The sequence below is a fragment of the Ylistrum balloti genome, unplaced genomic scaffold, assembly GCF_031769215.1.
Source record: "Ylistrum balloti isolate Yb309-2 unplaced genomic scaffold, AGI_CSIRO_Ybal_v1 Utg370866, whole genome shotgun sequence".
In the NCBI taxonomy this organism is placed as follows: Eukaryota; Metazoa; Mollusca; class Bivalvia; order Pectinida; family Pectinidae; genus Ylistrum; species Ylistrum balloti.
The window spans coordinates 72,005-209,914 of record NW_026782495.1 but is presented as its reverse complement, the minus strand read 5'-3'; the positions used below and the strand labels follow the sequence as shown (position 1 = coordinate 209,914).

General features: G+C 39.2%; 2 protein-coding genes across 2 annotated transcripts; both read left to right on the top strand.

Annotated features, from left to right (window-relative positions):
* The first annotated feature begins 38,978 nt into the window (after positions 1-38,978).
* On the top strand, positions 38,979-97,463 carry LOC132559145 (somatomedin-B and thrombospondin type-1 domain-containing protein-like). The gene is made up of 4 exons (XM_060223754.1): positions 38,979-39,644; positions 68,132-68,341; positions 86,408-86,531; positions 93,191-97,463. The coding sequence occupies exons 1-4, from the start codon at positions 39,404-39,406 to the stop codon at positions 93,480-93,482; spliced, it is 867 nt and encodes a 288-aa protein (XP_060079737.1). The 5' UTR covers positions 38,979-39,403; the 3' UTR covers positions 93,483-97,463.
* Positions 97,464-106,675: 9,212 nt separating this feature from the next.
* On the top strand, positions 106,676-107,506 carry LOC132559142 (uncharacterized). The gene has a single exon (XM_060223751.1). The coding sequence runs from the start codon at positions 106,676-106,678 to the stop codon at positions 107,504-107,506; it is 831 nt and encodes a 276-aa protein (XP_060079734.1).
* The last annotated feature ends 30,404 nt before the right edge of the window (positions 107,507-137,910 follow it).

Here is a 137,910-nt window from a genome sequence, read left to right as displayed (position 1 = left end):
ACATCTTGGGTGGTATGAAAGATTGTGATTCAAATAATGAAAAAAATATATTTTGTGCCCAATAGCCGCTGGACGTGTATGTTCTCGTAAAGGGGGAAAACAATCCTGTCGCACTCCGGAAAAGTAGGTCACTGGTACCAGCTTTAAATACGTAATTATTGATTAAAAATAAGACTTTTTTATCGTAAATATTTAATGAATGTATGCTTAGTTACAATAAAAAGTGTTCTGGCTAAAAATTACCAATTAAGTACCCACAAAAATACACTAAAACTATTTGAATATGGTCGAAAAGGTCAAATGGGCCTTAAATCCTCGGCACCAATTTTGAACAAGAACGAAAGCAGAGACTTAGGGACTAAATGACAAGTGTATTTAATGTGTTTGGATGGGGCAATCCTAATCCATGACGAGTTGTTTTAATGGTAGCGAGAGATGTACCGACTAACAGGTATGTCTGATCGGATCTGGCTGAAGTAGCAAGATCATCCCTCTTTCATGCAGAGTAGGGGTATATACATACATACATACATGTAATGTATATTTGAATATGGAAATACAAGTGACAAGATAATTTATATATGGTCTTAATTCCACAACAGGATTAAAATGACATTTTAATATTTTCGATTTTTATATGTAAAATGTTGCTGACATGATTCTGAAGTTTGAGTACCACTGTCTCGGAAGTTTATCAGATAGACGTGTAAAGTACTTTTTACTTTTGAAAATTGTATGATAATAGATTTATTCAAAAGTTTATGAAATCTTCAGTACGAAATAACGCTGACTAGTGTAGAGTTATTTTACGGTGAATCCTGATGGTAGGCTTCTTTCGTAAGCATGAACGAGAAAATTATTAAAAATGTGAAAAAAAATTGTATTCCTTAAAGAAATAAAATGTGGTCGGCACACTACATAGATATGAACAAGGCAAGCAGTCTTTATATTACGTCATCGAATTTGTGGTATAAAAGGTTAGTGGTTATTTCAATATTTTGAACAGTTCTGATTACGTGTTCTTATCTTAAAGTGAAGAGATTGATTTAACGTGTATTATATGTAAATACAGTATACACTAAACATTCTATTGAGAATGTTATATGTGTACACAGGATTTAAACATATTTTATTTGTACAAAGTATACAAGCAGGATTGGGCACAAGTTTTCTAACTTATATAAAGCCCTTTCCTATAAAATTTTACAAAATACATATTAACAAGACAAGACGACATGTTTAAATACAATTATAATAAAAAAAAAAAAAAAAAAAGAGAGAGAGTTTAAATAACTTCATGTAGAGCGGTCTCTCCTGATACAAACAACACAAGTAAAAATACAAAACGCTTTTCATAACTTTCAAACTTTTCTACAGTTCATCACATCCCGTGCGAATAGCGCTTTCTCCTGGCATCCGGGTCCTTCAGAAAAAAAAACGTCACTTGTGTCGGAGCAAGGAGAGACCAAATATTTTTACATTTATCACGGAAGGAGGTAGATAGAGAGATAAAGATCAAAACCTGTTTGAATTAAGTATATATTGCTGAGTGATTTGACATATTTTTTACATTATCTTCATATGAGTAGATAATACTACCATGTAGGAGTAACTGCAGGTCTAGAGGGATAAAATTATTTAGTTCTCGGTACAGAATGGCTCTCTGGTCCGAATAAATATTACAAACAAAAAAAAATAGTGGTAAGTATCTTCAACAGGGTGTCCACATTGACAGAAACGATAATCTATTAGATTGGATCTGAAAAGATCATTATTTAAGGTACTGGATTTATTTCTTAACCTAGCGTGTAGTATATTAGCCTTACGACTACCAAGCAAATAATAATATGGAACTAGTGTAGTGGGTCGAAGAGAATGTTTAAAGATAGAGTAAGAAACACTTTGTCTAAGTTCAAGTTCAAGTTGGTTCCAAAGTCGGATAGTGGACGGAAAGAAAGATAAGTTTGTTAGTTGTAGTCGGAAATTTAGTAAAGAATAATTTTGTGCATTACGGAGGTTATATTGTGAATTTTCAGATACTAAAGGGGGCAATAGAGTAGACAGCTAATTAGAAGTGAGATTATTAATTGTTTTGTAGAAAAGCTGTAGTTTTCTTCTAGTGCGTCTTTCTGATAATGGTTCTAGACCTCTCTCAGAATACAGTGATTCTCTACTGGTATAAGAGGGTAAACCAGTGATAATTCTGATAGATTTTTCTAGTTTGTCTGCATCACTGAGAGAACACCCATCCCAAACTTCACAACAGTATTCTAATAATGGAAGTATATAAGCCTTATAGATTTTGATTAAAGTTTGTCTATTTAACATGTATTTTAATTTACGTAGGATACTTACCTGTTTAGATGCATCTTTACAAATGTTTTCTATATGTTTACCCCATTTACAATTCTCATCTATAGTTACACCTAGATGTTTATGATGTTCAACAAAATCGACACTCACATTATTAAATTTAATATCTATGACATGATCATGCTCTATGTTTGAAATAAGTAAGGCTTCCGTTTTTAGGGGATTAAATTTAACAAGCCACTTTTCTGCCCAATGTTGAATTTTAGCTAGGTCGTTATTAATTTTAGTTTCAATGTCCAAAAGGGAAGTACCGGAACATAATAATGAAGTATCATCGGCAAACAGTTTAGAAAGACTTTCAAGGTTATCAGCTATATCATTTATATACAAAATAAAGAGTAAGGGGCCTAATACTGAACCTTGTGGAACACCTGAACTTGTAGATTTAACGGAAGACTTACTATTTCCTACACAAACTTGCTGTTTTCTGTTACTGACATAGTTGTTCAGCCAAACTAAAAGTACACAGGATTTATCTACTCTCTATGAAACCCATCGTGCAGGCGTTGTTGACTATCTGAAAATTAAACACGTGATTAGCTTATATTTCGGGTCTCGTGATGACCTATTATGATCGCCAGCGTAAACTTTTTAACATTTTTGACTTCTCGGAAACCACGCACGGATTTCAATGAAATTTTGCAGTCCTGGCCAAAGATAAACCAAAATTTTACTATCCCAGCCCCCAGGGGCCTGAGGGGCGGGGCCAAAAGGGGACAAATTGACTCAAATTTCAAGAATCTTCTTTACAACATCCAAACAGGGGAGAATCAAATGCTCTTACTGGATGGAAGCGTCATCAAGTGTGTTACTAAGATTTTGAATTTCATGACCCAGGGTCTTAATTTTCCCCAGGGGAGGGGATACAATTTACTATCCCTTAGGGAGGGGATAAAATGTACAGTAGTTTTATAGCAAAATTGTATTTTTAAGCATTGCTTTGTTTATTTTCCATTGGCAATAACTCGGTAAGAACTATTAGTGTCTAACGACAGTTTTGATGATATGCAGTATAACTGACACTGACTGACCCCAAGGGCTTATAGATATATCACTTAAGTCTTACCATCATCTTCATCTTTTTCGTGACACTTAACGGCTTTTTACACTATAAATATCTTATACAATATTGCTTATCCCACGTGACCATCAAGGCTGCCAGGCCTCTTATTTGTCTTAAAAAATGAAAATATGTTAATATTAATATTAATATATTTAATATTAATATATAAAGATATAATTGAAAGGATTGATGAAAAAACTTTTACGTAATTTTCACCTCCATCAATACTGATGATTCTGGTGAGAATAGAATGACCAACTGGCCACTAGCCAGATACTCTACCGTTAGCCAGGGCTAGAAAGGTGACCTTGACAACTCCTAACTTCTACAACTTGTAGTATCAGTAGTAGGACTTATCTGTTAAACACTTTGTATTTGAGAACTGATGATGTGTGGTGCACAAACAAGCTTTGAGCTGATGAAATGTTGTAGGTTACTATTGTGTCAGGGACCTGAAAAGAATTTGAAAAAAGAAAACATTTAATTGGATGACGAAGCAGGTAATTGATTTGTTGCCCTAACCAGCTACAATAACTGGTCATAAGCGTTGTAATCTCAACCCATCCCAAAAGGAAATATCCAGCTGATCGAGTTCAGTAACCCTTCTGGGTTCCAAGGATATTTATCTATGTGGACTCAAACCGTGCAGATTTCAGAGTCACGTGATCAGTTATTACCTCTCCAATCACACTCATCCACCATTATGATCACATGACTGTATATCGGAAGCTGCATATATCAGCATGATCAGTCATGGAAAATCACGTTTCCTCTACCAGATCCCTTCACATTGAACACCATGTCAGTTATGTACATGAAAACCCCAAATGCACGAGGCGTCTTCAGTTATTTTCTGCCATTTCATACTGTAATATACCACTTCCTGTATTACAATTCACATCACAGGTTTCCTCAACACTTTGATTGAGCTCTTCATCATGGGGTGATGAGCTGTTCAAAATTTCGTGGTCCATCTGTACTTTAACAAGTCCAATTTTCCTGACGATTAATTTCACAGATAAGCGATCGTTAGACATGATACCTAACAATTTACGTTGTTACGTTGGCGGAGAGGAAATCAGAAAATTAGATAAATAGAAAAGAATAAAATTTCAAACAAAAAATATGAATTAGACGTGTACAGACTTACTCAGCTGTGTTACAATTCGTATATATACGTACATTGCGATCCAGGTGTTATACCACATAATAGATCATTTGCCACTATGATCACGTCGAGATACTCCTACCGTTCATCAACACAGCGATGATGAAGATGGTTTTCGTCTCCATGACTCTGCCCCTTGCCGGGCCTGATCTCGTAGTCTGATTCAAATCAACTTTGATTCATATCGAGAAGAACTCCGCAGAGCTTTGACCAATCTTTGACACCCTCTTCTAAAAACATTTCATCTATAAAAATAAGATATGATTTGTCCACTCTGTACACCATCATACTCCATTCTAAACTGAAGGAATGCCTTCGTTCTCTTGTTATACCTTTCTTCTCCAATAAAGGTGAACGGCGGTATAAATATATGGCTGTGAACTATACTGAAGCGTATTTCGTAAAATTTACGTCCAAATCAAAGAAGAAATATACATGTACAGAGGACGAAATCATTAAACATGATCGAGTTTCTGGTTGACGTCTTTGTCAGGTTTGGAGGTTAGATCTTCCAAGACTATTGGAATACATATAGACACCAGCTGCGCCCTTCTGTTGGCTGACTTGTTTTGGTTTTCATACGAGGCTAAATGTATTGAAGAGTTTATCAAAACAGGTCACAAAGACCTTGCAAAGTCTTTTAATTTCACCTTCAGATATATTTATGACGTCTAGTCTTTAAATTACAAGAAATTTATTGACTGCGTCCATCGTATATATTCATCAGAATTGAAAATCAAAGATACGACACATACTTTATTTTCATTCTGATAATTATGGCTCATAATTTCACAAAAATATTTCTACCCTTAAAAATATTTCATGCTTGACCTTGACCCTGACTTTTGATCAAATAACTCCTCATTGATCAGATTTGCTTAGTACCTTATGGAGAAATACACTGTATTTACCATTTGTTACCTTTACTTTGAACCCGTTGACCTTGAACTTTGATCAAGCACTTTCTTATTTCATTCTGGTCAATTTTGCTTCATTAAGCCACCCAGTAAAATGTTTTAATTTGCCTTTAATCTCGTGACTTCTCGTCTGATTCTGGTTAGTGTCGCTTTAAAATGCGATGCAAAATCTTTATCAATAAAATAATCAAAATTTGAATTCCACCTTGACCTTTGACCTTTGAAACTTTTCATTAGATTCTTGTCATCGTTTCATCACATCGTCGTAATGTCAGTAAAATGTTTCTAAGAGGACGATGATCTTTGACTTGTAGTCACGTGACTTTCCACTTAATTTCAGTCAGTTTTGCTTCATCATCATCATCATCATCATCATCATCATCATCATCATCATCATCATCATCATCATCGACTTACCTCTAATCTATTAAATACCGACTCACACAGGGGACTGTAGTATAGCCCTTACCTATAATCTATTAAATACCGACTCACACAGGGGACTGTAGTATAGCCCTTACCTCTAATCTATTAAATACCGACTCACACAGGGGACTGTAGTATAGCCCTTACCTCTAATCTATTAGATAACGACTCACACAGGGGACTGTAGTATAGCCCTTACCTCTAATCTATTAAATACCGACTCACACAGGGGACTGTAGTATAGCCCTTACCTCTAATCTATTAAATACCGACTCACACAGGGGACTGTAGTATAGCCTTTACATCTAATCTATTAAATACCGACTCAAGAACCAAAACAAATGTGGTGAGTAGGTTTGTGCAGGAAGATTAGACATAAATGTAAAGAGAACTACCCGTTTGAAAACAACAGCGCCTATAAAAATGATTCGATGCTTGTTTAAAAACATACTTAGGCGTGCTGTATATCTAAAATATATTTGGTTCGGTATGTGGATACAACAATGTTTATACATAATAACAGGTAGAGAAGGTTCGTATTTGTAGTAACAACCAATATTTGTAGTTACATTTAATATCTGAGTTAACAGTCGGTAACTCCAGTTATTGTTAATAAGTCAATACACGTGTTTATTATTATCATTAAATATTCGAATTGAACAATCAATTAATCCAGCTAGTTTATATCAAAGATTTAACCTGAGATTTACGATCTCATTTTGTCAGTGATTACGATCCTTGTAAAGAGATACCGACCATCATCTGATCGAGTTTTACGAATTATGATCAGGATTTTATAAGAGTTATTTCCCTTGCACCATTATTTGGTTGGTCAAAGGTTCTTCTGGCGACATGAGGGGGCGACTTGTATCACCATTATCGGAGTGGAGCCGTGTATCAATATGTCCGCATATTGAGTCATTTCGGAAGGCGGCTTCGTAGGTCTAATGATGCGTTAAACCCTATAAAAAAAATCGTAAAATCGGACAGAGATCCGAAAACTACGAGACAGGCACAGATGATGATACAAATGATATGAGAGATGGGCAGATGATGATACAGATGATATGAGAGATGGGTAGATGATGATATGAGAGATTGGTAGATGATAATACAGATGATATGAGAGATGGGCAGATGATGATACAGATAGACAGATGATGATACAGATGATATGAGAGATGGGTAGATGATGATACAGATGATATGAGAGATGGACAGATGATGATATGAGAGATTGGTAGATGATAATACAGGTGATATGAGAGATGGGCAGATGATGATACAGAAGATATAAGAGATGGGTAGATGATGATACAGATGGGTAGATGATGATGATAATACAGATGATATGAGAGATGGGCAGATGATGATACAGAAGATATAAGAGATGGGTAGATGATGATATGAGAGATGGGTAGATGATGATACAGATGGGTAGATGATGATGATAATACAGATGATATGAGAGATGAACAGATGATGATATGAGAGATTGGTAGATGATAATACGGGTGATATGAGAGATGGGTAGATGATGATACAGATGGGTAGATGATGATGATAATACAGATGATATGAGAGATGGACAGATGATGATATGAGAGATTGGTAGATGATAATACGGGTGATATGAGAGATGGGTAGATGATGATACAGATGGGTAGATGATGATGATAATACAGATGATATGAGAGATGGACAGATGATGATATGAGAGATTGGTAGATGATAATACGGGTGATATGAGAGATGGGTAGATGATTATACAGATGATATGAGAGATAGGTAGATGATGATACAGATGATATGAGAGATAGGTAGATGATGATACAGATGATATGAGAGATGGGTAGATGATGATACAGATGATATGAGAGATGGGTAGATGATGATATGAGAGATGGGTAGATGATTATACAGATGATATGAGAGATGGGTAGATGATGATACAGATGATATGAGAGATAGGTAGATGATGATACAGATGATATGAGAGATGGGTAGATGATGATACAGATGGGTATGATGATACAGATGATATGAGAGATAGGTAGATGATGATACAGATGATATGAGAGATAGGTAGATGATGATACAGATGATATGAGAGATGGGTAGATGATGATACAGATGGGTAGATGATGATACAGATGATATGAGAGATAGGTAGATGATTATACAGATGATATGAGAGATAGGTAGATGATGATACAGATGATATGAGAGATAGGTAGATGATGATACAGATGATATGAGAGATAGACAGATGATGATACAGATGATATGAGAGATGGGTAGATGATAATACAGATGATATGAGAGATGGGTAGATGATGATACAGATGATATGAGAGATGGGTAGATGATTATACAGATGATATGAGAGATAGGTAGATGATGATACAGATGATATGAGAGATAGGTAGATGATGATACAGATGATATGAGAGATGGGTAGATGATGATACAGATGATATGAGAGATAGGTAGATGATGATACAGATGATATGAGAGATAGGTAGATGATGATACAGATGATATGAGAGATGGGTAGATGATGATACAGATGATATGAGAGATAGGTAGATGATGATACAGATGATATGAGAGATGGGTAGATGATTATACAGATGATATGAGAGATAGGTAGATGATGATACAGATGATATGAGAGATGGGTAGATGATGATACAGATGATATGAGAGATAGGTAGATGATGATACAGATGGGTAGATGATGATACAGATGATATGAGAGATAGGTAGATGATTATACAGATGATATGAGAGATAGGTAGATGATTATACAGATGATATGAGAGATAGGTAGATGATGATACAGATGATATGAGAGATGGGTAGATGATGATACAGATGATATGAGAGATAGGTAGATGATGATACAGATGATATGAGAGATGGGTAGATGATGATACAGATGGGTAGATGATGATACAGATGATATGAGAGATAGGTAGATGATTATACAGATGATATGAGAGATAGGTAGATGATGATACAGATGATATGAGAGATAGGTAGATGATGATACAGATGATATGAGAGATAGGTAGATGATTATACAGATGATATGAGAGATAGGTAGATGATGATACAGATGATATGAGAGATGGGTAGATGATGATACAGATGATATGAGAGATGGGTAGATGATTATACAGATGATATGAGAGATTGGTAGATGATTATACAGATGATATGAGAGATGGGCAGATGATGATATGAGAGATAGACAGATGATGATACAGATGATATGAGAGATGAACAGATGATAATACCGATGATATGAGAGATGGGCAGATGAAGATACAGATGATATGAGAGATAGGCAGATGATGATACAGATGGGTAGATGATGATACAGATGATATGAGAGATGAGTAGATGATGATACAGATGATATGAGAGATGAGTAGATGATGATACAGATGATATGAGAGATGAGTAGATGACGATACAGATGATATGAGAGATGAGTAGATGACGATACAGATGATATGAGAGATGAGTAGATGACGATACAGATGATATGAGAGATGAGTAGATGACGATACAGATGATATGAGAGATGAGTAGATGACGATACAGATGATATGAGAGATGAGTAGATGATGATACAGATGATATGAGAGATGAGTAGATGATGATACAGATGATATGAGAGATGAGTAGATGACGATACAGATGATATGAGAGATGAGTAGATGATGATACAGATGATATGAGAGATGAGTAGATGACGATACAGATGATATGAGAGATGAGTAGATGACGATACAGATGATATGAGAGATGAACAAATGAGAGATGAACAAATGATGATACAGATGGACGGTGTTACAGTCCCGAACGTTTATAATTATATATAAACAAATATACAGTAGATAATGTCTTGGTAACTCTGTATATCTATTTTGTTTTATTATTCCTATGTTTTCTAACCTTTGTATTTCTTCGCATTCTTTTGATGATTTATTGTAAATACCATAAATACAGATACACCGGATCCGGGTTCATCATGTGAATTTTACTAGGGCGGAAGGAACGAGATACACGTGAGAAAGCGGAGCGACGGAATGGTTGTTTGAGCGTGGTTTTGTTGAATTGGGGACACCAACGCAAAATACAGTTTGCGGCTAGTCTTATAACATTCCAAAAGTCCACACGTTGAGTTATATACCCGAAATGTGTAAACAATTATGTCAAATTTGATTTGTTAGATGAAGACGATTAGTATTTATTTCTACTAGGGAGCAGAGGGATAATAGAGATGGAAGACGATGAATTTGAGGTTTTTGTAGTAAAACCAATGTTTATGATATAATACTCACCACCATATAGACAATAGCGTATTCCCACCGGCAGCCCATAATTTACATAACAAAAAGAAAATAAATATCCCGTGAGAGTACCCTTAATGCTTGGTACGAACGCACCGCGCATGACCCAAAACCTCACTTCCGCACCCAAACAAATTGTATGAGAAGACAAGGGGAGGAGGGAGGGACCTCCAATATATGGTGGTGAGTATTATATCATAAACATTGGTTTTACTACAAAAACCTCAAGTTTATTTCAATAATACCTCACAATCATATAGACAATAGCGAATTTGTCTTACCGTAGAGGAGTCTTCGCAGACAATCACTAATCGTAGCCAAAAACAGCATAAAAAACCCATAAGGGTAAGGGATATTTACAATTAAAACTCTACAAATCCTTCTGAGCCGCAAGGTAGCCTTCCTAAGAATTGACTGGGGGACATGTGACTGTCTGAGCAGTGACAAGAGGACCCAGAGAGTAGAACCCATCTGCATGGGAGGAAAGCGACCGAAGGTAAAAATCAGCAAAGGTGTTACGGCCTCGCCAGAAGGCTGATGCCATGATATCCTTGAATGAGGCACCATTGAAAAGGGCCCAAGATGCTGAAAGAGCTCTAACCTCATGTGCCCTCACTCTAACCCTGTCAGAAGTGTCAGCACTAGACCCCTCATAAGCAGTCCTGATGGTGTCACAAATCCACCTGGAAATAGTCTGAGCAGAGATATCAGTCTGCCTTGATTTAATGGGCAAGAACAGACGGGATCTAGACCCTTAAAAAGATAAAGGAAAAACTCAGCTATCGATTGAATAGAGGCACAGAGCGGATCAATCTTCCTGCTGTGACACCAATCACAGGAGGCTGACCATCTGGATTGGTAGACGGCAGATGAGGAAGATCGTATTGATCTGGTGATGCCATCTGTAACCTCTTGAGAAAAGCCTGCCTGGAGGAGGGAGACCGAGATAGCTTCCACGCGTGAAGGTGGAGGCGCTCTGGGTTCTGATAGAACTTTCTGGATTTGGGTTGACTGAGAAGATTCCATTTGGGAGGGATAGCCAATGGAAGATCTATCAATAAGTCCAGAAGAGCAGGAAACCAGGGCTGTCTGGGCCACAGAGGTGCTATCAGAAGAACTGAGCAGTCGTGCTCCCTGACCTTCTGCAGCACCCTGCCCAACAGATTGAAGGGAGGAAAAGCATAGGCCAGGAGACCGTCCCAGCTTAGGGACAGAGCATCTACTGCCCATGCCATAGGATCTGGGACAGGAGACACAAACGTCTGAATTTGAAAATTCAGAGCTGTGGCAAACAGATCCACTAGGGGAGTCTCCCACACCATACAAATGGCTCTGAAAATTGACCTGTTCAAAGTCCATTCTGTGATAATTGGACTCCGAGACCTGGAGAGGGTGTCTGCTAACACATTGAGATGACCTGGAAGATGTCTCACTGTTAGGGAAAGCCCCATGGAATGACACAGGAGCAGGACCTGACAAGCGAGAGCACAAAGTTTGTGAGACCTTGTCCCTCCCTGATTCTCCAGATAAGCTACTACTGTGGCATTGTCTGTAGCCAGACAGATGAACTGATCCTGAACTGCCCTCATCTCCAGCACATTGATATGCTCCTGGAGTTGATCTCCCTGCCAGACACCCGAACGACAATGACCGTCGAGGTAGGCCTACCAACCCATCATAGATGCGTCCGTATACAGGGTAGCTGTAGGGGGTGATCTCCGAAGAGAGACGCCCCTCAGGACATTGCTCTCCAAGGCCCACCACATTGCCGACGCCTTCACTGAATTGTCCAAGGAAATGTGAACATCCCACTGATGAGAGGCCGGTAGTCAAGACTGACCTGGTGCTGCGACTCAGAGACTCTGGATCTAGATGCAGCATCAGGGAGTCGTCGAAATAAATATGGATATCTACTCCGCGACTGTGTAAATAGCCCACAACCACCTGAAGCAGCTTGGTAAAAACCAAGGGGGCCGTGGTAAGACCAAAGGGCATGGCCCTGAACTGGAACACTCTGCCCTGAGATGTAAATCTCAGGAATTTCCTGGCCGATTTCTTTATCGGAATGTGGAAATAAGCGTCCTTGAGGTCTATAGAGGTTGCCCACATGCCTGGTGCAACTGACGCCAGAAAAAAGCCTCGAGGAGTCTCCATTTTGAAATGTGGAGAGTCCACATACTTGTTGAAGGCACTGAGGTCTATAATTGGACGCCAGGCCCCGGATTTCTTCTTGACAAGAAACATTCGGGAGTAAAAGCCTGGTGTCCAGAGAGACCTCGGGAGCTCCTCTATGGCACCCTTTGCCAACATGCAGTGGACCTCGTCTAGGAGGGCCTGAGCCTTTCCTACATCGACGGGAGGGGGAAAAAAACAGGATCTGCCGATAGAGGGGGATCCTTTAGATGAGGGATACCCAGACCCTCGGACACCACCGAAATTGCCCACTTGTCCTCGGTAAGCTGCTGCCAATCCGGCAGAAAATGAGACCCCCAACAGGAATATCTGGCCTTGGGAGCTCGAGACCTTCCCATGGATCGTCTATACGACAGGACAAGGGGCAGGGAGGAACCGAGGGACTGAAAGAGTCAGGAACTCTGCCCCTTCTTACCTGCATTCTGCTTGCCTCCCCTTCCTCCCCTTCCTCCCTTGTGGCCCCGACCACCCCGTCCCCGAGAAGAGTGCCCCCTCGAGAAGTCGAGGTAACAGACGACTGAGCCTGAAGCTGAGCCGTCTTAGGGCCCTTCTTAGGTTTGCCTGGGCGCTGCACCCGTCCAGGCTTAGGCTTAGCCCTAAGTTTCTCCAACCGAGCTGAAGCCGACTTGTCATTGTTGACTCTGTCCATGACAGAGGAGAGAACCCTTCCGAACATTTCAGAGCCTGACAGGGGAGCAGTCATGAGATCCGAATAAAAGGCTCTCCAATAGCTAGTCTTGGCTTCAAGACTGAAGCACGACGAGCCAGGATGAAATCAGTCAAAACGGCCAGAATGAGCGCAGTCCCATCCATGTGGGACCGGTTCATAGCCTTGCTGAGTTCAGCCAAGAGCTTAGTCTTGTCAGGTAGACTTTCCTCCGAACGAGAAGAAGCTACAAACAAAGCAGAGGAAAAAGAATCTGCAAAAGCCAGCACTGAATGGCAAGGCGAAGCAGTCTTTCCATCCGACTATGCTCTTTGGGAAACAAATGAATCATGTCATTTGATCTTCCAGGCCAGCAGTGGTCCAAAAGGAGGTCCACCATGGCTTGATTAGATTCTATTGAGGGGTCGTGAACTGCACATCGAGAAGGACTGAACCCCTCAATATCATTCACCCCTGAAAGCAAACCGGAAAGTTCCTGCTTCCTATTAGCAGAACCTTTGGCTTGAAGAACCTCCTGAATCTGGGCCAATGCTGAGGAAACCATATAACCTCCGCCAATGACCTACCTGATGCCCTAACCTCAGGCTCTGAGGGAAGAAAGGCACTTAAAGTAGAAGTCCTCTCTGGAAGACCCGAAGCCGAGGGAGGAGGGCAAAACTCCACGCCGAGGAGTGAAGCAACCTCCAAACGCAGACTGCGGAAGGAATCCAGATTCCTCTCAGCCTGGGAAGCTGCAAGGACTGACTCGGTGTCAGGAGAGTCCACCTCGGAGTCTGAAGACTCCTGACAGGAACCCTCAACTTGGACTGCTGGGAGCCAAGAGCGAGTCTCCGCTGCAACATCTGACCCAGCATCAAGTGACAGAGTGTCCCCATCATCAGGTAAGGCTTGCTGACCCTCAACCTCAGCTTCTGACTCCTCACAATCCATGTCCTCAGACTCATCATGATCAGACTGAGGGCACTGGCCTAAACTGGAGACAGACCTAGACACAGACTGGTCCGGAGTCTCCAATCTTCTAACCTTTGAGGCAGAAGAAAGGCCAGCACTAATATTAGAAAAGTTGACCTTACGCTTAGACCTATGGGAAAGCGAGGGCTTATGGATGTCAGCCTAAATCTTTGAGGGACGGTTAACCCTCTTAGATTTGTGTTGGCGAGAGCGAGAAGGGGGGACCCGACTCAACACCAGGCTGGTGACAGAAGGCTGAGGTACACCAAGGTTGGCCTGAGTAACCAAAAGGGGTCTGACCATACCCAGAGTATGGAAATCCCAAAGGCTGGGAAGGGACCCAGTATTGGCCATAGCCAGAATACTGGGGGGTGGGGGGAGGCAACATACCGGAACCCACAGGACTGGGAAATGAATTGCTCCCTACTGGAGACATGCCTGGCAAGTATGGCCGATAATGGCCAACACTGTCAGGAGACTGCATATGACCACCAAACCTGGGTGCAGACTGAGGAAAGGGGTAAGGTGGGGGGTGCACAGGAGCTCCCAAAAACCCCACTGAGCCAGGAGCTCGAACTGGTGGAGGACCAGATAGAGGTAAGGTAGACTGAGGAACCGAAGGGTGCAATACCCTGGAACCAAACCCAGATAGTGGGTAGTCAACCCCAACACCAGGAAGTGAAACCAAGTCACTCTCTGCTCCCAGTGCAGCCTCTCCAGTAAAACCGTTGTAACTGGCAGTGCCAGCCGGCCGACTGTCAGTGGGTACGCCGGCACCCTCGATGGGGCCCGGGTCACATGACTGGCCAGTTCGGTAGCCATTCCGCTAACGGAGATGGTACCCGGACACTCGCCCCCTTCGACTTCCAGGGAAATTCCCGGGTGAGCGCCCTTCTGGAGCACGATAGGAGAACCTAAGGACCCTACCGTCCCAGAAATATGAGCGTGAGTAGGCTCCTCTGTAGCCAATGAGGACCTACCACTAGAAGGCAAAATTACTTCCCCCTCCGGGGGTAAAATGGCCTCACTGCCAGGTGGAAGGCTGACTACAGCTCCACTCTGTGCTTTAGGATGACGCTTACTGTCTGCCCCAGTCTTAATACCCTTTTTACGGGTGACAGACTTATGGGATAGTACCTTGTCCCACAAGGTGTCTGGCCAAGCCAAACACACGGAACAAGGTCTATCCCGGGAGCAGTCTCGACAGGAAAGACAGAAGTTATGGTCATCCCCATCGAGGATGACATGACCGTAATCTCCCTGACGAGTTTTAGAAGCACTAAACCTCTTACTTGCCATACTGCTCGGCGGGCAGCGACCAGCAAGGCACGAAGAAAGGAAAAAATTATCGAGTGAAAAACACCGATAAATAAAGGCAATGCAAGAAAGTACAAACGTAACAGATTACACAAAAATAGTTGACAGCAGTAAATGGTAACAAAAAAAAAGCAGTAGGAGACAACGAGAGGGCCTTCTACACAGCAGTACCGTAGCGTAAACAGTCCACGTGTGCGGTAACCAACCAACACAAAGGCCCAAAACGGCAAATAAAAGAGGGACTGACAACACAAACAACGAAGAAAGACCTGTCAACAATAAATATAAGAACCAAATACAGATACTGTACAACACAAATAACACGTGAAACACTAAAAAATTCCTGAAAACCGTAGAAGAAATGTCGCTCCTCAGTCGGTGATGGCTGCCATAAGTGGAAGTGAGGTTTTGGGTCATGCGCGGTGCGTTCGTACCAAGCATTAAGGGTCCTCTCACGGGATATTTATTTTCTTTTTGTTCTCTTAGATGACGTATGTGATGACGTCATTATGTAAATAACGTGTAAAACTGTCAATAATTGCAGTAATGATTGTTTAATATATTGCCACTTAATTCCATTTATACCTTTATTAAATTGAAACGTGTTAATCAATTGTAAAATCGGGCAAGATGTGTGATCTCTGCATGGAGGAAATAAAGAAATTGTCTGTCTGTCTGTCTGTCTGTATTTAGAAGTACTTATTATTAAGCAAACGGCTAATATATACCAGCACTGTCGATCAGTTGTTAAAATAATAGTGATTTGTTATGATATGCAAAATGCTGAGAAAATGAATAGTAAATGTGTAATTTAGCTCTATGTATATAGATATGTAATAAAAGAGGACACAATAAGTAGATATAGTCATATTTGTGTCGTTCAAACTCTACCTCGTGATGGCTTGAGGGCAGTGGTATAATAGATATACCATGTAGTCCTATGTGGACGAGAAAACTGTATGTATAAGTATAGTTCCTTTTTTGGGCAAGACGGCCATTTATACAGTCCTGTGTGGGCGAAGTAGTAAGTGAACGCAGTCCAGTGTGGGCAGTTCTACTGCTGTATGTGGTCCTGTGTGGACAGCTGTATTAGGCTAGTCCAGTTTCATGTTTTATCCAGGCAAAATTGCAAAAAGAAATAATTCAGGTTGTAATTCAAAGATTGAATGTTTATTAATTATGTGCCAAAATGTTCCAAAGAATCGAAATGTGGGAAAGTTGTTAAAGATTGCCAATTTTCGGCGTACGGTCCTCCATACAAGCGAAATAGAGCATTTCCGGTTACGACGATGCTTGCACCTGACGTATAAAAATGACAGAATTTCGACTTTTTCTCCCGGCAAACACGTGGTAAGTGAAAATATGCTCTTTTATTGTGTTTGTTTGGTAGCTGTTTTTCTCAAAAGATGAATATTGCTTTCAAGTTGAACAAATCGTCTGCTACGGCCGAGTATTGTCGCTTGAGCGCTATGTCAAAACAATACCACCAACAGTACGTAAAGTCGTTTTTCTAATGAATATATATGCATAAACACAAAATTGAATAACATTTTAATTAAACTGTACCAACGTTTATTCAATATAAGCTGTTTTGAAACAAATAAGCAAGGATAGAGAATTGCCGGTTTGACAGAAAAATAAAAGTATGGAAGCCTTTGATTGCCATAATGTACTTTTTTGCGTACACTGTTTGCAAAATGAGGGAATCAATGAGGGAATGTCGTACTGCCAGTTTGTGAATGTCATATATAGAGATGTTATCAATTCTAAAGTCATTCTTGAGAGCGAAACGCACTGGAAATTGGCGCTTACACCTTCGGTCGGTATGTGATATGCTCCCATATTTTGCTACTACAGAACATAATTTGTACCTGAAATCTGCCTACGTGTACACTCATGAAAATAACACAGCTTGAAGACACACATCCTCAATTCTACGATATGTTCTTAAAAGGACACCATGTCTTGCGAAGAACTGATCTCTTCAGTTCAGGTCTTTCCTCTGATCTCATCATTGAGCAGGTTTTAATGAGAAGGCTTAAAACATAGGTGGTCTTACAAGAGGAAGAGGTATGACGAATGTCCAGCGAGCTAAGTGGGTGCCAGTATGTGCAGAAATTAATAACTTATGCACAAGTGAACAGCATAAAGAACAAACAACGGCAAGGCAGAAACGGGACTCAAAAGATGTAAAACTGCTTTTGCAATTTCTCAGGGACAGAAGCCCCTTTACTCCAGATGACGCAACTCTTCGAAATATCGAAACTGGTATAGTAGCTTCAAAGGGAGTTACTCCATATGAAATAAGAGCAGTAGGTGACAAGATCATACCATCAATGAAAGAACAGAAAATACATAACTTCACCTTCAAGAAGGTTCATCAAATTACAAGCATGGATACCAGAGTGGGGGTAAAGATCGACAACGACATCATGCAAGTGGATCCCCAGCTTCTGTTTCAGCGGCTTATAGCGGCAGCAAAGATGATTAACGGATTAGAGGCTTCCACGATCTTCTCATACGAACTCAGCAGTATACCATCCTCATTGTTAGATGATGATGGATTCCTAAGAGAAGCAAATAAACCACAACTTGCAGACGCTATATGGAAAATGGGCATCTGTGGTGTAGAGGAATTGCCGTCTGCTCCGTTAATCGTCCTCGATGGTGGGTCGTTACTTCAACGTATTCCGTGGTCAAGAGGAGATACATTATCTGCAATTTGTCAGAAACTCCTGAAATATGTTCGTAGAAGATACAATGAATCCATGATCGTGTTTGATGGAAATGGAAACAGACCGTCTACGAAAACAGTCACACATCTGAGGCGCTCAAAAGGTGTAATAGGCCAGAGGGTACATTTCTTGTAGAATAAAGAAAGAATGTTTTCTTTCAAACGAAGAAAACAAGCAAGATTTTCTGGAACTTCTTGGAGAGAAGTTTGCTGGAATTGGAGTTGAAAGCATTCACCCAGAAGGCGATGTAGACAAAAAAACGTAGTCGTCATCGTCGAAGATACAGATCTTCTTGTCCTTCTGTTATACCACGCTGACACCACCAATGGACACAATATTTATTTTAAATCTGATACGTCAAAAAGTAAAGCCATAAATCAAACAATGCTAGTTTTTGGCCAGCAACTGTCGAAAGTCTTACCCGTTATTCATTCTCCAACTGAATGTGATACTTGATCACTGATGTATGGTGTCGGAAAAGCTGCCGCACTGAAGAAGATATCATCATGACCACCCCTTCTGTCTTTATGCTATATATTTCTAAGAAACAGTGTTTGCGAGGAAGAATTGACAAGGTCTGGAGAGGAACTGATCAGAGCTCTTCATGTTGATAGCGGTAATTTTAGTGAAGATCTGGATTGCATGCGATATCGTCGCTTTATTGTCCATGAACGCAGCTCACTCAAGCCAGAGGAATGGGGATGGCGAATGAAAGATGATAGATTGACAACAATCATCACTTCCACCTGCCCCACAGTATTTGCTCAAGGTCATTCGACTCAACAGTTTATCCCCAAAAGGTAAACGAGGTTGTGAGACAAAAAGATGCGCATGTCGAAAACACGGCCTTGATTGTTCCGTCAGCTGTACAGAATGCCGAGGAGTTAGTTGTTCCAATTCAATGTAACTGGATGACAAATGAACGGATACAGATGCTTTATAGACAATGTTATATCTACATTACGTAGATTAGAACAAGCATTGGCGTATAATAAATACGTGCATCTTTCAATTTCATCTCAAAGTTTGTGAGCAAACAATTGCAGTGCTAGATCAAACATGATCTGTTTACTGCAAAGAGTACAGTGTATTTATTTCTGTGGAGCATGAAAGAGGTAAAATGGACTTTGTATAATTCTTAGCAATTTTTACTCATAATTTGCTTAAATACAACAGTCCATTACAGTTAATTTTCACAATGGACCAACCACATTATTTGTGATGGAGGCCTAAATGGGGAGAAACTGTTGTGCCAACTTTCTAACAATTGTTATGTCATCTGCACAGATATAAAAGAGCAAGCGCTGTTGTTTCATTACGACTTTCATTACGATTCATTATCAGACTACATCATACATACAGTATGTCATCAATAGGTGAGCTTACCAGTACTGCGTGTAGTGTAATTGCAGGTCAGCGAGTTATTAAGATGTATGCAGAGGTCTATATGTGAAGTTTAAAAAAGGACATTTCTTTGGTTAATGTGCTGATGTTGTAACTACAAACAAAATATAAATCAAAACAGTTGGAATTGTCATCAATGAGGGTGTATGATAATGGTAAGATAATATGATAATGGTAATGATCCCGTCATTAAATGTATTATCAGGCAATTTAACATTGCACTATAACTGTTGACTTGCGCAGATTACATAGATTGTTTTATGATGAAAGTTTTTGTCCATCAAATAAATAGCTCAGATCATTTAAACTAAGTAACAGCTAGTCATGTTAATCAGTGGATTATTAAAAATACTAGCACAGTTTTCTAAAAATGTGTGATTTCGGTTTTCAAAAAGGGTTCTTTGTGATTTATGAGATTATACAAATAGGTGATAAACATGCTGAGGCTTATAAAATGGATGTCGGTATTTTTAGTTAAAACAGACAAAATATTAACAATTATCCATGAATTGCAAATAGAAAATAAACGTGTTTTAATCATGAAAAATAGAGAACATGTTAATCTTAAGTCATCGTTTTTGCTATTTTGTTATCCGAAAATCTGTATTGCTCAGTGGACGGTGTCGTCTTTGGAGACGATTTTTCACCCTTTCCTCTTCTCTAACTCGTTGGGACTTTTTTGTGCATTTAAGCAGTGTATCGTAGATAAAAAATACGCACCAAGTAATTCTTTTTCAATTTTGTCAGATTACTCCTTATTTCATTGGTAAATATACTAGCCAATATGATTTATTATCGGGACAACTATGTAACTCCAGATGTCCTATGTGGGCCAGCGTGTTCATAGATGACCCTATTGGTAGCTTAGACTGTCTGTATATAAGCAGATCGCCATATTTCTGTAGCATGGAGCATTGTGACTGGAGCAGTCAATGGGAAGAATGAGAAGACACCATCCGTGGCCATTTCTGTGTATTGGACATTGTGTAAATGACTACTGGGTGACTTAGTCAAATCGCTATTTGTAGTGATAGTCGCTTTACATAGGGGAATGTAAGGTATAATATGGTAAGGGTGTGCTTGGTTATGGTAGTGGTATGGTGAGTGATGTGTACCTGGGTGTTAACATATATATATATAAATATACGGGTATACATAGTGTAATAAGTCTTGTAGATATTGTATATTTGGTGTTTGTGCCATTCTTGTATCATATGGACGGGTGATATTACATATGGATGGGTGATATTACATATGGACGGGTGATATTACAGATAGACGGATGATATTAAATATGCACGGGTGATATTACAGATAGACGGGTGATATTACATATGGACGGGTGATATTACATATGGACGGGTGATATTACATATGGACGGGTGATATTACATATGGACGGGTGATATTACAGATAGACGGTTGATATAACATATGGACGGGTGATATTATATATGTACGGGTGATATTATATATGGACGGGTGATATTACATATAGACGGGTGACATTAGATATGAATGGTTGATATAACATACAGGTATCGACGGATGATATTTGGAGACATAAGAATTGTTAGTCAATATTTTTTAATGCTGCGTTCAGTTATTAATCATTATAAAGACAATAAATTACATATAGCAAGATTCAGAAATAGATATACAATCACTACCGTTGTGGGACATCTACGTCTGTCATGAAAGCCGTTAACAAAATTTCGCTCCAAACTGACATTGTGAATAGATGTGAACTGATTCAATATCTTGACAAAGTGCGGACGAGAGAGTTTTACAGAATGTAATTCGATGTGTGATTAGATCTGACAGGACGACAGAGCTCCGTATCAATGTACCTATAAATAACCCATTAGTCACACCTATCTCCAGGTGAGACGTATTCTATACCAACTAAATCTCGCGTGATCTAGCGTGATCTTAAGATACGTCTACTTGCTGAAAGATAGGGTGTCCGCATTATTTATTTCACATTTAACCAAATATTCTGATTAAATCAGCCTTAGGGTGCCAGGTTTTAGGTTTCTAGTCGTTGTTGGATGATTGATATGGTCAGTGGCCTGACTCGGACATAAGATGTCCCGCCCATCCACTTGTCCATCCGTCACGTGGTAGACTTACTTGACCTTGCTGCACGCCTTTGTATACACGTGGAGACTGACGTGTCTATTATGACAGGGGGTAGTTGAACTTTACTTTGTAATATCATATTTCTAGACGATGTTTTTTACACAGTGTTAGGGGTTATATCACTTGATAGGTGTAGCTAAAAACAGGATTATAAATACAAACATGAAAGACTGACCCGAACTAAGGGTACGTCTCGATGGGATTCATGTTCGGTTACCTTGTATTGAACATGTTCTGGGGACTTTAACCCTCTGACTGGCTCTCAAAACAAACTGGCTATATTCATAAGGATGGTAGTGAAATCTGTCTATAAAGACCACTCCAAACAAAAGTGGTCTTTATATAGAGGTTCAAAGATTATAAACTGAAAGATATGTTACAAAAAGGATGAAGTTTAGTGAGAAAAGAGACAAATTAACGTGTGGATAACATACTAAAAAACACAGTATCCTTTCCCCTGTCAGCCAAAGCGTGGTTTATGGACCCGAGATAAAAGGATATCGACTGTTTTCTTGTAGTTTTTTTTATTTATGTGTCATTTTCACCAAAACTGAACACCATGCCTCGTTGCCTTCCGGTTTAAATGAATGGTTATTTTACTTTGTTATATGACTTTATGGGTATGATTTTCTGTTTCCGAGTGGTTGTGATCGTTTCCCCAGTCACCACTGCACCCAGTGACTGCCCCGATAAGTACCTCCCGAGTACTGGCTGTATTAAACATTGAAGCTATATACTCCCGACATAAAGACTAACATTATCCTTGTGGTCAGATTTACCGGATGAAAAAGACTCTTGGCTTCACGTGTCAGGCTCCTACATGATCCCAAAATCTCATAAACCAGAACATTTCTCACACATTCTGTAAGAATACTTAAATTCCAAACAATCACTTTTATCTGTTATAGATGTTATTTGAGCACCGGAGCTCCTGGGACTTGATCCAGTGTAAAAGCTGGCTTTGGTTTTGATATGACCCTTTCTTTTCCTGAATATACTGGCCCGGCCTATTTAGATACACGGACCTAGGAGTGGTCCGGCCTATTTAGATACACGGACCTAGGAGTGGTCCGGCCTATTTAGATACACGGACCTAGGAGTGATCCGGCCTATTTAGATACACGGACCTAGGAGTGGTCCGGCCTATTTAGATACACGGACGTAGGAGTTATCCTGCCTATTTAGATACACGGACCTATGAGTGGTCCGGCCTATTTAGATACACGGTCCTAGGAGTGATCTGGCCTTTTTTAGATATAAGGACCTAGGAGTGATCCGGCCTATATAGATACACGGACCTAGGAGTGGTCCGGCCTATTTAGATACACGGACCTAGGAGTGATCCTGCCTATTTAGATACACGGACCTATGAGTGGTCCGGCCTATTTAGATACACGGACCTAGGAGTGGTCCGGCCTATTTAGATACACGGACTTAGGAGTGGTCCGGCCTATTTAGATACACGGACCTAGGAGTGGTCCGGCCTATTTAGATACACGGACCTAGGAGTGGTCCGGCCTATTTAGATACACGGACCTAGGAGTGATCCTGCCTATTTAGATACATGGACCTAGGAGTGGTCCGGCCTATTTAGATACACGGACCTAGGAGTGGTCCGGCCTATTTAGATACACGGACCTAGGAGTGGTCCGGCCTATTTAGATACACGGTCCTAGGAGTGATCTGGCCTTTTTTAGATACAAGGACCTAGGAGTGATCCGGCCTATTTAGATACACGGACCTAGGAGTGATCAGGCCTATTTAGATACACGGATCTAGGAGTGGTCCGGCCTATTTAGATACAAGGACCTAGGAGTGATCCGGACTATTTACATACACGGACCTAGGAGTGATCCGGCCTATATAGATACACGGACCTAGGAGTGGTCCGGCCTATTTACATACACGGACCTAGGAGTGATTCGGCCTTTTTAGATACACGGACCTAGGAGTGATCCGACCTTTTTAGAGACACTGACCTATAACCTGTCACAGATATCCCTCCGTCCTATAACATGTCACATATATCCCTCCGCCTTATAACCTGTCACAGATATCCCTCCGTCGTATATTATGTCACAGATATCCCTCCGTCCTATAACCAGTCACAGATATCCCTCCTTCCTATAACCTGAAACATATATCCCTCCTCCTTATAACCTGTCGCAGACATCCCTCCGTCCTATAACCTGTCACATATGTCCCTCCGCCTTAACATCTGTCACTGATATCCCCGCCTTAACATCTGTCACAGATATCCCCGCCTTAACATCTGTCACAGATATCACCGCCTTAACATCTGTCACTGATATCCCTTCGTCCTATAACCTTTCACAGATATTCTTGAATTAACATCTGTCATAGATATCCCTGGTTTAACATCTGTCACAGATATCCCCTCCTTAAAATCTGTCACTGATATCCCTCCGCCTTATGACCTGTCACAGATATCCCTCCGCCTTATAACCTGTCACAGATATCCCTCCTCCTCCTGTCACAGATATCCCTCCGCCTTATAACCTGTCACAGATATCCCTCCACCTCCTGTCACAGATATCCCTCCGCCTTATAACCTGTCACAGATATCCCTCCGGCTTATATCCTGTCACAGATATCCCTCCGCCTTTTAACCTGTCACAGATATCCCTCCTCCTTATAACCTGTCACAGATATCCCCGCCTTAATATCTGTCACTGATATCCCTCCGCCTTATAACCTATCACAGATATCCCTCCGCCTTATAACCTGTCACAGTTATCCCTCCTCCTTATAACCTGTCACTGATATCCCTCCGCCTTATAACCTATCACAGATATCCCTCCGCCTTATAACCTGTCACAGTTATCCCTCCTCCTTATAACCTGTCACTGATATCTCCGCCTTATAACCTATCACAGATATCCCTCCGCCTTATAACCTGTCACAGATATCCCTCCTCCTTATAACCTGTCACTGATATCCCTCCGCCTTATAACCTATCACTGATATCCCTCCGCCTTATAACCTCCGCCTTATAACCTATCACTGATATCCCTCCGCCTTATAACCTGTCACAGATATCCCTCCGCTTTGGTATTGGTAGTATTCTATGTACTCCTTTTATGACACAGAAGTACGTTTATCCACCTTTGATCCTATAATTAGATGTACATGTATAAGTCCTGGCCTAGTTCTACAAGTAATTAACTATACGATATATCCCTCTCCTCTGACCTGCACGTGCGTGCCCCCTACTGGTTACGTTGACGTATGTAACTGTTAAAAACTTACGCCCGAATAGATGCGTACAAAATAATTGCTGGAAACATCCACTGGGTAATTGATGCTAATTAAATAACAGTTTTTTTTTCTAAAGGATCTGGCATTTCATTTTCTCGGTCAGCGAGAGGCTCGGTCACCAGGTGCGGATCATAGGAACTTAGCATAAAATTCAAACCCTAAAGTTTTATAAAAGAAGTAATATATTGCTGGGAATAAGTTAATCGTATCAGGTCCCTGTGGTACGTGGGGGCTTATAGGTAATCTTTGCGGGGAAGTTTCCAACATAATGTTTAAGCTTCAAACGGTCCAGCGAGTAGTGAACATATTTCTAAATGTTTGTAGTTCGGGTGGCAAAGATTTCTGATATTCCGCTGTTGTCCTGGAGATGATTGTACTGAAATGTTAGATTTTACAACGTTAAATTTAACATGTTGCTGTACCAGGGTACCTCTTTTTTCTATACCAGTATCATTACTTTTAGAAAGTGTGAAGTGATAGAGATCGTCAAACATGTTTGAGATAAAATACACCTGTTTCATCCTTATAATTCTTTATTTATGGGAGATCATTTTTAAACAAATTTCATAGTTCATAGAACTACACCTTGTATAAAAATGATATCGAAAAGTCACGTTATGACACTAAAACTTTCCTTTTGGAACTGAAAACTGCATTAATTTCTAAATTCTAAGAAGACTTTATTCTTCGAAAGAGAAATAGTAAGGGATACATTTTGTACTTAAATGTTGTCTAGTTTTGCCCAAAAAACTCAATTTGTTTACTTATTGTCGAGTCAAAACACTCAAGGAAATTCCTAGATCCAGATATAGCTCTAATATGTGATTTATGGTGGTGATCTTTATCAATTACGACATCAATTACGACATCAATAAAGACATCAAAAACGACTTCAATCACGACACCAATCACGACAACAATAACGACATCAATAACGACACCGATTGCGACATCAAAAACGACATCAATCACGACATCAATCACACATCAAAAACGACACCAATTACGACATCAATCAGAAAAACAATAACGACATCAAAAACGTCATCAATCACGAAAAGTATAACGACACCGATCACTACACCAATCACGAAATCAAAAAGGACATCAATAACGACATCGATCACGAAAACAATAACGACACCAATCACGACATCAATCACGACAACAATCACGACATCAAAAACGACACCAATCACGACACCGATCACGACATCAATTACGACATCAATAACGACACTAATCACGACATCAATCACGACACCAATCACGACAACAATAACGACATCAAAAACCGGGATCAATCACGACATCAATGAGGAAAACAATAACATCAATCACGACACCAATCACGAAAAAAATAACGACACCGATCACGACATCAATCACGACGACAACAATAACGACATTAATCAGGACAACAATTACGACATCAATCACGACAACAATAACGACACCAATCACGACATCAATCACGACATAAATCAGGACACCAATCACGACATCAATAACGACATCAATAACGACAAAACGACATCAATCGCGACATCAATCACGACATCAAAAACGACTTCAATCACGACACCAATCACGACACCAATTACGACATCAATCAGAAAAACAATAACAACATCAAAAACGACATCAATCACGACATCAATCACGACATCAAAAACGACTTCAATCACGACACAAATCACGACATCAATAACGACAAAACGACATAAATCACGACACCAATCACGACAACAATAACGACATCAATAACGACACCGATTGCGACATCAATCACGACATCAAAAACGACATCAATCACGACACCAATCACGACAACAGTAACGACATCAATAACGACAAAACGACATAAATCACGACACCAATCACGACAACAATAACGACATCAAAAACGACATCAATCACGACATCAAATACGACATCAAAAACGACACCAATTACGACATCAATCAGAAAAACAATAACGACATCAAAAACGTCATCAATCACGAAAAGTATAACGACACCGATCACGACACCAATCACGAAATCAAAAAGGACATCAATAACGACATCGATCACGAAAACAATAACGACACCAATCACGACATCAATCACGACAACAATCACGACATCAAAAACGACACCGATCACGGCATCAATCACGACACCAATAACGACATCATTAACGAAAACAATCACGACATCAATCACGACATCAATAACGACATCAATCACGACGACAACAATAACGACATCAATCACGACAACAATAACGACATCAATAACGACGACAACAATAACGACATCAATCACGACATCAATCACGACATCGATCACGACATCAATTACGACATTAATAACGACATCAATAACGACATCAATCACTACATCAATCACGACGACATCAATAATGACACCAATCACGACATCAATCACGACATCAATCACGACAACAATAACGACATCAATCACGACATCAATCACGACATCAATCACGACATCAAAAACGAAAACAATTACGAAAACAATCACGACATCAATCACGACATCAATAACGACATCAATCACGACAACATTAACGACATTAATCACGACAACTATAACGACATCAATCACGACAACAACAATAACGACAACAATCACGAAATCAATCACGACACTGTCTTGATAAAGGGGCTGATTTCCTCGAAAAATAGACAATTCGCTTGTCCGTACTGTTGCTATTACTTCATTGATCATACATCTATCTCAGTAATAAGCATACAACGAACATTTGTTTGTTAGGATCCAGTACCAATATTGGACCATACTGTCGATATTACTTACCAAACTATATATAGATATACCATTATTTCTATACCAGTGTGTCTGTGTTTAGACCATTTAATCAATACCGACTTGGGAATTGGAATCCCAATATACCAGGACAACACAGGGATGAGTTTATAATTTCCCTTATTTCAATACTGTTATTAGTCTTCTCCAAAATTTGCGAAGTTCGGGAAACCGACTAAGATTATTACAAGGTCTGTTGACCTGCACTATTACCTGGCTACTTCCAATATTTAAAAATTATTATCTCGAAATATGTTAACATATTATCTATATGTTGTATTGCATACGGAAATAAAAAAAATGGAACACAGAGCATTTCTGTTGTGAAAATTTTAGGTACATTTTTTAAAGACATCTTCATGAATGTGTTGTAGGCCCCATCATCGGAAACCAACATGGCTCTTCTCTATCTGCGTCAATGATAAAGATACTCTTGGCTTGGTTGGTCCAGAACAGCTACTGTGACGAAGGTTACTCTTGCCTAAAATACTAAATGATGTGTCGAATATTGTGCACTGACGGGTTATCCATTTGGTGGAACACGTAATGTCGATGTAAGACCAAAGTCTGGAGAAAATAGATGATATCATACACAATCATATCGTAACCAACAGTAAATAGATCAAGCTTCCGGTCTGACTCACTTCCCCGAGGATATGTAAATTCAAAAACTTCCGGGCGTTCCTTTGTTAGCATTTGTTATATGTATCAATAATAAAAAAGTCTTTATGTCACGCCGGGTCCCGGGGTTACCAGTTTGTGTCAATACATTACATACACCGTCTCTATGTCAGTCCGGGTCCCGGGGTTACCAGTTTGTGTCAATACATTACATACACCGTCTCTATGTCAGTCCGGGTCCCGGGGTTACCAGTTTGTGTCAATACATTACATACACCGTCTCTATGTCAGTCCGGGTCCCGGGGTTACCAGTTTGTGTCAATACATTACATCGTTTCTATGTCATTACGGGTCCCGCGGTTAAATTACCCTGTCTCTGTGTCAGCCCGGTCCCCATGGTTACTGTTTGTGTCAATAGATTACATCCTCTATATTTCAGACTGTTCTCAATGGTGTATCACCATGTAGGTTACTGTATATGTTATTGTTATATATCAGACCGTTGGTGTTATAGACCAGACTGTAGGTGTTATAGACAAGACTGTTAGTGTTATAGACCAGACTGTTAGTGTTATAGACCAGACTGTTAGTGTTATAGACCAGACTGTTAGTGTTATAGACCAGACTGTTAGTGTTACAGACCAGACTGTTAGTGTTATAGACCAGACTGTGAGTGTTACAGACCAGACTGTTAGTGTTACAGACCAGACTGTTAGTGTTATAGACCAGACTGTAGATGTTATAGACCAGACTGTAGGTGTTATAGACCAGACTGTTAGTGTTATAGACCAGACTATAAGTGTTATAGACCAGACTGTTAGTGTTATAGACCAGACTGTTAGTGTTACAGACCAGACTGTTAGTGTTATAGACCAGACTGTTAGTGTTATAGACCAGACTGTAGGTGTTACAGACCATACTGTTAGTGTTATAGACCAGACTGTTAGTGTTATAGACCAGACTGTTAGTGTTATATACCAGACTTAGTGTTATATACCAGACTGTTAGTGTTATATACCAGACTGTTAGTGTTATAAGCCAGACTGTTAGTGTTATAGACCAGACTGTAGGTGTTATAGACCAGACTGTTAGTGTTATAGACCAGACTGTTAGTGTTATAGACCAGACTGTTAGTGTTATAGACCAGACTATTAGTGTTACAGACCATACTGTTAGTGTTATAGACCAGACTGTGAGTGTTACAGACCAGACTGTTAGTGTTACAGACCAGACTGTTAGTGTTATAGACCAGACTGTAGATGTTATAGACCAGACTGTAGGTGTTATAGACCAGACTGTAGGTATTATAGACCAGACTGTTAGTGTTATAGACCAGACTATAAGTGTTATAGACCAGACTGTTAGTGTTATAGACCAGACTGTTAGTGTTACAGACCAGACTGTTAGTGTTACAGACCAGAATGTTAGTGTTACAGACCAGACTGTTAGTGTTATAGACCAGACTGTTAGTGTTACAGACCAGACTGTTAGTGTTATAGACCAGACTGTTAGTGTTATATACCAGACTGTTGGTGTTATAAGCCAGACTGTTAGTGTTATAGACCAGACTGTAGGTGTTATAGACCAGACTGTTAGTGTTATAGACCAGACTGTTAGTGTTATAGACCAGACTGTTAGTGTTATAGACCAGACTGTTAGTGTTACAGACCAGACTGTTAGTGTTATAGACCAGACTGTTAGTGTTACAGACCAGACTGTTAGTGTTATAGACCAGACTGTAGATGTTATAGACCAGACTGTAGGTGTTATAGACCAGACTGTAGGTATTATAGACCAGACTGTTAGTGTTATAGACCAGACTATAAGTGTTATAGACCAGACTGTTAGTGTTATAGACCAGACTGTAGGTGTTATAGACCAGACTGTAGGTGTTATAGACCAGACTGTTAGTGTTACAGACCAGACTGTTAGTGTTATAGACCAGACTGTTAGTGTTATAGACCAGACTGTTAGTGTTACAGACCAGACTGTTAGTGTTATAGACCAGACTGTGAGTGTTACAGACCAGACTGTTAGTGTTATAGACCAGACTATAAGTGTTATAGACCAGACTGTTAGTGTTATAGACCAGACTGTTAGTGTTACAGACCAGACTGTTAGTGTTACAGACCAGAATGTTAGTGTTACAGACCAGACTGTTAGTGTTATAGACCAGACTGTTAGTGTTATATACCAGACTGTTGGTGTTATAAGCCAGACTGTTAGTGTTATAGACCAGACTGTAGGTGTTATAGACCAGACTGTTAGTGTTATAGACCAGACTGTTAGTGTTATAGACCAGACTGTTAGTGTTATAGACCAGACTGTTAGTGTTACAGACCAGACTGTTAGTGTTATAGACCAGACTGTTAGTGTTACAGACCAGACTGTTAGTGTTATAGACCAGATTGTAGGTGTTATAGACCAGACTGTAGGTGTTATAGACCAGACTGTAGGTGTTATAGACCAGACTGTTAGTGTTATAGACCAGACTGTTAGTGTTACAGACCAGACTGTTAGTGTTATAGACAGACCAGACTGTTAGTGTTATAGACCAGACTGTAAATGTTATAGACCAGATTGTAGGTGTTATAGACCAGACTGTTAGTGTTATAGACCAGACTGTTAGTGTTATAGACCAGACTGTTAGTGTTATAGACCAGACTGTAGGTGTTATAGACCAGACTGTAGGTGTTATAGACCAGACTGTTAGTGTTATAGACCAGACTGTTAGTGTTATAGACCAGACTGTTAGTGTTATAGACCAGACTGTTAGTGTTATAGACCAGACTGTTAGTGTTATAGACCAGACTGTTAGTGTTACAGACCAGACTGTTAGTGTTACAGACCAGACTGTTAGTGTTATAGACCAGACTGTTAGTGTTATAGACCAGACTGTTAGTGTTATAGACCAGACTGTTAGTGTTATAGACCAGACTGTAGGTGTTATAGACCAGACTGTTAGTGTTATAGACCAGACTGTTAGTGTTATAGACCAGACTGTTAGTGTTATAGACCAGACTGTTAGTGTTATAGACCAGACTGTTAGGTTAGACCAGACTGTTAGTGTTATAGACCAGACTGTTAGTGTTATAGACCAGACTGTTAGTGTTATAGACCAGACTGTTAGTGTTATAGACCAGACTGTTAGTGTTACAGACCAGACTGTTAGTGTTATAGACCAGACTGTTAGTGTTACAGACCAGACTGTTAGTGTTATAGACCAGACTGTAGATGTTATAGACCAGACTGTAGGTGTTATAGACCAGACTGTAGGTATTATAGACCAGACTGTTAGTGTTATAGACCAGACTATAAGTGTTATAGACCAGACTGTTAGTGTTATAGACCAGACTGTTAGTGTTATAGACCAGACTGTAGGTGTTATAGACCAGACTGTTAGTGTTACAGACCAGACTGTTAGTGTTATAGACCAGACTGTTAGTGTTATAGACCAGACTGTTAGTGTTATAGACCAGACTGTAGGTGTTATAGACCAGACTGTAGGTGTTACAGACCAGACTGTTAGTGTTATAGACCAGACTGTTAGTGTTACAGACCAGACTGTTAGTGTTACAGACCAGACTGTTCGTGTTATAGACCAGACTGTTAGTGTTATAGACCAGACTGTAGGTGTTATAGAGCAGACTGTTAATGTTATAGACCAGACTGTTAGTGTTATAGACCAGACTGTTAGTGTTACAGACCAGACTGTTCGTGTTATAGACCAGACTGTTAGTGTTATAGACCAGACTGTAGATTTATTTTAAAGGGTCTAGGTATTATAGAGTATACTTTTGTTAGGTACTTTTGGTTCTTTTTCTATTTTTCTGTTTTGTCCGCATTTTAACTTTTCTGTCACCCTGTATTTCACGCCAGAAATGTTGAAGTATTAGATAACAATGGTGTTGTCACTTTTGGCCGACTGGTTGACGTGCTCCAGGTGGGACCAGCATACCCAGAACAGTGTCCCTAAAAACACGTGTCACACCACACGTCAATCATGAATGGATATGTATGACACTGTCACGCACTCCTTTCTATCGTATGTCTAGAAGTCGGGATTTATATGGTCGGAAGCCCTGGTGTAAGTTAGAGTAGCCTTCAATCTGTACACTGTGAACAGGCAAGATAATGGCGTGGAAAAACGATAGTGAGAAAACGGTAGGGGGCGGTGGGGGTGGGTGGGTGGGTGGAGGGGGGTGGGTGGAGGGGGGGGGTGGGGGGGTGAGAGGGTGGGGGTGGGGTTAATTTCTATTAAATTCTAATGTCCACGAAATATTACATATGTTACTGTGACCGTATCTAGGTGAAGAATTTCCTCAACTCTGCCTGTTTTCATTGTAACCGTATCTAGGTGAAGAATTTCCTCAACTCGACCTGTTTTCATTGTAACCGTATCTAGGTGAGGAATTTCCTCAACTCGACCTGTTTTCACTGTAACCGTATCTAGGTGAAGAATTTCCTCAACACGACCTGTTTTCATTGTAACCGTATCTAGGTGAAGAATTTCCTCAACTCTGCCTGTTTTCAATGTAACCGTATCTAGGTGAAGAATTTCCTCAACTCGACCTGTTTTCAATGTAACCGTATCTAGGTGAAGAATTTCCTCAACTCGACCTGTTTTCAATGTAACCGTATCTAGGTGAGGAATTTCCTCAACACGACCTGTTTTCAATGTAACCGTATCTAGGTGAAGAATTTCCTCAACTCGACCTGTTTTCAATGTAACCGTATCTAGGTGAGGAATTTCCTCAACTCGACCTGTTTTCATTGTAACCGTATCTAGGTGAAGAATTTCCTCAACTCGACCTGTTTTCACTGTAACCGTATCTAGGTGAGGAATTTCCTCAACACGACCTGTTTTCATTGTAACCGTATCTAGGTGAGGAATTTCCTCAACTCGACCTGTTTCACTGTAACCGTATCTAGGTGAGGAATTTCCTCAACACGACCTGTTTTCATTGTAACCGTATCTAGGTGAGGAATTTCCTCAACTCGACCTGTTTTCAATGTAACCGTATCTAGGTGAAGAATTTCCTCAACTCGACCTGTTTCACTGTAACCGTATCTAGGTGAGGAATTTCCTCAACTCGACCTGTTTTCATTGTAACCGTATCTAGGTGAGGAATTTCCTCAACTCGACCTGTTTCACTGTAACCGTATCTAGGTGAGGAATTTCCTCAACTCGACCTGTTTTCAATGTAACCGTATCTAGGTGAGGAATTTTCTCAACTCGACCTGTTTTCAATGTAACCGTAATTAGGTCAAGAATTTCTGCTATTCGACCTGCTTTCACAATAACCGTAATTTCGCATGAAATTTTAATTTTCAATTGTTATTTTAAGGGCGATATCAAATTGAAGGTGTGATTGTGAAAGAGCTCCCACGTGATGATATTTCTTCACCTTCTTAGATTAGATAACTATGAGACTGAGAAGTTTGGAGATAACAAGAGGTTATCATGAAGCTTGAATACATTATATTAAAGGAACAATGCTACTACACTGGTCCTCTTTTTATCGAGAAGTAAGTATATACTCTGACATCACTGTAGGGTTAGCTCGGAAAGTTTTAATATCAATATATCTTTTAACAAGAGACGCAAGAAAAAATGTCCAGTCCATTGCTCTACTCAATTTGTCGCTACACCACTCAGTCCCCTGTTTCACTACGCCCCTGAGTTCGTCTCTTCACCACTCAGTCCGCTGCTCCACCGCGCCCCTCGATTTGTCGCTACACCACTCAGTCCGCTGCTCAACCGCGCCCCTCAGTTCGTCGCTACATCACTCAGTCCGCCGTTTCACCGCGCCCCTCAGTTCGTCACTTCACCACTCAGTCCGATGCTCCAACGCGCCCCACAATTTGTCGCTACACCACTCAGTCCGTTGTTTCACCGCGTCCCTCAATTTGTCGCTGCACCACTCAGTCCGCTGTTTCACTACGCCCCTCAGTTCGTCTCTTCACCACTCAGTCCGCTGCTCCACCGCGCCCCACAATTTGTCGCTACACCACTCAGTCCGCTGTTTCACCGCGCCCCTCAGTTCGTCGCTACATCACTCAGTCCGCCGTTTCACCGCGCCCCACAATTTGTCGCTACAACACTCAGTCCGCTGCTCTACCGCGCCCCTCAATTTTTCGCTACACCACTCAGTCCGCTGCTCTACCGCGCACCTCAATTTGTCGCTACACCACTCAGTCGGCTGCTCTACCGCGCCCCTCAATTTGTCGCTATACCATTCAGTCCGCTGCTCTACCGCGCACCTCAATTTGTTGCTATACCACTCAGTCCGCTGCTCTACCGCGCCCCTCAATTTGTCGCTATACCACTCAGTCCGCTGCTCAACCGAGCCCCTCTGCTCGTCGCTACATCACTCAGTCCGTCGTTTCACCGCGCCCCACAATTTGTCGTTACACTACTCAGTCCGCTGCTCTACCGCGCCCCTCAATTTTTCGCTACACCACTCAGTCCGCTGCTCTACCGCGCCCCTCAATTTGTCGCTATACCACTCAGTCCGCTGCTCTACCGCACCCCTCAATTTGTCGCTACACCACTCAGTCCGCTGCTCTACCGCGCCCCTCAATTTGTCGCTATACAACTCAGTCCGCTGCTCTACCGCGCCCCTCAATTTGTCGCTATACCACTCAGTCCGCTGCTCAACCGAGCCCCTCTGCTCGTCGCTACATCACTCAGTCCGTCGTTTCACCGCGCCCCACAATTTGTCGTTACACTACTCAGTCCGCTGCTCTACCGCGCCCCTCAATTTTTCGCTACACCACTCAGTCCGCTGCTCTACCGCGCCCCTCAATTTGTCGCTATACCACTCAGTCCGCTGCTCTACCGCACCCCTCAATTTGTCGCTACACCACTCAGTCCGCTGCTCTACCGCGCCCCTCAATTTGTCGCTATACAACTCAGTCCGCTGCTCTACCGCGCCCCTCAATTTGTCGCTATACCACTCATTCCGCTGCTCTACCGCGCCCCTCAATTTGTCGCTACACCACTCAGTCCGCTGCTCTACCGCGCCCCTCAATTTTTCGCTATACCACTCAGTCCGCTGCTCTACCGCGCCCCTCAATTTGTCGCTATACAACTCAGTCCGCTGCTCTACCGCGCCCCTCAATTTGTCGCTATACCACTCAGTCCGCTGCTCTACCGCGCCCCTCAATTTGTCGCTACACCACTCAGTCCGCTGCTGTACCGCACCCCTCAATTTGTCGCTACACCACTCAGTCCGCTGCTCAACCGAGCCCCTCTGCTCGTCGCTACATCACTCAGTCCGTCGTTTCACCGCGCCCCACAATTTGTCGTTACACTACTCAGTCCGCTGCTCTACCGCGCCCCTCAATTTTTCGCTACACCACTCAGTCCGCTGCTCTACCGCGCACCTCAATTTGTCGCTATACCACTCAGTCCGCTGCTCTACCGCACCCCTCAATTTGTCGCTACACCACTCAGTCCGCTGCTCTACCGCGCCCCTCAATTTGTCGCTACACCACTCAGTCCGCTGCTCTACCGCGCCCCTCAATTTGTCGCTATACCACTCAGTCCGCTGCTCTACCGCGCCCCTCAATTTGTCGTTATACAACTCAGTCCGCTGCTCTACCGCGCCCCTCAATTTGTCGCTATACCACTTAGTCCGCTGCTCTACCGCACCCCTCAATTTGTCGCTATACCACTCAGTCCGCTGCTCTACCGCGCCCCTCAATTTGTCGCTACACCACTCAGTCCGCTGCTCTACCGCGCCCCTCAATTTGTCGCTACACCACTCAGTCCGCTGCTCTACCGCGCACCTCAATTTGTCGCTATACAACTCAGTCCGCTGCTCTACCGCGCCCCTCAATTTGTCGCTATACCACTCAGTCCGCTGCTCTACCGCGCCCCTCAATTTGTCGCTATACCACTCAGTCCGCTGCTCTACCGCGCCCCTCAATTTGTCGCTATACCACTCAGTCCGCTGTCGCTATACCACTCACCGCGCCCTACCGCGCCCCTCAATTTGTCGCTATACCACTCAGTCCGCTGCTCTACCGCGCCCCTCAATTTGTCGCTACACCACTCAGTCCGCTGCTCTACCGCGCCCCTCAATTTTTCGCTATACCACTCAGTCCGCTGCTCTACCGCGCCCCTCAGTTTGTCGCTATACAACTCAGTCCGCTGCTCTACCGCGCCCCTCAATTTGTCGCTATACCACTCAGTCCGCTGCTCTACCGCGCCCCTCAATTTGTCGCTACACCACTCAGTCCGCTGCTCTACCGCGCCCCTCAATTTGTCGCTACACCACTCAGTCCGCTGCTCCACCGCGCCCTCGGCACGCCTGAAGACCGCATGTGTACACGCTGATTTAAAAATTCCGATGGCCTTAAGTGAGTTCCTGGTGTCGTGTTGGTATAGTGTATAGTTGTGTAACATCTTGTAACTCCCGTAATCCCAGACGGCGCGTGAGCACGCAACATTACGTCACAGGCGTACATGTTTACTTGGTCAGCCTTTTATTGCTAAACAAGCTCGCCGTGACGTCAGGTATTTATAGATAAGTAAATAAACTTTAATACACAGTGGTTAACGTCAGATAAATACCTCGTTCTGAAATATGTCTCATGCTAAACTTGTCAGGAGGCTTGGTACATTAAACCTAACCTGCAGCCTATCGCATTTCAATCATTTTCCTTTTTTGACAATATATTCAATGGTGAAAGGATTAAAATTGATTACGCATAAACAATGGTTAATTGGTAAGATTTTGGTAGTTTCTGATCTCTCGTCTTCCAATCACCTAACGGTCAGAATGAAAGGGTCAGCCACCGTTCACACTCCGAACTTTCACACCTCCTTAACAGGAGCGTCGCCCCTTGCGATAAGTGGTAGCTTTCGTGTTAATTTCCGATAAATGGTGTCAGTGTTTCTTTCAGACATAGCAACGGAGAATACCAACACAATGATCGAAAATGTTTGGAAAGAAAATAAATACGAAACCAAGAATCAGAGAAAGATAAATTGGCTTTCTACAATGGACGTAATCGTTATTGGTCATGAAATTGATCAATATTGAACACAATCACCCAACTTCTCAATGACAAAGATATGTTTTAATATTTTAATACATAATTACAGGGAAATAATGCTTTTGCATTAGCAGTAATGAAAAGTCGCTCGCTTGGAAATGATATTAATAAAGAAAAGACGTGCTTCCGGAAATATGTATTTTTTAAAAGTGCTTCCGGAAATGGTATCAGTAAAGAATAAACGCTCGTCCGACGATGATATCAATCAGAGTAAAAAAAGGACGATGTAACGGAAATGATATAAGTAAAGAAAAGACGTGGTTCCGGAAATGATGTTAGTAAAGAAAAGACATGCTTCCGGAAATTATATTAGTAAAGAAAAGACGTGGTTCCGGAAATGATATTAGTAAAGAAAAAACGTGGTTCCGGAAATGATATTAGTAAAGGAAAGTCGTGCTTTTGGAAGTGACATTAGAAAAAAAGACGTGCTTCCGCAAAGGATATTACTAAAAAGAAAAAAAACGTGTATTCTGAAATGATTTCATAAAAAGAGAGACATGCTTCCGGAAATGATATTAGTGTAAATAAAACAACAAAACAAAAGATGAAAGAAAGACGTGAGTCCGGAAATGATATAAATCGCAGTTAAGAAGTTATTACTATCAACCTAATTGTAAATATGTTTTTCAAATGTAAGGAGTCGAATTTCTTGATTTACAACGAAAATGTAACATCCTTTACCGACTACACATTTTAAACACAACAAATGAGAAGGAAACAGGTTATAATTAGCCAGAGTTAACAGAATGTGTCTGGCATAAGTTATCCTATATCTAAAGTGAGGGTTACTGGTGTGGTATCAAGTCACGCGGCAGTATTGTGAAACATTATCATAAAATTGTCTCTAGTTCGCTATTTTATCCACAGCTTGAAAGCAGTTAATCCTATTTATCATCCTCACGGTCTATGGTTCATTTCAGTTTTATAAAGCTTTTTTTTCTTACAGTTGTTGGTTTTTTTTTAAAATTATTATTGAGCTATCCATTAGTCGTTGTTAAATCTTGCGACACGATCGAAAACAGTCTTGTCTGTATTTCATTGTAAACTTAAGAAAACAGGATTTTTTAAACTCTCATTCATCCTTATCCAACCTAGAATTGTTCTATAATAAAGCACACAACTGTAAGAGTTGTCACACTTTAGTTAAGCTCTTTTAATTAGCCTTTGTAATTGGACGGATTAGGGATCGGAGAATTGATCTCCCTTATCAAAAGATTAAACTCCTTGACACACTGTTATTATGAATATTTATGAGCAAGTTGGTGTGTATATAATAGCCACGTGCTCTCGTGAATACACACTTTACCAGTTTAAACGTCGTACGTTCGTATATTGGCCTATATTAGCAAGCAACAAAAACTGCTCTGTGTACATTTAACTCATAATTTTAGAACAAATCTAAGTATTTTTCCCAACAAAACAGACTAAATGGAATTGTCCCTTTTGTGTTCATGACTGCAGAAGTTTAATTGCCTGTTAAGTTTTACCGAGCGACTTGCTGTGTGTGGTGTTCGCTTGTTTGGCTTTGAGACGCCCCCTGAAGGATCAGAGCCGTGTTGGTTTCTCATTCCGTGACAGACAGCCGGGCCGTTGAGAAGGAAGGCTACCAGTACGCAGGAAATTACCGTGCCCCCTCCCCGAGTTTGCAGTGTCGTGTCCCAGGCAGGCAAGTTTGGAACGTGTATCCTCACGGAGATTTTATCAGTCTCAAAGCGGAGTGGAATTTCAAAAAATAAAAAAGTTGCGGTTTTCTCTCGTTCATCACTTTGTGAATTTTGCTAAATAGAGCGTTTTCAGGATTAACAAAACTTATGAAAAAGTGAGAAACGCTAGAGAAAGCAGCCATATTCTTATAGCATCGGAAGTACTTATATAAACGTTAAACATGGAATCCTTTGTAAATATTTTGTGTTTGGTTGTGATCCTGTGTGCACTGTCTTTTTGCGAGGGGGCTTACGGGGGTTGTAAGGAGGCTGGCTTTTGTTGCGACGGAAAAAACATCACATGTCACGTCGTTATGGGCAACCCACGGTTTCCAAGGAGATGTTACTGTGACAGTTACTGCCAGGAAACCAATGACTGTTGTCCTGACTACACATCCCATTGTAAAGACGGCAAGGATAAAGGTCAGTTGATATTCTATAATATATTAAAACATGTTCTTATTATGTAAAATCAGTATGATTTTTTCCCAGTCAATATCAGAGTATTTGTAGATGTGATGGTTCCGTTAGACTGGGTATAATTAAAGTAAGTAAGGAAATCCTGTCACGTCCAATTTTCCACTTAAATCTAATTATTACTAATTAAATGGTGTAAAAACCGAACATTGAACTCAGTCATCGAAATATGAAGATTTTCAATGCAAATCTAAAGTATGTATTTTAAAGGAACGACAACATAACTATACATTGGTTCATAGACTACTGAACCCATTAGGACTCAGATTTAGTTCAGTCAAATTCCTCTGGGGAAGATTTATATATATACGGTACAAATGATTTCTTTGGATTTAATGTATTTGATACAGAATTAGGAAATATGTTAGATATTTTCATAAAATGTTTCAAATGTGGTCAGATTCAAGACACCAGAGGAACTGGACCCCGCTTTTGAAAATATTATGTATTATAGTAATCACATTTGAAGTTTCCTTAAGGTCCAAATTCTCCACTCTTCAGTGTTCAGGAGCCATGTTTGAAAAAAACCCTCAAATTGTGTGTAAATTTTGGTTAGCCTGTGGGGAGCCCCTGACCAGAAGTGGTCCCCCCTGTGGAGCCTGTACCAATAATGAACCCTCACAGATGTGTACAACATTTCCTCTAGTGTAAGCTGACTACAGATAGAAGGCTCCTACACTAAGTCTCCCTGGGGAGCTAGCCTCCCCTAGTATATATACTTAGGGTAAGTTTTGCCTGTCTTTAGTGTATACAAATCTATCCAAGTTGGGTTCCAGCCAAGAGTTTCAACATTTCTCAGTTCTCAAACAGTTCAGATTCCAGAAAATCATAATTGTGTCCTTTAGAATAAAAGTTTGACCAGAAATAAAACACTACTTTTATCGTCTCGCATCCTGCTACTTAAAACTGAGTTTGTAGTGTTATTAAATATGCTGAATGTAATACAAGTGTCATCTAGACTTTGGTTTATTGGTGGGAATTCTGAAGTATATCAAAATTTTGTTACCGAGCTCCCTCTCTAAGCTTCACTAGAGTATTAGCCAACTTTACATAGATGGATATGAAGATGACATAGATGAAACATTATTAAGAATATGTCATACTTTCATACCCTCTCCTGTTCAATCAACGGCTCCAATATGGCGTTGCTTGTGTTTGAAGTGAACTGTTTAGTTATTAATGAAACTTAATATGTGAAGTAGTGTGTGATCTATCAGATGAGGAGAAGTTTGAAGACAAAAGATTCTCAGTCAGTGCTGGCTCAGATTAGTTAACATATATAACTTCAAATACAGTCTTTTATAAAACTGGACCCGATGAAAGGATCTAAGTTTTGAAATCCAAGACTTTTTTTTGGAAACCTTGTGTCATAGTAAGATGTATTCTGACATAATATTTATTCTATTGCCACCTTTGTCACACGTAAGGACTGCCCTGTTCATCCAGGGACCTCTTTATAAGCTACATCAAAACCAAAGATATGTAATTTTGATTTGTTGTAAACCTAAAAAAGACAACATCAGGTGTACTGAAACCAAAGCACATCACTAGTACTGAAACCAAAGCACATCACTAGTACTGAAACCAAAGCACATCAGGTGTACTGACACCAAAGCGCAGGTGTACTGAAACCAAAGCACATCAGGTGTACTGACACCAAAGCACATCACTAGTACTGAAACCAAAGCACATCAGGTGTACTGACACCAAAGCGCAGGTGTACTGAAACCAAAGCACAGGTGTACTGTAACCAAAGCACATCAGGTGTACTGACACCAAAACACACCAGGTGTACTGAAACCAAAGCACAGGTGTACTGAAACCAAAGCACATCAGGTGTACTGACACCAAAGCGCAGGTGTACTGAAACCAAAGCACAGGTGTACTGACACCAAAGCACACCAGGTGTACTGAAACCAAAGCACACCAGGTGTACTGACACCAAAACACACCAGGTGTACTGAACCAAAGCACAGGTGTACTGAAACCAAAGCACATCAGGTGTACTGACACCAAAACACACCAGGTGTACTGAAACCAAAGCACAGGTGTACTGAAACCAAAGCACATCAGGTGTACTGACACCAAGACACACCAGGTGTACTGAAACCAAAGCAAACCAGGTTTACTGAAACCAAAGTACATCACGTGTACTGAAACCAAAGTACACCAGGTGTACTGAAACAAAGCATAGGTGTGCTGAAACCAAAGCACATCACGTGTACTGAAACCAAAGTACACCAGGTGTACTGAAACCAAAGCACAGGTGTACTAAAACCAAAGCACAGGTGTAATGAAACCAAAGCACACCAGGTGTACTGACACCAAAGCACATCAGGTGTACTGACACCAAAGCACACCAGGTGTACTGAAACCAAAGCACAAGTGTACTGAAACCAAAGCACAGGTGTACTGAAACCAAAGCACATCACGTGTACTGAAACCAAAGCACACCAGGTGTACTGAAACCAAAGCACAGGTGTACTGTAACCAAAGCACACCAGATGTACTGACACCAAAGCACATCACGTGTACTGAAACCAAAGTACACCAGGTGTACTGAAACCAAAGCACAGGTGAACTGAAACCAAAGTACACCAGGTGTACTGACACCAAAACACATCACGTGTACTGACACCAAAACACATCACGTGCACTGACACCAAAGCACATCACGTGCACTGACACCAAAGCACACCAGGTGTACTGAAACCAAAGCACACCAGGTGTAAATTTTGCCATATTTCTAACTTAGATGGATGGAAACGATTCCATTTGCTATCTGGCCTGGTAATAAGTTTTCTTGTTATAGTTTGTTAAAATCAGATCATCAGGTTCCCAATCCATTTTCATCACGAAATCCTAATAACAATTGAAAGCCTGTGGTTCTTGACTCAAATTCAGAACTTGAAAGTGTAATGTCAGTTCTATGAAAAAAGATAATTTATTTACTTTGTTTCGCCTCTGGTCATTGTGATCACCAAAGGATATTTATATAGATGAGATAAGATCTTGGTTCAGTAAAAAAGATTTCTTATTAAAACATAATAGGTTTTTAATGCTATAAACAGCTGAATCTTTTTTCCATTGACTGTAAATTGCAAATTTGCAAAATTCTTTCGACCCATATCTCTCTGGATCCACCTTTGAAGTTTCTGTCACAGAAATGTACATTGTATATATTTATGAGGTAGGCAGGACTTACATGTGGGATGTGTGTATGTTCCACTCCTATATATATATGTAGGTATTTATGAGGTATAGAGGCAGGACTTGCATGTGGGATGTGTTGGACTGTTTACACAACATAAACAAAGCTAATCTTATCATCAAGCCTATTTCTCACTTTATTTTGTTGACACAGAAGACAGACTTCAAAGAGTGGACACTGACAGTGTTGGTTTACAAAGATAAAATACAAACCGGCCAGCTAGGTACACCTGGACAACAGGGGGCTAAAGCAGACTTAATTATTTTAAATGGATAAGAATTAACTGCTTCATTGTGTTGGAATTACATTGTAAATCCTCAGGTGTTAACCTGACTTTGCAATCCACTGGCTTTTTGTGAAATACAGAAAATATAGAACCAGGATCTCAAGGTTTTCACAACCAAATTTGTAAATTTGATAGTAGATTAACAGGATGTGTAAATATACAACTTGATAATATAGAACTCTAAACTATTTTGTTGTTATATACAGTATCTGTCACCAAGCTGATAGGTCAGTGGGACTTGTACAAAGTGTTAAATACAGTCTCTGTCACCAGGCTGATAGGTCAGTGTGACTTGTACAAAGTGTTAAATACAGTATCTGTCACCAGGCTGACAGGTCAGTGTGACTTGTACAAAGTGTTATATACAGTATCTGTCACCAAACTGACAGGTCAGTGTGACTTGTACAAAGTGTTAAATACAGTATCTGTCACCAGGCTGATAGGTCAGTGTGACTTGTACAAAGTGTTATATACAGTCTCTGTCACCAGGCTGATAGGTCAGTGTGACTTGTACAAAGTGTTATATACAGTCTCTGTCACCAGGCTGATAGGTCAGTGTGACTTGTACAAAGTGTTATATACAGTCTCTGTCACCAGGCTGATAGGTCAGTGTGACTTGTACAAAGTGTTATATACAGTCTCTGTCACCAGGCTGATAGGTCAGTGTGACTTGTACAAAGTGTTATATACAGTCTCTGTCACCAGGCTGACAGGTCAGTGTGACTTGTACAAAGTGTTATATACAGTCTCTGTCTCCAGGCTGACAGGTCAGTGTGACTTGTACAAAGTGTTAAATACAGTCTCTGTCACCAGGCTGACAGGTCAGTGTGACTTGTACAAAGTGTTATATACAGTCTCTGTCACCAGGCTGATAGGTCAGTGGGACTTGTACAAAGTGTTAAATACAGTCTCTGTCACCAGGCTGATAGGTCAGTGTGACTTGTACAAAGTGTTAAATACAGTATCTGTCACCAAACTGACAGGTCAGTGTGACTTGTACAAAGTGTTATATACAGTATCTGTCACCAAGCTGACAGGTCAGTGTGACTTGTACAAAGTGTTAAATACAGTATCTGTCACCAAGCTGACAGGTCAGTGTGACTTGTACAAAGTGTTAAATACAGTCTCTGTCACCAGGCTGACAGGTCAGTGTGACTTGTACAAAGTGTTAAATACAGTCTCTGTCACCAAGCTGACAGGTCAGTGTGACTTGTACAAAGTGTTAAATACAGTCTCTGTCACCAGGCTGACAGGTCAGTGTGACTTGTACAAAGTGTTAAATACAGTCTCTGTCACCAGGCTGACAGGTCAGTGTGACTTGTACAAAGTGTTAAATACAGTCTCTGTCACCAGGCTGATAGGTCAGTGGGACTTGTACAAAGTGTTAAATACAGTCTCTGTCACCAGGCTGATAGGTCAGTGTGACTTGTACAAAGTGTTAAATACAGTATCTGTCACCAGGCTGACAGGTCAGTGTGACTTGTACAAAGTGTTATATACAGTATCTGTCACCAAACTGACAGGTCAGTGTGACTTGTACAAAGTGTTATATACAGTCACTGTCACCAGGCTGATAGGTCAGTGTGACTTGTACAAAGTGTTATATACAGTCTCTGTCACCAGGCTGATAGGTCAGTGTGACTTGTACAAAGTGTTATATACAGTCTCTGTCACCAGGCTGATAGGTCAGTGTGACTTGTACAAAGTGTTATATACAGTCTCTGTCACCAGGCTGATAGGTCAGTGTGACTTGTACAAAGTGTTATATACAGTCTCTGTCACCAGGCTGACAGGTCAGTGTGACTTGTACAAAGTGTTATATACAGTCTCTGTCTCCAGGCTGACAGGTCAGTGTGACTTGTACAAAGTGTTATATACAGTCTCTGTCACCAGGCTGACAGGTCAGTGTGACTTGTACAAAGTGTTAAATACAGTCTCTGTCACCAAACTGATGTGTCAGTGTAGCTTGTACAAAGTGTTAAGTACAGTCTCAGTCACCAAGCTGACAGGTCAGTGTGACTTGTACAAAGTGTTAAATACAGTCTCTGTCACCAGGCTGACAGGTCAGTGTGACTTGTACAAAGTATTAAATACAGTCTCTGTCACCAAGCTGATGTGTCAGTGTAGCTTGTACAAAGTGTTAATAACAGTCTCTGTCACCAAGCTGACAGGTCAGTGTGACTTGTACAAAGTGTCGAGAAATACAATAGTTTCTTGTCACCAAGCTGACAGGTCAGTGTGACTTGTACAAAGTGTCGAGAAATACAATAGTTTCTTGTCACCAAGCTGACAGGTCAGTGTAGCTTGTACAAAGTGTCGAGAAATACAATAGTTTCTTGTCACCAAGCTGATGTGTCAGTGTGACTTGTACAAAGTGTCGAGAAATACAATAGTTTCTTGTCACCAATTTGAAGAAGCATGTTTCATGGCTGAGAACCTTGACTGGAATGGATACGTTTGTCTCCAGCATGATAAGTCATCACTCTTCCCACAGAGCGAAAAATTCACTGTATATTTCATACAAAGATATACCTTGTTATGGATTGAGGAATTTTGCTATTTCATTAGTCCACCTACTAAATTTAAGGTAAGACAGCATGTAATGTAGAGCATATAGCAGAACATGATACTTATGGTTGGCTTCAAGTTTCATTACAAGAGTTGTTCATTCCTCACATTTCTTCTCACACATCTATTTCATTCAGCATCAGCTACAGATACAGCTACTACTGGTTCAGCACAGCAAGTAGCTGTATAATAATGGCTCAGTTATGTCTGTTATTTCATCTAAAAAGCGGGAGCTTTGTGTATCTTCTTCCATGAAAATGTCTCTCCCCTGATATTCTGCTTTTTTTTGTTTATTTTGAGGTAGGTTGTGTGTGGTAGTCCCTGTGTTGAGTGTATCCTGAGGTAGGTTGTGTGTGGTAGTCCCTGTGTTGAGTGTATCCTGAGGTAGGCTTTTGTGGTAGTCCCTGTGTTGAGTGTATCCTGAGGTAGGTTGTGTGTGGTAGTCCCTGTGTTGAGTGTATCCTGAGGTAGGCTGTGTGGTAGTCCCTGTGTTGAGTGTATCCTGAGGTAGGCTGTGTGGTAGTCCCTGTGTTGAGTGTATCCTGAGGTAGGTTGTGTGGTAGTCCCTGTGTTGAGTTTATATAGTTCTGTTATGGTAGTGCTATCATGGTTTATTATGTGGAAATCCTTTCACAACACTTTTATACAACTTTTCTCAGTGAAGTGTCCCAAACGACAATAGCCTGATGGGCACTGAACTAGCTAACAAAAATTACCCTTTCATATGGGGAGGTTGTATTCACCCAATACAAAATCCAATTTCACAACTCAGCAATATTTTATTTCAGTGAAAAATGGGTTAGTTTTTGTACCTGTAGGACCTAACATCATTCACACAGAAAAAAAGCACACAGAAAAATCATAAATAATGAACGATTGTTTATTTCAAAGGAGTGATTTAATCTTGACCTAATTTTATCTGAACATCAAGTTGTAGTGATTGAACGGTAGAGAATTTGATCTGGTATGTAAGTAAAAATTGGACACAATAGCGCCACTGTCTTCTCGGATAAAGGTGATTTACTATTTGGAAACACGCCATTTATAGTGAACTTCTTTATAGGAAAATCTACAGAAAAAAACCATTTACAGATAGCATAAGTTTAACTATGAAATATTATACACAAAATAAAAAGTATTTTTCAAGTAAAATTTATCAGGGAAATTAAAAAAAAAGACTTACAGGTGTGCACCTGTATATCTGTTTGTAATGCCACATAAGAGGTTGACTGAGATAGACAAGCCTCTCCTTTAATAATCTCAACTAGACTGATACAGGTAAATGCTCACCTGTATTATAGTTTTAAAAATCTTTACTGACATTGAATGAAACAATGATGTTCTTATTTTGTATTAAAGTTGAACATTCGAGATGGATTAACCGTGCAGTATCAACTCCATACATTTAGCTGACCTTTGATATAGGGTCAGTCAATATTTTCCTTGTTGGTCAGTGTGTCTGTCTTGTTGTTAGTCAGTGTGTCTGTCTTGTTGTCAGTTAGTGTGTCTGTCTTGTTGTTAGTCAGTGTGTCTGTCTTGTTGTCAGTTAGTGTGTCTGTCTTGTTGTCAGTCAGTGTATCTGTCTAGTTGTCAGTCAGTGTGTCTGTCTTTTTGTCAGTCAGTGTGTCTGTCTTGTTGTCGGTCAGTGTATCTGTCTTGTTGTCAGTCAGTGTATCTGTCTTGTTGTTGGTCCAGAACAAGTTATAATGAAAACGTCTGTCCAGAACAAGTTATGATGAAAACGTCTGTCCAGAACAAGTTATGATGAAAACGTCTGTCCAGAACAAGTTATGATGAAAACGTCTGTCCAGAACAAGTTATGATGAAAACGTCTGTCCAGAACAAGTTATGATGAAAACGTCTGTCCAGAACAAGTTATGATGAAAACGTCTGTCCAGAACAAGTTATGATGAAAACGTCTGTCCAGTACAAGTTATGATGAAAACGTCTGTCCAGTACAAGTTATGATGAAAACGTCTGTCCAGAACAAGTTATGATGAAAACGTCTGTCCAGAACAAGTTATGATGAAAACGTCTGTCCAGAACAATGAAAACATCTGTCCAGAACAAGTTATGATGAAATATGGGCCCCAGGAAAATATAACCAAAGATGGTGTATTCTGTCTAGTTTTAAAACTTCTACAATTGTAACAATAGAAGGTTATGACTTTTATATATATACCATATCATTCTGTAAAATGTGATAAAATCAAATGAAAAAATGAAATTGCAGTTGGCAGGAAGACAGTATGGGTAAAAATCTTAAACATATACATTTTGAATATATACACTTAATTTCAAAAATGTGAGTCAGATGTACTTGTATAAGTACCTGGGTTGAAGGAGCCAAAATCAGGACATGTAGACCATGAGGATTGCTGGTTATTTACTACACTCTTGGCAGGTCATTATAAAACAGCAGAAAATGAGTTTGATTGGAGAGTAAGAGTTGTTATATTGTGTGATATTGTAGTACAGTTGTTATATTGTGTGGTAGTGTAGTATAGTTATATTGTGTGGTAGTGTAGTACAGTTGTTATATTGTGTGGTAGTGTAGTACAGTTGTTATATTGTGTGGTAGTGTGGTACAGTTGTTATATTGTGTGGTAGTGTAGTACAGTTGTTATATTGTGTGGTAGTGTGGTACAGTTGTTATATTGTGTGGTAGTGTAGTACAGTTGTTATATTGTGTGGTAGTGTAGTACAGTTGTTATATTGTGTGGTAGTGTGATACAGTTGTTATATTGTGTGGTAGTGTAGTACAGTTGTTATATTGTTATATTGTGTGGTAGTGTAGTACAGTTGTTATATTGTGTGGTAGTGTAGTTATATTGTGTGGTAGTGTACAGTTGTTATATTGTGTGGTAGTGTAGTACAGTTGTTATATTGTGTGGTAGTGTAGTATATTGTGTGGTAGTGTAGTATATTGTGTGGTAGTGTGTTATATTGTGTGGTAGTGTAGTACAGTTGTTATATTGTGTGGTAGTGTAGTACAGTTGTTATATTGTGTGGTAGTGTAGTACAGTTGTTATATTGTGTGGTAGTGTAGTATAGTTATATTGTGTGGTAGTGTAGTATAGTTATATTGTGTGGTAGTGTAGTACAGTTGTTATATTGTGTGGTAGTGTAGTACAGTTGTTATATTGTGTGGTAGTGTAGTATAGTTATATTGTGTGGTAGTGTAGTACAGTTGTTATATTGTGTGGTAGTGTAGTACAGTTGTTATATTGTGTGGTAGTGTGATACAGTTGTTATATTGTGTGGTAGTGTAGTACAGTTGTTATATTGTGTGGTAGTGTAGTACAGTTGTTATATTGTGTGGTAGTGTAGTACAGTTGTTATATTGTGTGGTAGTGTGGTACAGTTGTTATATTGTGTGGTAGTGTAGTACAGTTGTTATATTGTGTGGTAGTGTAGTACAGTTGTTATATTGTGTGGTAGTGTAGTACAGTTGTTATATTGTGTGGTAGTGTAGTACAGTTGTTATATTGTGTGGTAGTGTAGTACAGTTGTTATATTGTGTGGTAGTGTGATACAGTTGTTATATTGTGTGGTAGTGTAGTACAGTTGTTATATTGTGTGGTAGTGTAGTACAGTTGTTATATTGTGTGGTAGTGTGATACAGTTGTTATATTGTGTGGTAGTGTGATACAGTTGTTATATTGTGTGGTAGTGTAGTACAGTTGTTATATTGTGTGGTAGTGTAGTACAGTTGTTATATTGTGTGGTAGTGTAGTACAGTTGTGTTATATTGTGTGGTAGTGTAGTACAGTTGTTATATTGTGTGGTAGTGTGATACAGTTGTTATATTGTGTGGTAGTGTAGTACAGTTGTTATATTGTGTGGTAGTGTAGTATAGTTATATTGTGTGGTAGTGTAGTATAGTTATATTGTGTGGTAGTGTAGTACAGTTGTTATATTGTGTGGTAGTGTAGTACAGTTGTTATATTGTGTGGTAGTGTAGTACAGTTGTTATATTGTGTGGTAGTGTAGTACAGTTGTTATATTGTGTGGTAGTGTAGTACAGTTGTTATATTGTGTGGTAGTGTAGTACAGTTGTTATATTGTGTGGTAGTGTGATACAGTTGTTATATTGTGTGGTAGTGTAGTACAGTTGTTATATTGTGTGGTAGTGTAGTATAGTTATATTGTGTGGTAGTGTAGTACAGTTGTTATATTGTGTGGTAGTGTAGTATAGTTATATTGTGTGGTAGTGTGGTACAGTTGTTATATTGTGTGGTAGTGTAGTATAGTTATATTGTGTGGTAGTGTAGTACAGTTGTTATATTGTGTGGTAGTGTAGTACAGTTGTTATATTGTGTGGTAGTGTAGTTTAGTTATATTGTGTGGTAGTGTAGTACAGTTGTTATATTGTGTGGTAGTGTAGTACAGTTGTTATATTGTGTGGTAGTGTAGTACAGTTGTTATATTGTGTGGTAGTGTAGTACAGTTGTTATATTGTGTGGTAGTGTGTGGTAGTGTAGTTGTTATATTGTGTGGTAGTGTAGTACAGTTGTTATATTGTGTGGTAGTGTAGTACAGTTGTTATATTGTGTGTGTGTAGTACAGTTATATTGTGTAGTGTAGTACAGTTGTTATATTGTGTGGTAGTGTAGTACAGTTGTTATATTGTGTGGTAGTGTAGTACAGTTGTTATATTGTGTGGTAGTGTAGTACAGTTGTTATATTGTGTGGTAGTGTAGTACAGTTGTTATATTGTGTGGTAGTGTAGTACAGTTGTTATATTGTGTGGTAGTGTAGTAAAGTTGTTATATTGTGTGGTAGTGTAGTACAGTTGTTATATTGTGTGGTAGTGTAGTACAGTTATATTGTGTGGTAGTGTGATACAGTTGTTATATTGTGTGGTAGTGTGGTACAGTTGTTATATTGTGTGGTAGTGTGATACAGTTGTTATATTGTGTGGTAGTGTAGTACAGTTGTTATATTGTGTGGTAGTGTAGTACAGTTGTTATATTGTGTGGTAGTGTAGTACAGTTGTTATATTGTGTGGTAGTGTAGTACAGTTGTTATATTGTGTGGTAGTGTAGTACAGTTGTTATATTGTGTGGTAGTGTAGTACACATATTGTGTGTTATATTGTGTGGTAGTGTAGTACAGTTGTTATATTGTGTAGTGTGTGGTAGTGTAGTACAGTTGTATATTGTGTGGTAGTGTAGTTTATATTGTGTGGTAGTGTAGTACAGTTGTTATATTGTGTGGTAGTGTGATATAGTTGTTATATTGTGTGGTAGTGTAGTACAGTTGTTATATTGTGTGGTAGTGTAGTACAGTTATATTGTGTGGTAGTGTAGTATAGTTATATTGTGTGGTAATGTTATATTGTGTGGTAGTGTAGTACAGTTGTTATATTGTGTGGTAGTGTAGTACAGTTGTTATATTGTGTGGTAGTGTAGTACAGTTGTTATATTGTGTGGTAGTGTAGTATAGTTGTTATATTGTGTGGTAGTGTAGTACAGTTGTTATATTGTGTGGTAGTGTAGTAGTGTGGTATAGTTGTTATATTGTGTGGTAGTGTGATACAGTTGTTATATTGTGTGGTAGTGTAGTATAGTTATATTGTGTGGTAGTGTAGTACAGTTGTTATATTGTGTGGTAGTGTAGTACAGTTGTTATATTGTGTGGTAGTGTAGTACAGTTGTTATATTGTGTGGTAGTGTAGTACAGTTGTTATATTGTGTGGTAGTGTAGTATAGTTATATTGTGTGGTAGTGTAGTACAGTTGTTATATTGTGTGGTAGTGTAGTACAGTTGTTATATTGTGTGGTAGTGTGGTACAGTTGTTATATTGTGTGGTAGTGTAGTACAGTTGTTATATTGTGTGGTAGTGTAGTACAGTTGTTATATTGTGTGGTAGTGTAGTACAGTTGTTATATTGTGTGGTAGTGTAGTACAGTTGTTATATTGTGTGGTAGTGTAGTACAGTTGTTATATTGTGTGGTAGTGTAGTACAGTTGTTATATTGTGTGGTAGTGTAGTACAGTTGTTATATTGTGTGGTAGTGTAGTATATATTGTTGGTTATATTGTGTGTGGTAGTGTAGTACAGTTGTTTTATTGTGTGGTAGTGTAGTACAGTTGTTATATTGTGTGGTAGTGTAGTACAGTTGTTATATTGTGTGGTAGTGTAGTACAGTTGTTATATTGTGTGGTAGTGTAGTACAGTTGTTATATTGTGTGGTAGTGTGGTACAGTTGTTATATTGTGTGGTAGTGTGATACAGTTGTTATATTGTGTGGTAGTGTAGTACAGTTATATTGTGTGGTAGTGTGATACAGTTGTTATATTGTGTGGTAGTGTAGTACAGTTGTTATATTGTGTGGTAGTGTAGTACAGTTGTTATATTGTGTGGTAGTGTAGTACAGTTGTTATATTGTGTGGTAGTGTAGTACAGTTGTTATATTGTGTGGTAGTGTGATACAGTTGTTATATTGTGTGGTAGTGTGATACAGTTGTTATATTGTGTGGTATACAGTTGTTATATTGTGTGGTACTGTAGTACAGTTGTTATATTGTGTGGTAGTGTAGTACAGTTGTTATATTGTGTGGTAGTGTAGTATAGTTATATTGTGTGGTAGTGTGGTACAGTTGTTATATTGTGTGGTAGTGTGATACAGTTGTTATATTGTGTGGTAGTGTAGTATAGTTATATTGTGTGGTAGTGTAGTAGTTGTTATATTGTGTGGTAGTGTAGTACAGTTGTTATATTGTGTGGTAGTGTAGTACAGTTGTTATATTGTGTGGTAGTGTGTAGTATAGTTGTGTGGTAGTGTAGTATTGTGTGTGGTAGTGTGTGTGGTAGTACAGTTGTTATATTGTGTGGTAGTGTAGTACAGTTGTTATATTGTGTGGTAGTGTAGTACAGTTGTTATATTGTGTGGTAGTGTAGTACAGTTGTTATATTGTGTGGTAGTGTAGTACAGTTGTTATATTGTGTGGTAGTGTAGTACAGTTGTTATATTGTGTGGTAGTGTGATACAGTTGTTATATTGTGTGGTAGTGTAGTACAGTTGTTATATTGTGTGGTAGTGTGGTACAGTTGTTATATTGTGTGGTAGTGTAGTACAGTTGTTATATTGTGTGGTAGTGTAGTACAGTTGTTATATTGTGTGGTAGTGTAGTACAGTTGTTATATTGTGTGGTAGTGTAGTATAGTTATATTGTGTGGTAGTGTAGTACAGTTGTTATATTGTGTGGTAGTGTAGTACAGTTGTTATATTGTGTGGTAGTGTAGTATAGTTATATTGTGTGGTAGTGTAGTACAGTTGTTATAATGTGTGGTAGTGTAGTATAGTTATATTGTGTGGTAGTGTGATACAGTTGTTATATTGTGTGGTAGTGTAGTACAGTTATATTGTGTGGTAGTGTGGTACAGTTGTTATATTGTGTGGTAGTGTGGTACAGTTGTTATATTGTGTGGTAGTGTAGTACAGTTGTTATATTGTGTGGTAAAATCATACCCAAACCAAAATTTCTGACCATCGTCCCCTCATATCACACAAGACAGTTCATGTCCAGACAAACTCCCCTGACCATTGTCCCCTCAGACAAACTCCCCTGACCATTGTCCCCTCATATCACACACAACAGTTTATGTCCAGACAAACTCCCCTGACCATCATCCCCTCAGACAAACTCCCCTGACCATCGTCCCCTCATATCACACAAGACAGTTCATGTCCAGACAAACTCCCCTGACCATCATCCCCTCAGACAAACTCCCCTGACCATTGTCCCCTCATATCACACAAGACAGTTTATGTCCAGACAAACTCCCCTGACCATTGTCCCCTCAGACAAACTCCCCTGACCATCGTCCCCTCATATCACACAAGACAGTTCATGTCCAGACAAACTCCCCTGACCATTGTCCCCTCATATCACACAAGACAGTTTATGTCCAGACAAACTCCCCTGACCATCATCCCCTCATATCACACACAACAGTTTATGTCCAGACAAACTCCCCTGACCATCATCCCCTCAGACAAACTCCCCTGACCATTGTCCCCTCATATCACACAAGACAGTTCATGTCCAGACAAACTCCCCTGACCATTCCCTCAGACAAACTCCCCTGACCAACATCCCCTCAGACAAACTCCCCTGACCATTGTCCCCTCATATCACACAAGACAGTTCATGTCCAGACAAACTCCCCTGACCATTGTCCCCTCATATCACACAAGACAGTTTATGTCCAGACAAACTCCCCTGACCATTGTCCCCTCAGACAAACTCCCCTGACCATCGTCCCCTCATATCACACAAGACAGTTCATGTCCAGACAAACTCCCCTGACCATTGTCCCCTCATATCACACAAGACAGTTTATGTCCAGACAAACTCCCCTGACCATCATCCCCTCAGACAAACTCCCCTGACCATTGTCCCCTCATATCACACAAGACAGTTCATGTCCAGACAAACTCCCCTGACCATCATCCCCTCAGACAAACTCCCCTGACCATTGTCCCCTCATATCACACAAGACAGTTCATGTCCAGACAAACTCCCCTGACTATCGTCCCCTCATATCACACAAGACAGTTTATGTCCAGACAAACTCCCCTGACCATTGTCCCCTCATATCACACACAACAGTTTATGTCCTGACAAACTCCCCTGACCATCGTCCCCTCATATCACACAAGACTATTTATGTCCAGATGAAGCTGCCATCTCTGTGAAACACATCTTTGAAAGAAAATGTTGATTAAATCATGAAATGTAAACATTCTAGCCTTGGGTGCTCCTTAAACATTGGTAAATTAACTCAGTGTCTCTTGTAGATTGTGCTTCTTGTTACCTGGCAGTGTTTTTGAAGGTCAAAATGACCATCATGGTCCACTTACCTGGTAGGTCACACTCTGTACCTGAGGCATGATTGTATTTTGGTAGAATCAGTCATGTAGACATAAGGTCAAGGTGTTATACTGGACACTCCTAAGGCAATACAGGTGTTAGAGTGACCAGTGACTGACAGGACTGAGCTACAAAGTGTAATACAGGTGTGACTATGTCGGGGCCCTGTGACAGGACTGAGCTACACAGTATAATACATGTGTGACTTTGTCAGGACCCAGTGACAGGACTGAGCTACACAGTATAATACAGGTGTGACTATGTCAGGGCCCAGTGACAGGACTGAACTACACAGTATAATACAGGTGTGACTATGTCAGGGCCCAGTGACAGGACTGAGCTAAACAGTATAATACTGGTGTCACTATGTCAGGGCCCAGTGACAGGACTGAGCTACACAGTATAATACAAGTGTGACTATGTCAGGGCCCAGTGACAGGACTGAGCTACACAGTATAATACAGGTGTGACTATGTCAGGGCCCAGTGACAGGACTGAGCTACACAGTATAATACAGGTGTGACTATGTCAGGGCCCAGTGACAGGACTGAGCTACACAGTATAATACAGGTGTGACTATGTCAGGGCCCAGTGACAGGACTGAGCTACACAGTATAATACAGGTGTGACTGTGTCAGGGCCCAGTGACAGGACTGAGCTACACAGTATAATACAGGTGTGACTATGTCAGGGCCCAGTGACAGGACTGAGCTACACAGTATAATACAAGTGTGACTATGTCAGGGCCCAGTGACAGGACTGAGCTACACAGTATAATAATGATACACCGGTAGATTTGAAAGTATGAAAGAGTCTCATGTGGTCGTTGGTCTGATGCAAGGTCAGTCTCCTCCTCGGTTACCATGGCAATTTTTGGCAATACTGTAACCATGGTAATTATTTACTTCACCCATGAATCTTGTTACAGTACAGACCCACACACTTCTTGTCTGTAGTATACAGGCCCACATACCTCTTGTCTGTAGTATACAGGCCCACATATCTCTTGTCTGTAGTATACAGGCCCACATACCTCTTGTGTGTAGTATACAGGCCCACATACCTCTTGTCTGTAGTATACAGGCCCACATACCTCTTGTCTGTAGTATACAGGCCCACATACCTCTTGTCTGTAGTATACAGTCCCACATACCTCTTGTCTGTAGTATACAGGCCCACATACCTCTTGTCTGTAGTATACAGGCCCACATACCTCTTGTGTGTAGTATACAGGCCCACATATCTCTTGTCTGTAGTATACAGGCCCACATACCTCTTGTGTGTAGTATACAGGCCCACATACCTCTTGTCTGTAGTATACAGGCCCACATACCTCTTGTGTGTAGTATATAGGCCCACATACCTCTTGTGTGTAGTATACAGGCCCACATACCTCTTGTGTGTAGTATACAGGCCCACATACCTCTTGTGTGTAGTATACAGGCCCACATACCTCTTGTCTGTAGTATACAGGCCCACATATCTCTTGTCTGTAGTATACAGGCCCACATACCTCTTGTGTGTAGTATACAGGCCCACATATCTCTTTCCTGTAATATCTAGGTGTTATAGGGTATCATTTTCACACTCAATTGGTTCCTAAATTTTTTTTAATGATCTATTGCTGAAAACACGGGGTTCTTTTGAATTCTTTGCTTGACATGGCTATAATGAAGTTTCAACTCACACTCTCCTGAACATTACTATAGAAATGTAATTGATGTTTTTAATGTTTATTTGTAACATCAACTGAATCTGTTGAATGTTGTAATATGAGAGAAATGTACCCAGAAATAGTGATGACTGTACTTTGAATTCAGTAATATATTTCTAGTCTCTGCAAATTTAATTAATACATGTTTAGATAAAATAGATTGTTTGAAAATGATCAACATGTTCAGTTTAAAAGCTGGAAGAGATGGTGTGAAAAGTTACTGCTTTCACTGATGTAAGACAGAACACAATTCTCTATAGACTTCCCTAGTGTAGCAGGTCTCAACTTTTTACCTCACCTGCCTAACTGCTCTTTGTTTAATATCTGTAACCTGCCTGTCCAGTTCCCCTAAGTAAGAAAGCTGTGTCCCAATCCAGACTGACCATCCCCCACCTTGGACTGCTGTATGTGTCCCTATCAAGTCCCTCTATCTCCTGGACTGCAGTATGTGTCCCTGTCAAGTCCCTCTATCCCCTGGACTGCTGTATGTGTCCCTGTCCAGTCCCCTTACCCCCTGGACTGCTGTATGTGTCCCTGTCCAGTCCCCTTACCCCCTAGACTGCTGTATGTGTCCTTGTCCAGTCCCCTTACCCCCTGGACTGCTGTATGTGTCCCTGTCCAGTCCCCTTATCCCCTGGACTGCTGTATGTGTCCCTGTCCAGTCCCCTTACCCCCTGGACTGCTGTATGTGTCCCTGTCCAGTCCCCCTTACCCCTGTGCTGTATGTGTCCCTGTCCAGACTGCTGTATGTGTCCTTGTCCAGTCCCCTTACCCCTGGACTGCTGTATGTGTCCCTGTCCAGTCCCATTATCCCCTGGACTGCTGTATGTGTCCCTGTCCAGTCCCCTTACCCCCTGGACTGCTGTATATGTCCCTGTCCAGTCCCTCTACCCCCTGGACTGCTGTATGTGTCCCTGTCCAGTCCATCTACCACCTAGACTGCTGTATGTGTCCTTGTCCAGTCCCCTTACCCCTGGACTGCTGTATGTGTCCCTGTCCAGTCCCATTATCCCCTGGACTGCTGTATGTGTCCCTGTCCAGTCCCCTTACCCCCTGGACTGCTGTATGTGTCCCTGTCCAGTCCCTCTGCTGTATGTGTCCCCCAGTCCCTACCCCCTGGACTGCTGTATGTGTCCCTATCCAGTCCATCTACCCCCTAGACTGCTGTATGTGTCCCTGCCCAGTCCCTCTACCCCCTTGACTGCTGTATGTGTCCCTGTCCAGTCCATCTACCACCTAGACTGCTGTATGTGTCCCTGTCCAGTCCATCTACCACCTAGACTGCTGTATGTGTCCCTTTCCAGTCCCCTTACCCCCTGGACTGCTGTATGTGTCCCTATCCAGTCCATCTACCCCCTAGACTGCTGTATGTGTCCCTGCCCAGTCCCCTTACCCCCTAGACTGCTGTATGTGTCCTTGTCCAGTCCAACTACCCCCTTGACTGCTGTATGTGTCCCTGCCCAGTCCCCTTACCCCCTTGACTGCTGTATGTGTCCCTATCCAGTCCCCTTACCCCCTTGACTGCTGTATGTGTCCCTATCCAGTCCCCTGACCCCCTTGACTGCTTTATGTGGACTGTGGTTTCTTATGCCCTTGTTCAGTCCAGCCACCTGAGACAGCTTGTAAACACCAGCACTTCTCTTCACTGTTGGGGAATAGCAATCACTTTTGTGATAGTGGGTAGTTTAACTTCCTGCATATTATGATATTTCAGAGCAAGTGTAAAATGACAAATGTTGTTGAGAGGTGATTTCAAGCCACTCCTAGAAAGTGACATGGCCACCCTGCTCCTTATTCACAACACACCATTTACTGCTTTTCTCAAATTGAACAGGATTTAGTTGTGATCAATCTTAGCTAACCATCAGACATGTAATGTCATTGCAGAAAGACATTTCTCATCACTTCACTTTTTTTCTTCTTTGCAATGTGTCAGGATCAAGCGTAATAAAATTTGACATAACAAGGAGACGCTGACTTACAAGGAAGGGTTATTATTTTTCATTCAACCAAAATTAATTCTTTAATTGTCAGACCAAACCTAAATATTTAGAATTATTTTTTGGAAGGTCATATCAGAGGTTTTTACCACAGAAAGGCATTCAGGTGGAAATACCTGAAGGGTTGTTTAGTGGGCCGGAAAGTGCTCCCTATTAGTTAATGCTTTAAAACATACTTCACTGTTTGTTCTTTTATGTGTGATGTTTGTTGCTGTTCATACTCAGGTAAACCTGTTGTAATAAATTTGTTTCTTAAAGTTTCAGAAATTTTGCTACTAATTCTGAAAACTTACTGATATGTCACACTTGGCTGTATGTACAAAATACCAACACTGCTGAAGATGTATGAAAGCTGGTTAAAAATCTTCACATTAGACCATCTGGTAACTAGTGAAATTCAGACCAGCCTAGTACACACATTGTCTACACCATATCTTGTATCAACATGGTGTTGACCAGTTCCTCTGTAGCAGGTGGTCATTGTGAGAGGTGACCAGTGATAATGGTCAGCTGTTACCCTATTACAGGACCATTATCACCATAAGGGATCAGACTGCCTAGTGGTCAAAATGGTACATCTTGGGGTGTAGCATAATGGCTGTGAGGTGGACATTAGTGTGGTACAGTGACCAGAGATAGAGAGTATGTTATGACCACAGTTAAGACATTCTATCAGTTATGGAGTAAATATCTGATGTTTGTAGTGAGGTGATCTCACCTGTATCCTGTTGGTGGTGGTGGGGGCAGGGGTGGGGGCAGGAGTGGGGGGCGGGATGGGAGCAGAGATGGGGGGAGGAGGGTGGGGGTGAAGGAGGAGGATCATGTGATGCTTGTAACAAAATTAATTTTCATACTAAATTTCTGCAACTAATGAATTTTTCAAATCAATAACATGTGTAAACTGATTATTGATGAAAAAGGCTTCAGACAGAAAGCCAGACAGAAAGCCTAACACTAAAGCTGAATGAAATAATAAAAATGTTCTACGCTCAATAATTCATACACAATCTACAGAGGGTTTTATGGGAGCAATAGTCACAATACTGTTGCCATATTTTAATTAAACCTTGTTCATTATTAATTGTTAAGTAATAGGACTTGAGGTTTCTTCACCTATGTTACATCAGACAACACATTTTGTATGGAAACTTCTACATGCTAGGATTTTTAAATAGGATACATTATTGCATGGACAATCAATCAGATTGTTCTACATGTGCATTTTATACTTAACATGTGCTGTTCACTTACATGAGCTATTTATATTGATTTGTGTGGAGGGCCAGGATTGGTTGGGATGGGGGAGGGGAGGGTAGGGAGGGCAGGGGCACCTGGTAGGCTGTTTCCTGTAGGATGTAGATACAGAGCTAATTACTACCAGGTCACCACTTGCTAATGCTGCCAGTATCACATAACCATAACTTTATTACAGAAAAGATATTTCAGGTCATTTAAAACTGATCCAAAACATGGATCTCCTATAACACTGTGTCTGAGGATGATCCTAGAGGCAATCTCCTCCTGTTTATAAACTCCTCTGATTAATAATGCTGATCTCTGATAATGAACACCAGATGGGGTGACTGAGTTGTTATACTCTTGATCCCTTACTTATGTGCTTCCCCACATTTTTTCAATGAAGTGATGGCAGTGTTCCTAATACTACATTTCCAGTTTTATGATGTACTGGTGTGTCTACCCAGTTCTGATCAGTAGCCACCTGTGTGTAGAACCTCGTCACTCATCGTACAATGTGACTAAGTCTTTATGATGTACTGGTGTGTCTACCCAGTTCTGATCAGTAGCCACCTGTGTGTAGAACCTCGTCACTCATCGTACAATGTGACTAAGTCTTTATGATGTACTGGTGTGTCTACCCAGGTGTGGTCAGTAGCCACCTGTGTGTAGAACCTCGTCACTCATCGTACAATGTGACTAAGTCTTTATGATGTACTGGTGTGTCTACCCAGGTGTGGTCAGTAGCCACCTGTGTGTAGAACCTCATCACACATCATACAATGTTCCTGCAATGAACATGATATCAGCTCCCTAAGTGTTCCTGTGTATCAGTGTACACGATATCCCCTCTCCCAGTGTTCCTGTGTATCAGTGTAGATGACATCCCCTCCCCCAGTGTTCCTGTGTATCAGTGTAGATGATATCCCCTCCCCCAGTGTCCCTGTGTATCAGTATAGATGATATCCCCTCCCCCAGTGTCCCTGTGTATCAGTGTACATGATATCCCCTCCCCCAGTGTCCCTGTGTATCAGTGTAGATGACATCCCCTCCCCCAGTGTCCCTGTGTATCAGTGTAGATGATATCCCCTCTCCCAATGTTCTTGTCTATCAGTGTACACGATATCCCCTCCCCCAGTGTTTCTGTGTATCAGTGTAGATGATATCCCCTCCCCCAGTGTTCCTGTGTATCAGTATAGATGATATCCCCTCCCCCAGTGTCCCTGTGTATCAGTGTACATGATATCCCCTCCCCCAGTGTCCCTGTGTATCAGTGTGGGTGACATCCCCTCCCCAGTGTCCCTGTGTATCAGTGTACATGATATCCCCTCCCCCAGTGTTCCTGTGTATCAGTGTACATGATATCCCCTCCCCCAGTGTTCCTGTGTATCAGTATAGATGACATCCCCTCCCCCAGTGTCCCTGTGTATCAATATAGATGACATCCCCTCCCCCAGTGTCCCTGTGTATCAGTGTGGGTGACATCCCCTCCCCAGTGTCCCTGTGTATCAGTGTACATGATATCCCCTCCCCCAGTGTCCCTGTGTATCAGTGTAGATGATATCTCCTCCCCCAGTGTTCCTGTGTATCAGTGTAGATGATATCCCCTCTCCCAATGTTCCTGTCTATCAGTGTACATGATATCCCCTCCCCCAGTGTTTCTGTGTTTCAATGTACATGATATCCCCTCCCCCAGTGTTTCTGTGTATCAGGGTAGATGATATCCCCTCCCCCAGTGTTCCTGTGTATTTTGCCTTCTCTCTCCTGCCCCCCCCCCCTCCCTCCACTCCCCAGACAGATAATATATGGTAAATGGCCCCTGTCTAACAACAGTTCACCATTACACCAGTGTGTACCCTTCGCAATAATTCTGATGCCTTGATGAGCTAGAAACATGTCATTACACCTGTAGAAGACCCTAGTATTAGCCACCTGTGCTGACCTCTAGACAAGTGTTACCAATGGCAACCGGGTTGTGATCACCTGGTATCATCTATCTATCAACTCCTTATCATCATCTGTTAATCGGCCTGTAATCTTAAGTAATCACTCCATAATACTGTAATTATAGAGCCTGTAATACTAAGTAGTGTACTCGCCCACTGAAAGGCTGTAATAGTGAAATAAATAATCTTGTGCTCCTCACTCCTCCGAGGTATTATTCTTAGCTGCCAAGCTAAATTGAAGTTTTTCAAAGCCAATGACACTAAACTTGTTTAAACTATTCCAACCTGTGATAGATAACACAAACAGACTGGTCATTTCATACCACAAATCTGTAAATCTATTATCACCATAATACACACATACAAAGTCAACCAGCGTTCTCACCAAGTTAATAGTGGACAAGGTCAATATGGACAAGGTCAGAGTCCTCACTAAGTTGTTAGTGGACAAGGTCAGTGTCCTCACTAAGTTGTTAGTGGACAAGGTCAGTGTCCTCACTAAGTTGTTAGTGGACAAGGTCAGTATGGACAAGGTCAGTGTCCTCACTAAGTTGTTAGTGGACAAGGTCAGTGTCCTCACTAAGTTGTTAGTGGACAAGGTCAATGTCCTCACTAAGTTGTTAGTGGACAAGGTCATTATCATCACTAAGTTGTTAGTGGACAAAGTCAGTGTGGACAAGGTCAGTGTCCTCACTAAGTTGTTAGTGGACAAGGTCAGTATCATCACTAAGTTAGTGGACATGGTCAGTGTGGACAAGGTCAGTGTCCTCACTAAGTTGTTTGTGGACAAGGTCAGTGTCCTCACTAAGTTGTTAGTGGACAAGGTCAGTGTCCTCACTAAGTTGTTAGTGGACAAGGTCAGTGTCATCACTAAATTGTTAGTGGACAAGGTCAGTGTCCTCACTAAGTTGTTAGTGGACAAGGTCAGTGTCCTCACTAAGTTGTTAGTGGACAAGGTCAGTGTGGACAAGGTCAGTCTCCTCACTAAATTGTTAGTGGACAAGTTCAGTCTCCTCACTAAATTGTTAGTGGACAAGGTCAGTGTCCTCACTGTATTGGTCATTCATTGTCCTGGATTATAAAATGCAGTAGACCAGGCTTTATTTGGAGTTATATTCATTTCATTACAGAGTTACTTGCCCTTGATTCTTAACTCTACTGATCAAATAAAGATGTTTCCTGCCTCTATTAAGTTTAAGGGACATAACGTTGTCTCTACAAATGGGCAAATTAGGAGTTTTTTATAATAAAAACAAAGATATCCAGATTGATATAAAGTTTTTACTGGAAACCTTCTGTGAAGTTTCATATTCAAAAAACTGTGAGAGTTTGCTCACCTTCACTGTTTAACTAGATATAAATAAAAAATAACCCAATTTGCTTTTTGTTTTCATCTCTTGCTGTTCAATACTGGGAAAACTGAGATTGCTTACACAGTCACAATCAATGTTTTTGTTTCTATGTCAGTCAAAAATGCTTTTGTCCACACAACCATGTCTGTTTCCTTGATCTTGACCTTCTTTAAATCTCACAAGTGTTGAATGCATTGATTTGATAACAAATAAGTAGTACTGGCCCTTTAGGCCTCTTATTTCTATGTCAGGAAGAGAAACCAGATTTTAAGTATATCTGGATACAAGGATGAAATTTAAGGCTGAGTATGGAAGCGTGGAGTTATTGTGACTAATGACACTGTGATTACTGTGTCAGCCTATCAGACGTACACACATCAGTGAAGATCAGTATCGGCCAACACCTGTACATAATCACAAACTACTGACACAGGTGAGAACTGGTTTGATGTAATACTATGAAGCAACTAATGACCTATTTAAACAATTTTTACCTGTAATTACCATTTTTAGGATTTGTAGGCTGTACCCCCCACAAATGATTGCCACAAATCTGCCAGGTGTGGGCTGATCATTGAACTGTTCAAGTTTGATTTGGAAAGGAGGTGTAGCAGCAGCCATTTCTGCACATAAGAAATGATTCAGTCAAAATTGTCTGAAATAGCTTAAGGAGGTATGCTTCCTTACTATGGCTTGTTGTGTGAGATAGCTTAAGGAGGTATACTTCCTTACTATGGCTTGTTGTGTGAGATAGCTTAAGGAGGTATGCTTCCTTACTATGGCTTGTTGTCTGAAATAGCTTAAGGAGGTATGCTTCCTTACTATGGCTTGTTGTGTGAGATAGCTTAAGGAGGTAGGCTTCCTTACTATGGCTTGTTGTCTGAAATAGCTTAAGGAGGTAGGCTTCCTTACTATGGCTTGTTGTGTGAGATAGCTTAAGGAGGTATACTTCCTTACTATGGCTTGTTGTGTGAGATAGCTTAAGGAGGTATGCTTCCTTACTATGGCTTGTTGTCTGAAATAGCTTAAGGAGGTATGCTTCCTTACTATGGCTTGTTGTGTGAGATAGCTTAAGGAAGTATGCTTCCTTACTATGACTTTGTTGTCTGAAATAGCTTAAGGAGGTATGCTTCCTTACGATGAATTTGTTGTCTGAAATAGCTTAAGGAAGTATGCTTCCTTACTATGACTTGTTGTCTGAAATAGCTACTGCCTTACAATCATGACATGCCTTTTGTTGATTTTGAATTCTTAGTTCTGTACACAAATCATGTAAAAATCTCTGTATGTGCTGTTCAGTTTGTATGAAATTGACGCAGCTTTTACATGTGGAAAGCAGGTATGATATTTCACTCTGCGTGTTCAAGTAAAAAATTGTCTATGATTGTCCGTAGGAGATAAACAAAATTTTTATTGAGATTGTTTTGCATTATTAAAAGAAAATAACTCAAAAGATAGGTTTGCATTAAAAGCACTTAACATTTCAAGGGGCACAAATGTTTCTTTAAAATTGCTGTTGTTACTAACTGATCAAAAGGTCAAACAGCGATTAACGTCATCTGTGATACCCTTGTCATAGTCAAGCTTTCCATTTTATCACATTTTTGTGAATGATGATGCTTGCTTTGGTCAACCATCTGCATAATTTCTGATAAATGTCAGATGGAACTGATAAAAAACATTTTAGGTTTTTATGTTAGTGAATAGTCCAATATAATAGGGCAATTAAGCATGATGGAGATACTGACTCCATCACACAGACACAGTGTTATAGGATATCTGGTGGGTACTGACTCCATCACACAGACACAGTGTTATAGGATATCTGGTGGGTACTGACTCCATCACACAGACACAGTGTTATAGGATATCTGATGGGTACTGACTCCATCACACAGACACAGTGTTATAGGATATCTTGTGGGTACTGACTCCATCACACAGACACAGTGTTATAGGATATCTGATGGGTACTGACACCATCACACACAGTGTTATATGATATCTGGTGGGTACTGAGTCCATCACACAGACACAGTGTTATAGGATATCTGGTGGGTACTGACTCCATCACACAGACACAGTGTTATAGGATATCTTGTGGGTACTGACTCCATCACACAGACACAGTGTTATAGGATATCTTGTGGGTACTGACACCATCACACACAGTGTTATAGGATATCTTGTGGGTACTGACTCCATCACACAGACACAGTGTTATAGGATATCTGATGGGTACTGACTCCATCACACAGACACAGTGTTATAGGATATCTGATGGGTACTGACACCATCACACACAGTGTTATAGGATATCTGATGGGTACTGACTCCATTACACAGACACAGTGTTATATGATATCTGGTGGGTACTGAGTCCATCACACAGACACAGTGTTATAGGATATCTGGTGGGTACTGACTCCATCACACAGACACAGTGTTATAGGATATCTTGTGGGTACTGACTCCATCACACAGACACAGTGTTATAGGATATCTTGTGGGTACTGACACCATCACACACAGTGTTATAGGATATCTTGTGGGTACTGACTCCACCACACAGACACAGTGTTATAGGATATCTGATGGGTACTGACTCCATCACACAGACACAGTGTTATAGGATATCTGATGGGTACTGACACCATCACACACAGTGTTATAGGATATCTGATGGGTACTGACTCCATTACACAGACACAGTGTTATAGGATATCTGGTGGGTACTGACTCCATCACACAGACACAGTGTTATAGGATATCTGATGGGTACTGACTCAATCACACAGACACAGTGTTATAGGATATCTGGTGGGTACTGACTACATCACACAGACACAGTGTTATAGGATATCTGATGGGTACTGACTCCATCACACAGACACAGTGTTATAGGATATCTGGTGGGTACTGACTACATTACAAAGACACAGTGTTATAGGATATCTGATGGGTACTGACTCCATCACACAGACACAGTGTTATAGGATATCTGGTGGGTACTGACACCATCAGACACAGTGTTATAGGATATCTGGTGGGTACTGACTCCATCACACAGACACAGTGTTATAGGATATCTGGTGGGTACTGACACCATCAGACACAGTGTTATAGGATATCTGGTGGGTACTGACTCCATCACACAGACACAGTGTTATAGGATATCTTGTGGGTACTGACACCATCACACACAGTGTTATAGGATATCTTGTGGGTACTGACTCCATCACACAGACACAGTGTTATAGGATATCTGATGGGTACTGACTCCATCACACAGACACAGTGTTATAGGATATCTTGTGGGTACTGACTCCATCACACACAGTGTTATAGGATATCTGGTGGGTACTGACTCCATCACACAGACACAGTGTTATAGGATATCTGGTGGGTACTGACTCCATCACACAGACACAGTGTTATAGGATATCTGGTGGGTACTGACTCCATCACACAGACACAGTGTTATAGGATATCTGATGGGTACTGACTCCATCACACAGACACAGTGTTATAGGATATCTTGTGGGTACTGACTCCATCACACACAGTGTTATAGGATATCTGGTGGGTACTGACTCCATCACACAGACACAGTGTTATAGGATATCTGGTGGGTACTGACTCCATCACACAGACACAGTGTTATAGGATATCTGGTGGGTACTGACTCCATCACACATTTAGTGGTGGCTCAGTAGTTCGACAACTAGATTAGGGTGAATGGATTAGTAGTTACTGAACAGTAGGATAACACAGCCAGAGTAGTTGGGGGCTGAATTGTGCATCTACCTAGACACTCTGTTGCCCCAGTAACCAACCTTAACAATCTGTTGCCCCTGTCACCTACCTTGACATTCTGTTGTCCCAATAATTCAACTTAACCCTGTTATCCCAGTAACCCCTATTGACATGTTATCCTGGTAACCCATCTTGACACCCACTTATCCCTATTACCCTCCCTGTAACCAGTGCCCCGAATAACATCATAACTGTGGATTTCCCTTTGTCATCCACATACATGTATCAGTTTATGTCTGATGAGTGGCTGATGTTGATGGCTATATGTAATGTGTAGTAAATCTAGTTATGTGATACAGGATGTAGTCTAATTAGACTGAGATTGATCTGAAAGATGACATGTGTTGTACAATATCATCTGTTGTCTCTACCCTGCTACCTGTATGAAAGCCATAGATATTGCAGCAGAAAGTAAAAGATAGAATTACAAGGAAAAAATCATGATATTTCATAGGTCAGAGGTCACAGAGTACATTAAGACGAGAGGTCACAAAAGCTAGGAGGGTCATGTAGGAAGTGCATAGTTGATTGTAAAAATGATTCTCCAGTTACCTCCTTGTAGGTGTAGTACAGTTGTTTATTCCTTTGATGTTCCACCTGTTGCGTGTACTCTATGAAGTGCTTAGAGGCCCTGCTATATATTTATGGAAAATAGTACAGCAGGAGGCCCCAGCTCTGTATGAAGTCATCAGAGGCAGGAGGCCCCAGCTCTGTATAAAGTCAATGCAGACTACATACAAATGTATGATAATTAGTGATAATTATACCTGCAACAGATGAGTCTGTCCCTACAGCCTACATAACTTTTACAACTGGTACAATTTGGTCAACAAGGGACCAGCTTAGCTCATCCTGACCTTCAAAGTTCCTCTTGTATCACACCACATGTACCCATATATACGACAAATTCCCACATGTACCCATTTATAAGACAGATATATTCCCACATGTACCCATATATATGACAGACATATTCCCACATGTACCCATATATAAGACAGACATATTCCCACATGTACCCATATATAAGATAGAAAAAATTCCCACATGTACCCATATATACGACAGACATATTCGCACATGTACCCATATATACGACAGACAAATTTCCACATGTACCCATATATACGACAGACGAATTCCCACATGTACCAATATATACGACAGACAAATTCCCACATGTACCCATATATACGACAGACATATTCACACATGTACCCATATATACGACAGACATATTCCCACATGTACCCATATATACGACAGACAGACATATACCTTTGGAAACAACAATTACCACACATAGATTTCCATCTTCATACATATCGCAGAAATATTCTCACAGGTGTAGTTCTGACAGCTGATAATATATTTGTTTGTAAAAATGAAATAAAGAAAAGCTAATTATGAATTCATTTTCAGTTCCAGTGAATTGTGAAGTAGGATTATGGGGAAAGTGGAGTGAATGTGAATCTCCTTGTGGGCTGGGACGTACAGAACGCAGCCGCCAAATCCTCGTCACTCCAAAAAATGGTGGTAAAATTTGTCCAAAACTCCGACAAAAACGGAGATGTATGGGAAAGCGGTGCTGGGAAGTTCAAGACGTGACATATCAAGGACAGGAATTACAAGGTTAGTGTGATTAACTTCAGTGATGTGTTACTTTAAGAGATTGTTACATGAGAATTATTTCCTCTTAGTGAAAATCCACCAATCCAACCCTGAGGGACTGCCCCTAAAAAGTAAAATCCACCAATCCAAACCTGAGGGACTGCCCCTAAAAAGTAAAATCCCATCCACCTTCCAACCCTAAGGGACTGTCCCTAAAAAGTAAAATCCCATCCACCTTCCAACCCTGAGGGACTGGCCCTAAAAAGTAAAATCCACCAATCCAACCCTGATGGACTGCCCCTAAAAAGTAAAATCCACCAATCCAACCTTGAGGGACTGTCCCTAAAAAGTAAAATCCCATCCACCTTCCAACCCTGAGGGACTGCCCCTAAAAAGTAAAATCCACCAATCCAACCCTGAGGGACTGCCCCTAAAAAGTAAAATCCACCAATCCAACCCTGAGGGACTGCCCCTAAAAAGTAAAATCCACCAATCCAAACCTGAGGGACTGCCCCTAAAAAGTAAAATCCACCAATCCAACCCTGAGGGACTGCCCCTAAAAAGTAAAATCCACCAATCCAACCCTGAGGGACTGTCCCTAAAAAGTAAAATCCACCAATCCAACCCTAAGGGACTGTCCCTAAAAAGTAAAATCCCATCCACCTTCCAACCCTGAGGGACTGCCCCTAAAAAGTAAAATCCACCAATCCAACCCTGAGGGACTGCCCCTAAAAAGTAAAATCCACCAATCCAACCCTGAGGGACTGCCCCTAAAAAGTAAAATCCACCAATCCAACCCTGAGGGACTGCCCCTAAAAAGTAAAATCCACCAATCCAAACCTGAGGGACTGCCCCTAAAAAGTAAAATCCACCAATCAAACCCTGAGGGACTGTCCCTAAAAAGTAAAATCCACCAATCCAAACCTGAGGGACTGCCCCTAAAAAGTAAAATCCACCAATCCAAACCTGAGGGACTGCCCCTAAAAAGTAAAATCCACCAATCCAACCCTGAGGGACTGCCCCTAAAAAGTAAAATCCACCAATCCAACCCTGAGGGACTGTCCCTAAAAAGTAAAATCCACCAATCCAACCCTGAGGGACTGCCCCTAAAAAGTAAAATCCACCAATCCAAACCTGAGGGACTGCCCCTAAAAAGTAAAATCCACCAATCCAACCCTGAGGGACTGCCCCATAAAAAGTAAAATCCACCAATCCAACCCTGAGGGACTGCCCGTAAAAAGTAAAATCCACCAATCCAACCCTGAGGGACTGTCCCTAAAAAGTAAAATCCACCAATCCAACCCTAAGGGACTGTCCCTAAAAAGTAAAATCCCATCCACCTTCCAACCCTGAGGGACTGCCCCTAAAAAGTAAAATCCACCAATCCAACCCTGAGGGACTGCCCCTAAAAAGTAAAATCCACCAATCCAACCCTGAGGGACTGCCCCTAAAAAGTAAAATCCACCAATCCAACCCTGAGGGACTGCCCCTAAAAAGTAAAATCCACCAATCCAAACCTGAGGGACTGCCCCTAAAAAGTAAAATCCACCAATCAAACCCTGAGGGACTGTCCCTAAAAAGTAAAATCCACCAATCCAAACCTGAGGGACTGCCCCTAAAAAGTAAAATCCACCAATCCAAACCTGAGGGACTGCCCCTAAAAAGTAAAATCCACCAATCCAACCCTGAGGGACTGCCCCAAAAAAATAAAAATCCACCAATCCAACCCTGAGGGACTGTCCCTAAAAAGTAAAATCCACCAATCCAACCCTGAGGGACTGCCCCTAAAAAGTAAAATCCACCAATCCAAACCTGAGGGACTGCCCCTAAAAAGTAAAATCCACCAATCCAACCCTGAGGGACTGCCCCATAAAAAGTAAAATCCACCAATCCAACCCTGAGGGACTGCCCGTAAAAAGTAAAATCCACCAATCCAACCCTGAGGGACTGCCCCTAAAAAGTAAAATCCACCAATCCAAACCTGAGGGACTGCCCCTAAAAAGTAAAATCCACCAATCCAACCCTGAGGGACTGTCCCTAAAAAGTAAAATCCACCAATCCAACCCTGAGGGACTGCCCCTAAAAAGTAAAATCCACCAATCCAAACCTGAGGGACTGCCCCTAAAAAGTAAAATCCACCAATCCAACCCTGAGGGACTGTCCCTAAAAAGTAAAATCCACCAATCCAACCCTGAGGGACTGTCCCTAAAAAGTAAAATCCACCAATCCAACCCTGAGGGACTGCCCCTAAAAAGTAAAATCCACCAATCCAAACCTGAGGGACTGCCCCTAAAAAGTAAAATCCACCAATCCAAACCTGAGGGACTGCCCCTAAAAAGTAAAATCCACCAATCCAACCCTGAGGGACTGCCCCTAAAAAGTAAAATCCACCAATCCAAACCTGAGGGACTGTCCCTAAAAAGTAAAATCCACCAATCCAAACCTGAGGGACTGCCCCTAAAAAGTAAAATCCACCAATCCAACCCTGAGGGACTGCCCCTAAAAAGTAAAATCCACCAATCGAACCCTGAGGGACTGTCCCTAAAAAGTAAAATCCATCAATCCAAACCTGAGGGACTGCCCCTAAAAAGTAAAATTCACCAATCCAAACCTGAGGGACTGTCCCTAAAAAGTAAAATCCATCAATCCAAACCTGAGGGACTGCCCCTAAAAAGTAAAATCCACCAATCCAACCCTGAGGGACTGCCCCTAAAAAGTAAAATCCACCAATCCAACCCTGAGGGACTGCCCCTAAAAAGTAAAATCCCATCCACCTTCCAACCCTGAGGGACTGGCCCTAAAAAGTAAAATCCACCAATCCAAACCTGAGGGACTGCCCCTAAAAAGTAAAATCCACCAATCCAACCCTGAGGGACTGCCCCTAAAAAGTAAAATCCACCAATCCAACCCTAAGGGACTGTCCCTAAAAAGTAAAATCCCATCCACCTTCCAACCCTGAGGGACTGTCCCTAAAAAGTAAAATCCACCAATCCAACCCTGAGGGACTGCCCCTAAAAAGTAAAATCCACCAATCCAACCCTGAGGGACTGTCCCTAAAAAGTAAAATCCACCAATCCAACCCTAAGGGACTGTCCCTAAAAAGTAAAATCCCATCCACCTTCCAACCCTGAGGGACTGGCCCTAAAAAGTAAAATCCACCAATCCAACCCTAAGGGACTGTCCCTAAAAAGTAAAATCCCATCCACCTTCCAACCCTGAGGGACTGGCCCTAAAAAGTAAAATCCACCAATCCAAACCTGAGGGACTGCCCCTAAAAAGTAAAATCCACCAATCCAACCCTGAGGGACTGCCCCTAAAAAGTAAAATCCACCAATCCAACCCTAAGGGACTATCCCTAAAAAGTAAAATCCCATCCACCTTCCAACCCTGAGGGACTGCCCCTAAAAAGTAAAATCCACCAATCCAACCCTAAGGGACTGTCCCTAAAAAGTAAAATCCACCAATCCAAACCTGAGGGACTGCCCCTAAAAAGTAAAATCCACCAATCCAAACCTGAGGGACTGCCCCTAAAAAGTAAAATCCACCAATCCAAACCTGAGGGACTGCCCCTAAAAAGTAAAATCCCATCCACCTTCCAACCCTGAGGGACTGCCCCTAAAAAGTAAAATCCACCAATCCAACCCTGAGGGACTGGCCCTAAAAAGTAAAATCCACCAATCCAAACCTGAGGGACTGCCCCTAAAAAGTAAAATCCACCAATCCAACCCTGAGGGACTGTCCCTAAAAAGTAAAATCCACCAATCCAACCCTGAGGGACTGCCCCTAAAAAGTAAAATCCACCAATCCAAACCTGAGGGACTGCCCCTAAAAAGTAAAATCCACCAATCCAAACCTGAGGGACTGCCCCTAAAAAGTAAAATCCACCAATCCAACCCTGAGGGACTGCCCCTAAAAAGTAAAATCCACCAATCCAAACCTGAGGGACTGTCCCTAAAAAGTAAAATCCACCAATCCAAACCTGAGGGACTGCCCCTAAAAAGTAAAATCCACCAATCCAACCCTGAGGGACTGCCCCTAAAAAGTAAAATCCACCAATCGAACCCTGAGGGACTGTCCCTAAAAAGTAAAATCCATCAATCCAAACCTGAGGGACTGCCCCTAAAAAGTAAAATTCACCAATCCAAACCTGAGGGACTGTCCCTAAAAAGTAAAATCCATCAATCCAAACCTGAGGGACTGCCCCTAAAAAGTAAAATCCACCAATCCAACCCTGAGGGACTGCCCCTAAAAAGTAAAATCCACCAATCCAACCCTGAGGGACTGCCCCTAAAAAGTAAAATCCCATCCACCTTCCAACCCTGAGGGACTGGCCCTAAAAAGTAAAATCCACCAATCCAAACCTGAGGGACTGCCCCTAAAAAGTAAAATCCACCAATCCAACCCTGAGGGACTGCCCCTAAAAAGTAAAATCCACCAATCCAACCCTAAGGGACTGTCCCTAAAAAGTAAAATCCCATCCACCTTCCAACCCTGAGGGACTGTCCCTAAAAAGTAAAATCCACCAATCCAACCCTGAGGGACTGCCCCTAAAAAGTAAAATCCACCAATCCAACCCTGAGGGACTGTCCCTAAAAAGTAAAATCCACCAATCCAACCCTAAGGGACTGTCCCTAAAAAGTAAAATCCCATCCACCTTCCAACCCTGAGGGACTGGCCCTAAAAAGTAAAATCCACCAATCCAACCCTAAGGGACTGTCCCTAAAAAGTAAAATCCCATCCACCTTCCAACCCTGAGGGACTGGCCCTAAAAAGTAAAATCCACCAATCCAAACCTGAGGGACTGCCCCTAAAAAGTAAAATCCACCAATCCAACCCTGAGGGACTGCCCCTAAAAAGTAAAATCCACCAATCCAACCCTAAGGGACTATCCCTAAAAAGTAAAATCCCATCCACCTTCCAACCCTGAGGGACTGCCCCTAAAAAGTAAAATCCACCAATCCAACCCTAAGGGACTGTCCCTAAAAAGTAAAATCCACCAATCCAAACCTGAGGGACTGCCCCTAAAAAGTAAAATCCACCAATCCAAACCTGAGGGACTGCCCCTAAAAAGTAAAATCCACCAATCCAAACCTGAGGGACTGCCCCTAAAAAGTAAAATCCCATCCACCTTCCAACCCTGAGGGACTGCCCCTAAAAAGTAAAATCCACCAATCCAACCCTGAGGGACTGGCCCTAAAAAGTAAAATCCACCAATCCAAACCTGAGGGACTGCCCCTAAAAAGTAAAATCCACCAATCCAAACCTGAGGGACTGCCCCTAAAATGTAAAATCCACCAATCCAAACCTGAGGGACTGGCCCTAAAAAGTAAAATCCACCAATCCAACCCTGAGGGACTGGCCCTAAAAAGTAAAATCCACCAATCCAACCCTGAAGGACTGTCCCTAAAAAGTAAAATCCACCAATCCAAACCTGAGGGACTGCCCCTAAAAAGTAAAATCCACCAATCCAAACCTGAGGGACTGCCCCTAAAAAGTAAAATCCACCAATCCAAACCTGAGGGACTGCCCCTAAAAAGTAAAATCCACCAATCCAAACCTGAGGGACTGCCCCTAAAAAGTAAAATCCACCAATCCAACCCTGAGGGACTGCCCCTAAAAAGTAAAATCCACCAATCCAACCCTGAGGGACTGCCCCTAAAAAGTAAAATCCACCAATCCAACCCTGAGGGACTGTCCCTAAAAAGTAAAATCCCATCCACCTTCCAACCCTGAGGGACTGCCCCTAAAAAGTAAAATCCACCAATCCAAACCTGAGGGACTGCCCCTAAAAAGTAAAATCCACCAATCCAACCCTGAGGGACTGCCCCTAAAAAGTAAAATCCACCAATCCAAACCTGAGGGACTGGCCCTAAAAAGTAAAATCCCATCCACCTTCCAACCCTGAGGGACTGCCCCTAAAAAGTAAAATCCACCAATCCAAACCTGAGGGACTGCCCCTAAAAAGTAAAATCCACCAATCCAACCCTGAGGGACTGCCCCTAAAAAGTAAAATCCACCAATCCAAACCTGAGGGACTGTCCCTAAAAAGTAAAATCCATCAATCCAAACCTGAGGGACTGCCCCTAAAAAGTAAAATCCACCAATCCAAACCTGAGGGACTGCCCCTAAAAAGTAAAATCCACCAATCCAAACCTGAGGGACTGCCCCTAAAAAGTAAAATCCACCAATCCAAACCAGAGGGACTGCCCCTAAAAAGTAAAATCCCATCCACCTTCCAACCCTGAGGGACTGCCCCTAAAAAGTAAAATCCACCAATCCAAACCTGAGGGACTGCCCCTAAAAAGTAAAATCCACCAATCCAACCCTGAGGGACTGTCCCTAAAAAGTAAAATCCACCAATCCAACCCTGAGGGACTGTCCCTAAAAAGTAAAATCCCATCCACCTTCCAAACCTGAGGGACTGCCCCTAAAAAGTAAAATCCCATCCACCTTCCAACCCTGAGGGACTGCCCCTAAAAAGTAAAATCCACCAATCCAAACCTGAGGGACTGCCCCTAAAAAGTAAAATCCACCAATCCAACCCTGAGGGACTCCATCTATTCCACACTTAAGTATTGCCCCTTAAATATAAAACCCCTCTCCATCTAGTCCACACTAAGTTATTGCCCCTTAAATATAAAACCCCTCTCCATCTATTCCACACTTAGTTATTGCCCCTTAAATATAAAAACCCTCTCCATCTATTCCACACTTAGTAAGTAAAGTCCTCTTCAGGTATCCAACTGTATGACATGAGTAAGGAACTTTGCTGTTTAGTCCCTGGAGATTTTTGTCTTTAAAAACTTTTTGACTGGTTGAATCCAACCATCTGTAACTTGTGTGTGATGCATAGAAGCACTGAGATGTTTCAAGCAAGTGTGTTTGTTTAGTTATTGACTATAGAATAGGTTTTAAAACCTGCATGCTTCACAGCTCTGACAACATCAATGAAATAAACTTCTACCATCATATCTGTAGTGAAGGTATTCGGATAGAATGAGCCCCCTCTTCAGATAAGATCTGTCTTAATTCCTCGAGATGATTGATGAGAGAGGTTAACTTAGTCAGGGAATGAAAGCAGGGGGCTGATTGGATTTAGACAGGAAGTGAGGAGAATGAGACAAGGGCTGATGGGATTAAGACAGAGAATAAGGGTTATGAGACAAGGGCTGATGGGATTTAGACAGGGAATGAGGGGAATGAGACGAGGGCTGATGGGATTTAGACAGGGAATAAGGGGAATGAGACAAGGGATGAGGGGATTTAGACAGGGAATGTAGGAAATAAGACAGGTAATGAGGGGAACAAGGGCTGATGGGATTAAGACAGAGAATGTGGGTTATGAGACAAGGGCTGATGGGATTTAGACAGGGAGTGAGGGAAATGAGACAAGGGGTGAGGGGATTTAGACAGGGAGTGAGAGGAATGAGTGAGGGGAATGAGACAAGGGATGATGGGATTAAGACAGAGAATGTGGGTTATGAGACAAGGGCTGATGGGATTTAGACAGGGAGTGAGGGAAATGAGACAAGGGGTGAGGGGATTTAGACAGGGAATGTAGGAAATAAGACAGGTAATGAGGGGAACAAGGGCTGATGGGATTAAGACAGAGAATGTGGGTTATGAGACAAGGGCTGATGGGATTTAGACAGGGAGTGAGGGAAATGAGACAAGGGGTGAGGGGATTTAGACAGGGAGTGAGGGAAATGAGACAAGGGGTGAGGGGATTTAGACAGGGAGTGAGAGGAATGAGTGAGGGGAATGAGACAAGGGATGATGGGATTAAGACAGAGAATGTGGGTTATGAGACAAGGGCTGATGGGATTTAGACAGGAAGTGAGGGAAATGAGACAAGGTGTGAGGGGATTTAGACAGGGAATGGGGGGAATGAGACAAGGGGTGATGGGATTAAGACAGTGAGTGAGGGGAATGAGGCAGGGGCTGATGGGATTTAGACAGAGGGTGAGGGGATTAGGACAGGCAGGGAGGGGATTTAGACAGCAAATGGGGTGGGGGATTAAGAGAGAGAGAGAAAGTGAAGGGATTTAGACAGGGAGTGAGGGGATGTAAACAGGGGCGAGGGGATTAAGACATGAGGTGAGGTAACTTGAAAAAGATGGAAGAGGTTTTTAACAGAATTGAAAAGGAAATATACCGAAAGTAGAACTGATTTAATAAACCGCTTTTGTATCAAGGTCTCCACATGGTAGAGTAATAACAAGCCTGTAGATTTAATTGGTTTTGAGATGAACCCTCAGTAAATCTCTGTTCTGAGATGACCTTTCAAAAGGTTTAAGTAGGATGAGACCATTTGACCGCTGTGATTTATATTGATGTAAGGGGCAGAAGAGTGTTGTTATTTATGAGGATATGAGAGGTCCTGCTGTTGTAAATGAAGCTTTATAACTTGGAGGAAACAGTAAAATGGCTCTACACAGTGTCCAGTATTTGGTGAGGGCCACAGATTGAATATGACGGTATTAGCGAATGTGTTGGTGCCTCTAGAAGATTGCTCTTTTTATATCACATTACTTATTATCACACTTCTTACTGCCTTATCAGCTCACCTGTTAAAGGACATAAGTGAGCCTTTTCTATACCACAGCATCCATGGTTCCTCTGTCTGTCTGTCTGTCTGTGATCAGTCAACAATTTTAAAAACTATTATTTCTTCTTCGTCATCTATTGGATTTCAGTTTCCATTGGGGGCAAAAGGGGGCAATTTACTTATATTGCCATTAACAATGTCTTTTCCAGAACTATGCACTGGATCAGGAAGAGGGGGGTGTAACCTTATAGGGAAATAGATATCAAACTTAAAGCTACATCTCTTTTAGTTTAGATAAAGACATTTCAGCCAAACAAAACCAATTGACTGATACAGGCCCTACAGATCTCTTGTTGTTTGATATAAGACTTGTTCTATTGTTTTATTGTCTGATTTTAATGGAGGATATAATGTTACTGAATTCCTTCACCTTAAAGAAGTATTATAGAAGAAACATAGAAAATTAATTGATGTTTCAGTGTGTTATCATGAGGTTCATACAAATGAAATTATTCAAAAACAAGAATTTTTCTTTTGTATTTAATTTAACGTGAGGCAAATAAAAAAAAATAAGAACTTCTGTATTCACAATGAGCTCTAGGACAGGGCTGTATTAACACAGAGATCAGTCAGTCTAACACCTGAGGTCACCTGATCAGACGTACCCGGTAGTTCTTATTGTTTGTCCATCATCAAAAGCATACTGTTAGGGGCATGATAGAGAGGTCAGAAACATGCTTGAAATTCCTTCAGATTAAATTTCTTTTCAGCACAATGAAGATTTTTTTTCGTGGATGAATGTGTACACCTGAATTATAATGCAGATGTAGTTAAATTTGTGGACAATGGTGTAAACCTGAATTATAATGCTATAGATATCTCAGTGAGGTAGTATCACTATATATATCTCAGTGAGGTAGTATCACTATAGATTTCTCAGTGAGGCAGTATCACTATAGATATCTCAGTGAGGCAGTATCACCAGATAGATATCTCAGTGAGGCAGTATCACCAGATAGATATCTCAGTGAGGTAGTATCACTATAGATATCTCAGTGAGGCAGTATCACTATAGATATCTCAGTGAGGCAGTATCACCAGATAGATATCTCAGTGAGGTAGTATCACTATAGATATCTCAGTGAGGCAGTATCACTATAGATATCTCAGTGAGGCAGTATCACTATAGATATCTCAGTGAGGCAGTATCACCAGATAGATATCTCAGTGAGGTAGTATCACTATAGATATCTCAGTGAGGCAGTATCACTATAGATATCTCAGTGAGGCAGTATCACCAGATAGATATCTCAGTGAGGTAGTATCACTATAGATATCTCAGTGAGGCAGTATCACCAGATAGATATCTCAGTGAGGTAGTATCACCAGATAGATATCTCACTGAGGTAGTATCAGCAGATAGATATCACAGTGAGGCAGTATCACCAGATAGATATCACAGTGAGGCAGTATCACTATAGATATCTCAGTGAGACGGTATCTCTATAGATATCTCAGTGAGGCAGTATCACCAGATAGATATCAAAGTGAGGTAGTATCACTATAGATATCTCAGTGAGGCAGTATCACCAGATAGATATCACAGTGAGGCACTATCACTATAGATATCTCAGTGAGACAGTATCACCAGATAGATATCTCAGTGAGGCAGTATCACCAGATAGATATCACAGTGAGGCAGTATCACTATAGATATCTCAGTGAGGCAGTATCACTATAGATATCTCAGTGAGGTAGTATCACTATAGATATCTCAGTGAGGCAGTATCACTATAGATATCTCAGTGAGGCAGTATCACTATAGATATCTCAATGAGACAGTATCACTATAGATATCTCAGTGAGACAGTATCACTATAGATATCTCAGTGAGGTAGTATCACTATAGATTTCTCAGTGAGGCAGTATCACTATAGATATCTCAGTGAGGCAGTATCACTATAGATATCTCAGTGAGGTAGTATCAGCAGATAGGTATCACAGTGAGACAGTATCACCAGATAGATATCTCAGTGAGACAGTATCACTATAGATATCTCAGTGCGGCAGTATCACTATAGATATCTCAGTGAGGCAGTATCACTATAGATATCTCAGTGAGGCAGTATCACCAGATAGATATCACAGTGAGGTAGTATCACTATAGATATCTCAGTGAGGCAGTATCACCAGATAGATATCACAGTGAGGCAGTATCACTATAGATATCTCAGTGAGGCAGTATCACTATAGATATCTCAGTGAGGCAGTATCACCAGATAGATATCACAGTGAGGTAGTATCACTATAGATATCTCAGTGAGGCAGTATCACCAGATAGATATCACAGTGAGGCAGTATCACTATAGATATCTCAGTGAGGCAGTATCACCAGATAGATATCTCAGTGAGGCAGTATCACTATAGATATCACAGTGAGGTAGTATCACTATAGATATCTCAGTGAGGCAGTATCACTATAGATATCTCAGTGAGGTAGTATCAGCAGATAGGTATCTCAGTGAGGCAGTATCACTATAGATATCTCAGTGAGGCAGTATCACTATAGATATCTCAGTGAGGTAGTATCACTATAGATATCAAAGTGAGGTAGTATCACTATAGATTTCTCAGTGAGACAGTATCACTATAGATATCTCAGTGAGGCAGTATCACTATAGATATCAAAGTGAGGTAGTATCACTATAGATATCTCAGTGAGGCAGTATCACCAGATAGATATCTCAGTGAGGTAGTATCACTATAGATATCTCAGTGAGGCAGTATCACTATAGATTTCTCAGTGAGACAGTATCACTATAGATTTCTCAGTGAGACAGTATCACTATAGATATCTCAGTGAGGTAGTATCACTATAGATTTCTCAGTGAGGCAATATCACCAGATAGATATCACAGTGATGCAGTATCACTATAGATATCTCAGTGAGGCAGTATCACCAGATAGATATCTCAAATTTTTTGATAAATTTTTGATAAAACTCAAATTGAAACTACCGGGGTAATGCCAATTTTAGATTTGATGAAAAGCTGGATTTCTGATGTAAGTATATTTAGTTTGTATGTTTACTTCTGTTCTTTGATTGTTACGTATATCAAAAATATATTCTGTAAGTTGACTAAGCAAGGGAACCAAAACAATGTTGTGAGAATATTTTATTTGACAAGGTTATTTAAATGAAATTCTATCAAATATGTCTAGAACATATAAAGGGTATACATTCTCTACAGTTGTATTTTGATTCAATATGATAAATGGACCGTAAAATACAAGCAGTTGTTGTATAGCTGTAATTAGTGTGCACAGAATACCACACAGGGGACCACTGATAATGACAATTCATAGGACCAAGGTTATCAAGCTTTTCATTGACAATGATTTATGTGACCAAGTTTAGTAAGCTTTTCATTGATAATGATTTATATGACCAAGTTTAGTAAGCTTTTCAATTACCATGATTTATGTGACCAAGTTTAGTAAGCTTTTCATTGACAATGATTTATGTGACCAAGTTTAGTAAGCTTTTCATTGACAATGATTTATGTGACCAAGTTTAGTAAGCTTTTCATTGACAATGATTTATGTGACCAAGTTTAGTAAGCTTTTCATTGATAATGATTTATATGACCAAGTTTATAAAGTTGCTCATTGGTGCTGACAATTTATAATGTCGAGGTTATGAAGCTTCAAATTGATGATGATTACTATAGGGAATCTGTGTGGTGTAGATATAGGGAGTCTGTGTGGTGTAGATGTAGGGAGTCTGTGTGGTGTAGATGTAGATATAGGGAGTCTGTGTGGTGTAGATATAGGGAGTCTGTGTGGTGTAGATGTAGATATAGGGAGTCTGTGTGGTGTAGATATAGGGAGTCTGTGTGGTGTAGATATAGGGAGTCTGTGTGGTGTAGATATAGGGAGTCTGTGTGGTGTAGATATAGGGAGTCTGTGTGGTGTAGATGTAGATATAGGGAGTCTGTGTGGTGTAGATGTAGATATAGGGAGTCTGTGTGGTGTAGATATAGGGAGTCTGTGTGGTGTAGATATAGATCTGTGTGGTGTATAGGGAGTCTGTGTGGTGTAGATATAGGGAGTCTGTGTGGTGTAGATGTAGATATAGGGAGTCTGTGTGGTGTAGATGTAGGGAGTCTGTGTGGTGTAGATATAGGGAGTCTGTGTGGTGTAGATATAGGGAGTCTGTGTGGTGTAGATGTAGATATAGGGAGTCTGTGTGGTGTAGATGTAGATATAGGGAGTCTGTGTGGTGTAGATATAGGGAGTCTGTGTGGTGTAGATATAGGGAGTCTGTGTGGTGTAGATATAGGGAGTCTGTGTGGTGTAGATATAGGGAGTCTGTGTGGTGTAGATATAGGGAGTCTGTGTGGTGTAGATATAGTAGATATAGGATGTTTGTGTGAAGATTTTGGAGTATGGACCTGACATAAAGAAACTGACATGAAAAAAGAGTAAACTGACTTAACAAAGAAAATCACATTTCTTCCCATAGGTAGCTCTGTCTGATGACACAAAGCAAGTCAACATCATTGTCACCATAACAGGGACAGAAACAATTAGACAAGGTCAGAGTGTAGTGAACATGTCCGCTGTCTTTGTCCCTGAGGGAACTAGACCCCTGGACATTTGTGTTAAGGTGTGCTTCGTTAATCTCAGGTCAGTTACCTGGCCTACATCAACAGGTGTTACATTCTTGACAAGATTTTGTCATTCTCTAAAAATGCTGAGTTAGATTAGCAAGTCTTTCTCCTTGGTGTGTTTATTGGATAAAGCAGGCACTGAATGCTTGAAATTTAATAAATAATACTATTGCAAAATTGTTTGAAGGAAAAAAAATCACATTAAAAAAATTCTATTAAAGCACCAAATTATATGTTATTTGATCGGCAGTAGAAATTATCATGGAATTTTAAGTTATTTGATCCTGGTGGGTGGCAGGTATGAAACTGAGAAGTTTGGCTGTGGTTGACTCAGACAACTTTACCTGTCTGTATACACATTGTTAGTGTTGTTTATAAAAAGGGATTTGGTAGAAAGTCCATTCCAGTACTTAAAATTCCCTACAGGTGTTGCAGACTGAAAAATTACTGTTGAGTTTAAATTTGCACTCTAACCTAAATAAGGCTGCTTTTATACTGTTGTGTAGGTATAGAGGGATCTCATTGTACCTAAGTATGTGTCACCAATGATTCTACAGAAAGCAGATATGATTGTCATGAAACTTTACATAGTTGCTCACTAATATAACCTCTTGTGCTGTCAAAAAATAGGTCACAGCTGCTTGACAGTGCCGTTCAGACTGCAGTTATTTTCCAATTGTCATGAAACTTTACACAAGGCTTCACTAACATCACCTCTCATACATGTTTGTGTTTCAACCTTCTGCTGTCCCTCGCCCGATCACTGTTCTTGTAAAGAAAAATTGACAGAAGTTTTGACGTCATTGCTCTGCAGGTTGAATTTCATTCACAAACATTAACTCTTTTCAATCTTCTGTGGTCAGAAAGTAGGTTGCTGTTACTATAAATAGCTCTAACGATAATAGAAATTAACAGAATTTTTGAAGTCACAACTCTACAAGTCATATTTCATGACCTTTATTGTGACCCTTGACCTGTATAATGTAAAATGTAGTCCTATGATACCTTCAACCTTCCTAACTTCCCTAAAAGTTTACTTTAGAGAGATAATAATTCAGACATTTAACATAAATTTCTCACGGACAAACAAGCTCATGAAACAGGCCAAACCTCTCTTCATTTCCTGTTATACTAAGCATTTTGTACAACTAAGCAGCACAAGAGTATCTGTAACAGTGTAAATCTGTGTCACTGAGGGATTGTTATGTGTCCCCTGTAACACAGTGTAAATCTGTGTCACTGAGGGATTGTTATGTGTCCCCTGTAACACAGTGTAAATCTGTGTCACTGAGGGATTGTTATGTGTCCCCTGTAACACAGTGTAAATCTGTGTCACTGAGGAATTGTTATGTGTCCCCTGTAACACAGTGTAAATCTGTGTCACTGAGAGATTGTTATGTGTCCCCTGTAACACAGTGTAAATCTGTGTCACTGAGAGATTGTTATGTGTCCCCTGTAACACAGTGTAACTCTATGTCACTGATGGATTGTTATGTGTCCCCTTTAACACAGTGTAAATCTGTGTCACTGAGAGATTGTTATGTGTCCCCTGTAACACAGTGTAACTCTATGTCATTGAGAAAATTGTTATTTGTCCCCTGTAACAGTAAATCTGTGTCACTGAGGGATTGTTATGTGTCCCCTGTAACACAGTGTAAATCTGTGTCACTGTGGGATTGTTATGTTTCCCCTGTAACAGTGTAAATCTGTGTCACTGAGGGATTGTTATGTGTCCCCTGTAACAGTGTAAATCTGTGTCACTGAGAGATTGTTATGTTTCCCTTGTAATACCATAAATCTGTGACAAGCAGAGATTTTTGTGTTTCCCTAATTTCTGTCGGTACACATTTGAAGTGCGTGATGGCATTCCTAACCACCATTAATTTCAACATTTAACTTTTGAAAAAGTTGGGATTGAGCATCAAGTCTGTGTTTACATAGCCCAGAATATCCCTATAACCAGTGATTACACATCTGTAATGGCAAAAACAGAACAGAATTTGGTAGATAGCATGTGCTGAGTGTATAAAACATATGGTTTATGTTGAGGTAGGGATTCTGACTTTTTAAAATCTGTTCTGTGTGAGGCCTCAGTATTGTGGTACCAGTAATTCATAAATTTTTCATCTCATTTGATTTGTTCACAAAATATCTTTTATATGTGTGTATTAATTTTTCTGTTGGTCAAACATGAACAACACTTTTTTCAAATCTACCATCCATCTGACTGACCATGTATATAAATAAGTTGGTATAAGTGTTTCATAACTGTTGAAAAACAATAGGCCCAAGGTCACAAGGGTCAAATTTGTTAAAACTTCTCCAATGAAGAAAATATCTAGTTTCCAATGTAATTGTTTAAAGTACAAGTTAAAGTCTATATTCCTAAATGAATACTGTATTCCACGGAGTTAAGTCTATATTCCTAAATGAATACTGTATTCCACGGAGTTAAAGTCTATATTCCTTAATGAATACTGTATTCCACGGAGTTAAAGTCTATATTCCTAAATGAATACTGTATTCCACGGAGTTAAGTCTATATTCCTAAATGAATACTGTATTCCACGGAGTTAAAGTCTATATTCCTAAATGAATACTGTATTCCACGGAGTTAAGTCTATATTCCTAAATGAATACTGTATTCCACGGAGTTAAAGTCTATATTCCTAAATGAATACTGTATTCCACGGAGTTAAAGTCTATATTCCTAAATGAATACTGTATTCCACGGAGTTAAGTCTATATTCCTAAATGAATACTGTATTCCACGGAGTTAAAGTCTATATTCCTAAATGAATACTGTATTCCACGGAGTTAAGTCTATATTCCTAAATGAATACTGTATTCCACGGAGTTAAAGTCTATATTCCTAAATGAATACTGTATTCCACGGAGTTAAGTCTATATTCCTAAATGAATACTGTATTCCACGGAGTTAAAGTCTATATTCCTAAATGAATACTGTATTCCACGGAGTTAAGTCTATATTCCTAAATGAATACTGTATTCCACGGAGTTAAAGTCTATATTCCTAAATGAATACTGTATTCCACGGAGTTAAGTCTATATTCCTAAATGAATACTGTATTCCACGGAGTTAAGTCTATATTCCTAATTCAATGCTATAAATCACTGAGTTTTGAAAGATTCCTTATTACATGATTAATGAAGGAAATCATTATGTGATCTTAATGTGAGACTGACAAGATAATATGCAAATTAGGCAGCTATAATTAGCCTTCAAATCCAATGATGCTTTGTAGATAAGACATGTAACGATGAAAACATGAGAAACTTTTCAGACTGAACATTGTACTGGATTCTGTGTTAGTTCTGTTGTCAGTATCTTTCTGTATTACATGTATCTTGTAGATTTATGCTTTAAAGAATCATCTTATCATGGCTGCTAACAGATTTTACGATAAACAAGAAACAAACTCACTCTGTCTTTTCTCTCCATCATGATGTTGTGCTCTTATTTTTGTTATGTAGCCTCATTATCGAAACACATTGTCACTGTTCTTAAAAAAATATTAATGTGAGAAGATGAGAGTTCCTTATATTTTATTAGGTGAGCTTTGACCATCTTTAATCAATTTCTGGTTTCCCTCTGTTACTAACTTTGCTTATTTAATGTGAGTCTGATCAGAGAAACAATATGGCCGACAGGCATCCATCTTGGATTTTGACAGTTGAAGTTTGTTGTTGCTCTTTTTTTTAAAATATACGGCAGAGATATTTCTCCAACTTGATGTGTGGGTTTCCCTGGCCCTTAGTTTATCATGCTGTTTCAATGACAGATAAGAGAAACTTATCATTAATTTGGCAGTTGAAGTTTATTGCTATTTCTCCTGAAGTTCATGTTAGATCGTATGTTTCATATGCAGTAATCTCAAATGTTTAAGGGGAAAAGAAGAAAATAGAGACAAGATCATTCTTGTATAGAATCAGTAAAGATCACCTAATAGTGAGAAACAAGATCCCTCTGAGAAATAAAGATTTTTAATGGTGGGAAACAAGATCCCTCTGAGAAATGAAGATTTTTAATGGTGAGAAACAAGATCCCTCTGAGAAATGAAGATTTTTAATGGTGAGAAACAAGATCCCTCTGAGAAATGAAGATTTTTAATGGTGGGAAACAAGATCCCTCTGAGAAATAAAGATTTTTAAAATAAAGATTTTTAATGGTGGGAAACAAGATCCCTCTGAGAAATGAAGATTTTTAATGGTGAGAAACAAGATCCCTCTGAGAAATGAAGATTTTTAATGGTGGGAAACAAGATCCCTCTGAGAAATAAAGATTTTTAATGGTGAGAAACAAGATCCCTCGGAGAAATAAAGATTTTTAATGGTGGGAAACAAGATGCCTCTGAGAAATAAAGATTTTTAATGGTGGGAACCAAGATCCCTCTGAGAAATAAAGATTTCCAATGGTGGGCATCAGGATCACCATGGGATATCTTGTTTATAACCATGAAGATTTGTAATGTAAAAATAGGCTGACATTTCATAAAATAATGTTGAAGATATTTATCCTTTAGTGATGGTACTAGATGTGCCTGAACCTCCAAGGTGTTTGGAGGGGGCAGGATTGTAAAGAGGATCAAAGCGGCTGATTTGTTTTAAATTGGAATGACACATCTCCTCTCAAATTATTGGGATGATTCCAACCAAATTGTAATAGCATGCTTTGGCCATGGGAATTGAAAGATAATCCAGTAAGGGGTCGTACAGTCTTGTTGCACAGTGATGAGGTAAAAAAACCTGGCAAACTTGCATTGAATAAATTCTTTTCTCCAGCTAGCTTAACATAACTTCTAACATTATATATTAATGTACCTGCATTTTTTTCTGTAATTTCAGAAATAGGAAAAATTCTCCCAGCTGAGTTTGGAATTTTCAGGACCGACAAACAGTATGACCCAAATCAGGACATCAGGAAAAATCTCTTTTCTAGAGTCAGTAATGAGGTTCCTGTCCGACCAGCGTAAGTCACATACTCACCTACAGAGATAGATCTCAACCGAATATAAGTCACATACTCACCTACAGAGATAGATCTCAACCGAATATAAGTCACATACTCACCTACAGAGATAGATCTCAGACAAGTATAAGTCATATACTCACCTACAGAGATAGATCTCAACCGAATATAAGTCACATACTCACCTACAGAGATAGATCTCAAACAAGTATAAGTCATATACTCACCTACAGAGATAGATCTCAAACAAGTATAAGTCACATACTCACCTACAGAGATAGATCTCAACCGAATATAAGTCACATACTCACCTACAGAGATAGATCTCAGACAAGTATAAGTCATATACTCACCTACAGAGATAGATCTCAAACAAGTATAAGTCATATACTCACCTACAGAGATAGATCTCAAACAAGTATAAGTCATATACTCACCTACAGAGATAGATCTCAAACAAGTATAAGTCATATACTCACCTACAGAGATAGATCTCAAACAAGTATAAGTCATATACTCACCTACAGAGATAGATCTCAAACAAGTATAAGTCATATACTCACCTACAGAGATAGATCTCAAACAAGTATAAGTCATATACTCACCTACAGAGATAGATCTCAACCGAATATAAGTCACATACTCACCTACAGAGATAGATCTCAAACAAGTATAAGTCATATACTCACCTACAGAGATAGATCTCAACCGAATATAAGTCACATACTCACCTACAGAGATAGATCTCAGACAAGTATAAGTCATATACTCACCTACAGAGATAGATCTCAAACAAGTATAAGTCATATACTCACCTACAGAGATAGATCTCAAACAAGTATAAGTCATATACTCACCTACAGAGATAGATCTCAAACAAGTATAAGTCATATACTCACCTACAGAGATAGATCTCAAACAAGTATAAGTCATATACTCACCTACAGAGATAGATCTCAACCGAATATAAGTCACATACTCACCTACAGAGATAGATCTCAGACAAGTATAAGTCATATACTCACCTACAGAGATAGATCTCAGACAAGGGGGAGTTCTAGATACAGAGATAGATCTCAACCCATATAAGTCACATACTCACCTACAGAGATAGATCTCAACCAAGTATAAGGGAGTACCAGATAACAAAGGGGAGTACTAGATACCAGAGGGGAGTACTAGATACCAGAGGGGAGTACTAGATACCAGGGGGAGTACTAGATACCAGGGGGGAGTACTAGATACCAGGGGGAGTACTAGATACCAGGGGGGAGTACTAGATACCAGGGGGGAGTACTTGATACCAGGGGGGAGTACTAGTTACCAGAGGGAGTACTAGATACCAGGGGGAGTACAAGGGGGAGTTCTAGATGCTAGAAGGTGTACTAGATACCAGAGGGAATACTAGATACCAGGGGGAGTACTAGATACCAGGGGGAGTACAAGGTGGAGTTCTAGATACCAGGGGTAGTACAAGTGGGAGTTCTAGATACCAGGGGGAGTACAAGGGGGAGTTCTAGATACCAGGGGGAGTACTAGATACCAGGGGGGAGTACTAGATACCAGGGGGGAGTACTAGATACCAGGTTGAGTACTAGATACCAGGGGGGAGTTCTAGATACCAGGTGGAGTACAAGGGGGAGTTCTAGATAGCAGGGGGAGTACTAGATACCAGAGGGGAGTACTAGATACCAGAGGGAGTACTAGATACCAGGGGGAGTACTAGATACCAGGGGGAGTACTAGATACCAGGGGGAGTACTAGATACCAGGGGGGAGTACTAGATACCAGAGGGAGTACTAGATACCAGGGGGAGTACAAGGGGGAGTTCTAGATACCAGGGGGAGTACTAGATACCAGGGGGAGTACAAGGGGGAGTTCTAGATACCAGGGGGAGTACTAGATACCAGGGGGGAGTACTAGATACCAGGGGGGAGTACTAGATACCAGGTTGAGTACTAGATACCAGAGGGGAGTACTAGATACCAGAGGGGAGTACTGGATACCAGGTTGAGTACTAGATACCAGTGGGGAGTACTAGATACCAGAGGGGAGTACTAGATACCAGGGGGAGTACTAGATACCAGAGGGAGTACTAGATACCAGGGGGGAGTACTAGATACCAGGTTGAGTATTAGATACCAGGGGGGAGTACTAGATACCAGAGGGGAGTACTAGATACCAGGGGAGAGTACTGGATACCAGGTTGAGTACTAGATACCAGGGGGGAGTACTAGATACCAGAGGGGAGCACTAGATACCAGGTTGAGTACTAGATACCAGGGGGGAGTACTAGATACCAGAGGGGAGCACTAGATACCAGGGGGGAGTACTAGATACCAGGGGGGAGTACTAGATACCAGGGGGAGTACTAGATACCAGGGGGAGTACTAGATACCAGGGGGGAGTACTAGATACCAGGGGGAATACTAGATACCAGATCAACTTATAGATACAAGAGGAAGTATTAGATACCAGACGGAGAGCTAGACAATTATATAATCTGACAAAATCTGACACTTGTTATTAGTTACAGAATGTGTAGTATAGCTGAATTATATGTTAAGGCATGTTGAAGCCATGTGTGGTGTGTCTAACAGGTGTAGAAGTCTGTGGTGGCAGCACTGACAGTAATTGGTGGTAATTACAAGGCTGCAGTTTAATTCTACCTCATCATCTACATAATTGTTTGCTTCTTTTATTAACTTGGTATATTTCTGCTCTGCTGCTTTTCTGTCCAGTGAATATTCTTCTCATTAATACTGTCCTCACAGAATTGTTCTTTATAATGCTTTTCAGTTTCACTTACTTATAAGTATCCTTAATCTTAAGGAATGAAATCTTTTAATAAGTTCTCTTAAACTCCATGTATGTAAACCATAGACACATGGCTCACGAAAACAAGTGAGATTGTTGTATGATACTGCTTTTGACTTAGTTATCTCATTTTCTTTGGACTCTTATCTCCCTGGATTTGATAATAACTCTTCCAGGATTTTGTCACAAGAACGTGTACATTACACCCTGAAAGGATATGTCACAAAAACATAGTAAATTGGCTCCTGTCTAGATTTTCACCAGAATACATGTAAATTAGCTCCTATTTGGACTTGACACAAAAACAAATGTAAGTGAACTCCTGTCAGGATTTGTCACAAAAACATGTATGAATTAGCTTAGTATTATCATAGAAGTATTTATTGATGTCAAGCTTATTTATTTTGATTTTAAATAACACATTTTCTTTTCCTCAAACTGTGTACACACATGTAGAAGTTGAGCCTAAAGGATATGGGGATGTCTCTCTCTGATAAAACTTACCACCGCAGAATATGAGGACGGTGTTATTTTTTGTCTCAGTGTTAGTGGTTGTTGTTTGCTGAGATTTATCATTGAGAGGTCAGAGGTCATGATGATAAACAGGTATTTAATGAGTTAATGTACTTTACATGTAGTGGGTACCTCACAGATCACAGAGTAGACTGGAGTTATCTGTATACAACTCAAACAAGGGCAAAAATGAAACAACAACACCTTGGTTATAGTCATTCTGTGTGTTCACACATCCACAGCACAAAGTTGGTGTACAAGAGATCGACAGAACCCCACAACATAAACATTAGGGTTGTGTGTGTTTAAATATGACACCAGAAATGTTTATGTATCTACATGTATGACATCAGTAGTGTTTGTGTACATATGACATCAGTAGTGTTTGTGTACATATGACATCAGTAGTGTTTGTGTACTGTACATATGACATCAGTAGTGTTTGTGTACTGTACATATAACATCAGTAGTGTTTGTGTACATATGACATCAGTAGTGTTGGTGTACATATGACATCAGTAGTGTTTGTGTACATATGACATCAGTAGTGTTGGTGTACATATGACATCAGTAGTGTTGGTGTACATATGACATCAGTAGTGTTGGTGTACATATGACATCAGTAGTGTTGGTGTACTGTACATATGACATCAGTAGTGTTTGTGTACATATGACATCAGTAGTGTTTGTGTACATATGACATCAGTAGTGTTTGTGTACTGTACATATGACATCAGTAGTGTTTGTGTACTGTACATATAACATCAGTAGTGTTTGTGTACATATGACATCAGTAGTGTTGGTGTACATATGACATCAGTAGTGTTTGTGTACATATGACATCAGTAGTGTTGGTGTACATATGACATCAGTAGTGTTGGTGTACATATGACATCAGTAGTGTTGGTGTACATATGACATCAGTAGTGTTGGTGTACATATGACATCAGTAGTGTTTGTGTACTGTACATATGACATCAGTAGTGTTTGTGTACTGTACATATAACATCAGTAGTGTTTGTGTACATATGACATCAGTAGTGTTGGTGTACATATGACATCAGTAGTGTTTGTGTACATATGACATCAGTAGTGTTGGTGTACATATGACATCAGTAGTGTTGGTGTACATATGACATCAGTAGTGTTGGTGTACATATGACATCAGTAGTGTTGGTGTACTGTACATATGACATCAGTAGTGTTTGTGTACATATGACATCAGTAGTGTTTGTGTACATATGACATCAGTAGTGTTTGTGTACTGTACATATGACATCAGTAGTGTTTGTGTACTGTACATATAACATCAGTAGTGTTTGTGTACATATGACATCAGTAGTGTTGGTGTACATATGACATCAGTAGTGTTTGTGTACATATGACATCAGTAGTGTTGGTGTACATATGACATCAGTAGTGTTGGTGTACATATGACATCAGTAGTGTTGGTGTACATATGACATCAGTAGTGTTGGTGTACTGTACATATGACATCAGTAGTGTTTGTGTACATATGACATCAGTAGTGTTTGTGTACATATGACATCAGTAGTGTTTGTGTACTGTACATATGACATCAGTAGTGTTTGTGTACTGTACATATAACATCAGTAGTGTTTGTGTACATATGACATCAGTAGTGTTTGTGTACATATGACATCAGTAGTGTTTGTGTACTGTACATATGACATCAGTAGTGTTTGTGTACACATGACATCAGTAGTGTTGGTGTACATATGACATCAGTAGTGTTTGTGTACTGTACATATATATGACATCAGTAGTGTTTGTGTAAATATGACATCAGTAGTGTTTGTGTACATATGACATCAGTAGTGTTTGTGTACATATGACATCAGTGCATTTTGTGTACCAATGAAATTTTTGATGGAAGTTTCTGAAATTTGTTTTTTTCGGTTTCACTTGGTTCCCAGTTAATGTCTATCTGATTTTGTGACTAATCAGAAAAACAGGTGGCCATCTTGGATATTTACAATGAAAGTTTGTGGTTGCTAATTCTTTAGAACCTGGTAGATCTCTCTCAGATTTCATATGTGAGTTCCCCTTGGTCCTTACTTGAGCCAATTGGATTTTGAGTTTGATTGGAAACACAAAATGGCCGACAGACTGCCGTCATTTTTTACAATGAAAGTTTGTTATCCCTATTTCTTGTGATATAGTGGATGGATCACTCTTCCTCTGGCTTGGTCCCTTATTGTGCCTGTTAGTTCTTGTGACTGATTAGAAAAACAAAAAATGTTAACAGGTGACTGTCTTTAAAATGGTTAAAGATTATTTAATTATGAGCAAAAGCAGAAAATAAAAAAAAGAAGGGAAAAGATCCAACTTTAAAAGAACATATAAAGATCAAACAATGGTAGGCACCAAGATCCCTCTTAGATCTCGTGTAATGTCACATGACACAAAATCTCATAGTGACCTATTACGATTGTCTTTGTCTAGCATCATGGGTCATCAGTCATGAGTCTGTAAACTATAAATTTTCAATTTCTCAAAAGTCTCTCAAAGTCCATATAGGGGAGAATCAAATGGTCTTCATTGTGAATTTCATTACCCTGGGGTCTCATATTTCTCCTGAGTTTGCTATAGTTTATACAGGAAAATTACATTTTTGAGCATTTGAGTAATTTTTTAATTTATAACGGATATATTCCCAAACCAAAGGATGACAACTTCATGGTATGCACATAGTGATCCTCAGTGACCCCAAAGGAATAGATGGGTGAGGTCAAAAGGAATCAATTGGCTCAAATTTTAAAAAATCTTCCTCTAAACACCCAGATATGGCAGAATCAAATGCTGTTCTTGGATGAAAGCATCTTAAGGTGCTTAAATTACCAAAATTGTGAACTTGATGACCCCAAGGTCTCACATGCCCCCATGGGAAGGGGATGAAATTTACCATATAAAGTGATAAAGATATTACTTATAAAGTGATAAAGATATTACTTATAAAGTGATAAAGATATTACTTATAAAGTGATAAAGATATTGCTTACAAAGTGATAAAGATATTGCTTACAAAGTGATGACTTTTTTCAGTTCAGTTAATATTAGTCAGGTGACCATTTGTCAGTTTTCCTGTAATTATGAGCAATAACAGGAAAGAAGTGAAAAGAAGGAGAAAGATCTATTTTAAAGAAAATCTAAAGATCAGACAATGGTGGCTGCTGAGATCCCTCTGATTACACAAATTGTGACCTTGATTACATGAAATGTGACCTTGATTACATGAATTATGACCTTGATTGTGATTGATGTGACAGAACCAGAAGTTATTATAATGCTGTTATTAATATTTACAGTTACTGCAGCCATTACAAGATTGTGGAGTCGAACCGTCACTGTAACACAACCGACTTTGGTAAAACATGGGCCAACAAACTTCAGCCAGGAAACAAAGTGTGTGTGGAGTGTCAACCCTTCGCCATGGACAAAGAGGCAGGTCTGCGTTGTAAAGGACATGGAGTGTACCGTCGACCAACTCACTGGAAGGCCCTGGACGTACATCATTGTCATGGCAAATGGATAATGGAAGAAATTCATAGTCCCTGTACTTGTAATGTTTACGGGGACAGCGATTTCATCCTTGTCTAACTCCAGGATTGGGCCTATTCCAATCGTTTTTATTGCCTGTAAATCTCTCACATATGATTGTGATATTAAATTTCTGAGTTGATATGACTGACTCCAAACATGACCATATTTGGAACATTGTATGAAAAGCCATATAAATTATATATATACTGTTTAGGTGAGACTTTACAAGTTGTCTCTCCTGCTGTAGAAATGTCTGGTACTGTAGACTCTTTACAAGTTGACAGATTTGTTTCTCCTGCTGTAGAAATGTCTGGTACTGTAGACTCTTTACAAGTTGACAGATCTGTTTCTCCTGCTGTAGAAATGTCTGGTACTGTAAACTCTTTACAAGTTGACATATCTGTTTCTCCTGCTGTAGAAATGTCTGGTACTGTAGACTCTTTACAAGTTGACAGATTTGTTTCTCCTGCTGTAGAAATGTCTGGTACTGTAGACTCTTTACAAGTTGACAGATCTGTTTCTCCTGCTGTAGAAATGTCTGGTACTGTAGACTCTTTACAAGTTGACAGATTTGTTTCTCCTGCTGTAGAAATGTCTGGTACTGTAGACTCTTTACAAGTTGACAGATCTGTTTCTCCTGCTGTAGAAATGTCTGGTACTGTAGACTCTTTACAAGTTGACAGATTTGTTTCTCCTGCTGTAGAAATGTCTGGTACTGTAAACTCTTTACAAGTTGACATATCTGTTTCTCCTGCTGTAGAAATGTCTGGTACTGTAGACTCTTTACAAGTTGACAGATCTGTTTCTCCTGCTGTAGAAATGTCTGGTACTGTAGACTCTTTACAAGTTGACAGATCTGTTTCTCCTGCTGTAGAAATGTCTGGTACTGTAGACATTTCACAAGTTGACAGATCTGTTTCTCCTGCTGTAGAAATGTCTGGTACTGTAGACATTTCACAAATTGACAGATCTGTTTCTCCTGCTTTAGAAATGTCTGGTACTGTAGACTCTTTACAAGTTGACAGATCTGTTTCTCCTGCTGTAGAAATGTCTGGTACTGTAGACACTCTACAGGATTGACAAGTTTGGTTCTATTGCCACAGAGAGTGATAGGTTAACAGATCTGGTTCATGCCATGTAGCACCAGTAAATGTAAGACTTAAAGCATTGTTGATATTAGGCTCCAGACAATGGAATGTGAGGCACGCCTGGCAGCCTCAGGGGATAATTACATAAATACAGCATCTCCTTCCCACCCAAAAGTCATAGGTGAAAGTTTAGCTAGAAACAGATTGTATCAGTATAACACACTAGCGAGGATCATTCATTAACTTAAACTTCAGTCAGGGATATGATATGGAATCATGTTTTATATTTGTTAAAGAAAAAAAAAAAAATGGAAAGCATCACTTGGTCAACGGTCAACCTAGATATGGAAAATTGAAATCTGTTTACAGAGTTTTAAAATAATCAAATTGAAAACTGATATAATTAAACAAAAGTTTTACTAGAAATTAGTGTGAACAGGTGAGTCCCAGGTGCTGATTCTGGCTCTCCTCAGTAACATCAGGTTTCACAGTCTTGGCAGCAGTGCTACTATTCGGAAGTGTAACATTTCCCAGTCTGCAGATTTTCTCTCAAATTTGGTTTCATTTCCTTTCATAATTGGCTTTGGTATCATTTCACTATGTGGTAACATTACTGTCCTGGTCGTCGTCATGGTTACCTAACCCAATTACACATGACTTAAGTATTAATTTCTGCGGGAACAAAGTCTTATTTCACCTGTAAGGCAGGAAGGGAAATAACTCTTGCTTACATCTCGCCCATTTTTTTTGTTTTTTACACAGTTCTTGTTTATGATATCATTTTAAAATCAGGTAAAACAGTTATACAAGAATTAAAAAGTGTGCATTTAAATGATTGCAAAAACAACGATTGAGCTTTGGCTTTTAATGAGTTATCCCCCCTGTCCATAGTGGTATGGCTACCTCGCGATTTAGGCCAGTAGGTACAGTACAGTATCATATATAGAACGTTTATATATATATAAAAACAGACACAAATTTATATATATGTGTGTGTAAAGTTTGCAGAAACAGTGTTTTTATACATATTTTACTAAAGGAAACTTTTATAGATAGTAGATCAATATTAGACTGCAAAGCATTGCAGTATGTAAGTTTGAAATATGTGAAATTTGACGTAGAATTTCAAAATCAAAATGATATAGAGTTTATAGTGGAATTTTTAACATGCTTACATTGTTTATATTTGATTTTTAACATTGATTTATCATAACATCATTTGATAAAATCATTTATATACATTTTTTTTAGCATATATATACCTAAAACGAAAGTAGATTTGTAGATTTGTCTCGTGTTGTCCCGATATTTTGTAAGGACAAACGTTCACCAATAACCATATATAACCCTCTACATAGGGTGAGTTTTTATAAAGGTCACCTTGAAGCTATTTTTGTTAATATTTTCTGTGCATGAAAACCATTGTTATTTATTGTAAATAATCCCCACTGCTAATGGTAGATTTGATGTAGTGTGTATTATGTGTCTGATAAATAGAAGGAATTTGTTTCTACCCTACAGAAGGATCTTATGTTGACACTCATTCATTATTCTATATATGTTGTCACGATAAATGCAGATTTAAAAAAATAAATAAAGGAAGCTGATCAGGTGAGGATGACAGTTTAGGTAAGTTAAGGGTTGTACGTTTATAATCAACACTTAAATTAAGTTTTTTTTAAAGAAGTTTTGTGTGAAAACACTTTTTTCAGATCCTGATTTATAAGAAAGAAACCAAATTAAAAATGGAATATCGGGTATCGGTTTAGAGCAATTTATACATAAATCATGGGATATAAGTAACTATTATATTTAAACTACCAGTAGCTATTTCCGTTCTAACTTTGACTTCCATTGCACTACAAGCAAACTAATTCCCTACATGGAGTCGCACAGCTTCACTTTAGAACTGAAGGTTGAGTGTTTTTCTTCACATATTATAATACTGGAAAAATGTCAAAACTGACAGAATTTGACTAGAGTTTTTTTAATCCAGTTTAAGTCTAGTTTCAAGCCACTGTTTTTAATATTGTTTTTGTACAAATGTTGTGTGGTGTCAATTGATATTTTATGAAATTCAGTTTTTTGGGAGGGTCACTTTTAAGAGATTTAAAGCTGGTGATAAAACACTCTCTCATTATGATGTAAATCAAGTTTGGATGATTTAGAATAGCGACTAAAGTGACGCTTGTAGTTTTAAATTTCCTGGCTCATACATGTTTATTGTGTCAAGTCATGTGCTATTTCACAAAAAAAATCCAAGTCATGTTATGTTTCACACATCAACACCAAGTCACGTGATATTACACACACATCAATACCAAGTCACGTGATGTTATACACAACAACACAAAGTCACGTGATGTTACACACATCAACAAAAAGTCACGTGATGTTACACACATCAACAACAAGTCACGTGATGTTACACACATCAACAACAAGTGACGTTATGTTACACACATCAACAACAAGTCATGCTACAGCATTGTTGAGTATACTCTGGCTTAATGTTCAGTTTAACAGTGAATAGAAATATATTTCTCAGCGAAACCGTTTTTGGGGTTAATTTTAAATGTGTGTGAACTTGTGTTGAAATTAATATTTAAGCTTATGCATGCAATACTGAGGACATATAAGAATTATCAGAAGTGTTTATACTGACTTTTTTATTCAGTTTTAAGATTTTGTGACCAATTTTAACACGTAAAAATCTCTGGAACATTTTCACTACACCTGGTCCGCAAATCGTTTGTGATGATCCTGTCATTGTATTAAGTTTGCCACTCTGTGGCCACTCAAATGATAGGTCTAGTAAAGCCACTAGTGTTGGACGTCCAGTGTATCGGTTCACCATCAACTCTGGCTAGTAGCTTCAGTACCACGTGTCCATTTTGTACGGCTGTAAGGGGATTTTTCTGTATTAAAACCATAAATATAATCGAACAAAGAGTTAGACCTTATTTTGTTGTTTTGATGTTTTGTCGTTTTAGGCCACATCTAACGGTAAAGGTTTCAGCCTATTGTCGTAGCTTTTGGAACCTTTTGTGGGTGTAACCTTCTCATTGGTTGGAAAATGCCACCTGTCTTCAATATTTACTGTAAATAATCGATACTGCCAACTTTATAAAGACCGAATTTATCTCTATACTCCAGGGGTTACAATCACCTTCACTCTCTGTACGCCTGGAACCATCCTCTATACTCCAGGGGTAACCATCACTTTCGCTCTCTGTACCCCTGGAACCATCCTCTATACTCCAGGGGTAACCATCACTTTCACTCTCTGTACCCCTGGAACCATCCTCTATACTCCAGGGGTAACCATCACTTTCGCTCTCTGCACTCCTGGAACCATCCTCTATACTCCAGGGGTAACCATCACTTTCGCTCTCTGCACCCCTGGAACCATCCTCTATACTCCAGGGGTTACCATCACTTTCACTCTCTGTACCCCTGGAACCATCCTCTATACTCCAGGGGTAACCATCACTTTCGCTCTCTGCACCCCTGGAACCATCCTCGATACACCAGGGGTTACCATCGCTTTCGCTCTCTGCACCCCTGGAACCATCCTCTATGCACTAGGGGTTACAATCACTTTCGTTTTCTGTACCCCTGGAACCATCCTCTATACTCCAGTGGTTACAATCACTTTCGTTCTCTGCACCCCTCGAACATTTATAGACTTGAAAAATACTGGAGAACTTTCAGAAATGATGCCGCAAAAATGGTTTGGTAACTCTATCGACAGTATGATTAAGTGATGACTGACGGAGTATTTACAATACAGGACAAATATAGCAACGTTCCTTTAAAACATTATATCCCTTAATGTCCCTTCATTTGTGTCATCTGAATGTTAGCTAAACTCTTGCCCCCACCCCCTACCCCCTTCCCCTGACGATCCTGTATCGTTAGAGTAACTCTATGAGCGTGCCACAAGGAAGACGAAGTTTCAGGGTCGACGGTACGTTCTTAGTCCTATACTCTATATGATATTGTGGGAAAGGAATATACATTTACTGATCTTGAGTAGTTATCATGTAGTGGTACGAAATGCTGTGTGTGGATATTACATTATATGGAGCTGAATCATCTGTATCCGATTTGACAGCTTGTTGGATGATAGAGGACTATTGTGGGTTTCCTTTGAGTTAACACAGCTAATAAAATATCTACTTAACTGAGAAACTGAGACTACCGCTGTTTTATTTTCCAAAGGAATGTGTCTGCGAAGCATTGGTATATGCCTCTCAACCAGCTATACTTAGTAATATTCCAAGAAATTTCAATTGTTGAATGGATTTGACAATGCATACTCAACGAGAATATCTTCCAACATATCGCTGTTGTTTTACAGACTATCGGGCAACAAAATTTAAAAAATAAGGTAAAAAAATAAATGCTTACTTCAAATAAGCTTCATTTGGCTTAGAGAATTCAACATCGGAAGACAGTTTGTACTTTAAAAGTAAAATTAGGAATAATTGGAAAACATTCTACAATCTACCCTAAAATCAGTCATGCGTGACGATGTCATTGTCTGACATGGTGAGCTTGTTTAGTCCAAATCAACGCGTGGTGATCAAACCACGCCGGATTTTTTCAAGCGAATTATTTCAACGGGCACTCTGACTTCAGCCATATTCATTTTTTTTACGTTGGCATTTTGATTTCGTCATTGACTGAAAAGCCACTCTTAACGCAAATTTAGAGGGGTAGGGCAATTGCGACGTTGATGGATGGTCATAGCCAAACAGCTGTCGCACGGCAGTTAGGCGTTGGCGTGTACAATTAACAGTTTCCAAACGTACCAGGATTGGTCGTCCGCGTGTAACGACGGCACGACGGCCAGGGCGATTCGATTGTCGCACTTGTGTGACAGATTCAGGACTGCTGTAGAGCATAAGTCGCATACCTTTGGTACTCATGGAAGATCCGTTAGTTCTCAGACTGCCAGGAACCGCTTGGGTGCCGGGAGAATCTTTGCGCGCCGACCTTATTTCGGGCCACCTCTGACACCACAGAGGCGATAAGAGTGTCTTGACTGGATGCGCAGACATGGCCCGTATAGGTTGAGGATGTGTCGGTGGAGGCGTGTGATGTCCACCGACGAGTCTAGATTCTGTCTGTATCACTCAGACGGAAGAAAAAGGGTATATCGCAGACGCGGTGAGCGTTTCGCCGACGCTTGCGTGTTTGAACGCGATAGATTGGGTGGGGCTGCTGTAATAGTTTGGGGAGGCATCTCCCATGGAGTAAAATCCCCCTTAGTTGTCCTGGATATGAAACTCAATGCCGTTCGATACAGAGACCAGTTCCTCAACCCAGATGTCCCTCCACTTCTCAGACGTTATAACATGATTTTTCAGCAAGACAATGCTCGACCCCTCACCTATCCGCGCCCAGTTGGTTGCCGCATTAGCACAAGAATGGAACAACATTCCCTTAAGACAAATTAATGTTCTCATGAATTCGATGCAATAGGAGAATCCGTGCAGGGATTCGTGCAAGAGGTACCCACATCAGGTACTAAAATGTCTTTTTGTTTTTCGCGGATATCACAAACTACTGACGACACGAATGACGTCACAAACTTTTCTTCTACAGTACTGTAAAGAGTAGACTTGTCCCTTCACATCGATATAAAATTTTGTACAAATTTCCCAAAATATAGGCTGTTGCTTGTATAATTTGTGTGTTTCTTTTGTTGTTGAGTATATGTGTACATGTAGATAAATTGCAGACAAAAGAAAACTACCTGTGGCCGTTGCTTTGATTTCATTCAAAGTGTCATATTTAATCAAGATTATGATTTAGAAAAGTTAAAACCGATTGATCACTCCGATCTTGAGATCAAAATATGTTGACTCTTTCTTGAAGTCTGTGTCCAAGTTTTATTGTCTGGGCCGAGACGAGAGAGGCTTACAAAATTTTACAAAATTTTTTGTGTCATGGAAAATTTTGATTCGTAACCAAGACACTTCCAACTATATGCTATTTTTTCATTTAAATGACAGACACTTCGATCCTTTTTATAAAATATTTCATAACATGGATTATCTAAGTTTGCTACAGCAGTAATGGACACACTGATTTCTGATTTGATCAAAGCCGAGATATTTCGATGAATGGAAGTAGTAATTGTAAAATGTCTCTCTAGATATCTTCCTGACCAATATGCTATACATGTATAGTGGAGATAGCCACACAAGAGTGTTTTATCAACATTCATGACTATAATTTGCAGTTACAGCTAGGCTTTTTTTACCTATAATGATGGATAAGGGGAGGCCACTCTGACATATGACGCAAATTGATTCTTGTTTTTGAAGGCTTCCAACGTCACTTTTACTGAATTTTCAACCTTATCTAAAAATTTTTAATAATTGTTCTTGACCCGATTCTGCAATTTTTTTTTCTTAATGTGTCAGAAATGCAGTCCCAGAGGAGGCTCGCCCTGTCTGTGCAATCGTCGCCAATGGCGAAATGACGGTTCATAACGCATTTAATCTTGCATAACAGCAGTGGTTCGCAGTTCTTAGTATTGCCATGTCGAGCCTTCCCAACCCAGATACTAGGGGGCGCTCTGTATCATGTTCACGGACCAACCTCTTGGCCTAACTCTTTGGAGCAGGCGGACCCATGAAACCTGCAGTCTCGGACGACTCAACTGGAAAGTCAATTACTGACAAGTCTGTCATTATATTCAGGCACTATCACTTTAAAAACAAACACTGGTGATCACTGTCATTCGTTCATTTCCAATAAGAAGAACCTATCTGCATATAACACAGACAAGAAAATACCAACATTTCAACATAATCATGATCCAAACTCAATTCAATAAAAATATGTACAAAAGAACGATTTGCACAAAGACTACTGAAAACGTAAACAGTTGTTATATATAACATGACTGTAGACTGTAGTTATATATAACATGACTGTAGACTGTAGTTATATATAACATGACTGTAGACTGTAGTTATATATAACATGACTGTAGACTGTAGTTATATATAACATGACTGTAGACTGTAGTTATATATAACATGACTGTGTAGACTGTAGTTATATATAACATGACTGTAGACTGTAGTTATATATAACATGACTGTAGACTGTAGTTATATATAACATGACTGTAGACTGTAGTTATATATAACATGACTGTGAAGACTGTAGTTATATATAACATGACTGTAGACTGTAGTTATATATAACATGACTGTAGACTGTAGTTATATATAACATGACTGTAGACTGTAGTTATATATAACATGACTGTAGACTGTAGTTATATATAACATGACTGTAGACTGTAGTTATATATAACATGACTGTGTAGACTATAGTTATATATAACATGACTGTAGACTGTAGTTATATATAACATGACTGTGTAGACTGTAGTTATATATAACATGACTGTAGACTGTAGTTATATATAACATGACTGTAGACTGTAGTTATATATAATATGACTGTAGACTGTAGTTATATATAACATGACTGTAGACTGTAGTTATATATAACATGACTGTGTAGACTGTAGTTATATATAACATGACTGTAGACTGTAGTTATATATAACATGACTGTACACTGTAGTTATATATAACATGACTGTAGACTGTAGTTATATATAACATGACTGTAGACTGTAGTTATATATAACATGACTGTAGACTGTAGTTATATATAACATGACTGTAGACTGTAGTTATATATAACATGACTGTAGACTGTAGTTATATATAACATGACTGTAGACTGTAGTTATATATAACATGACTGTAGACTGTAGTTATATATGACATGACTGTAGACTGTAGTTATATATAACATGACTGTGTAGACTGTAGTTATATATAACATGACTGTAGACTGTAGTTATATATAACATGACTGTAGACTGTAGTTATATATAACATGACTGTAGACTGTAGTTATATATAACATGACTGTAGACTGTAGTTATATATAACATGACTGTAGACTGTAGTTATATATAACATGACTGTGTAGACTGTAGTTATATATAACATGACTGTAGACTGTAGTTATATATAACATGACTGTAGACTGTAGTTATATATAACATGACTGTAGACTGTAGTTATATATAACATGACTGTAGACTGTAGTTATATATAACATGACTGTGTAGACTGTAGTTATATATAACATGACTGTAGACTGTAGTTATATATAACATGACTGTAGACTGTAGTTATATATAACATGACTGTGTAGACTGTAGTTATATATAACATGACTGTAGACTGTAGTTATATATAACATGACTGTGTAGACTGTAGTTATATATAACATGACATGACTGTGTAGACTGTAGTTATATATAACATGACTGTGTAGACTGTAGTTATATATAACATGACTGTAGACTGTAGTTATATATAACATGACTGTAGACTGTAGTTATATATAACATGACTGTATACTGTAGTTATATATAACATGACTGTAGACTGTAGTTATATATAACATGACTGTAGACTATATATATAACATGACTGTAGACTGTAGTTATATATAACATGACTGTAGACTGTAGTTATATATAACTGTAGTTATATATATACATGACTGTAGATGACTGTAGTTATATATATACATGACTGTAGACTGTAGTTATATATAACATGACTGTAGACTGTAGTTATATATAACATGACTGTAGACTGTATATATATAACATGACTGTAGACTGTAGTTATATATATATATAACATGACTGTGTAGACTGTAGTTATATATAACATGACTGTAGACTGTAGTTATATATAACATGACTGTAGACTGTAGTTATATATAACATGACTGTGTAGACTGTAGTTATATATGACATGACTGTAGACTGTTGTTATATATAACATGACTGTGTAGACTGTAGTTATATATAACATGACTGTGTAGACTGTAGTTATATATAACATGACTGTAGACTGTAGTTATATATAACATGACTGTAGAATGTAGTTATATATAACATGACTGTGTAGACTGTAGTTATATATAACATGACTGTAGACTGTAGTTATATATAACATGACTGTAGACTGTAGTTATATATATATAACATGATATATAACTGTGTAGACTGTAGTTATATATAACATGACTGTAGACTGTAGTTATATATATATAACATGACTGTACATGACTGTAGACTGTAGTTATATATAACATGACTGTAGACTATTATATATATATAACATGATATATAACATGTGTAGACTGTAGTTATATATAACATATAGACTGTAGTTATATATAACATGACTGTGTAGACTGTAGTTATATATATACATGACTGTAGACTGTAGTTATATATAACATGACTGTAGACTGTAGTTATATATAACATGACTGTAGACTGTTGTTATATATAACATGACTGTGTAGACTGTAGTTATATATAACATGACTGTGTAGACTGTAGTTATATATGACATGACTGTAGACTGTTGTTATATATAACATGACTGTAGACTATTATTATATATAACATGATTGTGTAGACTGTAGTTATATATAACATGACTGTAGACTGTAGTTATATATAACATGACTGTATACTGTAGTTATATATAACATGACTGTAGACTGTAGTTATATATAACATGACTGTAGACTATATAACATGTAGTTATATATATACATGACTGTATACTGTAGTTATATATAACATGACTGTAGACTGTAGTTATATATATACATGACTGTAGTTATATATAAGACTGTAGTTATATATAACATGACTGTAGACTGTAGTTATATATAACATGACTGTAGACTGTAGTTATATATAACATGACTGTAGACTGTAGTTATATATAACATGACTGTAGACTGTAGTTATATATAACATGACTGTACACTGTAGTTATATATAACATAACTGTACACTGTAGTTATATATAACATGACTGTGTAGACTGTAGTTATATATAACATAACTGTTGACTATAGTTATATATAACATGACTGTAGACAGTAGTTATATATAACATGACTGTAGACTGTAGTTATATATAACATGACTGTGTAGACTGTAGTTATATATAACATGACTGTAGACTGTAGTTATATATAACATGACTGTAGACTGTAGTTATATATAACATGACTGTAGATATATAACTGTAGTTATATATATACATGACTGTTGACTAGTTATATATAACATGTAGTTATATATAACATGACTGTAGACTGTAGTTATATATAACATGACTGTAGACTGTAGTTATATATAACATGACTGTAGACTGTAGTTATATATAACATGACTGTAGACTGTAGTTATATATAACATGCCTGTGTAGACTTAACATGACTGTTTTTTCCGTTTTTGTTTTGTATTTGTTACTGTTTATGGAGTACTTAGATTTTAAATCTGCATTGTATTTTTTTCTTGTTTTTGAATTAAAAGTATGGGGAGATAATCCCTTTTTGGAATCAACTGATTGCTTTTTAGCAAAAGCGGTAGTCAGTGAAGTAATTGTAGAAAATAATGAATTCCGCCTAAATCAGGTAATGTTGATTCTTCTTCAGTTCGGTTGTGTCAATTTTGTGAAAATAATGTCACTAATGAAGAAGTAATAGACATTTAGCAGTTAATTACCGCGGCGGCGATGAAAAACAAACCGCACGCATCAAGTCATGTTACAATATTGATCACGTAACAGACGAGATTCACTAAATCTTGTACAATAGAGGTCCCTGTCACACACAGCGCCGAACGATTACATCTTACGTGCAGATTTCGATAGTTATCAGTTTAGTAATGGTTGACAGACTGTTTCATCGCCTGACACGGTCACTTTTACCTTGTCGCTTCTATTGAATCCACAATAGTTCTAATCTCTGTGTACCAAAATCATATAAGACCAGGTGAATTGATAAGACTGTGGGAAACTGAGAGGATTCCATAAAGATGGAAATATCTTTTGGCGTGTTCAAATAATGAACTGACTATTTAACCAACAATCCTTCAAAACAAATCTGGGGTTCCACCTAAAGTTAAACTTCAGTGAACAGATCATATGTCAGAACATGCGTCAACGACATGTGTTTAACCAGGCGTCAACGCCATGTGTATGAACATATGTCAACGCTATGTATTTAACTATACGTCAACGACAGATTTTAACTATGCGTCAACGTCATGTGTGTGAACATATGTCAACGCCATGTATTTAACTATGCGTCAACGACATGTGTTTAACTATGCGTCAACGACACGTGTTTGAACATGTATCAACAACAAGTGTGTGAACTTACGTCAATGACACGAGTGTGAACAAACGGCAACAGCATGTGTTAAGATATGTGTCAACGACACGTGTTTGGACATGTGTCAACGTTTTGTGTGTGAACATGCGCCAATAACGTGTGTGAACATACGTCAACAACATATGTTTGGACATGCGTCGACGACATATATTTGAAATTGCGTCGATGACATGTGTTTGAACATGCGACAACGACATGTGTGTTAGCATACGTCATCGATATGTGTTTAACCATACGTCAACGACATATGTTTAAATATGTGTCAACGTTTTGTGTGTGAACATGCGTCAACTACATTGTTAGCATGCGTCAACGACATGTGAACCACTTGTTTCATAATTTTGGTTTGTTTCCATCCTGTAACAGTGTTCATTAGTTTGTTATGAAATGTGTATGTTGGTGTACAGATTGTTTGTGAATACTAAACATTGTAAAAATTACGCTATCGCCAAATATATATATACATGTGTGTGTGTGTGTGTGTGTGTGTGTGTGTGTGTGTGTGTGTGTGTGTGTGTGTGTGTGTGTGGTATATACGGTATATCTGATAGGTATCAAATAATTGAAAGACCATTGACCTTAGGCACAGACAAGAAAAAACATAGTCAACTCCTGTATATATAATGTAATTCACGTGACACATTTTATGCAGAACTATTATTTTACAACAGAAACATGGATGAGAGTCAGGTTGCGCAGGGACAACGCACTCGCCTTTTGAAATAATTTTAAAACGTAGACAAAAGTTAATAAATAATAATATATTGTATTAAATTCAAAATTGTAAACGACTTGATGTCTAAATGAGAGTCTAGAGACCACGGGGAGAGACTGATGTCTACAGAAGTGTCTAGAGATCAAGGAGATAGACTGATGTCTACAGAAGTGTCTAGAGATCACGGGGAGAGACTGATGTCTACAGAAGTGTCTAGAGATCAAGGAGATAGACTGATGTCTACAGAAGTGTCTAGAGATCACGAGGAGAGACTGATGTCTACAGAAGTGTCTACAGATCACGGAGATAGACTGATGTCTACAGAAGTGTCTAGAGATCACGGATATAGACTGATGTCTACAGAGGTGTCTAGAGATCACGGATATAGACTGATGTCTACAGAAGTGTCTACAGATCACGGATATAGACTGATGTCTACAGAGGTGTCTAGAGATCACGGGGAGAGATTGATGTCTACAGAAGTGTCTAGAGATCACGGATATAGACTGATGTCTACAGAAGTGTCTAGAGATCACGGGGAGAGACTGATGTCTACAGAAGTGTCTAGAGATCAAGGAGATAGACTGATGTCTACAGAAGTGTCTAGAGATCACGAGGAGAGACTGATGTCTACAGAAGTGTCTACAGATCACGGAGATAGACTGATGTCTACAGAAGTGTCTAGAGATCACGGATATAGACTGATGTCTACAGAGGTGTCTAGAGATCACGGATATAGACTGATGTCTACAGAAGTGTCTACAGATCACGGATATAGACTGATGTCTACAGAGGTGTCTAGAGATCACGGGGAGAGATTGATGTCTACAGAAGTGTCTAGAGATCACGGATATAGACTGATGTCTACAGAAGTGTCTAGAGATCACGGATATAGACTGATGTCTACAGAGGTGTCTAGAGATCATGGAGATAGACTGATGTGTAAATGAGAATCCAGAGACCATGGGGAGTGGCTGATGTCTACAGGAAAGTTTAGACATTACGGGGAGAATATGAAGTCTACAGGAAAGTCTAGAGATCAAGGGGAGAGACAGATGTATATATGGAAGTCTAGAGACCACGGTGAGAAGCTGATTTATACAGGAGTGTCTAGAGACCACGCGGATACACTGATGTCTACAGGAGTGTCTAGAGATCACGTGGAGAGGCTATTGTCTAGGGGACAGTCTAGAGACAACGGGGAGAGGCTGATTTCTACAGGTTTGTCTAGACATCTCGGGGAGAGGCTGTTGCCTAGGGGACAGTCTAGAGACCATGGGGAGAGGCTGATTTCTACAGGATTGTCTGGACATTTCAGGGAGAGGCTGTTGCCTAGTGGACAGTCCAAAGGCCACGTGGAGAGACAGATGTATATATGGAAGTCTAGAGACCACGGAGAGAGGCTGATTTCTACAGAAGAATTTAGACACCATGGGGAGAGACTGATGTTTACAGGGTTGTCTAGACATCACGGGGAGAGGCTGATTTCTACAGGGTTGTTTAGACATCACGGGGAGAGGCTGTTGTCTAGGGGACAGTCTAGAGACCATGAGGAGAGGCTGATGTCTTGATGAGTATACAGACCACGGAAAGAGAATGATTTCTACAGGAGAGTCTAAAGACCACAGGGAGAGACTGATGTCTACAGAAGTGTCTAGAGATCACGGGGAGAGGCTGATGTCTAGATGACAGTCCAGAGATCACAGGGAGAGACTGATGTCTACAGGAGAGTCTAGAGACCACGGAGAGAGACTGATGTCTAGATGACAGTCCAGAGACCACGGGGATACACTGATGTCTACAGGAGAGTCTAGAGACCACGGAGAGAGACTGATGTCTAGATGACAGTCCAGAGACCACGGGGATACACTGATGTCTACAGGAGAGTCTAGAGACCACGGGGATACACTGATCTCTACAGGAGAGTCTAGAGGCTCCTAGTTTCAGTGCGATAGTGTCTAATTACGTCTACAATTTAAGATTGATGTGACCAATATTCCAAATATGGAAAGTATACACGAAGTCTCATATAAAAATTTACATAAGTCGATCTACGGATCGACACATTCTGTTTACAAGTATATGTTACAATCAGTTAGAACGACTTGACACTTACCAAACAAGTAGATATTCATTATAAGAAATCTTTCTTAGCTTTGGTGCAGAATCAAATAAATATATTTGAATATGTTAGATATTTCAAAGCAGTCATGAAATATTAACAGCTGACAGAGGATGTACAACTCATTGTTAAATACAGGAATGAGACACTGCATCGCCTGTGAATCAACCATCAATATACCACGAGTAGCCTCCCTTGTTCTACAACCAAACACCAACAATGATACACAGCAGGAGGGATTGGTGCAGGGTACAGCCGGGTATAGCTTTATTTGTTAACTTCTTCATCACAATCAGGCCTTATTTATGCACCATTTAACTTTATAAAACAATTAAGTTACAAGTATACAGCAATGTAACTTATCTGTCAAAATTTTGTACGAAAAACCGGAATTTCAGTAAATGTTTCCATCTCATATTACACACTAGCTATATACATCTCACACTAGCTATATACATATCTCACACTAGCTATATACATATCTCACACTAGCTATATACATATCTCACAACAGCTATATACATATCTCACACTAGCTATTTACATATCTCACACTAGCTATATACATCTCACACTAGCTATATACATATCTCACACTAGCTATATACATATCTCACACTAGCTATATACATATCTCACACTAGCTATATACATATCTCACAACAGCTATATACATATCTCACACTAGCTATTTACATATCTCACACTAGCTATACCCATATATTACACTAGCTATATACATATCTCACACTAGCTATTTACATATCTCACACTAGCTATATACATATCTCACACTAGCTATATACATATCTCACATTAGCTATATACATATCTCACACTAGCTATATACATATCTCACACAGCTATGTACATATCTCACACTAGCTATATACAAATCTCACACTAGCTATATACATATCTCACAATAGCTATTTACATATCTCACACTAGCTATACACATATCTCACACTAGCTATATACATCTCACACTAGATATATACATATCTCACACTAGTTATATACATATCTCACAACAGCTATATACATATCTCACAACAGCTATATACATATCTCACAACAGCTATATACATATCTCACACCAGCTATACACATATCTCACACCAGCTATACACATATCTCACACCAATTATATACATATCTCACACTAGCTATATACATATCTCACACTAGCTATATACATATCTCACACTAGCTATATACATATCTCACACTAGTTATATACATATCTCACAAAAACTATATACATATCTCACAACAGCTATATACATATCTCACACCAGCTATACACATATCTCCCACCAATTATATACATATCTCACACTAGCTTTATACATATCTCACAATAGCTATTTACATATCTCACACTAGCTATATACATATCTCACACTAGCTATATACATATCTCACACTAGCTATATACATATCTCACACTAGCTATATACATATCTCACACTAGCTATACACATATCTCACACTAGCTATAAACATCTCACACTAGTTATATACATATCTCACAACAGCTATATACATATCTCACAACAGCTATATACATATCTCACACCAGCTATACACATATCTCCCACCAATTATATACATATCTCACACTAGCTTTATACATATCTCACACTAGCTATATACATATCTCACACTAGCTATATATACATCTCACACTAGCTATATACATATCTCACACTAGCTATATACATATCTCACACTAGCTATATACATCTCACACTAGTTATATACATATCTCACACTAGCTATACACATATCTCACAACAGCTATATACATCTCACACTAGCTATATACATCTCATACTAGATATATACATATCTCACAACAATTATATACATATCTCACACTAGCTATACACATATCTCACACTAGCTATAAACATCTCACACTAGTTATATACATATCTCACAACAGCTATATACATATAATACAACAGCTATATATATATCTCACACTAGCTATACACATAGCTCCCACTAGGTATATATATCACGCAGGATATATGGAGTTGATGATATTGATATGAAAGCCTATTTAGATGTGTTTTGTTGGGGTGGTGATCTCGATTCCTCGGTTTATGATGGCGCGTGGCGAGAGGTTACTGATTGGGATGGAGGCGCGCGGACCTATGGTCGTGACCTTGTCTCGCCGTGGAATAAACGATTAATACAAACATCTCTAGGGAATGCACGACAATTTCACGCTCCTCCAATCGGCCCGTTGTTTTTATAAAACATCCATCAGGCACACACACACACAGCCATGCGATAAAGCACACTAGATATAAAAGTTTGTCATATCCTTCATTTATCATTTTTCTTCATTACTCATATTTCACCCCCCGAAATTCCATATTTGTCCCTTTGAATTCCTTTCAATGTAGAAGATTGATTGACTTGTGTTCTCCTTCTGTCAATGCTCATTTCGGCCATTAATATCTAAACGATTGAGTTGGATGGCGACTAATGCACTCGTATGCAATCATCGTTATTTTCATGTGATCTGATGGAGATACACGGAAAATGAAATTTTCTCTGTCAGAATGGTAAATCATTGACGAGGACAGACACATCAACTGTTCAGTGATCGTTTCGATAATAGACATCCGACCGCAGACGGACTAACCACTAGCCTGCCCCACACACTGTGTCAGTAGTAGAAACCCAACATTTACTTGTTATTTATGTCCGTCCTTGTTAAAAACATATAATTTTAAAAATGCTTTGAAATTATCTTTTAAATGAGGAAAAGTTAGTTTACAGAACAGGAGAGGTTTAACTACGCTTTGCTGGTTGTCACAATCCACGTTTATTCTGATGAAGGGATAGGCTAGTTAAGTCTTGCGCATCGACGTCAATCTTGCCCCAGAATCAATGATTATAGTGTGGTGTTAGTTAAGTATATGTTTATAAGTCCTTTCTTTCGTCCGTCCATTTCTATGTGTTCAATATTTATTCTTTTCGCTTTTAGTTCTATGCTTTACCTTTATTAACAATCTAAGATTAAGTCTATGTCTACGCCCCATGCTCGATGCGAAACTCAAATAATATCAGTTGATATTTTTGGCTAAAAAATATCAATCTTAAATCTATAATGCGTTCCGTATCTAACAGGATTTGGAATATAGATTTTCCAGACCACGGCTCACGACTTTTTAGGATACAAGAGAACACCACTAACGGTGAATAGTGCAAGCCAGACATTTTAAATATGACATGGTTTCTATCAGAATAGAAATATACCGGTTTCCGTCCCACCTATGAATCATTCCTTTTTAATTTTTCATACTTTTGTCCGATGTCAGATGATAATTTCTCCTCAGCCTATTTAGTTCTGAGTATATATTCCCACCGTACATGAGTACTCGTGGCAGCAAACCTAGGCATGTTCGCCAAAATTTGATAAAGAATGAATAGTTGAGACTGAAGCAGAATGAATATGAATATTAACCAGATATATATGCAAATTAGTATGCACTGCAGATCTCACAGACTTGAGTTGAAAAATACGGCCCCAGTAACGTCAACATAAGCGAGACGTCGTACAGTATACGTGGTCTGTAGTTTGTATGTCCAATCTGTTGGAATCTGAATCCGCTAAACTCGGCCTCTGTTACTTTACTTTTTATAAATATGTCTATTCCTCAGCTCTGGTATTTCCTTAGTATTGTCGTCATTTTTGCAACATAAGAAATTAGATAACTAAGAAAATGAGTTGAAAATTATGCCCAAGACTTTGAAAACAAGGATTCGGCAGTAAAATGAATGCGGTATTTGTCTATAGTGTTTAAGTTCACAGAAAAAAACTATATATGGACAGCAAACAGCACACCAAAACAAAATTCCCAATGACGACCGCTATGTTACAAATCATCGCCATTTCTTCAGGTAGGAATTGCTATCTGCTATAAACGTTGATCAGCCGGGTGACGACACCGTCTGAGTTGTCTCTCAACACTGTCAGCTCAAATCAGATTCAGAAGAAAGCTTTCCAACTAAAACACACCAACCAAAATACCTCTAGGTTAAAGAATAGCTTTACAACCAAAATACACCTAGGTTAAAGGATAGCTTTACATCTAAACACCTCTAGGTTAGCAGATAGCTTTACAACTAAACACCTCTAGTTTAGCAGATAGCTTTACAACTAAACACATCTAGGTTAGAAGGTAGGTACACAGCTAAAAACACATCTAGATTAGAGGGTAGGTACACAACAAAAACACATCTAGATTAGAGGGTAGGTACACAACAAAAACACATCTAGATTAGAGGGTAGGTACACAACCAAAACACATCTAGATGAGAGGGTAGGTACACAACAAAACACATCTAGATGAGAGGGTAGGTACACAACAAAACACATCTAGATGAGAGGGTAGGTACACAACTAGAACATATTTTGATTAGAAGGTAGGTACAAAACAAAAGTACACCTAGAATAGAGGGTAGGTACACAACAAAAACACATCTAGATTAGAGGGTAGGTACAAAACAAAAACACATCTAGAATAGAGGGTAGGTACACAACAAAACACATCTAGATGAGAGGGTAGGTACAACAACAAAAACAGATCCATATTAGAGAGGGTAGGTACACTACAAAAACACATCTAGATTAGAGGGTAGGTACACAACCAAAACACATCTAGATTAGAGGGAAGGTACACAGCCAAAAACATCTAAATTAGAGGGAAGGTACCCAGCCAAAATATATCTAGATTAGAGGGTATGTACACAACGAAAAACACTAGGTAAGAAGATAGCTTTACAACCAAACACCTCTAGGTTAGAAGGTAGCTTTACAACCAAAATACCTCTAGGTTAGTGGGTAGGCACACAGCCAGAAACATCTAGATTAGAGGGTAGGTACACAACAAAACACATCTAGATTAGAGGGTAGGTACACAACCAAAGACACACCTAAATTAGAGGGAAGGTACCCAGCCAAAATATATCTAGATTAGAGGGTATGTACACAACGAAAAACACTAGGTAAGAAGATAGCTTTACAACCAAACACCTCTAGGTTAGAAGATTGCTTTACAACCAAACACCTCTAGGTTAGAAGGTAGCTTTACAACCAAAATACCTCTAGGTTAGTGGGTAGGCACACAGCCAGAAACATCTAGATTAGAGGGTAGGTACACAACAAAACACATCTAGATTAGAGGGTAGGTACACAACGAAAACACATCTAGATTAGATTGTATGTACACAACCAAAAATACATCTAGATTAGATAGTAGGTACACAACCAAAAACACTAGGTAAGAAGATAGCTTTACAACCAAAACACCTCTAGGTTAGAAGATAGCTTTACAACCAAAATACCTCTTGGTTAGTGGGTAGGCACACACCTCTAGATAGGTACACAACAAAACACATCTAGATTAGAGGGTATGTACACAACGAAAAACACTAGGTAAGAAGATAGCTTTACAACCAAACACCTCTAGGTTAGAAGATTGCTTTACAACCAAACACCTCTAGGTTAGTGGGTAGGTACACAGCCAAGAACACATCTAGATTAGAGGGTAGGTACACAACAAAACACATCTAGATTAGAGGGTAGGTACACAACAAAAACAGAAACATACAAAAACACATCTAGATTAGAGGGTACACAACCAAAACACATCTAGATAGAGGATACACAGCCAAAATATACACACAACAAAACACATCTAGATTAGAGGGTAGGTACACAACCAAAACACATCTAGATGAGAGGGTAGGTACACAACAAAAACAGATCCAGATTAGAGAGGGTAGGTACACTACAAAAACACATCTAGATTAGAGGGTAGGTACACAGCCAAAATATGTCTAGATTAGAGGATTGGTACACAACCAGAAATAACTACATTAGAGGGTAGGTACACAACCAGAAACATCTACATTAGAGGATACTAGCTACTTGAAATCAGCTGATAAATCTATGGCGGCCGTGTAGACTTTATGAAGATCACGTGTTAAATCTATTGTCGCTGATGTAACATATGGCACGTGCTTCATCTACTGTGGATCGGACAATCGTTAATGAAGGTCACTTGTTATATCACCTGTAGGGTGGTCATCATTAATTATAACAAATGTATTGTAAGTTGATCAGTATTAAGTATGTAACGTGTTTGTTCAACAGTCGTTGTGATCATTTTAAACAGTTACGCGTTTACTGTTTTCAGACCTGTACGTCCTAATAATTAGATAACATTATTGTCAACACACCTTTTATTTCAGAATATCCCGAACTTAAGAATGAGGAGCAAAAATATCGACATTACAAGTGACTCGGTTTTATTGTCACTGGGGTATGATACACGTGTAGGAAAGCCAACACTGTCGAGAAGTTCCCATACTGTCGTGGAAAGGTTCGGAGACACACATCACAGCGGTACAATAACGGCCGGGGCTATTCCAACAGCTTCGCTCGTAAAGCATACTGTGTTATGCCTACGACATTCAAGGGAGTTATAAAACTAGAGGATTACCGAACGACCGACGATATCAAGAACATATAAGCGTCCAACATTGTAACAACACCAGAGTAGCTAGTTATATGTTTACTGTCTTCAACATCTTGTATAAGTTTGATATATCAAACCCATGTGTCTATGTGATAAAAATGTGTCTATATATAAACATTGTGTCTATGTTTTAAGCATTGTGTCTATGTGATAAGGCGTCTATGTGATAAGCATTGTGTCTATGTGATAAGCATAGTGTCTATGTGATAAAAAAATGTGTCGATGTGTACACTGTATACACACATAAGTAGGTGAAGTGTGGGGACTATATATAGACATAGGTAGGTTAAGTTTTGGGACTATATATACACAGTAAAGTGTGGGGACTATATATACACATAGGTAGGTTAAGCGTGGGGACTATATACACATAGATAGGTTAAGTATGAGGACTATATATACACATAGGTAGGTTAAGTGTGAGGACTATATATAGACATAGGTAGGTTAAGTGTGACAGATAATAACAATATCACGTGACATTTTGTTATCATCACAGCACATGTGACAAGATGTTATAATCAATGATTACATGACATCATCCGGTAAACTCTGGATCATGTGACAAATTGTTATAACTACGGAACACGTGACGAAAGGTGATAAGCCTAATGTGTGGTTATGTAGGGGAGGGGGGAGGGGACAGAAAATGTACGTGTATACCGCCGGAAGATAATATATTAGATGAATGTTGTATATAATTAGATTCAGACGAGGTCTCAGAGGTATAACTTTTCTATAAAACATGCCTGGTAATATTTATCGACCGCCCAATAATTCAGGCGACTGTGTTACAGGATGATATGTGAAGCTGTAGTTGATGGTATGTGTACCAACTGACAGAGATCGCACATGTTCTCACCAAAACAACACTAGGTAGGTCGACATCCTTATCTTTTAAATCTTATTGGTATGATGACCTATGCTTGACCAAAGTAGACGATGTAAAATTTCCATAGTTACTAGTGTTTCTCCTTTATACTCAACTCTATATACTTTACTTAATATAAATAATGTGATTCATTTCGCGTCACTGAGAGGGTAGTAGCAAGCTTCGATATATAACAAACAATAGCTAGATCAAGGTTTACTCCACGGTACAAATTTCATAATTATTTTTGTGTTTTGTCAGTGTTGTATATCTCCTTATGTCAGTGTTGTATATCTCTTTATATCTGTGTTGTGTATATCTCTTTATATCTCTGTTGTGTACATCTCTTTATATCTGTGTTGTGTACATCTCTTTATATCTGTGTTGTGTATATCTCTTTATATCTCTGTTGTGTACATCTCTTTATATCTGTGTTGTGTACATCTCTTTATATCTCTGTTGTGTACATCTCTTTATATCAGTGTTGTGTATATCTCTTTATATCTGTGTTGTGTATATCTCTTTTTATATCATTGTTGTGTACATCTCTTTATATCAGTGTTGTGTATATCTCTTTATATCTGTGTTGTGTACATCTCTTTATATCTTTGCTGTGTACATCTCTTTATATCTGTGTTGTGTACATCTCTTTATATCTGTGTTGTGTATATCTCTTTTTATATCAGTGTTGTGTATATCTCTTTATATCAGTGTTGTGTATATCTCTTTATATCTGTGTTGTGTATATCTCTTTATGTCAGTGTTGTGTACATCTCTTTATATCTGTGTTGCGTATATCTATTTATATCTGTGTTGTGTATATCTCTATATATCTGTGTTGTGTATATCCCTTTTTTCCTCTTTATATCAGTGTTGTGTATATCTCTTTATATCTGTGTTGTGTATATCTCTTTATATCTGTGTTGTGTATATATCTTTATATCTGTGTTGTGTACATCTCTTTATATATCTCTTGTGTATATCTCTTTATATCAGTGCTGTGTATATCTCTTTATATCAGTGTTGTGTATATCTCTTTATATCAGTGTTGTGTATATCTCTTTATATCTGTGTTGTGTACATCTCTTTATATCTGTGTTGTGTATATCTCTTTATATCTGTGTTGTGTATATCTCTTTATATCTATGTTCTGTATATCTCCTTATTTCTCTTGACAAATGTGTTGTGTATATATCTTGATATCAGTGTTGTGTATGTCTCTATATATCAGTGTTGTGTATATCTCTATATATCTGTGTTGTGAATGTCTCTTAATATCTGTCTCTTTATATCTGTATCTGTGTTGTGTATGTCTGTGTTTATATCTGTGTTGTGTATATCTCTTTATATCTGTGTTGTGTATATCTCTTTATATATCTCTATATATCTGTGTTGTGAATGTCTCTTAATATCTTTCTTGTGTATATCTCTATATATCTGTGTTGTGTATATCTCTTTTTTCCTCTTTATATCAGTGTTGTGTATATCTCTTTATATCTGTGTTGTGTATATCTCTTTATATCTGTGTTGTGTATATCTCTTTATATCTTTCTTGTGTATATCTCTATATATCTGTGTTGTGTATATCTCTTTATATCAGTGTTGTGTATATCTCTTTATATCTGTGTTGTGTATATCTCTTTATATCTGTGTTGTGTATATCTCTATATATCTGTGTTGTGAATGTCTCTTAATATCTTTCTTGTGTATATCTCTATATATCTGTGTTGTGTACACCTCTTTATATCAGTGTTGTTTATATCTCTTTATATTTCTGTTGTGTATGTCTCTTTATATCTCTCTTGTGTATATCTCTTTATATCTGTGTTGTGTATGTCTCTATATATCTCTTTATATCTGTGTTGTGTATGTCTCTTTATATCAGTGTTGTGTATATCTCTTTATATCTGTGTTGTGTATATCTCTTTTTTCCTCTTTATATCAGTGTTGTGTATATCTCTATATATCTGTGTTGTGTACACCTCTTTATATCAGTGTTGTTTATATCTCTTTATATCTGTGTTGTGTATATCTCTTTATATCTGTGTTGTGTATATCTCTTTATATCTGTGTTGTGTATATCTCTTTATATCTGTGTTGTGTATATCTCTTTATATCTGTGTTGTGTATATCTCTTTATATCTGTGTTGTGTATATCTCTTTATATCAGTATATCTCTTTATATCTGTGTTGTGTATATCTCTTTATATCAGTGTTGTGTATATCTCTTTTTACCTCTTTGTATCTGTGTTGTATGCTATATTAAGTAAAATCTCACATCATATATTATATTTATGTAAACTCTCACATCATGTTTAGATGTTATATTACACTTGTAAAATCTCACATCGTGTTTAGATGTTATATAACACTCTTAAAATCTCACATCACGTTTAGATGTTGTATTACACTTGTAAAATCTCACATCGTGTTTAGATGTTGTATTACACTTGTAAAATCTCACATCGTGTTTAGATGTTATATAACACTCTTAAAATCTCACATCACGTTTAGATGTTGTATTACACTTGTAAAATCTCACATCGTGTTTAGATGTTATATAACACTCTTAAAATCTCACATCACGTTTAGATGTTGTATTACACTTGTAAAATATCATCTCGTGTTTAGATGTTATATTACACTTGTAAAATCTCACATCGTGTTTAGATGTTATATAACACTCTTAAAATCTCACATCACGTTTAGATGTTGTATTAAAAAATATCATCTCGTGTTTAGATGTTATATTACACTTGTAAAATCTCACATCGTGTTTAGATGTTATATTACACTTGTAAAATCTCACATCGTGTTTAGATGTTATATAACACTCTTAAAATCTCACATCACGTTTAGATGTTGTATTACACTTGTAAAATATCATCTCGTGTTTAGATGTTATATTACACTTGTAAAATCTCACATCGTGTTTAGATGTTATATTACACTTGTAAAATCTCACATCGTGTTTATATATTATATTTCACGTGTAAACTCTCACATCATGTTTAGATGTTATATTACACTTGTAAAATATCATCTCGTGTTTAGATGTTATATTACACTTGTAAAATCTCACTTCATGTTTAGATGTTTTAGATATATAACACTCTTAAAATCTCACATCACGTTTAGATGTTGTATTACACTTGTAAAATATCATCTCGTGTTTAGATGTTATATTACACTTGTAAAATCTCACATCGTGTTTAGATGTTATATAACACTCTTAAAATCTCACATCGTGTTTAGATGTTATATTACACTTGTAAAATCTCACATCGTGTTTAGATGTTATATTGCACGTGTAAACTCTCACATCGTGTTTAGATGTTATATAACACTCTTAAAATCTCACATCACGTTTAGATGTTGTATTACACTTGTAAAATCTCACATCGTGTTTAGATGTTATATTGCACGTGTAAACTCTCAAATCGTGTTTAGATGTTATATAACACTTGTAAAATCTCACATCACGTTTAGATGTTATATTACACTTGTAAAATCTCACATCGTGTTTAGATGTTATATTGCACGTGTAAAATCTCATATCGTGTTTAGATGTTATATTACACTTGTAAAATCTCATATCGTGTTTAGATGTTATATTACACTTGTAAAATCTCACATCGTGTTTAGATGTTATATTGCACGTGTAAAATCTCAAATCGTGTTTAGATGTTATATTACACTTGTAAAATCTCATATCGTGTTTAGATGTTATATTGCACGTGTAAACTCTCAAATCGTGTTTAGATGTTATATTACACTTGTAAAATCTCAAATCGTGTTTAAATCGTGTTTAGATGTTATATTACACTTGTAAAATCTCAAATCGTGTTTAGATGTTATATTACACTTGTAAAATCTCAAATCGTGTTTAGATGTTATATTACACTTGTAAAATCTCAAATCGTGTTTAGATGTTATATTACACTTGTAAAATCTCAAATCGTGTTTAGATGTTATATTACACTTGTAAAATCTCACATCGTGTTTAGATGTTATATTACACTTGTAAAATCTCAAATCGTGTTTAGATGTTATATTACACTTGTAAAATCTCAAATCGTGTTTAGATGTTATATTACACTTGTAAAATCTCAAATCGTGTTTAGATGTTATATTACACTTGTAAAATCTCACATCGTGTTTAGATGTTATATTACACTTGTAAAATCTCACATCGTGTTTAGATGTTGTATTACACGTGAAAATTCTCACTTCCTGTCAATATATTGTTTTACACGTGAAAACTCCCACTTCGTATAAAGCTTTTGCATTACACGTGTGAATTCTTACTTCGTATTAAGATTTTGCGTTACACGTGTGAATTCTTTCTTCGTATTAAGATTTTGCATTACATGTCTAAATATTTATTTACTTCATTTTAAGTAACTTGTTCACTCCAATTACAAATACAGCGCGCACGGCGAACCGTGCCACTTTCGTTAGAAACAGTTTTTGAGCAGCAGCACCTGAGAATGGATATCCGCCTTATAAGATGTGAACAAAGGTAATGTTGTCCTAAAATCAATCGAAGTGGACACAAACTCTGAAAAAACTTCCTTTAGGAACTTTTTCACGTAGGTCGCGAGTGTAGTAATATTGAATAGCGGCATTAACGTACAGCTGAGAGAAAACACGTGGTGTGATGTCAGCAATATATTCCGCTATGCACCACATTATAAGTGGTTTCCTTCGTAGAAATGTCGACGTCGTCATAAACAGCCATTCGAACTTTTTAAGCCGAGTTTTCGAAGGAAATTATGGCAGATTTCACAGTAAATGTCCATTGAAGCTTGGAGTAAAATGTGTAATTCCATAGATACGAAATTAGGGCACCATCTTATATTTCTGGAGCACTTTCACAACATCGGAGAAGTACCTACATGAAGAAACATTCCAAATGTTTCAGTTTGCACGTTCAGAAAAGGGTATAACCGTACTGTGAAAATCTGCTGAAGTAGAAAGGATTGATCCAATGAAATAATTAACTTGTCGAGTTTTGCGGAGATTCGTAGTAAACCAAGCATGGGCTCGGTGATATCTAACCTACCCCGTTGGGTTGGTTCCAGCGTCTCTTGTCGAGTTTTGCGGAGATTCAGAGCAAACCAAGCATAGTCTCGGTGATATCTAATCCACCCCGTTGGGTTGGTTCCACATTGTTGTAGAAACTGGTCTTGACAAGTGCACTAATAACACTGAATGAGGAGTCTGTTCCAATGATAGAAGGTAGAGTTCTTCTATCACGACTATATTACATTTAGAGTTATTAAATTAAAATTTCCACTTTTCACTGTAACTGTGACAGACATTCAGATCCCTTTGGAGAGAGAGAACGGATTTGTATTTATAAATATATAAATATGTGTCGCTAATGGTGTTAATTATGTAACCTTTGACCCCGAGATTGCTGAGTTTACCCATGAGCCCAGTGTTCCAGGCAGTGTCTCAAATACCTTTTTCAGTCCGAGAAAGGCTTTACCGTATAACAACTTGAGATTCAGATAAATGGTCTTCTGGAGAGAGAATAAGGCCGGAAACATCCTACAGATTTTCGGAAATCGTTCTGCTGCGCATTTGAAAACGGTATCACAGACGTATTAACACAATCCTGTATCTAAGCGCAGATGACATATCAATAGTTTGTATATAAATATGAAAGGGAGGTCGGTCTGTAACTAGCAGGATCACGAGTTTTACCACCTTTGAAATAAAGAAAGAATAATGCTTCTTTACCACACAGCAGGTAAATGCTCCATCTTAAAGCATTTGGCTAGGAGTTTCTGTATACCTTATTTCAAAGTCCGCCCACTGCATCATAGATGTTCAGTTTGAATGTCATTGATCCCGGCTCTTTTCTTTAGGCTTCTGTTATGACACATACAGCTTCTCAACCCAAGTTTCCTATTCAGTTCAGCAGAATCCAAGATACCACTTGGGTCATCCTTCAGTTCACATTTATAAAGTTCGCTCTACCGGCATTTGTTTTAAAGAAGATATCACCAAAATGTCTGTGGAATGCTTCCGCGATGTCACAAGGAGATCTGAGAGTTTTACTACCAACTTTTAATGTCCAGTAACTTTGGCGAGGTGGTCCTTTCAACCGCTTGCCAAAGTTTTACTGTCATACTCTGCCGCGTCGTTCACATTTGCGGTAGAGAACATATTCTCGGTATATATCACGTTGAGCATTTTAAAAATCGCATTTTGCAAATTTGTTTTGACGGTAAGAAGGATGCTGTGGACCAACTCGTATCCACTCCTTAACACACATACAGTAGGTGTCAATGATTATAGGGGCTGGATTTACAAACATACTGTAGGTGTCAATGATTATAGGGGCTGGATTTACACACATACAGTAGGTATAAATGGTTATAGGGGCTGGATTTACACACATACAGTAGGTGTAAATGATTATAGGGGCTGGATTTACACACATACCGGTGTCAATGATTATAGGGGCTGGATTTACACACATACAGTAGGTGTCAATGATTATAGGGGCTGGATGTTCACACATACAGTAGGTGTAAATAATTATAGGGGCTGGATTTACACACATACAGGTGTCAATGATTATAGGGGCTGGATTTACACACATACAGTAGGTGTCAATGATTATAGGGGCTGGATTTACACACATACAGTAGGTGTCAATGATTATAGGGGCTGGATGTACACACATACAGTAGGTGTCAATGATTATTGGGGCTGGATTTACACACATACAGTAGGTGTCAATGATTATAGGGGCTGGATTTACACACAAACAGTAGGTGTCAATGATCATAGGGGCTGGATTTACACACATACAGTAGGTGTCAATGATTATAGGGGCTGGATTTACACACATACAGTAGGTGTAAATGATTATAGGGGCTGGATTTACACACATACAGTAGGTGTAAATGATTATAGGGGCTGGATTTACACACATACAGTAGGTGTAAATGATTATAGGGGCTGGATTTACACACATACAGTAGGTGTAAATGATTATAGGGGCTGGATTTACACACATACAGTAGGTGTCAATGATTATAGGGGCTGGATTTACACACATACAGTAGGTGTAAATGATTATAGGGGCTGGATTTACACACATACAGTAGGTGTCAATGATTATAGGGGCTGGATTTACACACATACAGTAGGTGTCAATGATTATAGGGGTTGGATTTACACACATACAGTAGGTGTAAATGATTATAAGGACTGGATTTACACACATACAGGTGTCAATGATTATAGGGGCTGGATTTACACACATACAGTAGGTGTCAATGATTATAGGGGCTGGATTTACACACATACAGTAGGTGTCAATGATTATAGGGGCTGGATGTACACACATACAGTAGGTGTAAATGATTATAGGGGCTGGATTTACAAACATAGTGTAGGTGTCAATGATTATAGGGGCTGGATGTACACACATACAGTAGGTGTCAATGATTATAGGGGCTGGATTTACACACATACAGTAGGTGTCAATGATTATAGGGGCTGGATGTACACACATACAGTAGGTGTCAATGATTATAGGGGCTGGATTTACACACATACAGTAGGTGTAAATAATTATAGGGGCTGGATTTACACACATACAGTAGGTGTCAATGATTATAGGGGCTGGATTTACACACATACAGTAGGTGTCAATGATTATAGGGGCTGGATTTACACACATACAGTAGGTGTCAATGATTATAGGGACTGGATTTACACACATACAGTACAGATTATAGGGACGGGAGTAGATGTAAATGATTATAAGGGCTGGATTTACACACATACAGTAGGTGTCAATGATTATAGGGGTTGGATGTACACACATACAGTAGGTGTCAATGATTATAGTGGCTGGATGTTCACACATACAGTAGGTGTCAATGATTATAGTGGCTGGATGTACACACATACAGTAGGTGTCAATGATTATAGTGGCTGGATGTACACACATACAGTAGGTGTCAATGATTATAGGGGCTGGATTTACACACATACAGTAGGTGTCAATGATTATAGGGGCTGGATTTACACACATACAGTAGGTGTCAATGATTATTGGGGCTGGATTTACACACATACAGTAGGTGTAAATGATTATAGGGGTTGGATGTACACACATACAGTAGGTGTCAATGATTATAGGGGTTGGATGTACACACATACAGTAGGTGTCAATGATTATAGTGGCTGGATGTACACACATACAGTAGGTGTCAATTATTATAGGGGTTGGATGTACACACATACAGTAGGTGTCAATGATTATAGTGGCTGGATGTACACACATACAGTAGGTGTCAATTATTGTAGGGGCTGGATTTACACACATACAGTAGGTGTCAATTATTATAGGGGTTGGATGTACACACATACAGTAGGTGTCAATGATTATAGTGGCTGGATGTACACACATACAGTAGGTGTCAATTATTGTAGGGGCTGGATTTACACACATACAGTAGGTGTCAAAAAAATGTAGGAAGTGTTTATGATATTGCTTCTGTTTAGCAATGACAACGAAATCAAATCCTTTTTGTCAATAAAAGGTAGGGTATATTAGTCATCCATACATCATTTTCACTTGAGAATATCTGATGTACATGAAACGTGTGTTTACAAGGCAAGGTGTACTTACAGTTTTAGCTATGTGTTTAAAACATCACGTGGGTGAATATTATCATTATTGTAAATTGCGTTGTTTTGATAACCTGGAACGAATATAAACAAAGGTACATGCATAATGTCGTGTAAGTTATTTCTCTATCAAATACAATGTATACAACACATCTAGGGACCATGCGTGACACTTTCACACAAACCTTTCGTTTATACACACATAATGTACATACATACATACATACTTGCATACATACACTTTCAGGCTAGGTTGACCAGTATAAAACTGTCTGTCAATACTACTCTCCCTATATGTCCAGAAGTAACACTAGATTAGTTTAAGTATTGTTCTATAGAAAGAGTAAGGATAACCGTTGTTGCTGGTGAAGTTGCCTCGCCCATAATAACGTATGAGCGATTCACGGCTATTTCGGGTTGCCTGTAAAACGTGTGTTCACTGTATGTCGGATAACTTGATACCCAGAGGTATGACAGGTACTAGTAATAAACTTGTATTATTATTAATATTGTTATATTTGATCGTTCAAATACTGTAATAACTAAAATACCAAAAATATGTTTAGGGGTCGTTTTGCGCCAGACCTCTTTTTAAATTCAATAATTTAATAATTCAGTAAATTTAAGTTATACTAAAGTTTGGATATTTTCTGTCAATAAAGTATAAATGTAAGCAAGGACAGGATATGTCCCATCAATGAAGTTTTAACCTTACCGAAGTTTGGGGTTTTTCTGTCAATAAAGTATAAATGTAAGCAAGGACAGGATATGTCCCATCAATGAAGTTTTAACCTTACCGAAGTTTGGGGTTTTTCTGTCAATAAAGTATAAATGTAAGCAAGGACAGGATATGTCCCATCAATGAAGTTTTAACCTTACCGAAGTTTGGGGTTTTTCTGTCAATAAAGTTTAAGTCTTAAGAACGGTTGGATAATATCAGTTAATAAGGTATTTGTCTTACCAAATTTGGATATTTTCTGTCAATAGAATTTATTCATACCAAAATTTAAATATATATCCTTAGCAATACTTTTTCTTAACCTTTCAGAACACAAATGTTCAAAATCCCACTTAAATCAGATTATAAGATAAAAAAACATTGACTGTTATGATGGTGTTGTGTTTCCGTATTGGAGTGTGCTAGCGGTTGTTTGATGTCGTTGTGATTCCGTATTGGAGTGTGCTAGCGGTTGTTTGATGCCGTTGTGATTCCGTACTGGAGTGCTCTAGCGGTTGTTTGGTGTTGTGTTTCCGTATTGCAGTGTGCTAGCGGTTGTTTGATGTTGTTGTGTTTCTGTATTGGAGTGTGCTAGCGGTTGTTTGATGTCGTTGTGTTTCCGTATTGGAGTGTGCTAACGGTTGTTTGTCGGCGTTGTGTTTCCGTATTATAATGTGCTAGTGGTTGTTTGATGTCGTGGTGTTTCTGTATTGGAGTGTGCTAGCGGTTGTTTGTCGGCGTTGTGTTTCCGTATTATAATGTGCTAGTGGTTGTTTGATGTCGTTGTGTTTCTGTATTGGAGTGTGCTAGCGGTTGTTTGATGTTGTTGTGTTTCTGTATTGGAGTGTGATAGCGGTTGTTTGATGTCGTTGTGTTTCTGTATTGGAGTGTGATAGCGGTTGTTTGATGTCGTGGTGTTTCTGTATTGGAGTGTGCTAGCGGTTGTTTGATGTCGTTGTGTTTCTGTATTGGAGTGTGATAGCGGTTGTTTGATGTTGTGTTTCTGTATTGGAGTGTGCTAGCGGTTGTTTGATGTCGTTGTGTTTCCGTCTTGGAATGTGATAGCGGTTGTTTGATGTTGTGTTTCTGTATTGGAGTGTGCTAGCGGTTGTTTGATGTTGTTGTGTTTCTGTATTGGAGTGTGCTAGCGGTTGTTTGATGTCGTTGTGTTTCTGTATTGGAGTGTGATAGCGGTTGTTTGATGTCGTTGTGTTTCCGTCTTGGAATGTGATAGCGGTTGTTTGATGTTGTGTTTCTGTATTGGAGTGTGCTAGCGGTTGTTTGATGTCGTTGTGTTTCCGTATTATAATGTGCTAGCGGTTGTTTGATGTTGTGTTTCTGTATTGGAGTGTGCTAGCGGTTGTTTGATGTCGTTGTGTTTCTGTATTGGAGTGTGCTAGCGGTTGTTTGATGTCGTTGTGTTTCTGTATTGGAGTGTGCTAGCGGTTGTTTGATGTCGTATTGGTGTTACTTGTTTGAGTGTGTTTCTGTAGCGGTTGTTGTTTGATGTCGTTGTGTTTCTGTATTGGAGTGTGATAGCGGTTGTTTGATGTCGTTGTCTTTCTGTATTGAAGTGTGCTAGCGGTTGTTTGATGTCGTTGTGTTTCTGTATTAGTGTGTGCTAGCGGTTGTTTGACGGCGTTGTGTTTTCGTATTGGAGTGTACTAGCGCTTGTTTGACGGCGTTGTGTTCCCGTATTAGAGTGTGCTAGCGGTTGTTTGACGGCGTTGTGTTTCCGTATTGGAGTGTGTTAGCGCTTGTTTGACGGCGTGGTGTTTCTGTATTGGAGTGTGTTAGCGCTTGTTTGACGGCGTGGTGTTTCTGTATTGGTGTGTGCTAGCGGTTGTTTGACGGCGTTGTGTTTCCGTACTGGAGTATGCTAGCAGTTGTTTGATGTCGTTGTGTTTCCGTATTAGAGTGTGCTAGCGGTTGTTTGATTTCGTTGTGTTTCCGTCTTGGAGTGTGCTAGCGGTTGTTTGACGCGGTTGTGTTTCCGTATTGAAGTGTGCTAGCGGTTGTTTGATGTCGTTGTGTTTCCGTATTGGAGTGTGCTAACGGTTGTTTGATGTCGTTGTGTTTCCGTATTGGAGTGTGCTAACGGTTGTTTGATGTCGTGGTGTTATTGTATTGGAGTGTGCTAGCGGTTGTTTGTCGGCGTTGTGTTTCCGTATTATAATGTGCTAGTGGTTGTTTGATGTCGTTGTGTTTCTGTATTGGAGTGTGCTAGCGGTTGTTTGATGTCGTTGTGTTTCTGTATTGGAGTGTGCTAGCGGTTGTTTGATGTCGTTGTGTTTCTGTATTGGAGTGTGCTAGCGGTTGTTTGATGTCGTGGTGTTTCTGTATTGGAGTGTGCTAGCGGTTGTTTGTCGGCGTTGTGTTTCCGTATTATAATGTGCTAGTGGTTGTTTGATGTCGTGGTGTTTCTGTATTGGAGTGTGCTAGCGGTTGTTTGTCGGCGTTGTGTTTCCGTATTATAATGTGCTAGTGGCTGTTTGATGTCGTGGTGTTATTGTACTGGAGTGTGCTAGCGGTTGTTTGTCGGCGTTGTGTTTCCGTATTATAATGTGCTAGTGGTTGTTTGATGTCGTTGTGTTTCTGTATTGGAGTGTGCTAGCGGTTGTTTGATGTCGTTGTGTTTCTGTATTAGAGTGTGCTAGCGGTTGTTTGATGTCGTTGTGTTTCTGTATTGGAGTGTGATAGCGGTTGTTTGATGTCGTGGTGTTTCTGTATTGGAGTGTGCTAGCGGTTGTTTGTCGGCGTTGTGTTTCCGTATTATAATGTGCTAATGTGTTTCTAGGAGTGTGCTAGCGGTTGTTTGATGTCGTGGTGTTTCTGTATTGGAGTGTGATAGCGGTTGTTTGATGTCGTGGTGTTTCTGTATTGGAGTGTGCTAGCGGTTGTTTGTCGGCGTTGTGTTTCCGTATTATAATGTGCTAGTGGTTGTTTGATGTCGTGGTGTTTCTGTATTGGAGTGTGCTAGCGGTTGTTTGTCGGCGTTGTGTTTCCGTATTATAATGTGCTAGTGGCTGTTTGATGTCGTGGTGTTATTGTATTGGAGTGTGCTAGCGGTTGTTTGTCGGCGTTGTGTTTCCGTATTATAATGTGCTAGTGGTTGTTTGATGTCGTTGTGTTTCTGTATTGGAGTGTGCTAGCGGTTGTTTGATGTCGTTGTGTTTCTGTATTGGAGTGTGCTAGCGGTTGTTTGATGTCGTTGTGTTTCTGTATTGGAGTGTGCTAGCGGTTGTTTGATGTCGTTGTGTTTCTGTATTGGAGTGTGCTAGCGGTTGTTTGATGTCGTGGTGTTTCTGTATTGGAGTGTGCTAGCGGTTGTTTGATGTCGTATTATAATGTGCTAGTGGTTGTTTGATGTCGTGGTGTTTCTGTATTGGAGTGTGATAGCGGTTGTTTGATGTCGTTGTGTTTCTGTATTGGAGTGTGCTAGCGGTTGTTTGATGTTGTGTTTCTGTATTGGAGTGTGCTAGCGGTTGTTTGATGTCGTTGTGTTTCTGTATTGGAGTGTGCTAGCGGTTGTTTGATATCGTTGTGTTTCTGTATTGGAGTGTGCTAGCGGTTGTTTGATGTTGTGTTTCCGCATAGGAGAGTGTTGGTGTGATATTTTCAAACATCTGTTTGATTTGGTGATGACGCAGTTTTTTTCTGTGTTGTTGCTTTCTGCTTCTATCTTATTTCTTCACTTCATTTGCTTCCCCGTCCTGGCCTATTGCCTAGTATGAACAATCACATGTTGCCTGTTACATATGGAGATTCTTATTTTTCATGTCTCTTTCGTAAATAAATATAAAACAATTTCAGTATCAACTGACTGGCGCATAACCGGAGATGATAGACTTGAGTAAAATGTCTTAATAAAAAAGTAAGTTTATCAAGCCCTATCGTTACAATATCAAAGGTAAAACACGTCATTTGCCACAAATTCCTTGTAAAGTCGCCCTAAAGAGACTAACTGGTTAGATATTCATTTCATAAATGATAAAAACACTTAAATATTTGTTAAAAGTAGTACACTTTCTTTTAATGTTCATACTTAAAAGTTTGCAGAACCATTTTATTGAAAACGTAAAATGATTAAATTAACTAAGAGCAACCCCATACTAATTCATATAATTATCGTTGTGTTTGCGCATGCGCGACGCCGGGAAATTTAGAAATCGTAACGAAGCGGCGGTTAAAACGAGGTTCCGAATGGTCACGTATATATGATGATATCAGGTATATATATATATGATGATATCAGGTATATATATATGATGATATCAGGTATATATATATGATGATATCAGGTTTATATATATATATCTCCGTGTAAATCTATCTTTTGTTAATATTTTCCCCTAGTTTTAGGGAATATGAGTTTGGATTATGATTATATTGACATGTTGATATTATCTTTTTGCTTTTTGTTTTGTGTTAAGGCCAAACCAAGGAAACAACGTCACTCGACCTTTATACCTTGTAACAAAGACACGTGACAAAATGGGCCGGAATGATTGGTGAGTTTTTTGTCACTTTTATTAACTTGAGTTCCTCAAACTATATAATAAAAATCTACATTATATACAGAATGTACTTTCAATCTAACACCAGCCATCCTGGAATATTATTTCGTTATTTCGAATTGTCCTAATCAGCGGTCTTACTATCTCGACTGAAATGCTGTCTTTAGAAAATGATATTTTGATATATCCTTACAGCTGACAGCTTATCGATATTATATACTCCTGTTTCATTTTATACCAGAGGTCGAAATATCGGAGTTACGTAAATCTTCCATGTGTGGGACTCATATTATACTATAGAACTATATAACCCTTTCCGACAAAACAAAATATAAACATACCAGATACCTATTGTGTCTAATTACACCAGATACCTATATTGTGTCTGATTACACCAGATACCTATATTATGTCTAATTACAACAGATACCTACACTGTGTATGATTACACCAGATACCTATTGTGTCTAATTACACCAGATACCTACACTGTGTATGATTACACCAGATACCTATTGTGTCTAATTACACCAGATACCTACACTGTGTATGATTACACCAGATACCTATATTATGTCTAATTACAACAGATACCTACACTGTGTATGATTACACCAGATACCTATATTGTGTCTAATTACAACAGATACCTACACTGTGTCTGATTACACCAGATACCTATATTGTGTCTGATTACAACAGATACCTACATTGTGTCTGATTACACCAGATACCTATATTGTGTCTAATTACAACAGATACCTACATTGTGTCTGATTACAACAGATACCTACATTGTGTCTGATTACACCAGATACCTATATTGTGTCTGATTACAACAGATACCTATATTGTGTCTGATTACACCAGATACCAATATTTTGTCTGATTACAACAGATACCTATATTGTGTCTGATTACAACAGATACCTATATTGTGTCTGATTACACCAGATACCTACATTGTGTCTGATTACAACAGATACCTATATTGTGTCTGATTACACCAGATACCTATATTGTGTCTGATTACAACAGATACCTACAATGTGTCTGATTACAACAGATACCTATATTGTGTCTGATTACACCAGATACCTACATTGTGTCTGATTACACCAGATACCTATATTGTGTCTGATTACAACAGATACCTATATTGTGTCTGATTACAACAGATACCTATATTGTGTCTGATTACAACAGATACCTATATTGTGTCTGATTACAACAGATACCTACACTGTGTCTGATTACACCAGATACGTATATTGTGTCTGATTACAACAGATACCTACATTGTGTCTGATTACAACAGATATCTATATTGTGTCTGATTACAACAGATACCTATATTGTGTCTGATTACACCAGATACCTATATTGTGTCTGATTACAACAGATACCTACATTGTGTCTGATTACAACAGATACCTATATTGTGTCTGATTACAACAGATACCTACATTGTGTCTGATTACAACAGATACCTATATTGTGTCTGATTACAACAGATACCTACATTGTGTCTGATTACAACAGATACCTACATTGTGTCTGATTACACCAGATACCTACATTGTGTCTGATTACACCAGATACCTATATTGTGTCTGATTACACCAGATACCTATATTGTGTCTGATTACACCAGATACCTATATTGTGTCTGATTACAACAGATACCTATATTGTGTCTGATTACAACAGATACCTATATTGTGTCTGATTACACCAGATACCTACACTGTGTCTGATTACAACAGATACCTATATTGTGTCTGATTACAACAGATACGTATAGTGTGTCTGATTACAACAGATACCTATATTGTGTCTGATTACAACAGATACCTACATTGTGTCTGATTACAACAGATACCTATATTGTGTCTGATTACAACAGATACCAACATTGTGTCTGATTACAACAGATACCTATAATGTGTCTGATTACACCAGATATCTACACTGTGTTTGATTACAACAGATACCTATATTGTGTCTGATTACACCAGATACCTATATTGTGTCTGATTACACCAGATACCTACATTGTGTCTGATTACAACAGATACCTACATTGTGTCTGATTACACAGATACCTATATTGTGTCTGATTACAACAGATACCTATGTGTCTGATTACACCAGATACGTATATTGTGTCTGATTACAACAGATACCTACATTGTGTCTGATTACAACAGATACCTACATTGTGTCTGATTACAACAGATACCTATATTGTGTCTGATTACACCAGATACCTACATTGTGTCTGATTACAACAGATACCTATATTGTGTCTGATTACAACAGATACCTATATTGTGTCTGATTACAACAGATACCTATATTGTGTCTGATTACACCAGATACCTATATTGTGTCTGATTACAACAGATACCTATATTGTGTCTGATTACACCAGATACCTATATTGTGTCTGATTACACCAGATACCTATATTGTGTCTGATTACACCAGATACGTATATTGTGTCTGATTACAACAGATACCTACATTGTGTCTGATTACACCAGATACCTATATTGTGTCTGATTACAACAGATACCTATAATGTGTCTGATTACACCAGATATCTACACTGTGTTTGATTACAACAAATACCTATATTGTGTCTGATTACAACACATGCCTATATTGTGTCTAATTACACCAGATACCTATATTGTGTCTGATTACAACAGATACCTATATTGTGTCTGATTACAACAGATACCTATATTGTGTCTGATTACAACAGATACCTATATTGTGTCTGATTACAACAGATACCTATATTGTGTCTGATTACACCAGATACCTATATTGTGTCTGATTACACCAGATACCTACACTGTGTCTGATTACAACAGATACCTACATTGTGTCTGATTACAACAGATACCTATATTGTGTCTGATTACAACAGATACCTATATTGTGTCTGATTACAACAGATACAGTGTCTGATTACAACAGATACCTACATTGTGTCTGATTACAACAGATACCTACATTGTGTCTGATTACAACAGATACCTACATTGTGTCTGATTACACCAGATACCTATATTGTGTCTGATTACACCAGATACCTACATTGTGTCTGATTACAACAGATACCTATATTGTGTCTGATTACAACAGATACCTATATTGTGTCTGATTACAACAGATACCTACACTGTGTCTGATTACAACAGATACCTATATTATGTCTAATTACAACAGATACCTACATTGTGTCTGATTACAACAGATACGTATATTGTGTCTGATTACAACAGATACCTATATTGTGTCTGATTACACCAGATACGTATAGTGTGTCTGATTACAACAGATACGTATAGTGTGTCTGATTACAACAGATACCTATATTGTGTCTGATTACATTGTGTCTGATTACAATTACAGATACCTATATTGTGTCTGATTACAACAGATACCTATATTGTGTCTGATTACAACAGATACCTATTGTGTCTGATTACAACAGATACCTATATTGTGTCTGATTACAACAGATACCTATATTGTGTCTGATTACAACAGATACCTATATTGTGTCTGATTACAACAGATACCTATATTGTGTCTGATTACAACAGATACCTATATTGTGTCTGATTACAACAGATACCTACATTGTGTCTGATTACAACAGATACCTATATTGTGTCTGATTACAACAGATACCTACATTGTGTCTGATTACAACAGATACCTACATTGTGTCTGATTACAACAGATACCTACATTGTGTCTGATTACAACAGATACCTATATTGTGTCTGATTACAACAGATACCTATATTGTGTCTGATTACAACAGATACCTACATTGTGTCTGATTACAACAGATACCTATATTGTGTCTGATTACAAGATACAGTGTCTGATACACTACCTACATTGTGTCTGATTACAACAGATACCTATATTGTGTCTGATTACACCAGATACCTACATTGTGTCTGATTACACCAGATACGTATATTGTGTCTGATTACACCAGATACCTACATTGTGTCTGATTACACCAGATACCTATATTGTGTCTGATTACACCAGATACCTATATTGTGTCACCATAAGGAGGGGACCTCAAAAGTAGATATGTAAACTAAGGAGGGACCTCGTAGATATGTAAACTAGAAAAGTAGATATGTAAACTAAGGAGGGACCTCGTCAGAAAGTAGATATGTAAACTAAGGAGGGACCTCGTCAGAAAGTAGATATGTAAACTAAGTAGGGACCTCGTCAGAAAGTAGATATGTAAACTAAGGAGGGACCTAGAAAGTAGATATGTAAACTAAGGAGGGACCTCGTCAGACAGTAGATATGTAAACTAAGGAGGGACCTCGTCAGAAAGTAGATATGTAAACTAAGGAGGGACCTCGTCAGAAAGTAGATATGTAAACTAAGGAGGGACCTCGTCAGAAAGTAGATATGTAAACTAAGGAGGGACCTCGTCAGAAAGTAGATATGTATGTAAACTAAGGAGGGACCTCGTCAGAAAGTAGATATGTAAACTAAGTAGGGACCTCGTCAGAAAGTAGATATGTAAACTAAGGAGGGACCTCGTAAGAAAGTAGATATGTAAACTAAGGAGGGACCTCGTCAGAAAGTAGATATGTAAACTAAGGAGGGACCTCGTCAGAAAGTAGATATGTAAACTAAGGAGGGACCTCGTCAGAAAGTAGATATGTAAACTAAGGAGGGACCTCGTCAGAAAGTAGAAATGTAAACTAAGGAGGGACCTCGTCAGAAAGTAGATATGTAAACTAAGGAGGGACCTCGTCAGAAAGTAGATATGTAAACTAAGGAGGGACCTCGTCAGAAAGTAGATATGTAAACTAAGGAGGGACCTCGTCAGAAAGTAGATATGTAAACTAAGGAGGGACCTCGTCAGAAAGTAGATATGTAAACTAAGGAGGGACCTCGTCAGAAAGTAGATATGTAAACTAAGGAGGGACCTCGTCAGAAAGTAGATATGTAAACTAAGGAGGGACCTCGTCAGAAAGTAGATATGTAAACTAAGGAGGGACCTCGTCAGAAAGTAGATATGTAAACTAAGGAGGGACCTCGTCAGAAAGTAGATATGTAAACTAAGGAGGGACCTCGTCAGAAAGTAGATATGTAAACTAAGGAGGGACCTCGTCAGAAAGTAGATATGTAAACTAAGGAGGGGACCTCGTCAGAAAGTAGATATGTAAACTAAGGAGGGACCTCGTCAGAAAGTAGATATGTAAACTAAGGAGGGACCTCGTCAGAAAGTAGATATGTAAACTAAGGAGGGACCTCGTCAGAAAGTAGATATGTAAACTAAGGAGGGACCTCGTCAGAAAGTAGATATGTAAACTAAGGAGGGACCTCGTCAGAAAGTAGATATGTAAACTAAGGAGGGACCTCGTCAGACAGTAGATATGTAAACTAAGGAGGGACCTCGTCAGAAAGTAGATATGTAAACTAAGGAGGGACCTCGTCAGAAAGTAGATATGTAAACTAAGAAGGGACCTCGTCAGACAATAGATATGTAAACTAAGGAGGGACGTTGTTGTTTGATAGAACGACATGACGATCTGAGAGTGGCATTTTTGGATAGATATTTTCTTTGTTATTTCCATCTTGATTTATAAAAAATCCGTTACGTGTACAATTTAGCAACGAGACAATCTCCTAACTATGTGTAAAATTAACGTCTCCTCCACATTATGAATTAATTATCAGATGACGAAATGTTTCAGTGAAAATCCACATCGATGCACGTACCTTATTAAACTGTAAACATTCTGAAGAGATGTTTACCTTTGACAATCAAATGTTACAATCATTGATAAAGAGCGGGTTGTTTGCAGCAGTCGACTTGTGATGGTGCTGAGAGAGGCCAGCGTGCGGCTGTATTTGTTGATGTGTAATGATGAATGGATATAGCGCCACATCAATATTATCTAATATGTTGTAAGTACACTATTGAGACTCCTACAGTTCTCAATCATTCTGTTTGCATAGGCAACAGAAATAGAGTTATCCGCCCATGCTTTCCTCTGGACCGATGCTATTGGAAAGCAAAATTTCTCCTAATTGCAGCTTAGGATTTCCCAAGAGATCCACAATCGCGTGCTGTATTGTCTACAAAGTGTCGAGTATGCTGATCTTTCCGGTTTTATTTCTGCGAACCGGCGACATTGATGGCTATGTTACGTTGGGAACAGAGCAAGTCAAACTAGCCGATAAACTGAGGTAGCTGGCGGGTAGACGGACGCCACCGTCAAACATTACTAACCCGTATACGTCCTCGCCCCTAACACCACTCGCCCGTACACGTCCTCGCCCCTTACACTACTCGCCCGTACACGTCGTAATTGCCCGTCCGAGAGTTATTGCGTGGTTTAGAGTTTTGACATTAGTCTATTTGTTTGACACTTGATAGTGGTTTTCATCTGCAAGAAAATTAAGTGCCACTAGAAGGCGCTTTTAGATTTGAACCCGACTCTCGCCATGAAGGACGAGAAGGACTAGTCTGCCAGTAATTGATATTAATACAAGGAATGTGATAAGGTTGTCATAATAAGGACAGAGTCATATGTCTACAAGCCATTAACCACAGGGATAATTATTTTCTGTTGAACGTACTTCAATATAGATAGAAGATATTTTTACTTCATTGAGATAGCAGGTTTGCCTCTACATATATGGTATGCCCGGTTATAATCGAGCGGGAAAAAAATAGTTACCGATGGAGTGCAGAGAATAGGGGATTGGCAGAAACAGGCCACTAACCGATTTTCAAGTGGCTTCAGCAAAGATCTTTTGGGAAATAGGAAGAAAAAGGGCTGTGACCAACACATGGACGATCTGATATTATGATGGGGTGGGAGGTGGGGTGAGGGTTATTATTGTCGATCTGTAATGAACCGATTGTGTGGATGTAGAAATGGTTGCAATGTGATACAATATAGAACACCAGACGATTTATATGATTTTAGAGTGAGATGTCTCCTTTACAAATGGTTGCTATGTAGTATGTAGTGTTATATATCAAATTGTAATGAACACTGTTGTTAGGTAGCTGTGTACACGTTTACGACAAAAAATAAATATTGAGTCATCTGTGAATGGGATAACTGGTTTCTGTAGTGAAAGATATATCAGTACACGTGATCAGATACCGTAGTGAGGGAGATATCAGTACACGTGATCAGATACCGTAGTGAGGGAGATATCAGTACACGTGATCAGATACAGTAGTTAGGGAAATATCAGTACACGTGATTAATATAGATACAATACTAAGGGAGATATCAGGACACGTGATTAATATAGATACAATACTGAGGGAGATATCAGGACACGTGATTAGATACCGTAGTTAGGGAAATATCAGTACACGTGATTAATATATATACAATACTGAGGGAGATATCAGGACACGTGATCAGATACCGTAGTTAGGGAAATATAAGTACACGTGATCAGATACAGTAGTTAGGGAAAATATCAGTACACGTGGTCAAATACATTAGTGAGGGAGATATCAGTACACGTGATCAGATACATTAGTGAGGGAGATATCAGTACACGTGATTTATATTTGTACAGTAGTGAGGGAGATATCATACACGTGATCAAATACAGTAGTGAGGGAGATATCAGGACACGTGATTAATATGTGTACAGTAGTGAGGGAGATATCAGTACACGTGATTAATATTTGTACAGTAGTGAGGGAGATATCAGTACACGTGATTAATATTTGTACAGTAGTGAGGGAGATATCAGTACACGTGATTAATATTTGTACAGTAGTGAGGGAGATATCAGTACACGTGATTAATATTTGTACAGTAGTGAGGGAGATATCGGTACACGTGATTAATATTTGTA

Bases quoted from the DNA above. Each gene is read 5' to 3' on its own strand.
- LOC132559145 (XM_060223754.1), top strand. From the start codon at position 39,404: ATGGAATCCTTTGTAAATATTTTGTGTTTGGTTGTGATCCTGTGTGCA. The intron at 39,645-68,131 runs GTCAGTTGATAT...ATTCATTTTCAG, and splicing joins TAAAGACGGCAAGGATAAAG to TTCCAGTGAATTGTGAAGTA. The intron at 86,532-93,190 runs GTAAGTCACATA...TAATATTTACAG, and splicing joins GAGGTTCCTGTCCGACCAGC to TTACTGCAGCCATTACAAGA.
- LOC132559142 (XM_060223751.1), top strand. From the start codon at position 106,676: ATGTCTACAGAAGTGTCTAGAGATCAAGGAGATAGACTGATGTCTACA.